Source organism: Anolis sagrei, chromosome 9 (genome assembly GCF_037176765.1).
Source record: "Anolis sagrei isolate rAnoSag1 chromosome 9, rAnoSag1.mat, whole genome shotgun sequence".
NCBI classification, from domain to species: domain Eukaryota; kingdom Metazoa; phylum Chordata; class Lepidosauria; order Squamata; family Dactyloidae; genus Anolis; species Anolis sagrei.
Genome location: NC_090029.1, coordinates 3827776 through 3971954, shown reverse-complemented (window position 1 = coordinate 3971954; position 144179 = coordinate 3827776). Strand labels below are relative to the sequence as shown.

Genomic DNA, 144179 nt, shown 5'->3' with positions numbered 1-144179 from the left:
GAGATTGGACTAGATGCCCTCTGGAGGACCCTGCAATGGTTGGGGATGGACTAGATGACTGTTCGGGGACCCTGCAAGGAATGAGATTGGACTAGATGACCTCTGGGGGCATACTGCAATGGTTGGGGATGGACTAGCTTACCTCTGAGGGACATTACAATAAATGGGCTGGACTAGATGGCCTCTGGGGTCCCTGCAATGAATGGGGTTGGACTAGATGGCCTCTGGGGGGGGGGACCCTGCAACAAATGGGGCTGGACTAGATGGTCTCTGGGGATCACTGCAATGAATGGGTCTGGATTAGATGACCGCTCGGGGTCCCTACACTGAATGGAGTTGGACTAGATGACCTCTGGGGGTCCCTGCACTGAATGAGGTTGGACTAGATGGCCTCTGAGGGACCCTGCAATGAATGGGGCTAGATTAGATGGTGTCCAGGGAACCTTACAATGACTGGGGCTGGACTCGATGACCTCTGGGGGACCCTTCACCAAATAAGGTTGGACTAGATGACCTCTGGGGGACCCTGCAAGAAATGAGGTTGGACTAGATTTGACTCCTGAGGGACCCTGCACTGAATGGGGCTGGACTAGATGACCTCTGAGGGACCCTGCAATGAATGAGGTTGGACTAGATGACCTCTGGGGGACCATGGAAGGAATGAGGTTGGACTAGATGACCTCTGGGGGGACCCTTCATCAAATAGGGTTGAACTAGATGACCTCTGGGAGACCCTGGAAGGAATGAGGTTGGACTAGATGACCGCTCAGGGACCCTGCAATGAATGAGGTTGGACTAGGTGACCTCTGGGGAACCTTGCAATGAATGGGGCTGGACTTGATGAGTATAGGAGACCCTGCAAATGAATGGGGCTGGACTACATTCCTCCTGGGGGTCCCTTCAATGAATGAGGTTGGACTAGATGACCTCTGAGGGACATTACAATAAATGGGGTTAGACTAGATTACCCCTGGGGGTCCCTTCAATGAATGGGGCTGGGCTAGATGGCCTCTGGAGGACCCTGCACTGAATGGGGCTGCACTAGATGACCTCTCTGAGTCCCTGCAATGAATGGGGTTGGACTAGATGACCTCTGGGGGGGGAGTCCCTGTAATAAATGGGGCAGGACTAGATGACCTCTGGGGGATCCCTGCAATGACTGGGGCTGGACTAGATGACCTCTGGGGGATCCCTGCAATGACTGGGGCTGGACTAGATGACCTCTGGGGGGGGGGTGTCCCTGTAATAAATGGGGCTGGACTAGATGACCTCGGGGGGGGGGGGAGTCCCTGTAATAAATGGGGCTGGACTAGATGGCCTCTAGGGAACCTTACAATGACTGGGGCTGGACTAGATGACCTCTGGGGGATCCCTGCAATGACTGGGGCTGGACTAGATGACCTCTGGGGGTCCCTGCAATGACTGGGGCTGGACTAGATGACCTCTGGGGGGTCCCTGCAATGACTGGGGTTGGACTAGATGACCTCTGGGAGACTCTTTCCAACTCTCAGATTATTTATCCTGCTTAATTACATAGTAATTAAGAATGGGGTTGGCCTAGATGACCTCTGGGGGTCTCCTTGTGCTCCCAAGACTTGCCATGGCCTTTGAAGGGTGCCATCCTGCACATACTTAGCTCATTTCAGGGAAATATAAGGCTGTGATGCATGTTTGCCGGGCTTTCCCCCTCTCCCACTTTTGCAAGAGTTTGCAGAGCATTTAAAAGGATTATATTCAATTGTGTTCGTAGCAGAATTATCTCCAAATCTGCTTAGAACGGGGAAGGTGAAGCCAAAAGATGACGAATTGGGAAAGATGCCTCGTTTTTTCATTGGCTGGAGATGAGGAGAGAATGGGATTTGGCCCAGCCCAAGGTGAACCGTCCAAATAATGTTGCGGAAAATTTGGTGCAAGTCTTCATAGGATCCGTCCTTTGAATGGTCCTATCAAGGCCTCCTTCGTGTTGGCACCGCTCCTTCTACCAACATGCATGTCAGGATTTGGGACTCAAGGCTGAATCGTCACTTTTTTTCCCCTCATATCAGGAGCAACTTGAGAAACTGCAAGTCGCTTCTGGTGTATTGTCGAAGGCTTTCATGGCTGGAATCACTGGGTTGTTGTAGGTTTTTTCGGGCTATATGGCCATGCTCTAGAGGCATTCTCTCCTGACGTTTCGCCTGCATCTATGGCAAGCATCCTCAGAGGTAGTGAGGTCTGTTGGAAGTAGGAAAAAGGGTTTATATAGCTGTGGCATGACCAGGGTGGGACAAAGAACTCTTGTCTGATGGAGCTAGGTGGGAATGTTTCAACTAATCACCTTGATTAGCATTTGATGGCCTGGCAGTTTTTTGGTGTGGTTGTTGCATTGTCGAAGGCTTTCATGGCCGGAATCACTGGGTTGTTGTAGGTTTTTTCGGGATATATGGACATGTTGTAAAGGCATTTTCTCCCGACATTTCGCCTGCATCTATGGCAAGCATCCTCAGAGGTAGTGAGGTCTGTTAGAACTAGGAAAATTGGGTTTATCTATCTGTGGAATGACCAGGGTGGGACAAAGAACTCTTGTTTGTTGGAGCCAGGTGTGAATGTTTCAACTGAACACCTTGGTTACAGTTGAAACCTTCACACCTAGCTCCAGCAGACAAGAGTTCTTTGTCCCACCCTGGTCATTCCACAGATATATTATAAACCCTTTTTTTCCAGTTCCAACAGACCTCACTACCTCTGAGGATGCTTGCCATAGATGCAGGCGAAACGTCAGGAGAGAATGCCTCTAGACCATGGCCATATAGCCTGAAAAAACCTACAACAACCCATTTCCCTTTATTGTTGTTGTTGTTAGATGTATAGTAAGAGTTGGGACTAAGTCCCATAGGAATCCTTCAAACCTGTTGTTGTTGTTGTTTTTGTTAGATGTATGATAGGACTTGGGACTATAGGTATTCTCCAACACCCTGTTGTTGTGGTGATTGTGGTGGTGATTATTATTATTGTGGCAGGACTTAGTACTATAGGAATCCTCCAGCTCCCTGTTGTTGTTCTAGAGTACACTTTTTTTGCGCCCCTGGCAAAAAAAAAGTGTACCGCAACCGCTTACTTTGCGTAATGGACGAGCCGCCCCTGGCCCTGGCCCTTGAGCGGTCCAGTTGGAGGTCAGCTGTGACCAGCAGTGCTGCAGAATTTGAAGAGGCACGAATGGAGGGCGAAAGGGAGTAATGTGCCAAGAGGAACCCCAACTGGGACCGCCTTCCAACTGTGGGAGAAGATGCAGATCAAGAATCAGGCTCCACAGTCACCTACGGACCCACCAACAGAACACTGACCTTGGAGAATCATAGAATCATAGAATCAAAGAGTTGGAAGAGACCTCCGGGGCCATCTAGTCCAACCCCATTCTGCCAAGAAGCAGGAATATTGCATTCAAAATCACCCCTGACAGATGGCCATCCAGCCTCTGCTTAAAAGCTTCCAAAGAAGGAGCCTCCACCACACTCCGGGGCAGAGAGTTCCACTGCTGAACAGCTCTCACAGTCAGGAAGTTCTTCCTCATGTTCAGATGGAATCTCCTCTCTTGTAGTTTGAAGCCATTGTTCCGCGTCCTAGTCTCCAAGGAAGCAGAAAACAAGCTTGCTCCCTCCTCCTCCCTGTGGCTTCCTCTCACATATTTATACATGGCTATCATGTCTCATCTCAGCCTTCTCTTCTTCAGGCTAAACATGCCCAGCTCCTTAAGCCGCTCCTCATAGGGCTTGTTCTCCAGACCTTTTATCATTTTAGTCGCCCTCCTCTGGACACATTCCCGCTTGTCAATATCTCTCTTGAATTGTGGTGCCCAGAACTGGACACAATATTCCAGATAAAGTGGTCTAACCAAAGCAGAATAGAGGGGTAGCATTACTTCCCTAGATCTAGGCACTATGCTCCTATTGATGCAGGCCAAAATCCCACTGGCTTTTTTTGCCGCCACATCACATTGTTGGCTCATGTTTAACTTGTTGTCCACGAGGACTCCAAGATCTTTTTCACACGTACTGCTCTCAAGCCAGGCATTGTCCCCCATTCTGTATTTTTGCATTTCATTTTTTCTGCCAAAGTGGAGTATCTTGCATTTGTCACTGTTGAACTTCATTTTGTTAGTTTTGGCCCATCTCTCTAATCTGTCAAGATCGTTTTGAATTCTGCTCCTGTCCTTGGACTACGAGGGATCGCCTAAGTAAGTAAAGTACGTGCAATGCTATTCGGCCCTCCTCCCCTTTGCAAAAATCAGTGGCTTTGCTTGCAAAAGGCAGAATGGGCTGAGTCATAGACCAGATGCGCCAAACAGTTCCCACACCAGGAGTGTGTTTTGTGGGTTTGTGACCTGGAGCCACATGGGGATTTGTGCCCAACTGGCCTTGCAAGAGCCAAGCGGGTTGGTGCATTGCTCTGCTTTGCAAACTAATCCTCTGGATCAAGAATGCCTTTGCAGCATACATCGGGAGGCATTCCTGGGCTCCACATCACCGCTTTGCTGAATTGTGTTTGCTCTGCATAATCTTTTCCATTATTTTTTTGGATGGGGAAGGGAGTGCGGAATCTGTTTGGTTAGGAAGGAATAAATGTGCAAAATGTGAGTGGAATGGTATTCGAGAGCATTCACAATGGGGAATGAAGGCGGTTTGGCACCACTTTTAATTGCCACGGCATCCTGGGAGATGTAGTTTGACAAGGTCCTTAACCAAACTACAACTCCCAGGATAATTCAATCATTGTCTGTATATAATAACACTACTAATATTGTAATCTATATAAATAAAAATGTAATGTTCGTTTGTGGGATTAACAGAACTCAAAAACCACTGGATGAATTGACACGAAATTTGGACACAACACACCTAACAGTCCAATGAGTGTGCATCACCCATAAACACACACACACACACACACACAAACCACAGCGGAACAGACTTAAAAACCCCAAAAATACACCATATATACATACACACACTCATATGCATATGCGCATGCACACATTCATATACACTGTATGAATACACACATATACACACATATACACATCCACATACATACATATATACACACAAATATGCATATAGACAAGCACACACATATACAAAATATGCATGTACACATATTATCACACAAATACACAAATATACACACACACATATATATACAAATACATACATACATATACACAATATGCATGTACATATATAAACACACAAATACACAAATATACACACACACATATATATACAAATATATACATACATATACACAATATGCATGTACATATATAAACACACAAATACACACACATATATACACACACATATATACAAATATATACATACATATACACAATATGCATGAACATATATAAACACACAAATACACAAATATACAAATACATATATATATATACACATATATGCAAACACACACATATATACAAATATATACATACATATACACAATATGCATGTACACATATAAGCACACAAATACACACACACTTATATATACACACACATATATACAAATATATACATACATATACACAATATGCATGAACATATATAAACACACAAATACACAAATATACAAACACACACACACATATATATATATACACATATATGCAAACACACATATATACAAATATATACATACATGTACACAATATGCATGTACACATATAAGCACACAAATACACACACACTTATATATACACACACATATATACAAATATATACATACATATACACAATATGCATGAACATATATAAACACACAAATACACAAATATACAAATACACATATATATACACACACACATATATGCAAACACACATATATATACAAATATATACATACATATACACAATATGCATGAACATATATAAACACACAAATACACAAATATACAAACACACATATATATATATACACATATGTGCAAACACACACATATATACAAATATATACATACATATATACAATATGCATGTACATGTATAAACACACAAATACGCAAATATTACACACACATATGCAGTCTGGGAGTGATCCTGGACTCATTGCTGAGCCTGGAACCCCAGGTCTCGGCAGTGGCCGGGAGAGCTTATACACAATTAAAACTTGTGCACCAGTTACGCCTGTATCTTGGGAAGTCTGATCTGGCCACGGTGGTCCACGCTCTTGTTACATCCCGAATAGACTACTGCAACGCACTCTACGTGGGGTTGCCCTTGAAGACTGTTCGTAAACTTCAACTGGTCCAGCGAGCGGCAGCCAGACTACTCACCGGAGCGTCATACAGGGAGCCAACCACCCCACTGCTGTGCCAGCTCCACTGGCTGCCGATTCAGTTCCGAGCCCAATTCAAGGTGCTGGTTTTGACTTACAAAACCCTGTACGGTTCCGGTCCAGTGTATCTGTCCGAACGTATCTCCCGCTACGTCCCGCCTCGGAGTTTGAGATCATCTGGGGAGGCCCTGCTCTTGATCCCACCGCTATCACAAGTGAGGTTGGTGGGGACGAGGAGCAGGGCCTTCTCGGTGGTGGCCCCTCACCTGTGGAACTCACTCCCGGGGGAAATTAGGGCATCAACATCCCTCCTCTCCTTCAGGAGGAAAGTAAAGACGTGGTTGTGGGACCAGGCCTTTGGGAAATCTGACAACTAGATAAGGACAACCAGACGACTAGGGCTGACAATGTGGAATTGGAATTTGGACTATGAGATAGCGAACGCTGACCGTCTATGAGGAGTAATTGCGTTTGTATCGTTTTTATTGGTTTTAGGGCTGTAATGCAGGAATTGTTGTTTAACTGTTCAACTGTTTAATTGATGTTATTTTGTGTTACTACTGTTATGTGATGCTGGCATCGAATTGTGCCTTTGTAAGCCGCCCTGAGTCCCCTTCGGGGTGAGAAGAGCCGGGTAGAAGAAACCGAAATAAATAAATAAATAAATAAATAAATAAATAAATACCCTGGCATTAAATCCAGTTGTGTCCAACTCTGGGGGTTGGTGCTGAAGAGCCGGCGTTGTCCGTAGACATCTCCATGATCATGTGGCCAGCATGACTGCATAGAGCACCATTACCTTCCCACAGAAGCGGTACCCACTGATCTACTTGCACTTTCATGTTTTCGAACTGCTAGGTTGACAGAAGCTGGGGCTAACATCAGGAGCTCACCCCGCTCCCCGGATTCAAACCTGTGGCCTTTCGGTCAACAAGTTCAGCAGCTCAGCGGTTTAACTCACTGCGCCACAAGGGGCTCCTATACTAATATATGAAATATTATGAAATATAGTATTCTGAAATATAATACTCTTAATAATATATACCGATTATACTGCTTTAATATTTGTATGTTTGTATATTTTAAGTTGTATTGTAATGCTTTTAATGTGAGCTGCTTTTGAAGTCAATACGGACTTTAGGAGGGTCTCTCCAGTAAGAGAGACCCGTAGGACCGCACCAAAGAGGGCCCATGACCTTGGCGATCTGTCAGAGAAGCCTGATTCCAGCAATTTTTTTGATATTAATAATTGAAATGAGACTCTTGCCAAGGCGAAGAAGTGGCACCGAGGTTTATTGTGCGATTCAGCTGAAGCGGATGCAATTGCAGTGATCCTTCACATGCAAGCATAAAGAAATACATTTGATACAGCCATTTATATAGAGTTTTCAAAGTTGCAGAGTTCAAACTTCCCGCCCCAGCCTCCCTGCTGCCCTCCACTGCGATTGGACAATGGGCGAACAGCTGGGAGGTGGCCCTCCCGCCCCCGGCGTCTCCAGACCAATCAGGAAGCTCCAGCGGTCCGCAGGGTCCAATGGGGAGGCTTCTGCCATCTAGCGGCGATAGCAAATCAGAAAAGAGGAGCATCAATAGGAGCATAGTGTCTAGATCTAAGGAAGTAATGCTCCCCATGCTCTATTCTGCTTTGGTTAGACCACATCTGGAATATTGTGTCCAATTCTGGGCACCACAATTCAAGAGAGATATTGACAAGCTGGAATGTGTCCAGAGGAGGGCGACTAAAATGATCAAGGGTCTGGAGAACAAGCCCTATGAGGAGCGGCTTAGGGAACTGGGCATGTTTAGCCTGAAGAAGAGAAGGCTGAGATATGATAGCCATGTATAAATATGTGAAAGGAAGCCACAGGGAGGAGGGAGCAAGCTTGTTTTCTGCTTCCTTGGAGACTAGGACGCAATGGAACAATGGCTTCAAACTACAAGAGAGGAGATTCCATCTGAACATGAGGAAGAACTTCCTGACTGTGAGAGCCGTTCAGCAGTGGAACTCTCTGCCCCGGAGTGTGGTGGAGGCTCCTTCTTTGGAAGCTTTTAAGCAGAGGCTGGATGGCCATTTGTCAGGGGTGATTTGAATGCAATATTCCTGCTTCTTGGCAGGGGGTTGGACTGGATGGCCCATGAGGTCTCTTCCAACTCTTTGATTCTATGATTCTATGATTCTATAGGCGGGATGAAAGGACATAAAGGAATCTATGAATGAATGTGGGAAAAAAATAATGCCATGTGGCTGGCGAGACAAAGGGGAAATCTCAAGCCAGCCTGATCTATTGTGCTTTGAGTGGAATGGATCAACATGTGTAGACTGGGGTGATTGTTTCTTGGTGGAGATAGCTGAGTTAATCGGAGCGAAGGCAAAAGGTTTTTTCGAAGACCTTTTGTCCTTCAGGAGGAAATACGATTAAGATTTTTGCCAAAGGGGCAAGCTGAGGGCTGGGCAATTCCTCCGAGAGCCACCAACTGCCCAGGCTATTGTTAATGCAAAGGGAAGTTGTGGACAAAAAATTCCTGGAATGTTTGGGGCTTTGTAGTCCCTTTGGTGGACTTTCTTCATGTATATAGGGGAAACAAAGGGCAGAGGAAAAGAGGAAAGGCTTCTGCCACACAAAGAAATCAGAAAACACATTTCATACATCTAAACTTCATAAAAGGCAAGATTTCATAAGGTTTGTCCATGTGTTCTTGAGTGGCCCAAATGGACCTGGTGTCTCTGGAAACAAGCTTTGCTCCCCGTCCTTGGAGAACTACAGCTCCCGAGAGAGGCAGAGACCCGAAGGTCTAGCTATTCCCGAAGTTTCATGGGGTCCTCATGGTTGTTAAGGCCTTGGCATATTGACCAAGACTTAACACCTATTGTGCAGTCTGGTACCTTTGTCCTTTGCAGAACTATAAGTCACCATCCCTTGTTGGGGGGGGGGGGGGGCTGCTCGACTTCACTTTGAGTCTCCATATGGAGAAAAAAGCAGGATATAAATAATAATAATAATAATAATAATAATAATAATAATTATTATTATTATTATTATTATTATTTACTCTAAAAAGTAAGGAAACCCAGAGGGTTGGTTCCAGGATCGTCTTATGAACCGTTCCCCGTGAAAACAAAACAGAAAGCTTGCAACGTGCAATTAACTGGCGTTTCAGCTTGGAAAACAGTACATTGCATGCACACAAACAGGGGTTATGTCATGTTTCTGGAATATTACTGGTATCGAGGTGTCTCTCCATAGAAGTTGCCCAACTTTCTCGCACTTTTGCACACTTAAGAACGCCCCGAGGGGAAAAGAGGCCGCCCTGGGATTGAATGTAAACATTCCTCTTTTTTGCAAGATGTCGATCTAAGATTATCGACCGCAAAACCAAAGGAATCCAGATGGTCTTCCCCAATAAGATAAGATCTCTTTTGGGGTTAAAACCCCCCAAAAGGGCTGAGATTGGGTAGTATTGAAAAATAATATATTACAGCTCAGTAAACCAATGGCTTGGCATAGCAAACTGCTTTCTGCATTTACTGTGAGCCTGTCAATATGCACAACTATAGTGCTACAACTCTCACGTAAACCTGGGATTTGCAGTTTAGGGAGAAAGCATTGGGAATTCTCACTCAGAGAGGTCGATTGAATTTACCAAAACTCAAGAGGAATCATTGTGCTACAACTATATATGATATGATGACATCGGTCGTGCCAATCCCTGAGGAATACTAGCATTTTATTGAAATTGTGAAAACCTGCTCATGGGCCTCGATACCGAGAGGCTGCAGAACCAACTACCTTCAGGGCATTACTCCTGAAACAGCTGCCTTGTTGGAAAACTACTACAGGCTCCACAATGAAGACCCATTTAGTGAGCAGACCCTTCAGGCAGCACAGAGCATTGTGTCCTCCATCTCTGAAGCCAAGAAAGAACAGTGGGTCAAGCTGATCACAGAGGTCAACATGGGCAGGAGCAGCCAGAAGGCGTGGAGGCTGCTAAGACGGCTGAGCAACGACCCCTCACAAACTAATACCCATGCCAACATAAAGGCAGACCAGTTAGCACACCAACTCTTGAAGAATGGGAAACCCAACCTTGCCACCAAAGTAGGAAAGAAACCAATAGCCAGACAACCAGAGATTGAGAACAACAACCTTTACACCTACTGAATTGGACATGGCTCTCAATAAATGTAAGAATGGCAAAGCAGCTGGATTGGATGACCTACGGATGGAACAAATCAAGAACTTTGGCCCAAAAGCAAGGCGCTGGCTGCTGGAGCTGATGAACAACTGCACTGCATCCTGTCAGATCCCCAAAATCTGGAGGAAAGCAAGAGTCATCGCCATCTTGAAGCCAGGCAAAGACCGTAATGACCCAAAAAGTTACAGACCAATCTCCCTGTTGTGCCACCTCTACAAAGTTCTGGAGAGACTTATTTTGCATAGAATTATGGAAAATATAGACCCCTGTCTGATCCCACAGCAAGCTGGCTTCAGGAAAGGCAAAAGCTGCACATCGCAAGTGCTAAACCTGACTCAGCACATAGAAGATGGCTTTGAAAGGCAGCAGATCACAGGAGCTGTCTTCATAGACCTGTCAGCAGCCTATGAGACTGTGAACCACCGCTGCCTCCTCCTGAGAAAAATGTATAATATCACAAAGGACGACCACCTCACCCGCCTCATAGGAAACCTGCTCCAAAACAGGAGCTTTTTTGTTGAGTTCGAGGGCCAGAGAAGTAGATGGCGGAAACAGAAGAACGGCCTGCCTCAGGGGAGCGTGCTTGCTCCATCCATGTTCAACATCTACACAAATGACCAGCCACTGCCAGAAGGGACAGAGAGTTTCATCTATGCTGACGATCGTGCCATCACTGCTCAAGTAGGGAGCTTTGAGATGGTTGAACAGAAGCTCTCCGAAGCTCTAGGTGCTCTTACTGCCTATTACAGGGAAAACCAGCTGATCCCTAATCCATCTAAAACACAGACATGTGCCTTTCACCTTCAGAACAGACAAGCATCCCGAACAGACAAGGAATCCCACTGGAGCATTGCAGCACAACTAAATACCTGGGAGTCAGTCTGGACCATGCCCTGACCTACAAGAAGTACTGCCTGAATATTTAAAAGTGGGTGCTAGAAATAATACGAAAGCTGACTGGCACAACCTGAGGATCACAACCAGACACAGTGAAGACATCTGCCCTTGCGCTGTGCTACTCTGCTGCTGAGTACGCATGCCCAGTGTGGACACATCTCACCACACTAAAACAGTGGATGTGGCTCTTAATGAGACATGCCGCATTATCACGGGGTGTCTGCACCCTACACCACAGGAGAAATTACACTGCTTAGCCGGTATTGCACCACCTGACAATAGTGAAAGGACCAAGGCAATGACATCTCCAGCTCATCCCCTGTTTGGGTATCAGCCAGCACATCAATGACTTAAATCTAGAAATAGTTTTCTAATATCTACAGAGACACTTGCTGGAACACCCCAGCAAGCGAGAGTCCAAAAGTGGCAGGCTCAAACCCAGAACCTCAATTCGTGGGTGATACCAGATGAGAGGCTCCCCCCTGGGCACACAGAAGACTGGGCGACTTGGAAGGCGCTGAACAGACTGCGCTCTGGCACCACGAGATGCAGAGCCAACCTCAAGAAGTGGGGCCACAAAATTGAATCCACGACATGCGAGTGTGGAGAGGACCAAACCACTGACCACCTGCTGCAATGCACCCTGAGCCCTGCCACATGCACAAGGGAGGACCTCCTTGCGGCAACACCAGAGACACTCCAAGTGGCCAGATACTGGTCAAAGGACATTTAATCAACTACCAAGCTTGCAAACCCTGTGTTTTGTCTGTTTGTTTGTTAAAAATGCAATACAATTGTCTGGTTTGTTCCTGACACGATAAATAAATCCAGCCCATGACGTCCCCTAGGCAATCATTCAGAGGAGACACGCTAATCTTTGCTGAAGCTGTTTTGGAAGGCATGGGGAAATATATTTGGGTGTCATCAGCATACCAGTGATACCGCACCCCATGTCTATGGATTACCTCTTCCAGAACCTTAATGTAAATATTAAAGAGCATTGGGGGTAGAATGGCACCTTGTGGGACGCCACATAACAGCTCCATTACCAAGTGCCACCATCTGGAACCTACCTGAGAAGGATGATCACAACCATTGCAGCACCGTGCCTCCAATGCCCAGTCCCTCCAAGTGGTTGATGGTATCAAAGACCACTGAGAGGTCTAGAAGCACCAACGGGGACACAAACACCTTGTTGGTGTTAAGATGGAGATCAACCACCAAGGCAGTGTTTCTCAATCTCAGGGTCAGGACCACTGTGGGGGTCGCAAGGGGGTGCTAGAGGGGTCGCCAAAAACCATCAGAAAACATTGTATTTTCTGTTCGTCATGGGGGTTCTGTGTGGAAAGTTTGGTCCAATTCTATCGTTGGTAGGGTTCAGAATACTATTTCATTGTGGGTGAACTATAAATCCCAACCATTACAACTCCCAAATGACAAGGTCTATTTTCTCCAAACTTTAGCAGTGTTCACATTTGGGCATATTGAGTATTTGTGCCAAGTTTCGCCCAGATCCATCATTGCTTGAGTCTACAGTGTTCTCTGGATGTAGGTGAACTACAACTCCAAAAACTCAAGGACAACGTCCACCAGACCTTCCCAGTGTTTTCTCTTGGTCATGGGAATTCTGTGTGCCAAGTTTGATTCAATTCCATCATTGGTGGAGTTCAGAAGGCTCTTTGATTTTAGGTGAACTATAAATCCCAGCAACTCCAGCATTACCAAATGACAAAATCAATCACCCCCAACCCCACCAGTATTCAAATTTGGGCATATCGGGTATTTGTGCCAAATTTGGTACAGTGACTGAATATACATCCTGCATATCAGATATTTACATGACGATTCATAAGAGTAGCAAAATCACAGTTGTGAAGTAGCAACGAAAATAACGTTATGGTTGGGGGTCACCACCACATGAGGACCTGTACTAAGGGGTTGCGGCATTAGGAAGGTTGAGAACCACTGCACTAAGGTATTTATTTATCTATTTATCGTGTCAGGGGCAGACTAAACAGTTGCATTGCATTTTAACAAACAAACAAACAAAACGCAAACAAACAAACAAAACCACGAAGGTGGTCAATGTAGACTCAACTGCAAATCCTGAAGTGGGTCAAGGAAGTATGTGTACTTTGGCCACATAATGAGAGGAGCGGAAAACTTGGAGAAGACAATGTATTGTTGAAGGCTTTCATGGCCAGAATCATTGGATTGTTGTGTGTTTTCCGGGCTGTGTGGCCATGTTCCAGAAGCATTCGTTCCTGACATTTCGCCTGCATCTATGGCAGACATCATCAGAGGTTGTGAGGTCTGTTGGAAACTAGGAAAGTGAGGTTTATATATCTGTGGAAGAAAGAACTCTTGTCTGTTGGAGGTAGGTGTGAATGTTTCAATTGGCCACCTTGCATTTAATGGCCTACCATGAAAATAAACGGTATCTGGCTACCAGTATTAAAATAACTCTAAAATCATAACAGTAAATAAAGAACAATTTTCAAAAACAGGGGAACTTCAGACAAGAAACCATCAGGGACAGTGGCAGCGGTCTATGATGGCCGCTCAGAGGACGATCAATAATATAACAACAGATCTTTTGGTTCAGCCAACCGCAGCCTGCACTCAGGATCATCATCTACAAACGGACATGTTCGCGGTGGACATTGCTGACCAATTGGTAAACAGAGGCAGATGGACCTCTAAGAGGGCAGTTTGTAATTCCTTGGCCCAAATCCTGGGTAAAAGACAACAGGATATAAGACTAGAAGCCATAGTGTGGTTATGGAGGGACTACCAATCATCTGACCGTTCCTCCCGTCTTCAAATAACACCAGAAGACAATTCATGGCTCGGAGAGCTTATGGCAAAGCGCTCTGTCTTAAAGAAATGGGGCATTACCATTAGGAGGGTAGTTGTGGACCCCCAGATACGCCCCTTATTTGCCTCCGGGGTTCCTTCTCGCCATACACCATCAGGTCCCCGTGTGAATTCCACAATTAGCTCCCCGGTTAGGGCCTCCCCCTCCCCCCCTCCTGGTTCATACCATTTTGAGACCCCATCTGCCCCGGTCGCCCCCGCTCAGCCAGCCACACTCCTTCGCTCAAGAACACTCCCCTTATTCAGCCCACTCAGCTCCCTTGATGTTTCATTATCTACCTCATCATCAGAAACATCCTTACCTAACGCCCAAGGGAGATTATTCCCCAGCCCGACTTCTTCCTCTGAGAGCTGACTAGTCATAGATCCTGCCCATGTAGGGGGGGGAGGGCTCCAGAGGAAGGGGGTGCCATCCAAGTCGTGTGGGGGAGGAGAATAGCGGGTCACCAACATCCCAGGGAGAAGCGCAACAGAGTTCTTGCGACCCTGGAGAAGGTAGGAAGTGGTAGGCTCCATGGCAGCCCCCTTGGCCTTAAGGTCCTGCTGATTAATGCCAGATCCGTTAATGGTAAGACCGCGGCCATCCAGGACTTGATCACGGATGAGAGGGCGGATCTGGCATGCATCACCGAGACCTGGCTGGATGAGCTGGGGGGAGTAAATCTCACCCAGTTGTGTCCACCTGGTTTCGGAGTGCATCAGCAGGCCAGACAAGGGGGGCGGGGAGGAGGGGTCGCAGTGGTCTTCCGGCAATCCATCGCCGTGACCAGATGCGTTGTCCCGCAAGCTTCTGGGTTTGAATGTGTCCACTTGAAGGTGGGGAGCCGTGACAGTGTGGGGTTCCTGTTGGTGTATCGTCCACCCCGAGATCCAGCAGCTTCCCTGTCTGAGTTAGCGGAGGTGGTCTCTAATTCGGCCTTGGTCTCCCAGCGCCTGGTGGTGCTGGGAGACTTTAACATCCACGCCGAGACCGCTTTATCCGGCGCAGCTCAGGACTTTATGGCCACCATGACGGCCATAGGACTGTCACAGATAATATCCGGCCCCACGCATCAAGCTGGACACACTCTCGACCTTGTCTTTGTGGCGGACGACGAATTGATCAGAGTGGAAGAGCAAAACATCCTTCCAGTGTCATGGTCTGACCATCATCTGATCACATTTAGACTTACTGCGACCCTAAACCTCCGCAGGGGTGGAGGACAAATTAAGATGGTCCGCCCTAGGAGACTGATGGATCCGGATGGATTCCTGAGGAATCTTAGGGTTCTTCCTGCCTTGGAGCCTGGCGATTCTATCGACGCCTTGGTAACTCTCTATAACGGGGAGATGGCCAGGGCGTTAGATATGATCGCACCCGAACGCCCCATCTCGTTGCGTCGTGACAGGCCATCTCCTTGGTTCACCGAGGAGCTGGCTGTGATGAAGCACACGAGAAGGGGGCTAGAGCGCAAATGGAGGAAATCTCGAGATGTATCTGATTGAACACGGGCTAGAGCCTCTCTTAAGGCATACTCCGTGGCCATACGGGCGGCCAGGAAGTCATTCACGACCGCTCGTATAGCATCTGCAGCAAATAGATCATCGGAGCTGTTTCGGGTCGTGGGAGAACTCCTCCACCCACCTGCGGTGGAGGAGGTCCCTGACGACCCCGCAGCTCGGTGTCGCGATTTCGCACACCATTTTGCAGATAAAGTCGCCCAGATACGCCTCGAGCTCGACTCCAATTCCATCGCAGTGCCTGAAGAGGTGACGGAGGTACCTGCTTGTCCAATTTTGTGGGATTCTTTTAGGCTTGTTCTTCCTGAAACCGTAGAGGAGGTTCTTGGGGCTGTGAGGGCGACCACCTCACCTCTAGACCCATGCCCATCTTGGCTCATTAAATCAGCCAGGGAGGGGTTGGTTGACTGGTTTGTATTGATTATCAATGCATCGTTGGAGCAAGGGATTTTTCCATCTGGTTTGCAACAGGCAGTGGTTCGTCCACTCCTCAAAAAAGCTTCCCTTGACTCCACGGTGCTGAATAACTACAGACCAGTCTCCAACCTCCCTTTCCTGGGTAAGGTGCTGGAGCGGGTGGTCGCCTCGCAGCTCCAGGGCTTCCTAGACGATACCAACTACCTAGATCAGGCACAGTCTGGTTTCAGGCCTGGTCATGGCACCGAGACAGCCTTGGTCGCCTTGGTGGATGACCTCCGCAGAGAGCTGGACAGGGGGAGTGTGACCCTGTTGGTTCTCCTGGACATCTCAGCGGCTTTCGATACCATCGATCATGGTATCCTTCTGGGTCGTCTCTCTGGGATGGGCCTGTCGTGGCTCCGGTCCTTCCTGGAGGGTCAATCCCAGATGGTGAAGCTGGGAGACGCCTGCTCGGACCCCTGGCCTTTGACCTGTGGGGTCCCGCAAGGATCTATCTTGTCGCCCATGCTCTTCAACATCTACATGAAACCGCTGGGAGAGGTCATCCGGAGTTTTGGAGTTGGGTGCCATCTCTATGCGGATGACACACAACTCTACTACTCCTTTCCACCTAATTCCAAGGAGGCTTCTCGGGTGCTGGACGAGTGCCTGGCCGCTGTGTCGATCTGGATGAGGAAGAACAAGCTGAAGATTAATCCCGACAAGACAGAGGTCCTCCTGGTCGATCGTAAACCGGATCGGGGTATAGGGTGGCAACCTGTGTTGGACGGGGTTACACTCCCCCTGAAGCCACAGGTCCGCAGTTTGGGCGTCCTCTTGGATTCTTCGCTTACACTTGAGGCTCAGGTGTCGGCGGTATCCGGGAGGGCCTTTGCACAACTGAGACTTGTGCGCCAGCTGCGACCGTACCTTGTGAAGGCGGATCTGGCCGGGGTGGTCCACGCCTTGGTCACCTCTAGAATGGATTACTGCAATGCGCTCTACGTGGGGCTGCCCTTGAAGACGGCTCGGAAACTACAATTGGTCCAGCGGGCAGCAGCCAGGATGCTAACTGGAGCTCATTATCAAGAGAGGTCAACCCTCTTGTTCAAGGAGCTCCACTGGCTGCCATTTATTTTCCGAGCCCAATTCAAGGTGCAGGTGCTCACCTACAAAGCCCTGAACGGTTTGGGACCACCCTACCTGCGTGACCGCATCTCCATCTACGAACCCACACGCTCGCTCCGGTCATCTGGGGAGGCCCTGCTCGTTATCCCACCTACGTCGCAAGCGCGCTTGGTGGGGACGCGGGACAGGGCCTTCTCTGTGGCGGCCCCCCGACTTTGGAATGCCCTTCCAAAAGAGCTTCGTCAGGCCCCTACTCTGGCAGTTTTCAGAAGGAACCTAAAAACTTGGCTGTTCCGATGTGCCTTCGCAGATTAGGAATCCCCATCCCAAGTCCTAGATGCACTTTAGCACAACTAATGTTGCTGCACACCGCACTTTAATCCTACGTTCCTCCTGCCATCTCAGCACTTTTAACCCTGTACCCCATTGCGCTGGCCGAACCAGTTTTAATAGTGTCTTGATGTATTGTCATTGTGGTTATTTTGCTTAATTGTTTGATTTGCTTTGTTTATTGCTGTGTTATGTTCTCTATTGTATTGTGTTTTGTGGCTTCGGCCCGTGTAAGCCGCATCGAGTCCTTCGGGAGATGCTAGCGGGGTACAAATAAAGTTAATAATAATAATAATAATAATCTCAACAAAGTCTTCCCCAGGCAGTAAGAAGCCACACCTTGAAAACGGCTATATATGGCCACAGCAACACGTGGTGGGTACAGCTAGTAGTAGTAGTATTACCACCACCACTACTGCTACTACTAATACTACTACTACTAGCTGTAGTGGTAATAATAATAATAATAATAATAATAATAATAATAATAATGTCAAAGGCTTTCATGGATGGAATCACTGGGTTGTTGTAGGTTTATCGGGCTGTATGGCCATGTTCCAGAAGCATTCTCTCCTGATGTTTTGCCCACATCTACAGCAGGCATCCTCAGAGGTTGTGCGGTCTGTCGGAAACTATGCAAGTGGGATTTATATATCTTTGGAATGATGTCCAGGGTGGGAGAAAGGACTCTTGGAGGCAAGTGTGAATGTTTCAGTTGGCCACACTGATTAGCGTTTAATCACCTCCCAACAAAGGATTCTCCCAGGCAGTAATATGCCAGACCTTGAAACTGCTAAGCCGTTACATGCTAATTAAGGTAGCCTGTTGAAACATTCACACCTAGCTCCAGCAGACAAGAGTCCTTTGTCCCACCCTGGACATTCCGCAGATATATAAACCCATTTTTCCTAGTTTCCAACAAGCCTCACAACCTCTGAGGATGCCTGCCATAGATGCAGGCAAAACATCAGGAGAGAATGCTTCTGGAACATGGCCCTACAGCTGGAAAAACTTACAGCAACCAAAGTGTGTGTCATCCAAGAGTGCTCGGAGTTGAAGGGCAACTTATGCATATGTGAAATTATGATAATGATGATGGTGGTGATGATAGTGATGATGATTATGATGATGATAATAATAATAATAATAATAATAGAAAAAGCCCATGCATCTAGAGTTCTTAATATCCCTCAAGTAAGGAGCAACCGGTGGTGCAGCAGGTTGAATCACTGAGCTGCAGAACTTGCTTACCAAGAGGTCGGCGGTTCGAATCCAGGGAGTGGGGTGAGCTCCCACTGTTAGCCCCAGCTTCTGCCAACCTGGCAGTTTGAAAACATGCAAATGTTAGTAGATCAATAGATCAATAGATCTGGTGGGAAGGTAACAGCACTCCATGCAATCATGCTGGCCACATGACCTTGGAGGTGTCTATGGACAACGCCAGCTCTTCAGCTTAGAAACCGTGATGACCGCCAGAGTTCCAGAATCGGACATGACTAGACTTAATTCCAGGGGGAAACCTTTACATTTACATAATGTACCCTTTGGCCCAAAAGCAAGGCGCTGGCTGCTGGAGCTGATGAACAACTGCACTGCATCCTGTCAGATCCCCAAAATCTGGAGGAAAGCAAGAGTCATCGCCATCTTGAAGCCAGGCAAAGACCGTAATGACCCAAAAAGCTATAGACCAATCTCCCTGCTGTGCCACCTCTACAAAGTTCTGGAGAGACTTATTTTGCATAGAATTACGGAAAAAATAGACCCCTGTCTGATCCCACAGCAAGCTGGCCTCAGAAAAGGCAAAAGCTGCACATCGCAAGTGCTGAACCTGACTCAGCACAGAGAAGATGGCTTTGGAAGGCAGCAGATCACAGGAGCTGTCTTCATAGACCTGACAGCAGCCTATGATACTGTGAACCACCCCCTCCTCCTGAGAAAAATGTATAGTATCACCAAGGACGACCACCTCACCCGCCTCATAGGAGACCTGATACAAAACAGGAGCTTTTTTGTTGAGTTCCAGGGCCAGAGAAGCAGATGGCGGAAACAGAAGAACGGCCTGCCTCAGGGGAGCGTGCTTGCTCCATCCATGTTCAACATCTACACAAATGACCAGCCACTGCCAGAAGGGACAGAGAGCTTCATCTATGCTGATGATCGTGCCATCACCGCTCAAGCAGGGAGCTTTGAGATGGTTGAACAGAAGCTCTCTGAAGCTCTAGGTGCTCTGACTGCCTATTACAGGGAAAACCAGCTGATCCCTAATCCATCTAAAACACAAGACATGTGCCTTTCACGTTAAGAACAGACAAGCATCCCGAGCTCTGAGGATGATTACCTGGGAAGGAATCCCACTGGAGCATTGCAGCGCACCCAAGTACCTGGGAGTCACTCTGGACCGTGCTGGCCACATGACCTTGGAGGTGTCTATGGACAACGCCGGCTCTTCAGCTTAGAAACCGCATTGACCGCCAGAGTGGGACACAACTAGACTTAATTCCAGGGGGAAACCTTTACCTTTACCTAGTGTACCTAAGTACAAAGCAATGAACCAAAAAAGAGGCACCATCTGGAACTTTTCCACATCGGAAAGCACTGAAGGGCGCATCATTGTCTACGCGTTCACCAAAGGTGTAAACATGTTCCCACCCTGCAAGTTGTTTTAAGCTACACCCACCTTGTTCCCATTACTAATCGTATTGTCGGTGGCTTCGAGAACTGAAAACGGTGCCAAATCTTTCCGCAATCCAAGGGCCAATAGAATCTGCCCCACCCACATTTTTTTGCCTTCACTCCTTGCATTTTTCACATTTGCAAAGGCTGAGGTTTGTACTTCTGTTTGTTGGGTTTGCTTTGCCTTGGCAACGTTTGCTGCTGTCCTGCCACGACTTCGTGTTCAAGTCATGGCAACCTTAAGGGGATTTCCTTGCAAGATGAGTCTTCGGTTGCTTCAATTGCATTTCGAAATGCTGACGTTTGGAAATGACAGCAATGGTCGAAATCTGAAAAAAATATAGACAAAGGAAGTATCTTATTGGGAGGCCAATAATGCCATCAACGTGTCTAGGACTATGTGATGTATTGGCAAATAATGCATGCTGATATTAGAATCATAAAATCCTAGAGTTGGAAGGGACCTCCTGGGCCATCCAGTCCAACCCCATTCTGCCAAGAAGCAGGAATATTGCATTCAAATCACCCCTGACAGATGGCCATCCAGCCTCTGTTTAAAAGCTTCCAAAGAAGGAGCCTCCACCACACTCCAAGGCAGAGAGTTCCACTGCTGAACAGTTCTCATAGTCATAGAATCATGGAATCAAAGAGTTGGAAGAGACCTCCTGGGCCACCCAGTCCAACCCCATTCTGCCAAGAAGCAAGAATATTGCATTCAAATCACCCCTGACAGATGGCCATCCAGCCTCTGTTTAAAAGCTTCCAAAGAAGGAGCCTCCACCACACTCCGGGGCAGAGAGTTCCACTGCTGAACGGCTCTCACAGTCAGGAAGTTCTTCCTCATGTTCAGGTGGAATCTCCTCTCTTGTAGTTTGAAGCCATTGTTCCATTGCGTCCTAGCCTCCATGGAAGTAGTAAGCAAGCTTGCTCCCTCCTCCCTGTGGCTTCCTCTCACATATTTATACATGGCTATCATATCTCCTCTCAGCCTTCTCTTCTTCAGCCTAAACATGCCCAGCTCCTTAAGCCGCTCCTCATAGGGCTTGTTCTCCAGACCCTTGATCATTTGAGCCGCCCTCCTCTGGACACATTCCAGCTTGTCAATATCTCTCTTCAATTGTGGTGCCCAGAATTGGACACAATATTCCAGGTGTGGTCTAACCAAAGCAGAATAGAGGGGTAGCATTACTTCCTTAGATCTAGACACTAGGCTCCTCTTGATGCAGGCCAAAATCCCATTGGCTTTTTTTTGCCGCCACATCACATTCCTGGCTCATGTTTAACTTGTTGTCCACGAGGACTCCAAGATCTTTTCCACACGTCCTGCTCTCGAGCCAGGCCTCATCGTCCCCCATTCTGTATCTTTGCATTTCGTTTTTCCTGCCTAAGTGGAGTATCTTGCATTTGTCACTGTTGAACTTCATTTTGTTAGTTTTGGCCCATCATCTCTCTAATCTGTCGAGATCATTTTGAATCCTGCTCCTGTCCTCTGGAGTCTTGACTCTCCCTCCCAATTTGGTGTCGTCTGCAAACTTGATGATCCTGCCTTCTAGCCCTTCCTCTAAGTCATTAATAAATGTTATCAAATTGCATTCATTATGCAGTGTAAATGCAGCCTTAAAAGCTCTAAAAGCCTCCTAATCAGATGTCCAATGTTTTGCTCCTATTACGATGCCTAGTTTGTAGGGTTGCCTAGAGATTTGAGAGCCACACCTTGCCATCAACGTTGGGACAATCGCATGAATGAAACATATGTCAACAATGATATGGAAACAGTGACCGGATACACATTCATAATAAAGCATCCGTAACGCCGTCTGTACCCGTTTCCTAATGCTTCCCAAAGGAAAACAGACAAACATCTGGCTCTTTAGGGACAAGCTGGAGTCTACCAAACCAACGAAAAAGTGACTTTACTTACAACCAGAGGCGGCCCTAGGTAATTTTCAACAGTAAGCAAACAGTATTTTGGCGCCCCCCCCCCCCCCCCATGCTTCGTATTTCGATATTGTATTTGTTTCGTTATTGTTTTGAGGTCGTTTCGTTATTATTTCCGCATGTCTGGGCCAGTTTTATGGTTTAATTAGTGAAAAAAAATTATAATATCACACCAACAGTCAAGAACAGAGGGAGAGGGAAGCTTCAGAAGGTTTTGGAGGTTTTTTAGCGTATTTCGCGGTCGCGTCCGCCATTAACGAATCGATTCGTTATTGTTTCGGAAATCGATTTGTTAATTTTTTTACCATTTACGAAATTTTGTAAATATCGAACTTTTTAAAAGGAAAATTTTGTAATTATTTTAAATATCGAAACAAAAAAACCCCCCAAATACAAATCGATTTTAGAAACAAATTTTTCCGTTGTTACCCAGGCCTAGTAACTACACTTGTCACACTTGCTCCCTTGCCTGGCCCGCTTTGGGTCCGGAGGCGTGCCTGAAGACCCCGGCGTGTGCACCAAAAGTCACCTCTTCTCCTGACTTTCTCCTCAGCCATTGGGACCAAGAGAGAGAGAGAGAGAGAGGTGGAGATGCCCACCTTTCCTGAAGGTAGGCGCAAAAACAAAGGAGGGAGCGGAGGTGGGAGATACCTCCAGCCGGAGGGGCTCTCTCTCTCTCTCTCTCTTGGTCCCAATGGCTGAAGAGAAAGTCAGGAGAAGAGGTGACTTTTGGTGCACATGCTGGGGTCTTCAGACACGCCTCCGGACCTGAAGCGGGCCAGGCGTAGCAGCTCCGTCCCTTGGCCCACCCACGGATTGGGGAGAGGAGAGGAGGCGGGTGGAGTGCCGGGGGATCGGGAAAGGGAGCCGGTCATGGGGAAGGGATCGAACGCGGAGAACGATTGAGCGTCGGCTCTGCTCGCGCACCCGAAGGCCAGGTGGAGCAGGAACAAGAGGAGCTAGGCGAGGCTCAAGGGCCTGGCCCCTTTGGGAAGAGGATCTCCCGGCAGCGAGGCAAGAAAGCCGAGGCTCCCCCCGGACTGCTAGGGCTGTTGTGATCCGAGGGGGCGCTCCTCAAGTGGCAGTCGAGGGGCATTTACAGAGGTGCTTCTGCGCCCCTGGCAAAAAAAAGTGTTCTGCAACCGCTTACTTCGCGTAATGGACGAGCCGCCCCTGCTTACAACGAGTATCAGACAATAACTTCACTGTTTCCAAGGTTAATTAGATGGTCCGAAACTTTATTCAGTAGGTGGTGAAACCAAGTTAATAAAGGTGATGACAATGCTGGGAAAACAACAACGGTGGTTCCAGATTTGGGAGTGATTCCAAACCAAACCAACAAAAGATCTGAAAAGACAGGACAAAAATACTGCAATTATAAGTATATAATCAACACATTAACGATCACTATGGGAAACGGGATTGTCAAAAGATGAAAACTGGTACTTTTCAATAATAATAATAATAATAATAATAATAATAATAACAACAACAACAATTGTAGAAGAAGAGGCTGCTTTGAGCCTCCTTCCAAAAATTCAAAGCTGGATGTAATAATAATAATAATAATAATAATAATAACTATAAGAATAATAATGATAGAAGAAGAAGCCTCTTTGAGCCTCCTTCCAAAAATTCAAAGCTGGATGTAATAATAATAATAATAATAATAATAATAATAATAATAACTATAAGAATAATAATGATAGAAGAAGAAGCCACTTTGAGTCTCCTTCCAAAAATTCAAAGCTGGATGTAATAATAATAATAATAATAACTATAACAATAATAATGATAGAAGAAGAAGCCACTTTGAGCCTCCTTCCAAAAATTCAAAACTGGATGTAATAATAATAATAATAATAATAGTAATAACAATAATAATGATAGAAGAAGCCACTTTGAGCCTCCTTCCAAAAATTCAAAGCTGGATATAATAATAATAATAATAATAATAATAATAATAATAATAATAGTAATAACAATAATAATGATAGAAGAAGAAGCCACTTTGAGCCTCCTTCCAAAAATTCAAAGCTGGATATAATAATAATAATAATAATAATAATAATAATAATAATAATGATAGAAGAAGAAGCCACTTTGAGCCTCCTTCCAAAAATTCAAAACTGGATGTAATAATAATAATAATAATAATAGTAATAACAATAATAATGATAGAAGAAGCCACTTTGAGCCTCCTTCCAAAAATTCAAAGCTGGATATAATAATAATAATAATAATAATAATAATAATAATAATAATAATATCTATAAGAATAATAATGATAGAAGAAGAAGCCACTTTGAGCCTCCTTCCAAAAATTCAAAGCTGGATATAATAATAATAATAATAATAATAATAATAATAATAATAATGATAGAAGAAGAAGCCACTTTGAGCCTCCTTCCAAAAATTCAAAACTGGATGTAATAATAATAATAATAATAATAGTAATAACAATAATAATGATAGAAGAAGCCACTTTGAGCCTCCTTCCAAAAATTCAAAGCTGGATATAATAATAATAATAATAATAATAATAATAATAATAATAATAATAATAATATCTATAAGAATAATAATGATAGAAGAAGAAGCCACTTTGAGCCTCCTTCCAAAAATTCAAAGCTGGATATAATAATAATAATAATAATAATAATAATAATAATGATAGAAGAAGAAGCCACTTTGAGCCTCCTTCCAAAAATTCAAAGCTGGATGTAATAATAATAATAATAATAATAATAATAATAATAATATCTATAAGAATAATAATGATAGAAGAAGAAGCCACTTTGAGCCTCCTTCCAAAAATTCAAAGCTGGATATAATAATAATAATAATAATAATAATAATAATAATGATAGAAGAAGAAGCCACTTTGAGCCTCCTTCCAAAAATTCAAAGCTGGATGTAATAATAATAATAATAATAATAATAATAATAATAATATCTATAAGAATAATAATGATAGAAGAAGAAGCCACTTTGAGTCTCCTTCCAAAAATTCAAAGCTGGATGTAATAATAATAATAATAATAGTAATAATAATAATAATAATAATAATAATAACTATAACAATAATAATGATAGAAGAAGCCACTTTGAGCCTCCTTCCAAAAATTCAAAGCTGGATATAATAATAATAATAATAATAATAATAATAATAATAATAACTATAAGAATAATAATGATAGAAGAAGAAGCCACTTTGAGCCTCCTTCCAAAAATTCAAAGCTGGATGTAATAATAATAATAATAATAATAATAATAATAATAATAATAACTATAAGAATAATAATGATAGAAGAAGAAGCCTCTTTGAGTCTCCTTCCAAAAATTCAAAGCTGGATGTAATAATAATAATAATAATAACTATAACAATAATAATGATAGAAGAAGAAGCCACTTTGAGCCTCCTTCCAAAAATTCAAAACTGGATGTAATAATAATAATAATAATAATAATAATAGTAATAACAATAATAATGATAGAAGAAGCCACTTTGAGCCTCCTTCCAAAAATTCAAAGCTGGATATAATAATAATAATAATAATAATAATAATAATAATAATAATAATAACTATAAGAATAATAATGATAGAAGAAGAAGCCACTTTGAGCCTCCTTCCAAAAATTCAAAGCTGGATGTAATAATAATAATAATAATAATAATAATAATAATAATGATAGAAGAAGAAGACACTTTGAGCCTCCTTCCAAAAATTCAAAGCTGGATATAATAATAATAGTAATATTAGTAATAGTAATAATAATAACAATAATGATGATAGAAGCCACTTTGAGTCTCCTTCCAAAAATTCAAAGCTGGATATAATAATAATAATAATAATAATAATAATAATAATAATATGCTGACTTGTCATTCAGTAGTCCTGCCAACACAAGGGTTTAACCCATTGCACCACCAAGGCCTCTAATATTATAACAATAGCTATAATATTATATAATATTATATACTTATATATTATATAATTATATAATATAATATATAATAATAAAAAACAGCCGATTGAGAGGAAAAACAGCACTTGACTGAGAAGCGCATGTGGGAACATGATGAAATACATCAAACGAATGGACCACGTGTTGGATATATGGCTGTAATAGAAAAAAAGCAAAAGAGTGCACCATTGAAAAGTATATAAGTAGCTTTCCTTGGATCTAGAATACCAACAATCATTAGTCCAGACAGATAGTCAGGAACCTTGGGAAGGCTGTGAAGTTGGGAAAAGATAATAATAATTGAACGAATTGTCGTATCAGCAGCTACTTCAAACTGGAGGCAGTTGAGGGCCAGCCAACATCTTCAGCACTTTTTGACCTTAGTGGAAACCATGCCTTGTTTTCATACTTCAGAAGGGAAGCTGTTGCAAAAAAAACATAGAAGAGAACTGGCTGCTTTTGCATGGAGTGAAGCAGGGTCACCCGAGGTGTGAGCTTTCCCAGCCTTCTTTTGCCAGGAGAAACATCAGCTATGGCTTCGGAGATGGTGAGTACTCCATCCGGTAGGACAACCTTTGCTCCCCAAATAGAGACGAACCAATGCTTATCTTCGCTAGGATGCAAACACGGGGCCCGCCAAATGTTGGGTATCTTTTGCCTTCAGAACAGGCATGGGCAAGCTTTGACCTTCCAGGTGTTTTGGACTTCAGCTCCCACAATTCCTAACAGCCGGTAGGCTGTTAGGAATTGTGGTAGTTGAAGTCCAAAACACCTGGAGGGCCAAAGTTGGCCAATGCCTGCTTCAGAAGAACAGGTTGAAAGGAGCCATATTCAACGTAATGCTTTCATGCTGGGGAAACATTTTTAACGATCCGATTGAAGTCTGTGCTTTGTCAGTGCAATGTTGCTTATACCCTGTTAACTTCTCTGAAATTACCTCGGCTTTTGGGGAAAGTTTCTAGCTCTTTGGGACTTTAGTTTCTTGATTTTTGGGGACTTTGTCATGCTGCCATGGATTCATGGATTTCATAAGGAGCAGGGTTGTCATTGTATTGTCGAAAGCTTTTATGGCATTCTCTCTTGATGTTTCTCCTGCATCTATTGTCGCAACTCAGGATAGATTCACCTTGCTCAAGACACCACTATACACCAAGGCTGTAGGTTTGTAGTTTATTGAAGAAAAAGCAAAATCAAAAACTCAGAAGTAAAGTTGCAAAAGTTCAATAGCCAAGGCAAAGGCAAAGTTTACACTTTCCAAAGCCAAAGAACATGAAGTATAATCCTTTAGCATTGGTTAAACAAGAATTCATGGCAGTATGACAAAGTCCCCACAAATCAAGATCAAAACCAAAGTCCCAAAGAGTTAGAAGCTTTCCCCAAAAGCCGAGGTAATTTCAGAGAAGTTAACAGGGTGTAAGCAACATTGCATTGACAAAGGACAGGCTTCAATAGGATTGTTAAATATGTTTCCCCAGCATGAAAGCATTACGTTGACCTCGAACTTCCCATCCCAAAGAGCTAGAAGCTCCCCCCAAAAGCCGAGGTAATTTCAGAAAAGTTAATAGGGTGTAAGCAACATTGCACTGACAAAGGACAGGCTTCAATCGGATCGTTAAATATGTTTCCTCAGCATGAAAGCATTACGTTGACCTCGAACTTCCCGTCCCAAAGAGCTAGAAGCTTTCCCCAAAAGCCGAGGTAATTTCAGAGAAGTTAGCAGGGTGTAAGCAACATTGCACTGACAAAGGACAGACTTCAATCGGATCCTTAAATATTTTTCCCCAACATGAAAACATTACATTGACCTCAAACTTCCCGTTTGTTGGCAAGGCGCGCACTTCAGCGAACCCTTAATTGCAAACGGTCCTCCCTAATCAAATCTCCACCATCTTCAAGGCCGGATACCTCATTATCTGTGGGAACCAAGAGGCACTGAACTCTTCCACCTGCAGCTGTGAGGTTTCACTATCTTTATCTAAAACAACATTCCTTTCTCTGGGAAACAGAAATGCCATCTCTTCTTCAGAATCAACACTGTCTGCCTCAATAACAGGGACATGTTCAGAAATCTGTAACCCATCATCCTCCTTGTCCTGAGGAAACTCAGGCTCAGAAAGCTCAGGCTCAAAGTGAGCCACAACATCTATAGCTATTGGCATCTTCAGAGGTCTGTTGGAGGCGAGGCAAGTGGAGTGCATAGGTACCTGTGGAATTATGTCCAGGGTGAGAGAAAGAACCCTTGTCTATTTGGAGCCAGTTTGGTTGTTGCAATTGGCAAGCTTAAAGTACCTCTCTCTACGTTCCACCTCGTAATTTAAGATCTACTGGGGAGGCCCTGCTCTCAGTCCCACCGGCGTCACAAACGGGTCTGGTGGGGACGAGGGACAGGACCTTCTCAGTGGTGGCCAGCCGCTTGTGGAATTCGCTACCCAGTGAGATTAGATCAGTGTCCTCCCTCCTCACTTTTAGGAAAAAACTAAAGTCGTGGTTTTGGAGCTAGTGGACATAGCAGCATTTGGCACAGGATTATGACAATTGGAAACAGATATGTGATTCTGATTAGGCGACTATGTTAGTATATGAGTATGTGATTTTAATTAATGTTATTATTAATTTTCTATGTATTTGATTTTATGTTGTTGTATTGATATTATGGCATTGAATTGTTGCCCATGTAAGCCACCCTGAGTCCCCCCTCGGGGGTGAGAAGGGCGGGGTAGAAACTATGTAAATAAATAAATAAATAGCACTGGGCAGCCATGAAGCTGCAAAGCCAATCAGTGAAGGTATCTGCATAGAGGTAGTGAAGCAAGTAGAGAGTAGGCTTGGTTGATCAAAAAAAAAAAAAGGTTCAAAACTTGTTTCGGGGCGCTGGTGGTTTGATTCGGAATTGAATTCCAAATTTTTTCCCAAAACTGTTTCGAAACTTTCTAAAATTTCCGAATCGCTTCGTTAATGGGATTTCTAGTGTCTTCTTAGTTGTTGCAACTCAGAGTAGGCTTCACCTTGCTTCCAAACACCACCATACAAGAGCTGTAGTTTTACAGTTTATTGAGGGGAAAAATCCAAGTCAAAATATAAAATAAGCATTGCAAAGTTCCAAAGATTAAGGTTAAATGCAGGATACAGTTCCAAAAATCTTCAGGTAAAAGCAGGAGACACAATTCTATTGGCAAAGTTAAAACCAGAGTCCCAGGTACAAGTAAGGAAACATTTGCCCCAAGAATCACAATCCAAGAAATCCCAAGCGTACTGCTTTCCAGGCTAAGGTTATACCATGAAGCTTTCAGGCTAATAAGCTACGTTGAACTGACACTTTCACAGAGATTCCAGAAGGCCTAAATACCTTCCCAACATCAAAACATTAAGCTCTCAGCATCAGAAAAGCATTACGATGACCTTGCACCGGGCTAGCCTCCCGTCTGCTTGCCAGACGCGAACTGCGCCTGACCCGGAGATCAAGGCGAGCTTCTTGGGTCAAATCCTTATCTATACTTTCTGTATCATCGTGGGAAGGCACCTGGCCGCTAGTTCCTTCGTTAAAATTCCTTTCTGGTGAAAACATTGGAAACACATGGAAACAAGCAAAAATAACAATGATCCACAAAGATGGGACGGATAAAACAGATGTAAAGAACTACCGCCCCATATTGTTGCTCAATGTAGATTATAAAATATATGCAAGTATAATCGCCGAAAGATTGAAACAATTCCTTAAAGAATGGATTCAAGAAGAGCAAGTCGGTTTCCTCCCTCAGCGTCAAATTAAAGATAATATAAGAACAGTGGTGAATGTCATAGAATACTACGAAAAATATATAGATAAAGAGTGTGCATTACTCGCACTAGATGCCGAAAAGGCCTTTGACCAAATAAATTGGGAGTTCTTCCTAACACTAGTGAAAGAGTTAGATATGGGATACCATTTCATCAATTCAATACAAGCTATATATAGTACCCAGGAAGCCAAAATATACGTGAATGGTCACACAACAGAAAATATAAAAATACAAAAAGGTACCCGACAAGGGTGCCCTTTGTCCCCACTACTCTTTGTTATGTCACTGGAGATGTGGGGTTCCTCAGGGTTCAATACTGTCTCCCATGTTGTTTAACATATACATGAAGCCGCTGGGGGAGATCATCCGGAGTTTCGGAGTGCGATGTCATCTGTACGCGGATGATGTCCAACTCTGTCACTCCTTCCCACCTGCTACTAAGGAGGCTGTCCAGGTCCTGAACCGGTGCTTGGCCGCTGTGACGGTCTGGATGAGGGCGAACAAATTGAAATTGAATCCAGACAAGACAGAGGTACTCCTGGTCAGTCGTAAGGCCGAACAGGGCATAGGGTTACAGCCTGTGTTGGATGGGGTCGCACTCCCCCTGAAGACGCAGGTTCGCAGTTTGGGTGGACTCATCGCTGAGCCTGGAACCTCAGGATTCGGCGGTGACCAGGGGAGCATTTGCACAGTTAAAGCTTGTGCGCCAGCTGTGCCCGTACCTTGGGAAGTCTGACTTGGCCACGGTAGTCCACGCTCTGGTTACATCCCGTCTAGACTACTGCAACGCTCTCTACGTGGGGTTGCCTTTGAAGACGGCTCGGAAGCTCCAACTAGTCCAACGCTCGGCAGCCATGATACTAACGGGAGCGGAGCGCAGGGAGCATACAACTCCTCTGCTGCACCAGCTCCACTGGCTGCCGATTTGCTACCGGGCTCAATTCAAAGTGCTGCCGTTGGCCTTTAAAGCCCTAAACGGTTCTGGCCCAAGTTACCTATCCGAACGTATCTCTGCCTATCAGCCCACCAGGACCCTAAGATCTTCTGGGGAGGCCCTGCTCTCTATCCCGCCTGCTTCACAGGTGCAGCTGGTGGGGACGAGAGACAGGGCCTTTTCTGTGGTGGCCCCCCGGCTGTGGAACGCCCTTCCCATGGAGGTAAGATCAGCCCCCTCGCTGATGGTGTTCCGAAGAAGATTAAAAACTTGGATGTTTGAACGGGCATTCGGTTAAACAGTGCAATGAATGTGATGATTACAGGAATGGAAAATTGGACGACGGATTGGATCACGACTCTAGTTATGAGATGCATTGTGTTGTCTATTGTTGTGTCAATATTGTATATTATGCTTTTATGGTTTTAAATTGTATATCGTTGATTGATTCTTATCCTTGTTGTAAACCGCGTTGAGTCGCCTGTTGGGCTGAGAAACTGCGGTATACAAGTAAAGTAAAGTAAAGTAAATAAATAAATACTTCTAAGTAACATCAGAAAAGACAAAAGGCTGAAAGGAGTGAAAATACGAAACCACTCATATAAGGTGAGAGAATTTGCAGACGACATAATTTGTATGATAGAGGACCCAATAGATACTGCACTATCTATGAGAGCCTCGGAAGCAGCCTCAGAAACCAAACAGGAATCTGAATCCCATCATCCTCATCGTCAGAAACTAGCTCAGCCACAACATTAGGAAACTCAGAGCAAACAAAGAAAATAAGAAACAGCCCTTCCCCTTTTTGCCTTGGAAGACGATTTCACTACTTTGGGAAGGAGAGTTTGTGTTCAAAGAGTGGCTTGAATTGATGGGAGATGGAGTTATTTTGAAGCAATGTGCAACACAAACTGGAAAAAAAAACTTGCCGAAAAGCTGAGAAAGGCAGTATACAAATACAGTAAATAAATAAATAAATAAATTCTGAAAGTTAACTGTTGCTCCTTCCATCCCTGTACGTTCTACAGGTAGCGGCATGCCCGGTCGGCAAGGACAACCTGCCCACAATTCATTGAATTATGAGAGGACAAAAAGCCTTTTGCAGGGAGCTGGGTTCGTGTACAGACAAGACCTGACCTGTGTGCCAGCCAATGCTGGTTTCGAGCCAGGCTCCTTGTTTCTCCAGGTGGTTTTAAATAGCGTCCGAGAAAAGCCCATTAGCCGTATTGATTGGCGGGAAGCGAGGCTTTTAGTCGATGAGACTGCGCTCAAACGGGGTCTCCAGGCTGCTTCTTGTCGTTCTTAGAGGAGAAACAAGACAGAAAAATGGAAGCCAGGTAGTGTCGGGTTGCAGGGAGACAATCTGTGTCTTCTCTCATAGGTCTGAATAATTTACGTATGGACACGGCAAACGTTCAATACTGGGATACAAATTCTTATATACATACATAAACATTCAAAACATTGATCAAAATATTGAAATACAGCATTTAAAACCATCCTAGCCATCTGCATCAAATCATGGGCCTGGTAATCTTTCCTATTGCCGCTTTATTTCCCTGTCCCGAAAGCTTGGTCCCACAGCCAAGTTTTGACCATCCTTCTAAAGCAGTGTTTCTCAACCTGGGGGTCGGGACCCCTGAGGGGGTCGCGAAGGGGTATCAGAGGGGTCGCCAAAGTCCATCAGAAAACACAGTATTTTCTGTTGGTCATGGGGGTTCTGTGTGGGAAGTTTGGCCCAATTCTATCATTGGTGGGGTTCAGAATGCTCCTTGATTGTAGATGAACTATAAATCCCAGCAACTACAATTCCCAAATGTCAAAGTCTATTTTCCCCAAACCCCTTCTGTGTTCACGTATTGGGCATATTGAGTATCCATGCCTAGTTTGGTCCAGATCCATCATTGTTTGAGCCCACAGTGCTCTCTAGATGTAGGCGAACTACAACTCCCAAACTCAAGGTCAATGCCCACCAAACCCTTCCAGTATTTTCTTTTTTTTTTTTTTAATCATATTTATTAAGGTTTTCATTGTCAGTACATCGACTGGGTGTTAATCATCGATACAATTCTTAGATCTTAATAATAAAAATAAAAGAAAGCCAGGGGAAGGGAGGTAGGAAGGTGGGCTGGGGGTAGGGTTTAAGGGGGGCGGGTAAGGCACCTTTCTACAGAATGGGGGTGGTAAAGGGGGGGTTGGAGGGGGGGTGGGGGGGTGGATACCCTAATCTATCAGGGAAGACGGCAGGGAAGTTGGGGGAGGATGTGCGCGTGGTTGGGATGTGGGACGTGGAGTGTATTAGTATTTTAAATTCCTTTTTATTTACTCATTGCATCCCCATATTTGGTTAGTACTTGTGTTGTCTTCTAAGTTGTTCTGCAGTCTTTTACTTATTTTCTTCCTGTTCTGTACATATCTTTAGTTATTCTCTAGATAGTTTCTGATGGGAGACCAGTCTGTTTTGTTTGTGCTTGCCGTTGGTTTTGTTCTTAGGTGTTGTGTTAATACGTCCATGTTTCTTATTTCCATTAGTTTTAATCTCCAATCTTCTAATTTAGGGGTTTCTTCGTTCTTCCATTTACTTGCTAGTACTAATCTTGCCGCTGTAGCCATGTGGAATAGGAGTTTATCAGTGTTCTTATCGGTCTCGAAGTCCAGGATTCCTAATAGGTAATATTCGGCCTTCTTTTCTATTTGTAGTTCCAATATGTTGGTTGTTGTTCGATGTACCTCCGTCCAAAACTTTTTAACCTTCTCGCATGTCCACCAAAGGTGTAGGAAAGTGCCCCTCTTCTTGCACTTCCAGCACCTTTCGTCTATTTTTTTATAATATTTGGCTAGTTTATTTGGGGTTAGATACCATTGGAACATCATCTTTATCCAATTCTCTTTAAGGCTGTAAGAATTAATCCATCTTAGTTTTACCTTCCAAATTTTTTCCCATTCCCTTTTGTCTATGGTATGTCCCAGGGTGTCTGTCCATTTTGTGATGTAGCTGTTGATGTTATTTTTGTCTGATTTCCAACTCAGTAGTATTTTGTACACTTTCGTAATTCCTTTTCTCTTTGTAGTCATTATTCTCTCCCATTGTTTTTCGTTGTCATCGAAGCCCTCCTTCTTGTCTTTATTAAATGCTTCTATTAATTGTCTGTGCTGAAACCATGTGATTTCGCCGTATGTTGATTTTATCTCTTCTAGCGTTTTGAGCTTGTGGCCTTCCCTATCTTTCTTTAATATGTCTTTATATCTGGGCCATTGTTCCCATCCTAGCTCCCTCCTTTGGGTTGCCTCTAGTGGGGAAATCCACATAGGGGTTCTTTGGTGAAATTTGTTCTTATATTTTTCCCAGATTTTGATGAGTGATGACCTTACGAAGTGGTTGCCGAATTTTTTTTCAATTCTCCTCTTGTTGTACCATAGGTACGCGTGCCAACCACTACGTAGGTCGTATCCTTCTAGCGTTAGGATTTTTTGGTTGTTTATGTTGGCCCATTCCTTAACCCAGTTCAGTCCACTAGCATCATGGTATAATTGTAGGTCTGGTAATCCCAGTCCGCCTTTTTCTTTATTTTCAGTATTTCCAGTATTTTCTGTTGATCATGGGAGTTCTCTCTGCAAACTTTGCTTCAATTCCATTGTTGGTGAGGTTCAGAATGCTCTTTGTTTACATGTTAACTATAAATCCCAGCAACTACAACTCCCAAATGACAGAAGCAATTTCCCCGCCAACCCCACCAGTATTCAAACTTGGGCATACCAGGTATTTGTGCCAAATTTGCTCCAGTGAATAACAATACATCCTGCAGATCATTATTTACATGGCCATTCATAATGTTAGGGTTATGGTTGGGGGTCACCACAACATGAGGAACTGTATTAAGGGGTCGTGGCATTAGGAAGGTTGAGAAACACTGTTCTAAAGGACAGGAAAGAGGGGGGCCGATCTGATCTCACCAGGAAGGGAGTTCCATAGCAGGGGAGCAATCACCGAGAAGGCACTGTCTCTCGTCCCTACCAACGGCGGGACGGAAAGCAGGGCATCCCTGGAGGATCTTAATTTCCACGATGGTTCATAGGGGGAGATGCATTCACACAGGTAATTTGGACCAGGGCCGTTTAGGGCTTTATAGGCCAAAGCTAGCACTTTGAATTGTGCCCGGTAGCAAACTAGCAGCCAGTGGAGCTGGCATAACATGGGAGTTGTGTGCTGCCTGTATGTCACCCCAGTTATTAACCTGGCTGCCTCTCGCAGAATCCTAGAATCCTAGAGTTGGAAGAGACCTCCTGGGCCATCCAGCCCAACCCCATTTTGCCAAGAAGCAGGAATATTGCATTCAAATCACCCCTAACAGATGGCCATCCAGCCTCTGCTTAAAAGCTTCCAAAGAAGGAGCCTCCACCACACTCCGGGGCAGAGAGTTCCACTGCTGAACAGCTCTCACAGTCAGGAAGTTCTTCCTCATGTTCAGATGGAATCTCCTCTCTTGTAGTTTGAAGCCATTGTTCCTTTGCGTCCTAGTCTCCAGGGAAGCAGAAAACAAGCTTGCTCCCTCCTCCTCCCTGTGGCTTCCTCTCACATATTTATACATGGCTATCATATCTCCTCTCAGCCTTCTCTTCTTCAGGCTAAACATGCCCAGCTCCTTAAGCCGCTCCTCATAGGGCTTGTTCTCCAGACCCTGGATTATTTTAGTCGCCCTCCTCTGGACACATTCCAGCTTCTCAATATCTCTCTTGAGTTGTGGTGCCCAGAATTGGACACAATATTCCAGGTGTGGTCTAACCAAAGCGGAATAGAGCATGGGGAGCATGACTTCCCTTGATCTAGACACTATGCTCCTCTTGATGCAGGCCAAAATCCCATTGGCTTTTTTTGCCGCCACATCACATTGTTGGCTCATGTTTAACTTGTTGTCCACAAGGACTCTAAGATCCTGTTGGACTAGTTGAAGCTTCCTAGCAGTCTTCAAAGGCAACCCCACGTAGAGTGCGTTGTAGTAGTCTATCCTAGAGAGCGTGGACCACCGTGGCAAATTCTGACTTCCAAGGTACGGGTGCAGCTGGCGCACAAGTTTTAATTGTGCAAACGCTCCCCTGGCTACCGCTGCAACCTGGGATTCCAGGCTCAATTATGTGTCCAGGAGGACCCCCAAGCTGCGAACTTGTGCCTTCAAGGGGAGTGTAAACCAATCCAGCATAGGTTGCGACCCTATACCATGTTCAGCCTTGCAACTGACCAGGAGCACCTCTGTCTTGTTTGGATTCAACTTCAATGTGCTCGCCCTCATCCAGACCGACACAGCGGCCAAGCACCGGTTCAGGACCTGGACAGCCTCCTTCGCATCTGGTGGAAATGAGTGATAGAGTTGGACGTCATCTGCATACAGATCACATCGAACTCCAAAACTCTGGATGATAATAATAATAATAATAATAATAATAATAATAATCCTTTATTTATACCTTGCTAACATCTCCCAAAGGACTCGGTGCGGCTTACAAGAAGCCGAGGCCCAACACATCAATAAAACAACAGCATAACAAATACAACAATAAATAAACTCATAAAACAAGCAATAAACATTAAAACAATAGCAATAAACATTAGACAATATGACACATTTAAAAAACTAAGGCCGGGCCAAATGTAATGATTAAAATTTTAAAAATGCTGAGCATGACAGGTGAGATGGATAGCTTTTTGGAGATAGGTGCAGTGTGCAGACAATCTTAAATCTCTCTTAAAGTGCATTTGGGACGTGATGCTTGGAGTTTCCTGTTCTGGGAAGGCACATTGGAACAACCACGTCTTCAAACTCTTCCTAAAGACTGCCAATGTTGGGGCTTGTCTGGGGTCCTTAAGGAGAGAGTTCCAGAGTCGGGGGGCCACCACCAAGAAGGCTCTGTCCCTTGTCCCCACCAATCGCACTTGCGACGCAGGTGGGACCGTGAGCAGGGCCTCTCCAGTTGATCGAAGGGAGTGTGTGGGTTCGTAAACGAAGATGCGGTCGCGCAGGCAGGCAGGTCCCAAACCGTTTAGGGCTTTGTAGGTGAGCACCTGCACCTTGAATTTGGTCCGGAAAATGAACGGCAGCCAATGGAGCTCCTTGAACAGGAGGGTTGACCTCTCCCTGTAAGGGGCACCAGTTAACAACCTGGCCACCGCCCGTTGGACCAGTTGGAATTTCTGGGCCGTTTTCAAGGGCAGCCCAACGTAGAGTGCATTACAGTAGTCCAGTCTGGAGGTGACTAAGGCATGGACCACCTTGGCCAGATCCGCCTTCATGAAGTACGGTCACAGTTGGCGCATGAGTCTTAGTTGTGCAAAGGCCCTCCCGGCTGCTGCCGCCTGAACCTCAAGCGTAAGCGATGAATCCAGGAGGACGCCCAGACTGCGGACCTGTGACTTCAGGAGGAGTGCAACCCCATCCAGCACAGGTTGCCACCCTATACCCTGATCTGGTTTACGATCGACCAAAACGACCTCTGTCTTGTCGGGATGATCTTCAGCTTGTTCGTCCTCATCCTGACAGCCACAGCAGCCAGGCACTCATCCAGCACTTGAGGGGCTTCCTTGGAGTTAGGTGGAAAGGAGTAGTAGAGTTGTGTGTCATCTGCGTAGAGGTGGCACCCAACTCCAAAACTCCGGATGACCTCTCCCAGTGGATTCATGCAGATGTTAAAAAGCATGAACCTTGCAGGACCCCACAGGTCAAAGGCCAGGGGTCCAAGCAGGCGTCTCCCAGCTTCACCATCTGGGACCGACCCTCCAGGAAAGATCGGAGCCACGACAGAACCGTGCCCCCCAGACCCATCCCGGAGAGTCGTCCCAGAAGGAAACCATGGTCGATGGTATAGAAAGCCGCTGAGATGTCCAAGAGAACCAACAGAGTCACACTCCCCCTGTCCAGCTCTCTACGGAGGTCATCCACCAAGGCGACCAAGGCCGTCTCGGTGCCGTGGCCAGGCCTGAAACCAGACTGTGACTGATCTAAGTAGTTGATGTCATCTAGAAAGCCCTGGAGCTGGGAGGCGACCACCCGCTCCAGCACCTTGCCCAAGAAAGGGAAGTTGGAGATTGGTCTGAAGTTGTTCAGCACCGTGGAGTCAAGGGATTTAATTAGCCAAGACGGGCAAGGGTCTAGAGCCGACGTGGTTGCCCTCATAGCACCAAGGACCTCCTCCACGGTCTCAGGAAGAACAAGCCTAAAAGAATCCCACCAAATAGGACAAGCAGATGCCTCAATCACCTCCCCTGGAACTGAGATCATCCACTAAGATCAATAGGATAGGACAGGATAGATCAATTTGGTGACCATTTCTGAACAAGGAGTGCAAATTCTTAAGGAGTGCAAATATGCAGCGAAACTAGGCATTGGACCTTATGAGGGTGGAGTTTTGCTGCTGCATTTCTGCCTTGGCCCACTTTGTGGTCCCAAAAGCCCATTAACCCAGGGAAGCGTGAACACACGACGCACTAAGTCGGCTCTCAATGTATATTTTATCAGGTTCCATTTGCTTACGTCCTTTCCTCCTGATAAATAAATAAAGAGACCGAAGCCGTTGTGTTTGCAACACGGGCGAACGAATGCCCAAATCCGGAGACCTTTTGGAGAAACAGAAAACACACTACAACACCTTATTTGGGTTGTTGTAGTCTCACTTCCTCTAAGGATGCTTGCCATAGATGCAGGCAAAACGTCCGGAGAAAAATTGCCTCCAGAACATGGCCATTGTTGTTGTTCATCCGTTCAGTCGTCTCCGACTCTTCGTGACCTCATGGACCAGCCCACGGCAGAGCTCCCTGTCGGCCGTCACCACCCCCAGCTCCTTCAAGGTCAGTCCAGTCACCTCAAGGATGCCATCCATCCATCTTGCCCTTGGTCGGCCCCTCTTCCTTTTGCCTTCCACTTTCCCCATCATCATTCCCTTCTCTAGGCTTTCCTGTCTCCTCATGATGTGGCCAAAGGACTTCCGCTTTCCCTCTAGTCTCCTTCCTTCCAGTGAGCAGCCGGGCTTTATTTCCTGGAGGATGGACTGGTTGGATCTTCTCGCAATCCAAGGCACTCTCAGGACATGGCCATATAGCCCCGAAAAACCTACAACAACCCAGTGATTCTGGCCATGAAAGCCTTCGACAATACATTGAACACCTTATTTGTTGGCAGAGGTGGCCCTAGGTAATTTTCAACGGTAAGCAAACAGTATTTTGATGCCCCCCCCCCAACCAATCATTGATATATATTTTCTGTTTGTCGTGGGAGTTCTGCGTGCCATATTTGGTTCAATTCCATCATTGGTGGAGTTCAGAATGCTCTTTGATTGTAGGTGAACTATACATCCCAGTAACTACACTTGCCGCACTTGCTCCCTTGCCTGGCCCGCTTTGGGTCCGGAGGCGTGCCTGAAGACCCCGGCGTGTGCACCAAAAGTCACCTCTTCTCCTGACTTTCTCCTCAGCCATTGGGACCAAGAGAGAGAGAGAGAGAGAGAGAGAGAGAGAGAGGTGGAGATGTCCACCTTTCCTGAAGGTAGGCACAAAAACAAAGGAGGGAGCGGAGGTGGGAGATACCTCCAGCCGGAGGGGCTCTCTCTCTCTCTCTCTCTCACTCACTCTTGGTCCCAATGGCTGAAGAGAAAGTCAGGAGAAGAGGTGACTTTTTGGTAGGTGGAGATGCCCACCTTTCCTGAAGGTAGGTGCAAAAATAAAGGAGGGAGCGGAGGTGGGAGATACCTCCAGCCGGACGGGCTCTCTCTCTCTCTCTCTTGGTCCCAATGGCTGAAGAGAAAGTCAGGAGAAGAGGCAACTTTTGGTGTGCACGCTGGGGTCTTCAGACACGCCTGCGGACCCAAAGCGGGCCAGGTGTGGCGGCTCCGCCCCTTGGCTCACCTGCAGATTGGGGAGAGGAGAGGAGGCGGGTGGAGCACCGGGGAATCGGGAAAGGGAGCCGGTCATGGGGAAGGGATCGAACGTGGAGAACGATTGAGCACCGGCTCTGCTCGCACACCCGGTGGCCGGGTGGAGCAGGAACGAGAGGGGCTAGGCGAGGCTCAAGGGCCCGGCCCCTTTGGGAAGAGGATCGCCCGGCAGCGAGGCAAGAAAGCTGAGGCTCCCCCCGGACTGCTAGGGCTGTTGTGAGCTGAGGGGGCGCTCCTCAAGTGGCGGTCGAGGGGCACTTACAGAGGCGCTTCTGCACCCCTGGCAAAAAAAGTGTTCTACGACCGCTTACTTCGCATAATGGACGAGCCGCCCCTGTTTGTTGGCCTGCTGTTGCCACAACGGACACCTCCTCTCTTTCTTTGTCGAGCAACATTTGTGCATTTCTTAATCACAAGAGGCAAAGTTTGCTCAGTGCGATTGCTAAATGCTTAGTTAGACTCTGCTCGGATCCCTGTCTGTGACCCTCCCTCCAGAAAGAGATGATTTGGCGGTGAGTCATGTGCAGAGATGCCAAGCGGGCGGGGAATGCGAAAAAAAAAAATTCCCTTTCAGTGCACACTCACAAGGGAACCCAGGCCTTGAACAATTGGGGCCTTCTCTGAGCTTGTCTGCAACGTTTACTTTCTGCTGCCGAGCCTGCAATGAATGCATAAGCTCTCCATTTAGGGAGTGTTCGGCTGGCAAGCGTCCAGCGGCTACCTGTGTGTCTCCAACCCTCCTCTCTTCATTCTTTCCTGAGTTCTTGCCCATTGATGTTGTAATCAGAGGTGACCCCGCCCCAGAGCTCTGTAAAAGATAGTTCAGAATCAGGGAATTCATAGTTTTGCCAAAGACACCAGACTGGAATGATCCAATAATCCCCTATAACTTTTATGAACTCCCATGAACTAAAGTTAGGAACTTTAATGGACTTTTTGCAAACTTTAATGACTTAGATGAAGGGCGAGAAGGCATGATCATCAAGTTTGCAGACGACACCAAATTGGGAGGGATAGCCAATAGTCCAGAGGACAGGAGCAGAATTCAAGACGATCTTGACAGATTAGAGAGATGGGCCAAAACTAACAAAATGAAGTTCAACAGTGACAAATGCAAGATACTCCACTTTGGCAGAAAAAATGAAATGCAAAGATACAGAATGGGGGACAATGCCTGGCTCGAGAGCAGTACGTGTGAAAAAGATCTTGGAGTCCTCGTGGACAACAAGTTACACATGAGCCAGGAATGTGATGTGGCGGGAAAAAAAGCCAATGGGATTTTGGCCTGCATCAATAGGAGCATAGTGTCTAGTTCTAAGTAATGCTACCCCTCTATTCTGCTTTGGTTAGACCACTTTACCTGGAATATTGTGTCCAATTCTGGGCACCACAATTCAAGAGAGATATTGACAAGCTGGAATGTGTCCAGAGGAGGGCGACTAAAATGATCAAGGGTCTGGAGAACAAGCCCTATGAGGAGCGGCTTGAGGAGCTGGGCATGTTTAGCCTGAAGAAGAGAAGGCTGAGAGGAGATATGATAGCCATGTATAAATATGTGAGAGGAAAGTCACAGGGAGGAGGAGGGAGCAAGCTTGTTTTCTGCTTCCTTGGAGAGTAGGACGCAATGGAACAATGGCTTCAAACTACAAGAGAGGAGATTCCATCTGAACATGAGGAAGAACTTCCTGACTGTGAGAGCCGTTCAGCAGTGGAACTCTCTGCCCCGGAGTGTGGTGGAGGCTCCTTCTTTGGAAGCTTTTAAGCAGAGGCTGGATGGCCATCTGTCAGGGGTGATTTGAATGCAATATTCCTGCTTCTTGGCAGAATGGGGTTGGACTGGATGGCCCAGGAGGTCTCTTCCAACTCTTTGATTCTATGATTCTATGATTTATAGGAACTTTAATGGACTTTTTGCAAACTTTATGAACATTGATGGACTTTGGGGGGCGAGCATGAGTTCCCCTTCAACCCTACATGACCCCCCTCCCCACCCTTTCCCCATGAACAGGCTAAAATCTAACACAATTTAAAAACAATTTAAAAACAGCAATATCAAAGATCAAAGGCCTGTCTTCCATGCCCTGCGGAAAGCTGATAATTCATTTATTTATTTATTTTACAGGTTTTCTATTCCGCCCTTCTTCTCACCCCGCAGGGGACTCAGGCCGAATTACAGTGTACACATTTATGGCAAACATTCAATGCCAATTTTGACATACAACATATACAGACATACACAGAGGCTATTTAACTTTTTCTGGCCGCCAGGGGAGCTGTTGCTTTCATTGTCCATCTGCGACGCTGATGAAGCACTTCTGCATTCCCCGCATGCTTCCCCGCTGGAATACTTTGCTGGAGTCTTCTTTATGGCCTCTTAAATCCATTAATTTAGCCTCCCCACACTTTAAGGTGGTACCTAATTTTCCAACTTGACAGATGCAACTGTGTTTCGGGTTGCAAAGGTTGACAACAGGCTACACACATTTGGTTGGAAACCCACTCCAATCCGGGCTGGCTTTGAACTCATGACCTTTTGGTCAGAGTGATCTTAATGCCGCTGACACTCAGCCAGCTGTGCCACAATCCTGGTGCCCGCAAGGCACGGACTTCAGGTGGCAGAGTATTCCAGAGCGATGGTGCCACTGCTGTAAAGGCTCTGCGTCTGGTTGCTGTTAGACACAAGGTCTTGACACTGGGAATTTCCAATAGATCTTGGTCCTCAGAACGAAGGGATCTCTGGGGTTGGGAGGGGGTGAGGCGGTCCCTCAGGTACATCGGCCCCAGACCATGCAAGGCCTTCAAGGTGAGTACTATCACTTTGAAAGTGATCCGGTGCTCAATGGGTAACCAATGCAGCTGTAGTAAAATTGGGGTGATGTGGCATCTCATCGGAATTCCCGCAAGAAGCCAAGCAGCTGCATTTTGTACCAACTTGAGCTTCCGGATCACCAGCAAAGGAAGGCCAATGGAGAGGGCGTTGCAGTAGTCCAGTCTTGAGATGACCGTGGCCTGGATCACCGTAGCCAGGTCGGCCCTGGACAGGGAGGGGCCAGCCGTCTAGCCTGCCGCAGGTGAAAGAAAGAAGGTGGTTCTGCTCACGGTGGAGAGAGACCTGGGCCTCCATCGTCAGCAGAGGGTCCAAAAGGACTCCCCGACTCTTGACCAACGAGGACGGGCGTGGCGCCTTGCCATCCAGGGTTGGCAGCTGGACATCCCCACTGCCCGGTTGACCCAGCCATAGGATCCTCGTCTTTGCTGGATTCACCCTCAACCTGCTGTTGTTTTACTCAGTGTTTGGAGAATGGGGGACGTCACCTACGTAAATTGATCTTCAAAACTACGTAAAACAAAACTTTCGGTATGCGCCTTGACCAGGGCGGGTCGTCGCTGCTTGTGTTATTGGATCTCACAGCAGCATTGGACAGTCGACCACCATCTTTTGACCCACCGCCTTGCTGTTGCTGGAGTCATGGGGAGAGCTTTAAACTGGCGGTCCTCCTTCCTTCACAACCGTGGACGGCGAGTGGAGAGGGGAGGCCTGGTCTCCGAGAGGTCCCCTCTCTCTCTCTTGTGGGGTTCCTCCTCAGGGGGCCATTCTCTCCCCTCTGCTGTTTCACATTTCTATGCGACCACTTGCTCAGCTGGTTTGAGGTTTTGGGCTGGAGTGTGACCAGTATGCCGATGACACTCAGCTGGTGCTGAAGATGGAAGGCCGACCGAACATCTATATGCGACCGAACATCTCTATGCGACCACTTGCTCAGCTGGTTCGAGGTTTTGGGCTGGAGTGTGACCAGTATGCCGATGACACTCAGCTGGTGCTGAAGATGGAAGGCCGACCGAACATCTATATGCGACCGAACATCTCTATGCGACCACTTGCTCAGCTGGTTCGAGGTTTTGGGCTGGAGTGTGACCAGTATGCCGATGACACTCAGCTGGTGCTGAAGATGGAAGGCCGACCGAACATCTATATGCGACCGAACATCTCTATGCGACCACTTGCTCAGCTGGTTCGAGGTTTTGGGCTGGAGTGTGACCAGTACGCCGATGACACTCAGCTGGTGCTGAAGATGGAAGGCCGACCGAACATCTATATGCGACCGAACATCTCTATGCGACCACTTGCTCAGCTGGTTCGAGGTTTTGGGCTGGAGTGTGACCAGTATGCCGATGACACTCAGCTGGTGCTGAGGATGGAAGGCCGACCGAACATCTATATGCGACCGAACATCTCTATGCGACCACTTGCTCAGCTGGTTCGAGGTTTTGGGCTGGAGTGTGACCAGTATGCCGATGACACTCAGCTGGTGCTGAAGATGGAAGGCCGACCGAACATCTATATGCGACCGAACATCTCTATGCGACCACTTGCTCAGCTGGTTCGAGGTTTTGGGCTGGAGTGTGACCAGTATGCCGATGACACTCAGCTGGTGCTGAAGATGGAAGGCCGACCGAACATCTATATGCGACCGAACATCTCTATGCGACCACTTGCTCAGCTGGTTCGAGGTTTTGGGCTGGAGTGTGACCAGTACGCCGATGACACTCAGCTGGTGCTGAAGATGGAAGGCCGACCGAACATCTATATGCGACCGAACATCTCTATGCGACCACTTGCTCAGCTGGTTCGAGGTTTTGGGCTGGAGTGTGACCAGTATGCCGATGACACTCAGCTGGTGCTGAGGATGGAAGGCCGACCGAACATCTATATGCGACCGAACATCTCTATGCGACCACTTGCTCAGCTGGTTCGAGGTTTTGGGCTGGAGTGTGACCAGTATGCCGATGACACTCAGCTGGTGCTGAAGATGGAAGGCCGACCGAACATCTATATGCGACCGAACATCTCTATGCGACCACTTGCTCAGCTGGTTCGAGGTTTTGGGCTGGAGTGTGACCAGTACGCCGATGACACTCAGCTGGTGCTGAAGATGGAAGGCCGACCGAACATCTATATGCAACCGAACATCTCTATGCGACCACTTGCTCAGCTGGTTCGAGGTTTTGGGCTGGAGTGTGACCAGTACGCCGATGACACTCAGCTGGTGCTGAAGATGGAAGGCCGACCGAACATCTATATGTGACCGAACATCTCTATGCGACCACTTGCTCAGCTGGTTCGAGGTTTTGGGCTGGAGTGTGACCAGTACGCCGATGACACTCAGCTGGTGCTGAAGATGGAAGGCCGACCGAACATCTATATGCGACCGAACATCTCTATGCGACCACTTGCTCAGGTGGTTCGAGGTTTTGGGCTGGAGTGTTACCAGTACGCCGATGATACTCAGCTGGTGCTGAAGATGGAAGGCCGACCGAACATCTATATGCGACCGAACATCTCTATGCGACCACTTGCTCAGCTGGTTCGAGGTTTTGGGCTGGAGTGTGACCAGTATGCCGATGACACTCAGCTGGTGCTGAAGATGGAAGGCCGACCGAACATCTATATGCGACCGAACATCTCTATGCGACCACTTGCTCAGCTGGTTCGAGGTTTTGGGCTGGAGTGTGACCAGTATGCCGATGACACTCAGCTGGTGCTGAAGATGGAAGGCCGACCGAACATCTATATGCGACCGAACATCTCTATGCGACCACTTGCTCAGCTGGTTCGAGGTTTTGGGCTGGAGTGTGACCAGTACGCCGATGATACTCAGCTGGTGCTGAAGATGGAAAGCCGACCGAACATCTATATGCGACCGAACATCTCTATGCGACCACTTGCTCAGCTGGTTCGAGGTTTTGGGCTGGAGTGTGACCAGTACGCCGATGACACTCAGCTGGTGCTGAAGATGGAAGGCCGACCGAACATCTATATGCGACCGAACATCTCTATGCGACCACTTGCTCAGGTGGTTCGAGGTTTTGGGCTGGAGTGTTACCAGTACGCCGATGATACTCAGCTGGTGCTGAAGATGGAAGGCCGACCGAACATCTATATGCGACCGAACATCTCTATGCGACCACTTGCTCAGCTGGTTCGAGGTTTTGGGCTGGAGTGTGACCAGTATGCCGATGACACTCAGCTGGTGCTGAAGATGGAAGGCCGACCGAACATCTATATGCGACCGAACATCTCTATGCGACCACTTGCTCAGCTGGTTCGAGGTTTTGGGCTGGAGTGTGACCAGTATGCCGATGACACTCAGCTGGTGCTGAAGATGGAAGGCCGACCGAACATCTATATGCGACCGAACATCTCTATGCGACCACTTGCTCAGCTGGTTCGAGGTTTTGGGCTGGAGTGTGACCAGTACGCCGATGATACTCAGCTGGTGCTGAAGATGGAAAGCCGACCGAACATCTATATGCGACCGAACATCTCTATGCGACCACTTGCTCAGCTGGTTCGAGGTTTTGGGCTGGAGTGTGACCAGTACGCCGATGACACTCAGCTGGTGCTGAAGATGGAAGGCCGACCGAACATCTATATGCGACCGAACATCTCTATGCGACCACTTGCTCAGGTGGTTCGAGGTTTTGGGCTGGAGTGTTACCAGTACGCCGATGATACTCAGCTGGTGCTGAAGATGGAAGGCCGACCGAACATCTATATGCGACCGAACATCTCTATGCGACCACTTGCTCAGCTGGTTCGAGGTTTTGGGCTGGAGTGTGACCAGTATGCCGATGACACTCAGCTGGTGCTGAAGATGGAAGGCCGACCGAACATCTATATGCGACCGAACATCTCTATGCGACCACTTGCTCAGCTGGTTCGAGGTTTTGGGCTGGAGTGTGACCAGTATGCCGATGACACTCAGCTGGTGCTGAAGATGGAAGGCCGACCGAACATCTATATGCGACCGAACATCTCTATGCGACCACTTGCTCAGCTGGTTCGAGGTTTTGGGCTGGAGTGTGACCAGTACGCCGATGATACTCAGCTGGTGCTGAAGATGGAAAGCCGACCGAACATCTATATGCGACCGAACATCTCTATGCGACCACTTGCTCAGCTGGTTCGAGGTTTTGGGCTGGAGTGTTACCAGTACGCTGATGATACTCAGCTGGTGCTGAAGATGGAAGGCCGACCAGACTCTGTACCCGATTGTTTCCATCAGTGCCTTGAGGCCGTGACTGGATGGCTGTGTGCCAGCAGGTTGAGGTGGAATCCGGCAAAGACTGGGTCAACCGGGCAGTGGTGATATCCTGCTGCCTACCCTGGATGGCGAGGCGCTACGCTCGTCATCGTTGGTCAAGAGTCTGGGAGTCCTTTTGGACCCTCTCTTTCTGATGATGGAGGCCCAGGTCTCTCTCCGCCGTGAGCAGAACCGCCTTCTTTCACCTGCGGCAGGCTAGACGTCTGGCCCCCTCCCTGTCCAGAGACGACCAGGCTACGGTGATCCAGGCCACGGTCATCTCAAGACTGGACTACTGCAACGCCCTCTACATTGGCCTTCCTCTGTCGGTAATCCGGAAGCTCAAGTTGGTACAAAATGCAGCTACTCGACTTCTTGCGGGAATTCCGATGAGATGCGCCCGTCCCTTGGGAAGTCTGACTTGGCCACGGTAGTCCACGCTCTGGTTACATCCCGTTTAGACTACTGCAACGCTCTCTACGTGGGGTTGCCTTTGAAGACAGCTCGGAAGCTCCAACCAGTCCAACGCTCGGCAGCCATGATTTTAACAGGAGCGGAGCGCAGGGAGCATACAACCCCCCTGTTGCACCAACTCCACTGGCTACCGATCTGCTACCGGGCTGAATTCAAAGTGCTGGCGTTGGCCTTTAAAGCCCTAAACGGTTCCGGCCCAAGCTACCTATCTGACCGCATCTCTGCCTATGAACCCACCAGGACTTTGAGATCTTCCGGGGAGACCCTGCTCTCGATCCCGCCTGCTTCTCAAGCTCGGCTGGCGGGGACGAGAGATAGGGCCTTCTCGGTGGTGGCTCCTCGGCTGTGGAACGCCCTTCCTACGGACATTAGACTAGCACCATCTCTAATGGTATTCCGCAAAAAGGTGAAGACCTGGATGTTTGTGCAGGCGTTTCAGTAATTTAGTGCAATCTGGTAATGGAACATCGGAATGGAACAATGGACGACGAACCTGGACTACGCTTGGATGATGAGAAGATCGGGTACGGCTGTTTTTGGTAATAATTGTGCATTGTAATGGCTTATCGGTAATTTATGGATAATGTGTTAAGTCAATTGTTATATGTTGTATGGAACCACTGCTGTTTCTACTGTTTTTACTGTTTGTGAACCGCCGTGAGTCGCCTTCGGGCTTGAGATACAGCCGTATAGAAGCAAAGTAAATACATAAAATAAATAAATAAATAAGATAAATAAATAGTTTATTTTTTGTGGTGAGGATTTGGGCAGCAAGGGACTCACTGAACCCCAACAAAGCTACCTGAAGCTCATGGGTTGCATGGTTCCCACTCTGGCTGTTTTAAGAGGCTCACTGGTTTGTTCATTGCACCACCCAAAAAAAGCAATATTATCCGCAACCGGTGAACAGGAAACACAGAACAAAACCGCAACATCAACGGAACACATGGGGTGAAAGCAAAGCCAATTCAAAAAGAACATCTTTTTGCAATTTCGCCTGTGGGGCAATTTAAGTTAAAAATAATAATAATAATAATAATAATAATAATCAAAATATTAATATTATTAACCCTGATTGGAAGAAAACCCCTTGGTTTCTGCAAGGCTTCCTACAGTCATTCATTAATTCATTAATTCTCTCTCTCTATATATATATAAATGCTCTGTGCATAATGAATACCTGAAAAACAAAAGAACCAATGAACGAAATCACACCAAATTTGGCAACAAAAACGTCTCACAACACAAGGAGTGACCAGCACTCAAAAAATTATGATTTTGGCAGTTGTAGTTGCTGGGATTTATAGTTCACCTACAATCAAAGAGCATTCTGGACTCCACCAATGATGGAATTGAACCAAACTTGACACACAGGACTTTCATGACAAACAGAAAACACCAGAAGGGTTTGGTGGGCCTTGAATTTGAGAGTTGTAGTTCACCTACATCTAGAGAGCACTGTGGACTCAAACTATGATGGATCTGGACCAAACTTGGCACAAATACTCAATATGCCCCAATATAAACATAGATGGAATTTGGGGGAAATAGACCTTGACATTTGGGAGTTGTATTTACTGGGATTTATAGTTCACCTACAATCAAAGAGCATTCTGGACTCCACCAACGATGGAATTGAACCAAACTTGGCACACAGGACTCCCATGACCAACAGAAAACACTAGAAGGGTTTGGTGGGCATTGACCTTGAGTTTTGGAGTTGTAGTTCACCTACATCCAGAGACTACCATGGACTCAAACAATGATGGATCTGGACCAAACTTGGCATGAATAATCCATATGCCCAAATATGAACACAGATGGAGTTTGGGGGAAATAGACCTTGACATTTGGGAGTTGTATTTACTGGGATTTATAGTTCACCTACAATCAAAGAGCATTCTGGACTCCACCAACGATGGAATTGAACCAAACTTGGCACACAGGACTCCCATGACCAACAGAAAACACTAGAAGGGTTTGGTGAGCATTGACCTTGAATTTGAGAGTTGTCGTTCACCCACATCCAGAGACTACCATGGACTCAAACAATGATGGATCTGGACCAAACTTGGCATGAATAATCTATATGCCCAAATATGAACACAGATGGAGTTTGGGGGAAATAGACCTTGACATTTGGGAGATGTATTTACTGGGATTTATAGTTCACCTACAATCAAAGAGCGTTTTGAACCCCACCAATGACAGAATTGGGGCAAACTTCCCACACAGAACCACATACAGGACTCCCATGACCAACAGAAAACACCAGAAGGGTTTGGTGAGTATTGACCTTGAATTTGGGAGTTGTAGTTCACTCACATCCAGAGACTGCCATGGACTCAAACAATGATGGATCTGAACCAAACTTGGCATGAATAATCCATATGCCCAAATATGAACACAGATGGAGTTTGGGGGAAAGAGACTTTGACGTTTAGGAGTTGTAGTGACTGGGATTTATAGTTCACATACAATCAAAGAGCATTCTGGATTCTACCAATGATGGAATTGAACCAAACTTGGCACACAGGGCTCCCATGACCAACAGAAAACACTAGAAGGGTTTGGTGAGCATTGACCTTGAATTTGGGAGTTGTAGTTCACCCACATCCAGCGAGCAGTGAACTCAAACAATGATGGATCTTAACCAAACTTGGCACAAATACTCAATACACCCAAATATGAACACAGATGGAATTTGGGGGAAATAGACCTTGACATTTGGGAGTTGTATTTACTTGGATTTATAGTTCATCTACAATCAAAGAGCGTTTTGAACCCCACCAACAACAGAATCGGGGCAAACTTCCCACACAGAACCAACAGAAAATACTTAAGGCCATCCAGTCCAACTCCCTTCACCAGGGCAAGAAAATGTAATAAAAGCCCTCCTGACAAAGAGCCATCCAGTCATAGATAGATAGATAGATAGATAGATAGATAGACAGACAGACAGATAGATAGAGATAGATAGGGAGTTGTAGTTGCTGGGATTTTTACCTACAATTAAATAGCATGATAGAATTGAACCACACGGAACATACAGGACTCCAATGACCAACAGAAAACACTAGAAGGGTTTGGTGAGCATTCACCTCGAATTTGGGAGTTGTAGTTCACCCACATCCAGAGACTACCATGGACTCAAACAATGATGGATCTGAACCAAACTTGGCATGAATAATCCATATGCCCAAATATGAACACAGATGGAGTTTGGGGGAAAGAGACCTTGACATTTGGGAGTGGTGTTTACTGGGATTTATAGTTCACCTACAATCAAGGAGCATTCTGTACCCCACCAACGACAGAATCAGGGCAAACTTCCCACACAGAACCGCATACAGGACTCCCATGACCAACAGAAAACACTAGAAGGGTTTGGTGAGCATTGACCTTGAATTTGAGAGTTGTAGTTCACCCACATCCAGAGACTACCATGGACTCAAACAATGATGGATCTGGACCAAACTTGGCATGAATAATCCATATGCCCAAATATGAACACAGATGGAGTTTGGGGAAAATAGACCTTGACATTTGGGAGTGGTGTTTACTGGGATTTATAGTTCACCTACAATCAAGGAGCATTCTGAACCCCACCAACGACAGAATCAGGGCAAACTTCCCACACAGAACCGCATACAGGACTCCCATGACCAACAGAAAACACTAGAAGGGACTGGTGAGCATTGACCTTGAATTTGGGAGTTGTAGTTCACCCACATCCAGAGACTACCATGGACTCAAACAATGATGGATCTGAACCATACTTGGCATGAATAATGCATATGCCCAAATATGAACACAGATGGAGTTTGGGGGAAAGAGACCTTGACATTTGGGAGTTGTAGTTTCTGGGATTTATAGTTCACTTACAATCAAGGAGCATTCTGAACTCCACAAATGACAGAATCAGGGCAAACTTCCCACACTGAACCGCCATGACCATCAGAAAATACTTAAGGCCAATCCAACTCCCTTCATCAAGGCAAGAAAACGTAATCAAAGTTTTCCTGACAAAGAGCCATTCAGCCATAGATATAGATAGATAGATAGATAGATAGATAGATAGATAGATAGATAGGGAGTTGTAGTTGCTGGGATTTATAGTTCACCTACAATCAAATAACATGATAGAATTGAACCAAACGGGACATACAGGACTCCCATGACCAACAGAAAACACTAGAAGGGTTTGTTGAGCAGTGACCTTGAGTTTGGGAGTTGTAGACCCTTAAAGACGGACAGTGATATGTTGCCTGTTCCAGGGTGGGCAAACCAGACACTCTCCACATCCACACTGACAAAGAAACAGCAAGAAATACTCTTTACCCACAAGCAGAAAGACATTATGTATATTAGAAACCAACACTTTCTCATTACTTTATTTTCCAGATCACCAGACTGGGCCACAGCAACGCCTGGCAGGGGACGGCTAGTTTTACTATAAAAAAAGGGTTTCACATCAAGAATCCTTCCCGCCCTGAGGTTCCACCCATTCTTACATATTGCATGTGCCTTTAAATATTATTTTTTTTTTGCCCTGCAAAGAGACCTCCTCTTTTCCTGCTGCATGACTAAGTCATCTCATTCTTGGGTTTCTTCCAGACTTTCCAGTTTGGCCCCGGATTGGCCTGTGGGCAGCCGCTCTGGTTCTCTGCGGTGGCACCACCACGTCTTTTTTGCAAAGGATGAGTCGGCGGAGGGTGGTTGTTTGTTTCCAGGGGAAGCGTCTCCCTGCGGCTAGGTGTGCCCGCTGGCTGTGCTTTACCCTACGGGCGAGAGGAGAAAAGAAAGATAAGAAGCATTATGAAAGAAGGAAGGGAGGGAGGGAGGGAGGAAGGGAGGGAAGGGTGAAGAAAGAAGGAGAGAAAGACCAAAGGGAAGGAAGGAGGGAGGGAAGGGAGGAAGGAAGGAAGGGAGGGAGGGAGGGAGGGAGGGAGGGAGGGAGGGAGGGAGGAAGAAAGGAATGAAGAGGATGAAAGGAAGAAAGGGAAGGATAAAGAGAGAAGGAAAGAAAGACCAAAGGGAAGGAAGGAGGGAGGGAAGGGAGGGAGGAAGGGAGAAAGGAATGAAGAGAAGGATAAAAGGAAGGAAGGGAAGGAAGGATAAAGAGAGAAGGAAAGAAAGACCAAAGGGAAGGAAGGAAGGAAGGAAGGAAGGAAGGAAGGAATGAAGGAAGGAGAGAAGGGAGGAAGGGAGGGAAGGGAAGGAAGAAAGGAATAAAGAGAAGGATGAAAGGAAGGAAGGGAAGGATAAAGAGAGAAGGAAAGAAAGACCAAAGGGAAGAAAGGAGGGAGGGAGGGAGGAAAGAAGAAAAAAGAGAAAGAAGGAAGAAAGGAATGAAGAAAAGGATGAAAGGAAGGAAGGGAAGGATAAAGAGAGAAGGAAAGAAAGACCAAAGAGAATGAAGGAGGGAAGGAGGAAGGAAAAAGAGAAAGAAGGAAGAAAGGAACGAAGAGAAGGATAAAGAGAGAAGGAAAGAAAGGCCAAAAGGAAGGAAGGAGGGTGGCAAGGGAGGAAGGGAGGGAGGGAGGAAGGAAAAAGAGAAAGAAGGAAGGAAGGAATGAAGAGAAGGATGAAAGGGAGGAAGGGAAGGATAAAGAGAGAAGGAAAGAGAGACCAAAGGGAAGGAAGGAGGGAGGGATGGAAGGAAGGAAAAAGAGAAGGAAGAAAGGAATGAAGAGAAGGATGGAAGGAAGAGAAGGAAAGAAAGACCAAAGGGAATGAAGGAGGGAAGGAAGGGATGGAGGGAAGGAGGGAAGGAAAAAGATAAAGAAGGAAGAAAGGAATGAAGAGAAGGATAAAGAGAGAAGGAAAGAAAGACCAAAAGGAAGGAAGGAGGGAGGTAAGGGAGGGAGGGAGGGAGGGAGGAAAAAGAGAAAGAAGGAAGGAAGGAATGAATGAAGAGAAGGATGAAAGGGAGGAAGGGAAGGATAAAGAGAGAAGGAAAGAGAGACCAAAGGGAAGGAAGGAGGGAGGGAGGGAAGGAAGGAAAAAGAGAAGGAAGAAAGGAATGAAGAGAAGGATGGAAGGAAGAGAAGGATAAAGAGAGAAGGAAAGAAAGACCAAAGGGAATGAAGGAGGGAAGGAAGGAGGAAGGAAAACGATAAAGAAGGAAGAAAGGAATGAAGAGAAGGAGAAGGAAAGAAAGACCAAAAGGAAGGAAGGAGGGAGGTAAGGGAGGAAGGGAGGGAGGGAGGAAAAAGAGAAAGAAGGAAGGAAGGAATGAAGAGAAGGATGAAAGGGAGGAAGGGAAGGATAAAGAGGGAAGAAAAGAAAGACCAAAGGGAAGAAAGGAGGGAGGGAGGGAGGAAAGAAGGAAAAAGAGAAAGAAGGAAGAAAGGAATGAAGAAAAGGATGAAAGGAAGGAAGGGAAGGATAAAGAGAGAAGGAAAGAAAGATCAAAAGGAATGAAGGAGGGAAGGAAGGAAGGGTGGAGTGAAGGAGGGAAGGAGGAAGGAAAAAGATAAAGAAGGAAGAAAGGAATGAAGAGAAGGATAAAGAGAGAAGGAAAGACCAAAAGGAAGGAAGGAGGGAGGTAAGGGAGGAAGGGAGGGAGGGAGGAAGGAAAAAGAGAAAGAAGGAAAGAAGGAATGAAGAGAAGGATGAAAGGGAGGAATAAAGAGAGAAGGAAAGAGAGACCAAAGGGAAGGAAGGAGGGAGGGAGGGAAGGAAGGAAAAAGAGAAGGAAGGAAGAAAGGAATGAAGAGAAGGATGGAAGGAAGGAAGAGAAGGATAAAGAGAGAAGGAAAGAAAGACCAAAGGGAAGGAAGGAGGGATGGAGGGATGGAGGGAAGGAGGAAGGAAAAAGATAAAGAAGGAAGAAAGGAATGACAAGAAGGATAAAGAGAGAAGGAAAGAAAGACCAAAAGGAAGGAAGGAGGGAGGTAAGGGAGGAAGGGAGGAAAAAGAGAAAGAAGGAAGGAAGGAAGGAAGGAAGGAAGGAAGGAAGAGAAGGATGAAAGGGAGGAATAAAGAGAGAAGGAAAGAGAGACCAAAGGGAAGGAAGGAGGGAGGGAGGGAAGGCAGGAAAAAGAGAAGGAAGGAAGAAAGGAATGAAGAGAAGGATGGAAGGAAGGAAGGAAGGAAGAGAAGGATAAAGAGAGAAGGAAAGAAAGACCAAAGGGAAGGAAGGAGGGATGGAGGGATGGAGGGAAGGAGGAAGGAAAAAGATAAAGAAGGAAGAAAGGAATGACGAGAAGGATAAAGAGAAAAGGAAAGAAAGACCAAAAGGAAGGAAGGAGGGAGGTAAGGGAGGAAGGGAGGGAGGGAGGAAAAAGAGAAAGAAGGAAGGAAGGAAGGAAGGAATGAAGAGAAGGATGAAAGGGAGGAATAAAGAGAGAAGGAAAGAGAGACCAAAGGGAAGGAAGGAGGGAGGGAGGGAAGGAAGGAAAAAGAGAAGGAAGGAAGAAAGGAATGAAGAGAAGGATGGAAGGAAGGAAGAGAAGGATAAAGAGAGAAGGAAAGAAAGACCAAAGGGAATGAAGGAGGGAAGGAAGGAAGGGATGGAGGGAAGGAGGAAGGAAAAAGATAAAGAAGGAAGAAAGGAATGAAGAGAAGGATAAAGAGAAAAGGAAAGAAAGACCAAAAGGAAGGAAGGAGGGAGGTAAGGGAGGGAGGGAGGAAAAAGAGAAAGAAGGAAGGAAGGAATGAATGAAGAGAAGGATGAAAGGGAGGAAGGGAAGGATAAAGAGAGAAGGAAAGAGAGACCAAAGGGAAGGAAGGAGGGAGGGAGGGAAGGAAGGAAAAAGAGAAGGAAGAAAGGAATGAAGAGAAGGATGGAAGGAAGAGAAGGATAAAGAGAGAAGGAAAGAAAGACCAAAGGGAATGAAGGAGGGAAGGAAGGAGGAAGGAAAACGATAAAGAAGGAAGAAAGGAATGAAGAGAAGGAGAAGGAAAGAAAGACCAAAAGGAAGGAAGGAGGGAGGTAAGGGAGGAAGGGAGGGAGGGAGGAAAAAGAGAAAGAAGGAAGGAAGGAATGAAGAGAAGGATGAAAGGGAGGAAGGGAAGGATAAAGAGGGAAGAAAAGAAAGACCAAAGGGAAGAAAGGAGGGAGGGAGGGAGGAAAGAAGGAAAAAGAGAAAGAAGGAAGAAAGGAATGAAGAAAAGGATGAAAGGAAGGAAGGGAAGGATAAAGAGAGAAGGAAAGAAAGATCAAAAGGAATGAAGGAGGGAAGGAAGGAAGGGTGGAGTGAAGGAGGGAAGGAGGAAGGAAAAAGATAAAGAAGGAAGAAAGGAATGACAAGAAGGATAAAGAGAGAAGGAAAGAAAGACCAAAAGGAAGGAAGGAGGGAGGTAAGGGAGGAAGGGAGGAAAAAGAGAAAGAAGGAAGGAAGGAAGGAAGGAAGGAAGAGAAGGATGAAAGGGAGGAATAAAGAGAGAAGGAAAGAGAGACCAAAGGGAAGGAAGGAGGGAGGGAGGGAAGGCAGGAAAAAGAGAAGGAAGGAAGAAAGGAATGAAGAGAAGGATGGAAGGAAGGAAGGAAGAGAAGGATAAAGAGAGAAGGAAAGAAAGACCAAAGGGAAGGAAGGAGGGATGGAGGGATGGAGGGAAGGAGGAAGGAAAAAGATAAAGAAGGAAGAAAGGAATGACGAGAAGGATAAAGAGAAAAGGAAAGAAAGACCAAAAGGAAGGAAGGAGGGAGGTAAGGGAGGAAGGGAGGGAGGGAGGAAAAAGAGAAAGAAGGAAGGAAGGAAGGAAGGAATGAAGAGAAGGATGAAAGGGAGGAATAAAGAGAGAAGGAAAGAGAGACCAAAGGGAAGGAAGGAGGGAGGGAGGGAAGGAAGGAAAAAGAGAAGGAAGAAAGGAATGAAGAGAAGGATGGAAGGAAGGAAGAGAAGGATAAAGAGAGAAGGAAAGAAAGACCAAAGGGAATGAAGGAGGGAAGGAAGGAGGAAGGAAAACGATAAAGAAGGAAGAAAGGAATGAAGAGAAGGATAAAGAGAGAAGGAAAGAAAAACCAAAAGGAAGGAAGGAGGGAGGTAAGGGAGGAAGGGGGGGAGGGAGGAAAAAGAGAAAGAAGGAAGGAAGGAATGAAGAGAAGGATGAAAGGGAGGAAGGGAAGGATAAAGAGAGAAGAAAAGAAAGACCAAAGGGAAGAAAGGAGATAGGGAGGGAGGGAGGAAAGAAGGAAAAAGAGAAAGAAGGAAGAAAGGAATGAAGAAAAGGATGAAAGGAAGGAAGGGAAGGATAAAGAGAGAAGGAAAGAAAGACCAAAGGGAAGGAAGGAGGGAGGGAAGGGAGGAAGGAAGGGAGGGAGGAAGAAAGGAATGAAGAGAAGGATGAAAGGAAGGAAGGGAAGGATAAAGAGAGAAGGAAAGAAAGACCAAAGGGAATGAAGGAGGGAAGGAAGGAAGGGATGGAGGGAAGGAGAGAAGGATGAAGGAAAAAGATAAAGAAGGAAGAAAGGAATGAAGAGAAGGATAAAGAGAGAAGGAAAGAAAGACCAAAAGGAAGGAAGGAGGTAAGGGAGGAAGGGGGGGAGGGAGGAAAAAGAGAAAGAAGGAAGGAAGGAATGAAGAGAAGGATGAAAGGGAGGAAGGGAAGGATAAAGAGAGAAGGAAAGAGAGACCAAAGAGAAGGAAGGAAGGAAAAAGAGAAGGAAGGAAGAAAGGAATGAAGAGAAGGATAAAGAGAGAAGGAAAGAAAGACCAAAGGGAAGGAAGGAGGGAAGGAAGGGATGGAGGGAAGGAGGAAAGGAGGAAGGAAAAAGAGAAAGAAGGAAGAAAGGAATGAAAAGAAGGATGAAAGGAAGGAAGGGAAGGATAAAGAGTGAAGGAAAGAAAGACCAAAGGGAAGGAAGGAGGGAGGGAAGGGAGGAAGGAAGGAAGGAAGGAAGGGAGGGAGGGAGGGAGGGAGGGAGGGAAGGAGGAAAGGAGGAAGGAAAAAGAGAAAGAAGGAAGAAAGGAATGAAGAGAAGGATGGAAGGAAGGAAGGGAAGTTTAAAAAGAGAAGGAAAGAAAGACCAAAGGGAAGGAAGGAGGGAAGGAAGGAAGGGAGGGAGGGATGGAAAAAGAGAAAGAAGGAAGGAAGGAATGAAAAGAAGGATGAAAGGAAGGAAGGGAAGGATAAAGAGAGAAGGAAAGGAAGACCAAGTCTAAGAGTGGTAAACATGTTCATTCATTCACTTCATTTACAATATTTATATTCCACCCTTCTCACCCCGCAGGGGACTCAGCGTGGATTACGATGTGCGTATACATGGCAAACATTCAATGCCATAGACACACAACATATATAGACAGACACACAGAGGCTATTTAACATTCCAGCTTTTTCATGAGGGTATGCTGGCCACCAGGGGAGCTGTTGCTTCACCGTCCATTTGTGACATTGATGAAGTACTTCCTCATTCTTTGCATGCTTGCTGGAGATTTTTATGGCCTCATACATATATACATGGCAAACTTTTGGGGTTCAGCCTCCATGTGAACCTGAACCTGATTCTCTGATTGTATTTCCTGATGCAACTGGACAGGCTACTGAACATGAATTTGTCCCTGATGGTTTGGAAATTGTTGATTCTGAGGGCAGTGGCTTGGAAAGTGAAACTACGCATCCTGATGGGAATGTTTCTGAATCAAGCGGTGATAGCTCTCCAGAGGAGCTAACACCTGCCTTTTTTCATGAGGATAGAAAAGGACAGATTTGGAAAAACAGGAGTGAATCGCAGAGTCTGCGAAGGTCAAGCAGATTAAGGGAAAGGGAGGCCCAGGCTTCAAAGCCTGGAGGCGTGTCCTGAAACAGTTTCTTTAGCTTTAAGTGTCTCTCCCCGGGCTCTCTCATTAGATCAAGCATCGTTTAGACTGAGGCATTACCTTGGCAGATTTCCCGGTTCCCATGGTCTGCATTCCCAGAGGCTTCTAGTTTCCAAGTACGGTTAGTGAGATGCTAACAGGTTCTAGGTTTTTATAGTGTTGCTTTTGGAATTTTGATCTAGTTCATAGATTTTCCTGACTGCTGAATTTTACTGTGGCTTTTTGGACTTTGTATTTTCCTCTATTTTGTAACCAATTTTCATCAATAAAAAAGGATTGTTTTTTCCCACAAGTGTGGTGGATTAATATCTGGTCTTGTTTCCTGATCTGGGTTGCAACACAAACATTCAATGCCATAGACACACAACATATATAGACAGACACACAGAGGCTATTTAACATTCCAGCTTTTTCATGAGGGTATTCTGGCCACCGGGGGAGCTGTCGCTTCACTGTCCATTGGTGACATTGATGAAGTACTTCCTCATTCTTTGCATGCTTGCTGGAGATTTTTATGGCGTCGTAAATTAGTTGGTAAATTCAGAATAGAACTTACCAACTAAATGATTAGATTACGACTTGGGAGACCAAGGTTCAACACCTTCACTTAGTCATGGGAACTTGGTGACCTCGGGCACGTCTCCCTCAGAGGAAGCATTGCAAACCCTAAGAGTCACCACGGACGAACATGCTGCAACTGATAAGGGGACACTGGGACGTGGCCAGATTTATTTGGCTCCTCTTCCGATATCTATGACAGGTCAGAATGTCCGGAGTCTGACTTTACAGGGTGCATTTTCTCCTCCTTGTTCTCATAAATACGTCCAATAAAGGAGACACTCAGCTATTACAAGGCTGATGAGACACAATGATATTCCGATTCACCTCCTCTCCCATGAAAATGACTTCGGGGAAAAGGAGATTCCCCCCTAAAATGGCAGGAGAGCTCGGAATTTGAAAACGGAGACACATATATGGAAGGATGAAACCAAAGAGCAAAGGAAGCGAGAAAAGAAACAGGTAGAGAAGGAAGGAAGAAGGAAGGAAGAAGAGAAGGAGGGAGAGAAGAAAGAAAAGAAGGAGAGAAGGAGAGAAATAAAGAAAGAAAGGTAGAGAAGGAAGGAGAGAAGGAAGGAGAGAAGAAGGGAAAGAAAGAGGGAAGGAGAGAAATAAATAAAGAAAGGTAGAGAAGGAAGGAGAGAAGGAAGGAGAGAAGAAGGGAAAGAAAGAGGGAAGGAGAGAAATAAAGAAAGAAAGGTAGAGAAGGAAGGAGAGAAGGAAGGAGAGAAGAAGGGAAAGAAAGAGGGAAGGAGAGAAATAAATAAAGAAAGGTAGAGAAGGAAGGAGAGAAGGAAGGAGAGAAGAAGGGAAAGAAAGAGGGAAGGAGAGAAATAAATAAAGAAAGGTAGAGAAGGAAGGAGAGAAGGAAGGAGAGAAGAAGGGAAAGAAAGAGGGAAGGAGAGAAATAAATAAAGAAAGGTAGAGAAGGAAGGAGAGAAGGAAGGAGAGAAGAAGGGAAAGAAAGAGGGAAGGAGAGAAATAAATAAAGAAAGGTAGAGAAGGAAGGAGAGAAGAAGGGAAAGAAAGAGGGAAGGAGAGAAATAAATAAAGAAAGGTAGAGAAGGAAGGAGAGAAGGAAGGAGAGAAGAAGGGAAAGAAAGAGGGAAGGAGAGAAATAAATAAATAAAGGTAGAGAAGGAAGGAGAGAAGGAAGGAGAGAAGAAGGGAAAGAAAGAGGGAAGGAGAGAAATAAATAAAGAAAGGTAGAGAAGGAAGGAGAGAAGGAAGGAGAGAAGAAGGGAAAGAAAGAGGGAAGGAGAGAAATAAAGAAAGAAAGGTAGAGAAGGAAGGAGAGAAGGAGGGAGAGAAGAAAGGAAGGAGAGAAAGAAGGAAAGAAAGAAGAGTACACAGAGGCCCAATGGCCCACTTTAAAACCTGGTGTGGTTCAGGGCAGGATAGGCCACTAATGATGGGATTTGCAGTACCTTCACCCGATTCACTTCCCACTGAACATTGTAGCCCCTACAAATCACAGACCAGGCCCAAACTTGGCACACAGAGTACTCATGGCCCACTCTACATCCTGATGCAGTTCTAAGGGGGGGGGGGGGTGGACCATGGATGATGGGACTTGCAGTACCTTCACTTACTTACTGAAACCACTGCGACCCTCATCCAATGACCAATCAAGACCATATTGGCACACAGAGCCCTACATCCTGCTGCAGTTTGAAGGAGGAGGGACTTTGGATGATGGGACGTGCAGTACCTTCACTTACTTACTGAAACCACTGCGACCCTCATCCAATGACCAATCAAGACCAAATTGGCACACAGAGCCCTACATCCTGCTGCAGATCTAAGGGGAATGGACTTTGGATGATGGGACTTGCAGTACCTTCACTCACTTACTGAAACCACTGCGACCCTCATCCAATGACCAATCAAGACCAAATTGGCACACAGAGCCCTACATCCTGCTGCAGTTTGAAGGAGGATGGACTTTGGATGATGGGACTTGCAGTACCTTCACTCACTTACTGAAACCACTGCGACCCTCATCCAATGACCACTCAAGACCAAATTGGCACACAGAGCCCTACATCCTGCTGCAGTTTGAAGGAGGATAGACTTTGGATGATGGGACTTGCAGTACCTTCACTCACTTACTGAAACCGCTGCGACCCTCATCCAATGACCACTCAAGACCAAATTGGCACACAGAGCCCTACATCCTGCTGCAGTTTGAAGGAGGATGGACTTTGGATGATGGGACTTGCAGTACCTTCACTCACTTACTGAAACCACTGCGACCCTCATCCAATGACCAATCAAGACCAAATTGGCACACAGAGCCCTACATCCTGCTGCAGTTCTAAGGGGGATGGACTTTGGATGATGGGACTTGCAGTACCTTCACTCACTTACTGAAACCGCTGCGACCCTCATCCAATGACCAATCAAGACCAAATTGGCACACAGAGCCCTACATCCTGCTGCAGTTTGAAGGAGGATGGACTTTGGATGATGGGACTTGCAGTACCTTCACTCACTTACTGAAACCGCTGCGACCCTCATCCAATGACCACTCAAGACCAAATTGGCACACAGAGCCCTACATCCTGCTGCAGTTTGAAGGAGGATGGACTTTGGATGATGGGACTTGCAGTACCTTCACTCACTTACTGAAACCACTGCGACCCTCATCCAATGACCAATCAAGACCAAATTGGCACACAGAGCCCTACATCCTGCTGCAGTTCTAAGGGGGATGGACTTTGGATGATGGGACTTGCAGTACCTTCACTCACTTACTGAAACCACTGCGACCCTCATCCAATGACCAATCAAGACCAAATTGGCACACAGAGCCCTACATCCTGCTGCAGTTTGAAGGAGGAGGGACTTTGGATGATGGGACTTGCAGTACCTTCACTTACTTACTGAAACCACTACGACCCTCATCCAATGACCAATCAAGACCAAATTGGCACACAGAGCCCTACATCCTGCTGCAGTTTGAAGGAGGAGGGACTTTGGATGATGGGACTTGCAGTACCTTCACTTACTTACTGAAACCACTGCGACCCTCATCCAATGACCAATCAAGACCAAATTGGCACACAGAGCCCTACATCCTGCTGCAGTTTGAAGGAGGATGGAATTTGGATGATGGGACTTGCAGTACCTTCACTCACTTACTGAAACCACTGTGACCCTGAACCAATGACTGATCAAGACCAAACTTGACACACAGAGCCCCCATGAGCCACTCTACATCCCGGTGCTGTTTGGAGGATGGACGGTGGATGATGGGACTTGCAGTACCTTCGCTCACTTCCTGAAACCACAGCGACACACATCCAAATACCAATAAAGACCAAACTTGGCACAGCGAACCCCCATGGCCAACTCAATATTCTGGTGAGGTTTGGGGGAGGATGGACCACAGATGATGGGACTCGCAGTATCTTCAATAACTTCCAGAGAGCACTGCGAGCCATATAAATAACAGATAAAGGCCAACCTTGATCCACAATTCCTTTCTCAAATAACCCGGGCAGTGCCGGGTCCCCAATAATAATAATTTCTTCTTCTTATAGAATCATAGAATCAAAGAGTTGGAAGGGACCTCGTGGGCCATCCAGTCCACCCCCATTCTGCCAAGAAGCAGGAATATTGCATTCAAATCACCCCTGACAGATGGCCATCCAGCCTCTGTTTCAAAGTTTCCAAAGAAGGAGCTTCCACCACACTCCGGGGCAGAGAGTTCCACTGCTGAACAGCTTCCTTCTTCCTTCCTTCTCTACATGTTTCTTTTCTCGCTTTTTTTGCTCTTTGGTTCCATCCTTCCTTGTCTCTTTCCTTCCCTCCCTCCCTCTTTCTCTCTTTCATTCCTTCTCTTCTTCCTTCCCTCTTTCACTTATTTCATTCTCTCACTCCTTCTCTCCTTCCTTCCATCTCTACCATTCTTTGATTCTTTCTCTCCTTCCCTCCTTTCTCTCCCTCCTTCTCTCCTTCTTTCCTTCTCTACCTTTCTTTCTTTCCTTCTCTCCTTCTTTCTCCCCCTCTCTTTCTTCCTTCTCTACTCTTCCTCTTCTTCCTCTTCCTCATCTTCTTCTCGTTCTCCTCCTCCTCCTCCTCCACCTCCTCTTTCTTCTCCTCCTCCTTCTTCTTCTCCTCCTCCTCCTCCTCTTTCTTGTTCTTCTCCTCCTCCTCCTCCTCCTCCTCCTCCTCCTTCTTCTTATCACAACAAGATGAGTCCACAGCAGACACTCTGCTGGCTGTTGTTTTGGATCACAGTGTCTAGGACTGTGTGATGTATCGGCAAATAATGCGTGAAGATCCCAGTAAGGTGGCCTTCTGCAGCTGGCAGGTTGTAATTTTGTCAACGCCAATTGTGTTTAAGTGCAGGCCAAGGTCTTTAGGCACTGCACCCGGTGTGCCGATCACCACTGGGACCACCTTTACTTGCTTGTGCCAGTAAGAATTGTTATTATTATTATTATTATTATTATTTCATTTCACACCTTTCGATTGGCAGGATTTACAGCAGCATAGAGGTTTAACCCGCTGTGCTAAGCCCGGCCTCTAAAAGGGGTCTCAAGTTGGAAAAGTTTGATTGTATAAATACAGAGAACTCTTTCTGGTTCCATTTAAGAAATAAGAACTTTGTACTTTTCGATCTGACACAATATAATTAGCTCTAAGGTTCACAAAACACTGTTTTGATGTTCCAGACGTAAACATATAATTGTATGTGGGTGGCTTCTTTCTTCTCCTCCTTCTCTGTCAACCAAACAGCTCAGTTGGAGACTATATATATATATATATATATATATATATATATATATATATCCATCCTCCGTCTCTTCTGGGCGTAATGCAAGCAGAAAGGAAGCCAACCAAACTGTGGGAAAGAAGGAACTTGGTGTGCAATACTAAATCCCAGGCTTGTATTGACTTGCTCGATGTGATCCTTCAACAGAGCTTGGAAAAGTTGCCTTTCTGGATTATAGGAAGGAAGGAGAGAAGGAGGGAAAGAAGGAGGGAAAGAAAAGGAAGGAAGCAGAGAAGGAGGGAAAGAAGGAGGGAAGGAGATAAAGAAGGAAAGAAAGAAGGGTGGAGAAGGAAGGAAGGAAGGAGGGAAGGAGGGAGAGAAGGAAGGAAAGAAAGAAGGGTAGAGAAGGAAGGAAGGACAGAGGGAGAAAGAAGGAGAGAAGGAAAGAAAGAAAGGTAGAGAAGGAAGGAAGAAGAAGAGAAAGAGGGAAAAAAGGAGGGAAGGAGAAAAAGAAGGAAAGAAAGAAGGATAGAGAAGGAAGGACGGAGAGAAGAAGGGAGAGAAAAAAGGAAAGAAAAAAGGGTAGAGAAGGAAGGAAGGAGCGGAGGGAAAGAAGGAGGGAAGGAGATAAAGAAGGAAAGAAAGAAGGGTAGAGAAGGAAGGAAGGAGAGAAGGAGGGAGAGAATGAAATAAGTGAAAGAGGGAAGGAAAGAGAAAAGGAATGAAAGAGAGAAAGAGGGAAGGAAGGAAGGAGACAAGGAAGGATGGAACCAAAGAGCAAAGGAAGCAAGAAAAGAAACAGGTAGAGAACGAAGGAAGAAGGAGGGAGGGAGGAAAGAGAAAAGGAAGGATGCAACCAAAGAGCAAAGGAAGTGAGAAACAAAACAGGTAGGGAAGGAAGGAAGGAGAGAGAGAGGGATAAGAAGGAGAGAAGGAAAGAAAGGTAGAGAAGGAAGAGAGGAGAGGAGGAGGAGAAAGAGGGAAAGAAGGAGGGAAGGAGAGAAAGAAGGAAAGAAATAAGGGTAGAGAAGGAAGGAAGGAGAGGAGGGAGAGATTGAAATAAGTGAAAGAGGGAAGGAGTTGGAATGAAAGAGAGAAAGAGGGAGGGAAGGAAGGAAAGAGACAAGGAAGGATGGAACCAAAGAGCAAAGGAAGCGAGAAAATAAACAGGTAGAGAAGGAGGAAAGAAGGAGGGAAAGAAGAAGAGGGAAGGAAGGAAAGAGGGAGGGAAGGAAGGAGAGAAAGAAAGGAGGAGAGAAAGAGGGAGGGAAGGTTGGCCACAGCAACGCATGGTGGGTACAGCTAGTATGAGTATAAAAAATAAAAAAAATAAACTGATGTCACTGAATGTAGAAACATTAAAAATTCACAGCGTTGTTGTTGTTATTATTAGGATGGAGAAAGACGCGCTGTGAAGTACTGTATATACTTGAGTATAAGCCTAGTTTTTCAGCCCCCTTTTTAGGCTGAAAAAGCTCCCCTTGGTTTATACTCGAGTGGAATTATTTAATATTTTACTCTGTTATTAGTATTATTTTATTACCTTTATTATTGTACTCTATTTATTATTATTATTGCATTTATTATTTTTCCCTATTTATTATTGTTTATATTACATGTATTATTTTTCTCTATTTATTATTATTATTATTTACATTTATTATTTTTCTCTATTTTATTATTATTATTATTATTATTATTATTATTATTATTATCAATACAGAAGCAACCACAAGCAAGTTACTGATGACCGTGCCATCACTGCTCAAGCAGGGAGCTTTGGGATGGTAGAACAGAAGCTCTCCGAAGCTCTAGGTGCTCTTACTGCCTATTACAGGGAAAACCAGCTGATCCCTAATCCATCTAAAACACAGACATGTGCCTTTCACCTTAAGAACAGAGAAGCATCCCGAGCTCTGAGGATTATTACCTGGGAAGGAATCCCACGGGAGCATTGCAGCGCACCCACATACCTGGGAGGAGTCATTCTGGACCGTGCTCTGACCTACAGGAAGCACTGCCTGAACATCAAACAAAAAGTGGGTGCTAGAAACAATATCATACGAAAGCTGACTGGCACAACCTGGGGATCACAACCAGACACAGTGAAGACATCTACCCTTGCGCTGTGCTACTCTGCTGCTGAGTACGCATGCCCAGTGTGGAACACATCTCACCACACTAAAACAGTGGACGTGGCTCTTAATGAGAAATGCCGCATTATCACGGGGTGTCTGCGCCCTACACCACTGGAGAAATTACACTGCTTAGCACGTATTGCACCACCTGACATCCGCAGGGAAGGAGCAGCCAATAGTGAAAGGACCAAGGCAGAGACATCTCCAGCTCATCCCCTGTTTGGGTCTCAGCCAGCACGTCAATGACTTAAATCAAGACATAGTTTTCTAAGATTTACAGAGACACTCGTGGAACCCCTCAGCAAGCGAGAGTGCAAAAGTGGCAGGCTCAAATCCAGAACCTCAACCAATGGCTGATACCAAATGAGAGACTCCCCCCTGGGCACACAGAGGACTGGGCGACTTGGAAGGCGCTGAATGGACTGCGCTCTGGCACCACAAGATGCAGAGCCAACCTTCAGAGATGAGGCCACAAAGTGGAATCTGCGACATGCGAGTGTGGAGGAGAGCACACCACTGACCACCTGTTGCAATGCAACCTGAGCCCTGCCACATGATGCACAAGGGAGGACCTTCTTGCAGCAACACCGGAAGCACTCCAAGTGGGCAGATACTGGTCAGAGGACATTTAATCAACTACCAAACTCACAAATTTTATATTCTGTATTTTGTATTTTGTCTGTTTCGTTTGCTTTGTTCTGTTAGAAATGTAATATAATTGACTGTAATATAATTGAATTGAATATAATTCAATATAATTGTAATAATTCAATATAATTCAATATAATTGTAATAATATAATATAATTGTATAATATAATTGTAATAATTCAATATAATTCAATATAATTGTAATATAATTGAATGTAATATAATTGACTGGTTGCTGATGACTCGATAAATAAATTATTATTATTATTATTATTATTACTATTATTATTATTATTACTATTACTTCCCATTGATTTTAGATTGGAGTTTGTAAACACAAAGCAGCCCTGGCTTGAGCTCCCTTGTCGTCATCCTAGTCTCACCTTCTGGTTCTTTGAGGCATGCGGCGGCATCGGAGGGAACGTGCATGGGACCCTCCCTTGGACAAAGTGATACGGCAAAGGGACATTAGGGTCCAGTGGGATCCAGGGGACCGAAAGAGACGCCGGGACGCCAGGAAGGTCGGAATGAGCCGCGTGCAAGTTGTACGTCCTTCTGTTGGCTTTGTCTGGAGAGCTTTTATAGATGGAAACGCACGAGTCCCCGGCCGCATGAGCCAAGAGGTAGGAGCCCTCCTGCAAACTAAGGAAAAGTGTCACGATTGGAAACAGCCAGAAGTCTAACCATGTATTTACTTTACATACTAACAGAGACAACGGAAATACATACCCAGTCACTATCTTCAAGATATGTTGGAGAATATTCAGTGAATTTGCTGGCCTGGGCAAAGAGGAATAATATTATTGTTGTTGCCGTTTAGTAGCAATAAGTACGTGAAAAGAGTATTTTTCCCCCTTATAATTTTTATTGCAAAGAGATAATAATAATAATAATAATAATAATAATAATAATCTTTTATTTATACCCTGCTACCATCTCCTGGAGCTGATGAACAACTGCACTGCATCCTGTCAGATCCCCAAAATCTGGAGGAAAGCAAGAGTCATCGCCATCTTGAAGCCAGGCAAAGACCATAATGATCCAAAAAGCTATAGACCGATCTCCCTGTTGTGCCACCTCTACACAGTTCTGGAGACTTATTCTGCATAGAATTATGGAAAAAATAGACCGCTGTCTGATCCCACAGCAAGCTGACTTCAGGAAAGGCAAAAGCTGCACATCGCAAGTGCTGAACCTGACTCAGCACATAGAAGATGGCTTTGAAAGGCAGCAGATCACAGGAGCAATCTTCATAGACCTGTCAGTGGCTTATGAGACTGTGAACCACCGCCTCCTCCTGAGAAAAATGTATAACATAACGACCACCTCACCCGCCTCATAGGAAACCTGCTACAAAACAGGAGCTTTTTTGTTGAGTTCCAGAGCCAGAGAAGCAGATGGCGGAAACAGAAGAACGGCCTGCCTCAGGGGAGCGTGCTTGCTCCATCCGTGTTCAACATCTACACAAATGACCAGCCACTGCCAGAAGGGACAGAGAGTTTCATCTATGCTGACGATCGTGCCATCACCGCTCCAGCAGGGAGATTTGAGATGGTTGAACAGAAGCTCTAGGTGCTCTTACTGTCTATTACAAGGAAAACCAGCTGATTCTTAACCCATCTAAAACACAGACATGTGCATTTCATCTCAAGAACAGACAAGCATCCCAAGCTCTGAGGACGAACTGGGAAGGGATCCCACTGGAGCATTGCAGCGTACCCAAATACTTGGGAGTCACTCTGGACCGTGCTCTGACCTACAAGAAACACTGCCTGAATATTAAGCAAAACGTGGGTGCTAGAAACAATATCAAACAAAAACTGACTGGCACAACCTGGGGATCACAACCAGACACAATGAAGACATCTGCCTTTGCGCTTTGCTACTCTGCTGCTGAATATGCATGTTCAGTGTGGAACACATCTCACCACGCTAAATCAGTGGATGTGGCTCTTAATGAGACATGCCGCATTATCACGGGGTGTTTGCGCCCTACACCACTGGAGAAATTACACTGCTTAACCGGTATTGCACCACCTGATATCCGCCGGGAAGGAGCAGCCAACAGTGAAAGGACCAAGGCAGAGACATCTCCAGCTCATTCCCTGTTTGGGTATCAGCCAGCACGTCAACGACTTAAATCAAGACATAGTTTTCTAAGATCTACAGAGACACTCGCTGGAACAACTAGGCTATCAGTCTAACAACTGAAAAACCAAAGTGCCTTGCATAAGTACATGTGGATACACCGTATACACTCAAGCCGACCCGAATATAAACCGAGTAAAATAATAAACGTAATAAACATAATAAAAGAGTAAAATAATGGAAATGTAATAGTATGAGTAATAATAGAGTAAAATAATAAACGTAATGAATATAATAAAAGAGTAAAGTAATGGAAATGTAATAGTAAGAGTAATAATAGAGTAAAATAATAAACGTAATAAACATAATAAAAGGGTAAAATAATGGATATGTAATAGTAAGAGTAATAATAGAGTAAAATAATAAACATAATAAATATAATAAAAGGGTAAAATAATGGATATGTAATAGTAAGAGTAATAATAGAGTAAAATAATAAACGTAACAAATATAATAAAAGGGTAAAATAATGGATATGTAATAGTAAGAGTAATAATAGAGTAAAATAATAAACATAATAAATATAATAAAAGAGTAAAATAATGGAAATGTAATAGTAAGAGTAATAATAGAGTAAATTAATAAACGTAATAAATATAATAAAAGAGTAAAGTAATGGAAATGTAATAGTAAGAGTAATAATAGAGTAAAATAATAAACGTAACAAATATAATAAAAGGGTAAAATAATGGATATGTAATAGTAAGAGTAATAATAGAGTAAAGTAATAAACATAATAAATATAATAAAAGGGTAAAATAATGGAAATGTAATAGTAAGAGTAATAATAAATTAATAAACGTAATAAATATAATAAAAGAGTAAAATAATGGAAATGTAATAGTAAGAGTAATAATAGAGTAAAATAATAAACGTAACAAATATAATAAAAGAGTAAAATAATGGAAATGTAATAGTAAGAGTAATAAGAGAGTAAAATAATAAACGTAATAAATATAATAAAAGAGTAAAATAATGGAAATGTAATAGTAAGAGTAATAATAGAGTAAATTAATAAACGTAATAAATATAATAAAAGAGTAAAATAATGGAAATGTAATAGTAAGAGTAATAAGAGAGTAAAATAATAAACGTAATAAATATAATAAAAGAGTAAAATAATGGAAATGTGATAGTAAGAGTAATAATAGAGTAAAATAATAAACGTAATAAATATAATAAAAGAGTAAAATAATGGAAATGTAATAGTAAGAGTAATAATAGAGTAAAATAATAAACGTAATGAATATAATAAAAGAGTAAAATAATGGAAATGTAATAGTAAGAGTAATAAGAGAGTAAAATAATAAACGTAACGAATATAATAAAAGAGTAAAATAATGGAAATGTAATAGTAAGAGTAATAAGAGAGTAAAATAATAAACGTAATGAATATAATAAAAGAGTAAAATAATGGAAATGTAATAGTAAGAGTAATAAGAGAGTAAAATAATAAACGTAACGAATATAATAAAAGAGTAAAATAATGGAAATGTGATAGTAAGAGTAATAATAGAGTAAAATAATAAACGTAATAAATGTAATAAAAGAGCAAAATAATGGTAATGTAATAGCAAGAGTAATAATAGAGTAAAATAATAAATGTAATAAATATAATAAAAGAGTAAAGTAATGGAAATGTAATAGTAAGAGTAATAAGCTAGTAAAATAATAAACGTAATAAATATAATAAAAGAGTAAAATAATGGAAATGTAATAGTAAGAGTAATAAGAGAGTAAAATAATAAACGTAATAAATATAATAAAAGAGTAAAATAATGGAAATGTAATAGTAAGAGTAATAATAAATTAATAAACGTAATAAATATAATAAAAGAGTAAAATAATGGAAATGTAATAGTAAGAGTAATAAGAGAGTAAAATAATAAACGTAATAAATATAATAAAAGAGTAAAATAATGGAAATGTGATAGTAAGAGTAATAATAGAGTAAAATAATAAACGTAATAAATATAATAAAAGAGTAAAATAATGGAAATGTAATAGTAAGAGTAATAAGAGAGTAAAATAATAAACGTAATAAATGTAATAAAAGAGCAAAATAATGGTAATGTAATAGTAAGAGTAATAATAGAGTAAAATAATAAATGTAATAAATATAATAAAAGAGTAAAGTAATGGAAATGTAATAGTAAGAGTAATAAGAGAGTAAAATAATAAACATAATAAATATAATAAAAGAGTAAAGTAATGGAAATGTAATAGTAAGAGTAATAAGAGAGTAAAATAATAAACATAATAAATATAATAAAAGTAAAGTAATGGAAATGTAATAGTAATAATAGAAATGTATAATAAATGAAATAAAATAATAATACAAAAAATAATAAATGTAATAATAATAAGTAAAATAAATAATAATAGAGTAAAATAATGGGTTGTGAATGCCATTTTTCTCCAAAAAATTAGGGAGATCCTGGTTTTCCAAAACATTGGGAGGGCTAGATGGGTCTTCCATTCAAAAAGGAAGGAGGTGCTACTCACTTAAATGTTCCAAATCTTTTCTTCAACCCTTCGGCAGGGAATTGTTCAAGTAGGAAAAGATTGGACGTTAAGGCATCGATATGACCTGCAAAGAAGGAAGGAAGGAAGTGGTGAAAATGAGGAAGGAAGTGCACGAGGAAGATGCAGCAATTCCAAAATATAATAATAATATATATTCTATATAAATAAAAATGTAATGTCAGTTTGTGGGATTGACAGAACTCAAAAACCACTGGGCGAATGGACACTAAATTTGGACACAAGACACCTAACAACCCAATGTACGTCCTTCACTCAAAAAAAATGATTTTGTCATTTGGGATTTATAGTTCACCTACAATCAAAGAGCATTCGGAACTCCACCAATGATAGAATTGGACCAAACTTGGCACACAGTTCTTCCATGAGCAACAGAAAATATTGGAAGGGTTTACTGGGCAGTGTCCTTTGGTTTTGGAGTTGTAGTTCACCAACATCCAGAGATCACTCTGGACTCAAACTATGATGGATCTGGACCAAACTCTACACTAATACTCAATATGCCCAAATGTGAATACTGGTGGAGTTTGGGGAAAATAGAATCTTGACATTTGGGAGTTGTATTTGCTGGGATGTATAGTTCACCTACATCGAAGCAAAGAGTTGGAAGAGACCTCCTGGGCCATCCAGTCCAACCCCATTCTGCCAAGAAGCAGGAATATTGCATTCAAATCACCCCTGACAGATGGCCATCCAGCCTCAGTTTAAAAGCTTCCAAAGAAGGAGCCTCCACCACACTCCGGGGCAGAGAGTTCCACTGCTGAACGGCTCTCACAGTCAGGAAGTTCTTCCTCATGTTCGGATGGAATCTCCTCTCTTGTAGTTTGAAGCCATTGTTCCATTGCGTCCTAGTCTCCAGGGAAGCAGAAAACAAGCTTGCTCCCTCCTACTCAGTGTGGCTTCCTCTCACATATTTATACATGGCTATCATATCTCCTCTCAGCCTTCTCTTCTTCAGGCTAAACATGCCCAGCTCCTTAAGCCGCTCCTCATAGGGCTTGTTCTCCAGACCCTTGATCATCTTAGTTGCCCTCCTCTGGACACATTCCAGCTTGTCAATATCTCTCTTGAATTGTGGTGCCCAGAATTGGACACAATATTCCAGGTGTGGTCTAACCAAAGCAGAATAGAGCATGGGGAGAATGACTTCCCTGGATCTAGACACTAGGCTCCTATCGACGCAGGCCAAAATCCCATTGGCTTTTTTTGCCGCCACATCACATTGCTGGCTCATGCTTAACTTGTTGAGAAGACTGAAAGGAGACATCAATGATGGCCATGTATAAATATGTGAGAGGAAGCCACAGGGAGGAGGGAGCAAGCTTGTTTTCTGCTTCCCTGGAGACTAGGACGCAATGGAACAATGGCTTCAAACTACAAGAGAGGAGATTCCGTCTGAACACGAGGGAGAACTTCCTGACTGTGATAGCCATTCAGCCGTTCAGAGGAGGAGACATGCACAAGAAGTGGAAAAGGGGAGAAATCACCAAAGAAGAATTCAAACAAATAGCCAACATCTGTAGTGAAAAGGTCCGCAAGGCTAAAGCACAAAACGATTAGGACAAGGAACAATGGCTTCAAACTACAAGAGAGGAGTTTCCGTCTGAACATAAGGAAGAACTTCCTGACTGTGAGAGCCGTTCAGCAGTGGAACTCTCTGCCCCGGAGTGTGGTGGAGGCTCCTTCTTTGGAAGCTTTTAAACAGAGGCTGGGTGGCCATCTGTCAGGGGTGATTTGAATGCAATATTCCTGCTGCTTGGCAGAATGGGGTTGGACTGGATGGCCCAGGAGGTCTCTTCCAACTCTATGACTGCATGATTCTGCACTGAGTGTTTGGTGTGGTTTCTCCTGACTGCTTCCATTCACTTGACTGTGTGTACACAGAGGTGGAGGAAATATTTAAACAGTAACTTTATCTCAAGTCCCGGCCGGCCATATCACTGGCCTGCAAACTCTCCCACTTTGTGGAGCTCCATTGTGCTTTGTTTGAGGTTCACGTCCAACAAGAATACGCTCTTAAGCTGCATAAACTTTAGACAAACACTTCATTCAACGTAATGTTTTCACAGGTCCAACAAAGGCCCGGCTTCTGTTTCTCACCAAATCCTCCATCAGGGTATTGTGGCTTGAGGATGATGATGATGATGATAATAATAATAATTTATTTATCATGTCAGTATCAACCAGACAATTGTATTACATTTTTAACAAATTTTTAACAAACAGACAAAACAGAGTTTGCAAGCTTGGTAGTTTAGTAAACGTCCTTTGAGCAGTATCTGGCCACTTGGAGTGCCTCTGGTGTTGCTGCAAGAAGGTCCTCCATTGTACATCATGTGACAGGGCTCAGGTTGCATTGCAGCAGGTGGTCAGTGGTTGGCTCTTCTCCGCACTCGCATGTCGTGGATTCCACTTTGTGGCCCCATTTCTTGAGGTTGGCTCTGCATCTCGTGGTGCCCGAGCGCAGTCTGTTCAGCGCCTTCCAAGTCGCCCAGTCTTGTGTGCCCAGGGGAGAGTCTCTCATTTGGTCTCAGCCATTGGTTGAGGTTCTGGGTTTGAGCCTGCCACTTTTGGACTCTTGCTTGCTGAGGTGTTCCAGCGTGTGTCTTTATAGATCTTAGAGAATTATTTCTTGATTTGAGTCGTTGACGTGCTGGCTGATACCCAAACAGGGGATGAGCTGGAGATGTCTCTGCCTTGGTCCTTTCACTGTTGGCTGCCACTTCCCGGCGGATGTCAGGTGGTGCAATACCGGCTAAGCAGTGTCATTTCTCCAGTGGTGTAGGACGCAGACACCCCGTGATAATGCAGCAAGTCTCATTAAGAGCCACATCTACTGTTTTAGTGTGGTGAGATGTGTTCCACACTGGGCATGCATACTCAGTAGCAGAGTAGCATAGCGCAAGGGCAGATGTCTTCACTGTGTCTGGTTGTGATCCCCAGGTTGTGCCAGTCAGCTTTCGTATGATATTGTTTCTGGCACCCACTTTTTGCTTGATGTTCAGGCAGTGCTTCTTGTAGGTCACAGCACGGTCCAGAGTGACTCCTCCCAGGTATTTGGGTGTGCTGCAATGCTCCAGTGGGATTCCTTCCCAGGTAATCATCCTCAGAGCTCAGGATGCTTGTCTGTTCTTGAGATGAAAGGCACATGTCTGTGTTTTAGATGGATTAGGAATCAGCTGGTTTTCCCTGTAATAGGCAGTAAGAGCGCCTAGAGCTTTGGAGAACTTCTGTTCAACCATCTCAAAGCTCCCTGCTTGAGCGGTGATGGCATGATCATCAGCATAGATGAATCTCTCTGCCCCTTCTGGCAGTGGCTGGTCATTGGTGTAGATGTTGAACATGGATGGAGCAAGCACGCTCCCCTGAGGCAGGACGTTCTTCTGTTTCCGCCATCTGCTTCTCTGGCCCTTGAACTCAACAAAAAAGCTCCTGTTTTGTAGCAGGTTTCCTATGAGGCAGGTGAGGTGGTCGTCCTTTGTGAAATTATACATTTTCTGAGGAGGAAGTGGTGGTTTACGGTATCATAAGCCGCTGAGAGGTCTATGAAGACAGCTCCTGTGATCTGCTGCCTTTCAAAGCCATCTTCTATGTGCTGAGTCAGGTTCAGCACTTGCGATGTGCAGCTTTTGCCTTTTCTGAAGCCGGCTTGCTGTGGGATCAGACAGGGGTCTGTATTTTCCATAATTCTATGCAAAATAAGTCTCTCCAGAACTTTGTAGAGGTGGCACAGCAGGGAGATTGGTCTGTAGCTTTTTGGATCATTACGGTCTTTGCCTGTCTTCAAGATGGCGATGACTCTTGCTTTCCTCCAGATTTTGGGGATCTGACAGGATGCAGTGCAGTTGTTCATCAGCTCCAGCAACCAGCGCCTTGCTTTTGGACCAAAGTTCTTGATGTGTTCCATCCGTAGATCATCCAGGCCATCTGCTTTGCCATTCTTACATTTATTGAGAGCCATGTCCAATTCAGTAGGTGTAAAGGGTTCATGGAGGTTGTTGTTCTCAATCTCTGGTTGTCTGGCTATTGGTTTCTTTCCTACTTTGGTGGCAAGGTTGGGTTTCCCGTTCTTCAAGAGTTGGTGTGCTATCCGATCTGCTTTTATATTGGCATGGGTATTAGTTTGTGAGGGGTCATTGCTCAGCCATCTCAGCAGCCTCCACGCCTTCTGGCTGCTCCTGCCCATGTCGACCTCTGTGATCAGCTTGATCCGCTGTCCTTTCTTGGCTTCAGAGATGGAGGACACAATGCTCTGCGCTGCCTGAAGGGTTTGCTCACTAAATGGATCTTCATTGTGGAGCCTGTAATACTTTTCCAACAAGGCAGCTGTTTCAGGAGTAATGCCCTGAAGGTCGTTGGTTCTACAAAAAGAAAGTCATCTTCAACCTCAGCAAGACGGAGTGGATGAGGGATTTGAGGACATCCAACCCCAAATTGGGAAAGAAGTCGTACAGGAATACCTGGCCGCTCTCAATGAGTCCAAGTCCCCTTTCAGGGCCAGATCAACGACACCCCAGAGTATTGAAGGAACGAGCGGAAGTCATTTCGGAACCACTGGCAATCATCTTTGAGAGTCCTTGGAGAACGGGAGAAGTTCCAGCAGATTGGAGGAGGGCCAATGTGGTCCCAATCTTCAAGAAGGGAAAAAAGGATGACCCAAACAACTACCGTCCGGTCAGCCTCACGTCGATACCGGGCAAGATTCTGGAAAAGATTGTTAAGGAAGCGGTCTGCAAACACTTAGAAACAAATGCAGTCATCGCTAATAGTCAACATGGATTTATCAAAAACAAGTCATGCCAGACTCATCTGATCTCTTTCTTCGATAGAGTTACAAGCTGGGTAGATGCGGGGAATGCCGTGGATGTAGCGTACCTGGATTTCAGGAAGGCCTTCTTTGACAAGGTCCCCCATGACCTTCTGGCAAGGAAACTAGTCCAATGTGGGCTAGGCAAAACTACGGTGAGGTGGATCTGGAATTGGTTAAATGGACGAACCCAGAGGGTGCTCACCAATGCTTTCTCTTCATCCTGGAAAGAAGTGACGAGCGGAGTGCCGCAGGGTTCCGTCCTGGGCCCGGTCCTGTTCAACATCTTTATTCATGACTTAGATGAAGGGCTAGAAGGCAGGATCATCAAGTTTGCAGACGACACCAAATTGGGAGGGAGAGCCAAGACTCCAGAGGACAGGAGCAGGATTCAAAATGATCTCAACGGATTAGAGAGATGGGTCAAAACTAACAAAATGAAGTTCAACAGGGACAAATGCAAGATACTCCACTTTGGCAGGAAAAACGAAATGCAAAGATACAGAATGGGGGGTGCCTGGCTCGAGAGCAGTACGTGTGAAAAAGATCTTGGAGTCCTCGTGTACAGGAAGTTAAACATGAGCCAACAATGTGACGTGGCGGCAAAAAAAGCCAATGGGATGTTGGCCTGCCTCAAGAGGAGACTAGTGTCTAGATCTAGGGAAGTCCTGCTCCCCATGCTCTATTCTGCTTTGGTTAGACCACACCTGGAATATTGTGTCCAATTCTGGGCAGCACAATTCAAGAGAGATATTGACAAGCTGGAATGTGTCCAGAGGAGAGCGACTAAAATGATAAAAGGTCTGGAGAACAAGCCCTATGAGGAGCAGCTTAAGGAGCTGGGCATGTTTAGCCTAAAGAAGAGAAGGCCGAGAGGGGATACGATAGCCATGTATAAATATGTGAGAAGAAGCCACAGGGAGGAGGAGGGAGCAAGCTTGTTTTCTGCTTCCTTGGAGACTAGGACGCAATGGAACAATGGCTTCAAACTACAAGAGAGGAGATTCCATCTGAACATGAGGAAGAACTTCCTGACTGTGAGAGCCGTTCAGCAGTGGAACTCTCTGCCCCGGAGTGTGGTGGAGGCTCCTTCTTTGGAAGCTTTGAAACAGAGGCTGGATGGCCATCTGTCAGGGGTGATTTGAATGCAATATTCCTGCTTCTTGGCAGAATGGGGTTGGACTGGATGGCCCAGGAGGTCTCTTCCAACTCTTTGATTCTATGATTCTATGATTTGTGTAGATGTTGAACATGGATGGAGCAAGCACGCTCCCCTGAGGCAGGCCGTTCTTCTGTTTCCGCCCTCTGCTTCTCTGGCCCTGGAACTCAAGAAAAAAGCTCCTGTTTTGTAGCAGGTTTCCTATGAGGCGGGTGAGGTGGTAGTCCTTTGTGACATTATACATTTTTCTCAGGAGGAGGCGGTGGTTCACAGTCTCATAGGCTGCTGACAAGTCTATGAAGACAGCTCCTGTGATCTGCTGCCTTTCAAAGCCATCTTTGAGTCAGGTTTAGCACTTGCAATGTGCAGCTTTTGCCTTTCCTGAAGCCAGATTGCTCTGGAATCAGACATGGGTCTATTTTTTCCACAATTCTATGCAAAATAAGTATCTCCAGAGCTTTGTAGAGGTGGCACAACAGGGAGATTGGTCTGTAGCTTTTTGGGTCATTACGGTCTTTGCCTGGCTTCAAGATGGCGATGACTCTTGCTTTCCTCCAGGTTTTGGGGATCTGACAGGATGCAGTGCAGTTGTTCATCAGCTCCAGCAGCCAGCGCCTTGCTTTTGGACCAAAGTTCTTGATTTGTTCCATCCGTAGATCATCCAAGCCAGCTGCTTTGCCATTCTTACATTTATTGAGAGCCATGTCCAATTCAGTAGATGTAAAGCGTTCATGGAGGTTGTTGTTCTCAATCTCTGGTTGTCTGGCTATTGGTTTCTTTCCTACTTTGGTGGCAAGGTTGAGTTTCCCATTCTTCAAGAGTTGGTGTGCTTTCTGATCTGCCTTTATGTTGGCATGGGTTTGAGTTTGTGAGGCGTCGTTGCTCAGCCGTCTCAGCAGCCTCCACGCCTTCTGGCTGCTCCTGCCCATGTCGACCTCTGTGATCAGCTTGATCCACTGTTCTTTCTTGGCTTCAGAGATGGAGGACACCATGCTCTGCGATGCCTGAAGGGCTTGCTCACTAAATGGGTCTTCGTTGTGGAGCCTGTAGTAGTTTTCAACAAGGCAGCTGTTTCAGGAGTAATGCCCTGAAGGTATAGAATCATAGAATCATAGAATCAAAGAGTTGGAAGAGACCTCCTGGGCCATCCAGTCCAACCCCATTCTGCCAAGAAGCAGGAATATTGCATTCAAATCACCCCTGACAAATGGCCATCCAGCCTCTGCTTAAAAGCTTCCAAAGAAGGAGCCTCCACCACACTCCGGGGCAGAGAGTTCCACTGCTCAACGGCTCTCACAGTCAGGAAGTTCTTCCTAATGTTCAGATGGAATCTCCTCTCTTGTAGTTTGAAGCCATTGTTCCCTTGCGTCCTAGTCTCCAGGGAAGCAGAAAACAAGCTTGCTCCCTCCTCCCTGTGGCTTCCTCTCACATATTTATACATGGCTATCATATCTCCTCTCAGCCTTCTCTTCTTCAGGCTAAACATGCCCAGTTCCCTAAGCCGCTCCTCATAGGGCTTGTTCTCCAGACCCTTGATCATTTGAGTCACCCTCCTCTGGACACATTCCAGCTTGTCAATATCTCTCTTGAACTGTGGTGCCCAGAATTGGACACAATATTCCAGGTGTGGTCTAACCAAAGCAGAATAGAGCATGGGGAGCAGGACTTCCCTAGATCTAAACACTATGCTCCTATTGATGCAGGCCAAAATCCCACTGGCTTCTTTTGCCGCCACATCACATTCCTGGCTCATGTTTAACTTGTTGTCCACGAGGACTCCAAGATCTTTTTCACACGTCCTGCTCTTGAGCCAGGCATTGTCCCCCATTCTGTATCTTTGCATTTCATTTTTTCTGCCAAAGTGGAGTATCTTGCATTTGTCACTGTTGAACTTCATTTTGTTAGTTTTGGCCCATCTCTCTAATCTGTCAAAATCGTTTTGAATCCTGCTCCTGTCCTCTGGAGTATTGGCTCTCCCTCCCAATTTGGTGTCGTCTGCAAACTTGATGATCCTGCCTTCTAGCCCTTCATCTAAGTCATTAATAAAGATGTTGAACAGGACCGGGCCCAGGGGGGAACCCTGCTTGCGGCACTCCACTGGTCACTTCTTTCCAAGATGAAGAGGAAGCATTAGTGAGCACTCTCTGTGTTCGTCCACTTAACCAATTCCAGATCCACCTCACCGTAGTTTTGCCTCGCCCACATTGGACTAGTTTCCTTGCCAGAAGGTCATGAGGGACCTTGTCAAAGAAGGCCTTCCTGAAATCCAGGTACGCTACATCCACGGCAGGTAGTTGGTTCTACAGCCTCTCGGTATCAATGCTGTGAGCAGGTTTTCACGATTTCAATAAAGGGCTTGTATTCCTCAGGGATTGGCGTGACCGATGTGATCATGTCATGTAACATGTCTGAGAATTTAGTCCAATCTGCCTTTCTGAAGCCACCAAATGCTTGCCTATCTTCCTGGTTTTACAAATTGACTGCTCACCCACTAATCCTTCGAGGTAGGTCACAAATCACAGCGCTTCATGGTTGCAACTTCTATATAATGGAAATCCATATTAGAACCTTCTGCTACTGAACAATGAAATTGTTTTTTAATTACAATGGGATGCAGGACCAACCCGAGCGGATGTGTATCATTTTGTTATGGATGTGTTCCAAGTTGCTTTGATTTCTAAAGGAAGGAACTGGACAATTAGTGCAGCTTTTAAAAAGAGCGGCAGGAGGGGGGGAATTCTGCATAGAAGAAACACAAAGAGAGAAAACTAGGCCTGGGTAACAACGGAAAAATTTGTTTCTAAAATCGATTTGTATTTGGGGGGTTTTTTTGTTTCGATATTTAAAATAATTACAAAATTTTCCTTTTAAAAAGTTCGATATTTACGAAATTTCGTAAATGGTAAAAAATTAACAAATCGATTTCCGAAACAATAACGAATCGATTCGTTAATGGCGGACGCGACCGCGAAATACGCTAAAAAACCTCCAAAACCTTCTGAAGCTTCCCTCTCCCTCTGTTGTTGACTGTTGGTGTGATATTATAATTTTTTTTTCACTAATTAAACCATAAAACTGGCCCAGACATGCGGAAATAATAACGAAACGACCTCAAAACAATAACGAAACGAATACAATATCGAAATACGAAGCATTTACAAAACGTTTTTGAAAATTCGTTTTTTTTAATAATTGCTCCAGAATGGTTCGTTATCGTTTTGTAATTGAAAAAATTAACAAATTATTAACGAATTATGAATTAACGAAACGAAACCGCCCAGCCCTAGAGAAAACTATGCTAGGCTCATACAAAAAAGGAACTTAATCTAAGTATGGTTAATCTGTATTTCAATATGTATATATTGTAGATCTTAAGCTGCCGTCGTTTTTAAAGATGTTGTGAGTTCCGTCAGGGGTGCTTTGAATGCAATTTTCCTGCTTCTTGGCAGAATGGGGTTGGACTGGATGGCCCAGGAGGTCTCTTCCAACTCTTTGATTCTATGATTCTATGATTTGGGTCCAAATCAAAGGACAAAAGCGGATATAAATAAATAGAAGAAGAGGAGAAAGAAAAGGAAGAAGAAAAAGAAGAGGAAGAAGTGGGGAAGAAGAGGAAGAAGAGGAGGAAGAGGAAGAAGGAAAAAGGGAAGAAGAGGAAAAGGAAGAAGGAGAAGAAGAGATGTTGTAGATTTTAAATGGCAGTTTTTTTAAAATGTTGTGAGCCCCTTTGGGTACAAATCAGAAGACAAAACAGGATATAAACAAATAGAAGAATAGGAAGAAGAAAAAGAGGTAGAGGAGGAAAAAGAAGAAGAGGAAGAAGAGAAAAAGAGAAATAAGAGATGTAGATTTAAAACTGCAGTGGCTTTTTTTAATGTCGTGAGTCCCTTTGGGTCCAAATTAATGAACAAAAGCGGGATATAAATAAATAGAAGAAAAGAAGAGGAAGAAGAGGAAGTTGGAAAAGGAGAAGAAGAGATGTTGTAGATTTTAAACTGCAATGTTTTTTTTAAATGTTGTTAGTCCATTTAGGTTCTAATCAAGAGACAAAAGTGGGATTTAAATAAATAGAAGAGGAAGAAGAGGAAGAAGAGGAGACAGAAGAATTAGAGGAGGAGGAGGAAGAAGAAGAGATGTCGTAGATTTTAAACTGCAGTTGTTTTTTAAATGTTGTGAGTCACCTTAGGTCCAAATCAAGGGACAAAAGCGGGATATAAATAAATAGAAGAAGAGGAGGACGAAAAAGAGGAAGGAGAAGAGAAAGAAGAAGCAGGAAGAAGGAAGGAAGAAGATGAGGAACAAGAAGAGGAAGGAGCAGAGGAAGAAGTAGAAGATGAGGAAGAAGGAGAAGAGGAGGAACAAGAAGAGGAAGTAGAGGAGTAAGAAGGAGGAGGAAGAAGGAAAAGAAAAAGAGGAAGATGTAGAGGAGAAAGAAGGAGAAGAGGAGGAACAAGAAGAGGAAGTAGAGGAAGAAGTAGAGGAGGAGAAAGAAGGAGAAGAGGAACAAGAAGACGAAGTAGAGGAAGAAGTAGAGGAGGAGAAAGAAGGAGAAGAGGAGGAACAAGAAGAGCAAGTAGAGGAAGAAGTAGAGGAGGAGAAAGGAGAAGAGGAGGAACAAGAAGAAGAAGGAGAAGAGGAAATAGAGGAGAAAGAAGGAGAAGAGGAGAAACAAAAAGAGGAAGAAGTAGAGGAGGAGAGTGAAGGAGAAGAGGAGGAACAAGAAGAGAAAGTAGAGGAAGAAGAAGTAGAGGAGGAGGCAGAAGGAGAAGAGGAGGAACAAGAAGAGCAAGTAGAGGAAGAAGAAGTAGAGGAGGAGGAAGAAGAAAAAGAGGAGGAACAAGAAGAAGAAGGAGAAGAGGAAGGAGTAGAGGAGGAGAAAGAAGGAGAAGAGGAGGAACAAGAAGAGGAAGTAGAGGAAGAAGTAGAGGAGAAAGAAGGAGAAGAGGAGGAACAAGAAGAGGAAGTAGAGGAAGGAGAAGAAGAGGAACAAGAAGAAGAAGGAGAGGAAGAAGAAGTAGAGGAGGAGAAAGAAGGAAAAGAGGAGGAACAAGAAGAGGAAGTAGAGGAAGAAGAAACAGAAGAGGAGGAGAAAGAAGTTATATTTCAATCAGACCTGAACGTACCAATTGTGTATGAAGTGTTGGAATGCAGCAAGCCCTCCATCCACAGCCGACACACCTCGCCTTCGGTCAATGCTTCCGCTCCATAGAAGGCTTGATATTCTAGCTTCGGCAAGACGAAAACTGGACAGTGCTGCAAAACAAACAGCCAAACAACCCAGTTTGCTTTGTGCGATAAAGCAGTTTCAATGGACACTTTAAAGAACAATTCCCATTGGCTACCTGGTTGTGATCAGTTCAAAGAAACCATTTTCAGACAAAAAGTACGAAAAGGAAGGGCTGATTCCAAACATATCGAACATATACGATGTCTTCATAGACCTGTCAGCGGCTTATGATACTGTGAACCACTGCCTCCTCCTGAGAAAAATGTATAGTATCACAAAGGACGACCACCTCACCCGCCTCATAGGAAACCTGCTACAAAACAGGAGCTTTTTTGTTGACTTCCAGGGCCAGAGAAGCAGATGGCGGAAACAGAAGAATGGCTTGCCTCAGGGGAGCGTGCTTGCTCCATCCATGCTCAACATCTACACAAATGACCAGCCACTGCCAGAAGGGACAGAGAGTTTCATCTATGCTGATGATTGTGCCATCACCGCTCAAGCAGGGAGTTTTGAGATGGTTGAACAGAAGCTCTCCAAAGCTTTAGGTGCTCTTACTGCCGATTACAGGGAAAACCAGCTGATCCCTAATCCATCTAAAACACAGACATGTGCTTTTCATCTCAAGAACAGACAAGCATCCTGAGCTCTGAGGATTATTACCTGGGAAGGAATCCCATTGGAGCATTGCAACACACCCAAATCCCTGGGAGGAGTCACTCTGGACCGTGCTCTGACCTACAAGAAGCACTGCCTGAACATCAAGCAAAAAGTGGGTGCTAGAAACAATATCATACGAAAGCTAACTGGCACAACCTGGGGATCACAAGTAGACACAGTGAAGACATCCGCCCTCGTGCTATGCTACTCTGCTGCTGAGTATGCATACCCAGTGTGGAACACATCTCACCACGCTAAAACAGTGGATGTGGCGCTTCATGAGACAAGCCAACAATGCGATGTGGCGGCAAAAAAAGCCAATGGGATGTTGTCCTGCATCAAGAGGAGCATAGTGTCTAGATCTAGGGAAGTCATTCTCCCCATGCTCTATTCTGCTTTGGTTAGACCACACCTGGAATATTGTGTCCAATTCTGGGCACCACAATTCAAGAGAGATATTGACAAGCTGGAATGTGTCCAGAGGAGGGCGACTCAAATGATCAAGGGTCTGGAGAACAAGCCCTATGAGAAGCGGCTTAAGCAGCGGGGCATGTTTAGCCTGAAGAAGAGAAGGCTGAGAGGAGATATGATAGCCATGTATAAATATGTGAGAGGAAGCCACAGGGAGGAGGGAGCAAGCTTCCTTCTTGCTCCTCTGGAGAGTAGGACGCAATGGAACAACGGCTTCAAACTACAAGAGAGGAGATTCCATCTGAACATGAGGAAGAACTTTCTGACTGTGAGAGCCGTTCAGCAGTGGAACTCTCTGCCCCGGAGGGAGTGTGGTGGAGGCTCCTTCTTTGGAAGCTTTCAAACCGAGGCTGGATGGCCATCTGTCAGGGGGTGATTTGAATGCGATATCCCTGCTTCTTGGCAGAATGGGGTTGGACCGGATGGCCCAGGAGGTCTCTTCCAACTCTTTGATTCTATGATTCTAACCTGGGGATCACAACCAGACACAGTGAAGACATCTGCCCTTGCGCTATGCTACTCTGCTGCTGAGTACGCATGCCCAGTGTAGAACACATCTCACCACACTAAAACAGTGGATGTGGCTCTTAATGAGACATGCCGCATTATCACGGGGTGTCTGCGCCCTACACCACTGGAGAAATTACATTGTCTAGCTGGTATTGCACCACCTGACATCCACCAGGAAGTAGCAGCCAAAAGTGAAAGGACCAAGGCAGAGACATCTCCAGCTCATCACTTGTTTGGGTATCAGCCAGTACGTCAACAACTTAAATCAAGAAATAGTTTTCTAAGATCTACAGAGACACTCGCTGGAACAGCAAGCGAGAGTCCAAAAGTGGCAGCCTCAAACCCAGAACCTCAACCAATGGCTGATACCAAATGAGAGACTCCCTCCTGGGCACTCAGAGGACTGGGCGACGTGGAAGGCGCTGAACAGACTGCGCTCTGGCACCACGAGATGCAGAGCCAACCTCAAGAAACGGGGCCACAAAGTAGAGTCCACGACATGCGAGTGCAGAGAAGAGCAAACCACTGACCAGTGGTTTGGGGCGCAGACACCCAGTGATAATGCGGCATGTCTCATTAAGAGCCACATCCACTGTTTTAGCGTGGTGAGATGTGTTCCACACTGGGCATGCGTACTCAGCAGCAGAGTAGCCCAGCGCAAGGGCAGATGTCTTCACTGTGCCTGGTTGTGATCCCCAGGTTGTGCCAGTCAGCTTTCGTATGATATTCTAGCACTCACTTTTTGCTTGATGTTCAGGCAGTGCTTCTTGTAAGTCAGAGCATGGTCCAGACCAACAAGAAGCACTGCATGAACATCAAACAAAAAAAAAAATCAGTACAAAGCAGCAAAACGTTTTAAAAAGGAAATATTCTTCTCTCACATGCTCTACATAATAGTAAATGGTGGCACTAAGGCTAAATTAAAGGCACATATCAACAGGGTGGAAACAGAGTACATCCTAAGTGTTAAAGTGGTGGCTAACACGTGTCATACGTATTCGTTTATGTCTGAGAGAAGGCAGAACATTCCCACCACATGCACCGCATATATATACAGGCTTTGTTATTAAACTGGTGGTTTCATCGGCGTGTCTTCGTTATACCAACCTTAAGAAATGGGGCCACAAAGTGGAATCCATGACATGTGAGTGTGGAGAAGAGCAAACCACTGACCAGCTGCTGCAACGCAACCTGAGCCCTGCCACATGCGCCATGGAGGACCTTCTTGCGGCAACACCAGAGGCACTCCAAGGGGCCAGAGACTGGTCAAAGGGCATTTAATCAACTACCAAGCTTGCAAATTCGATTTTATCTGTTTGTTAAAAATTGTTAAAAATGTCTGTTTGATACTGACACGATAAATAAAAAGTGTCTGTGGATGTCCATTTGGTCAATATGGAGACTGTGCACAGCAGTGGCTCCTGGCGTATCGCATTGTGAAAAACCTCTGGATTGGAGAGGCTTTTCACGAAGAGGAAGGGAAACAATAACAACAGTAATTCCACTGATTAAGAGAACTTACCCTCCGGACTTTGGCTTTCTTGTTGCGCGGCCGCACCTCGACTCTGTGTATCCGGCACCGAACCAGCAGGAGCAGGTCATCCAGGCTGAAGAGTTTGTAGACCTGGTTGTCCTGGGGAGGGGGTTCGTAACAGGAACGGTCTTCAGGGGCGTCCCAAAGCTCCCCTTCCCCAAAGAGAAGGCAATAAACAGAGAAATATATACATAAGTGTGATTTTGTGATACGAAAACTAGCATATAGATCTCATTTGCTATGGCATACTGTGCTTTTGTGTCAGTAAAATAATAATAATAATTATTAATAATAATTGGAGTCCATAATGGTGCAGTGGGTTAAACCGCTGAGCTGCTGAACTTGCTGACTGAAAGGTCAGTGGTTCAAATCTGGGGAGCAGGGTGAGCTCCAATTGTTAGCTCCAGCTTCTGCCAATCTAGCAGTTCGGAAACATGGACATGTAAACAGATCAGTAGGTACTACATTGGTGGGAAGGTAACGGTGCTCCGTGCAGTCATGTCATTGGACACATGACCTTGGAGGTGTTTACGGACAACACCGGGTCTTTAGCTTAGAAATGAAGATGAGCACCAACCCCCAGAGTCGGACTCGACACAGCAGCCTTCACACTTGAGCTTTACGCATGAGGCCTTCAACCCGGGGCTTCTCTCACCGAAGCCTTCTCACACCAGGCCTTTCACACACTGAGGCCCACAGTGCTTGAATGAAGGACCTTCCTTCTCTCCCTCCCTCCCCTTCTTTCCCTCCTTCCTTTCCTTCTTTCCCACCTTCCCTTCCATCCTGTCCCTTCCTTCTTCCTTTCCTTCTTTTTCCTCCCTCCCTCCCTTTCCTCCTTCTTTCCCTTTCTTCATTTCCTTCCCTCCCTCCTTTCTTCATCCTCCTCCTTTCTTTCCCTCCTTCCTTTCTTCTCCTCCCTCCCTTCCTGTCCCTCCTTTTTTACCTACCTTCCCTCCTTTTGCCTTCCTTCCTGTCCCTGCTTCCTTTCCTTCCTCCCTCCCTTTCCTCCTTCTTTCCCTTTCTTCATTTCCTTCCCCTTCATTTCCTTCCCTCCCTCCTTTCTTCATCCCCCTCCTTCCTTTCTTCTCCTCCCTCCCTCCCTTCCTGTCCCTCCTTTTTTTACCTACCTTCCCTCCTTTCCCTCCCTCCCTCCCTTTCGCCTTCCTTCCTGTCCCTGCTTCCTTTCCTCCCTCCCTCCCTTTCCTCCTTCTTTCCCTTTCTTCATTTTCTTCCCCTTCATTTCCTTCCCTCCCTCCTTTCTTCACCCCCCTCCTTTCTTTCCCACCTTCCTTCCTTCTCCTCCCTCCATCCCTCCTTTTTTTCCTTCCTTCCCTTCTTTCCCTCCCTCCCTTACTTTTTCCTTCCTGTCCCTCCTTCCTTTCCTTCTTTTCCTCCCTCCCTCCCTCTCCTCCTTTTTTCCCTTTCTTCATTTCCTTCCCTCCCTCCTTTCTTCATCCCTCCTTTCTTTCCCTCCTTCCTTCCTTCTCCTCCCTCCCCTGTCCCCCCTTCTTTTTCCTTCCTTCCCTCCCACCCTTCCTTTTTCCTTCCTTCCTGTCCCCTCTTCCTTTCCTTCTTTTCCTCCCTCCCTTTCCTCCTTTCCCTTTCTTCATTTCTTTCCCTCCCTCCTTTCTTCATCCCTCCTTTCTTTCCCTCCTTCCTTCCTCCTTCCTTCCTTCTCCTTCCTCCCTCCCTGTCCCTCCTTCTTTTTTTCCTACCTTCCCTTCTTTCCCTCCCTCCCTTTTTCCTTCCTTTCTGTCTCTCCTTCCTTCTTCATTTCCTTCTTTTCCTCCCTCCCTTTCCTCCTTCTTTCCCTTTCTTCATTTCCTTCCCCTTCATTTCCTTCCCTCCCTCCTTTCTTCATCCCCCTCCTTTCTTTCCCTCCTTCCTTCCTCCTTCCTTCCTTCTCCTTCCTCCCTCCCTGTCCCTCCTTCTTTTTTCCTACCTTCCCTTCTTTCCCTCCCTCCCTTTTTCCTTCCTTTCTGTCTCTCCTTCCTTCTTCATTTCCTTCTTTTCCTCCCTCCCTTTCCTCCTTCTTTCCCTTTCTTCATTTCCTTCCCCTTCATTTCCTTCCCTCCCTCCTTTCTTCATCCCCCTCCTTTCTTTCCTTCCTCCCTCCCTCCCTCCCTTCCTGTCCCTCCTTCCTTCTTTCTTCCTTTCCTTCTTTCTAAGATATAAATACAATATTAAATGGAAGGGACAGTCAAGAAGTAACGAGAGAAGGAGGGAAAAAGGGAAGGAAGGAGAGAAGCAGAGAGGGAAAGAAGAAAAGAAAGAAAGATAGAGATGCAAGGAAGGAGAGAAGGAAATAAAGAGTGAAAGGAAAAAGAGAGGGAAGGAAGGAGAGAAGGAACAAAAGATAGGGAAGGAAGGATGTAACCAAAGAGCAAAGAAAGGGAGGAAAGAAACAGGTAGAGATGGAAGAAAGATGAGAGATAGGGAAAGAAAAAGAGGAAAGGAAAGAAAGAGGGAAGGAAGGAGAGAATGGGGGAGGGAAAGAAGGAAAGAAAGAAAGATAGAGAAGCAAGGAAGGAGAGAAGGGAATAAAAAAGTGAAAGGAAAAAGCGAGGGAAGGATGGATAGAAGGAACAAAAGATAGGGAAGGAAGGAAGGAAGGAAGGAAAGAAGGAAGGAAGGTTGGTTGCAACCAAAGAGCAAAGAAAGGGAGGAAAGAAACAGGTAGAGATGGAAGAAAGATGAGAGATAGGGAAAGAAAAAGAGGAAAGGAAGGAAAGAGGGAAGGAAGGAAGGAAGGAAGGAAGGAGAGAAGCAGGGAGGGAAAGAAGGAAAGAAAGAAAGATAGAGAAGCAAGGAAGGAGAGAAGGAAATAAAAAAGTGAAAGGAAAAAGAGAGGGAAGGATGGATAGAAGGAACAAAAGATAAGGAAGGAAGGAAGGAAAGAAGGAAGGAAGGTTGGTTGTAACCAAAGAGCAAAGAAAGGGAGGAAAGAAACAGGCAGAAATGAAAGAAAGATGAGAGATAGGGAAGGAAAAAGAGGAAAGGAAGGAAAGAGGGAAGGAAGGAAGGAGAGAAGCAGGGAGGGAAAGAAGGAAAGAAAGAAAGAGAAGCAAGGAAGGAAAGAAGGAAATAAAAAAGTGAAAGGAAAAAGAGAGGGAAGGAAGGAGAGAAGGAACAAAAGATAGGGAAGGAAGGAAGGAAGGAAGGAAGGAAGGAAGGAAGGAAGGAAGGAAGGAAGGTTGGTTATAACCAAAGAGCAAAGAAAGGGAGGAAAGAAACAGGTAGAGATGAAAGAAAGATGAGAGATAGGGAAGGAAAAAGAGGAAAGGAAGGAAAGAGGGAAGGAAGGAAGGAGAGAAGCAGGGAGGGAAAGAAGGAAAGAAAGAAAGGTAGAGAAGCAGGGAAGGAGAGAAAGAAATAAAAAGTGAAAGGAAAAAGAGGGAAGGAAGGAGAGAAAGAATGAAAGATAAGGAAGGAAGGAAGGAAGGAAGGAAGGAAGGAAGGAAGGAACCAAAGAGCAAAGAAAGGGAGGAAAGAAACAGGTAGGGATGGAAGAAAGATGAGAGATAGGGAAAGAAAAAGAGGAAAGGAAGGAAAGAGGGAAGGAAGGAAGGAAGGAGAGAAGCAGGGAGGGAAAGAAGAAAAGAAAGAAAGGTAGAGAAGCAGGGAAGGAGAGAAGGAAATAAAAAGTGAAAGGAAAAAGAGGGAAGGAAGGAGAGAAGGAATGAAAGATAAGGAAGGAAGGAAGGAAGGAAGGAACCAAAGAGCAAAGAAAGGGAGGAAAGAAACAGGTAGAGATGGAAGAAAGATGAGAGGGAAAGAAAAAGAGGAAAGGAAGGAGGGAAAGAAGGAAGGAAGGAGAGAAGCAGTGAGGGAAAGAAGGAAAGAAAGAAAGGTAGAGAAGCAAGGAAGGAGAAAAGGAAATAAAAAAGTGAAAGGAAAAAGAGAGGGAAGGAAGGAGAGAAGGAGCAAAAGATAGGGAAGGAAGGAAGGAAGGAAGGAGGGAGAGAGGGAGGGAGGGAAGGAAGGATGTAACCAAAGAGCAAAGAAAGGGAGGAAAGAAACAGGTAGAGATGGAAGAAAGATGAGAGATAGGGAAGGATAAAGAGTAAAGGAAGGAAAGAGGGAAGGAAGGAAGGAGAGAAGCAGGGAGGGAAAGAAGGAAAGAAAGAAAGGTAGAGAAGCAAGGAAGGAGAGAAGGAAATAAAAAGTGAAAGGAAAAAGAGGGAAGGAAGGAGAGAAAGAATGAAAGATAAGGAAGGAAAGAAGGAAGGAAGGAACCAAAGAGCAAAGAAAGGGAGGAAAGAAACAGGTAGAGATGGAAGAAAGATGAGAGATAGGGAAAGAAAAAGAGGAAAGGAAGAAAAGAGGGAAGGAAGGAAGGAAGGAGAGAAGCAGTGAGGGAAAGAAGGAAAGAAAGAAAGATAGAGAAGCAAGGAAGGAGAGAAGGAAATAAAAAATGAAAGGAAAAAGAGAGGGAAGGAAGGAGAGAAGGAACAAAAGATAGGGAAGGAAGGAAGGAAGGAAGGTTGGTTGGTTATAACCAAAGAGCAAAGAAAGGGAGGAAAGAAACAGGTAGAGATGGAAGAAAGATGAGAGATAGGGAAGGAAAAAGAGGAAAGGAAGGAAAGAAGGAAGGAAGGAAGGAAGGAAGGAAGGAAGGAAGGAAGGAGAGAAGCAGGGAGGGAAAGAAGGAAAGAAAGAAAGGTAGAGAAGCAAAGAAGGAGAGAAGGAAATAAAAAGTGAAAGGAAAAAGAAGGAAGGAAGGAGAGAAAGAATGAAAGATAAGGAAGGAAGCAAAGAAGGAAGGAAGGAACCAAAGAGCAAAGAAAAGGAGGAAAGAAACAGGTAGAGATGGAAGAAAGATGAGAGACAGGGAAAGAAAAAGAGGAAAGGAAGAAAAGAGGGAAGGAAGGAAGGAGAGAAGCAGTGAGGGAAAGAAGGAAAGAAAGATAGAGAAGCAAGGAAGGAGAGAAGGAAATAAAAAATGAAAGAAAAAGAGAGGGAAGGAAGGAGAGAAGGAACAAAAGATAGGGAAGGAAGGAAGGAAGGAAGGAAGGAAGGAAGGAAGGTTGGTTATAACCAAAGAGCAAAGAAAGGGAGGAAAGAAACAGGTAGAGATGGAAGAAAGATGAGAGATAGGGAAGGAAAAAGAGGAAAGGAAGGAAAGAGGGAAGGAAGGAAGGAAGGAAGGAAGGAAGGAAGGAAGGAAGGAAGGAAGGAGAGAAGCAGGGAGGGAAAGAAGGAAAGAAAGAAAGGTAGAGAAGCAAGGAAGGAGAGAAGGAAATAAAAAGTGAAAGGAAAAAGAGGGAAGGAAGGAGAGAAAGAATGAAAGATAAGGAAGGAAGGAAGGAAGGAACCAAAGAGCAAAGAAAGGGAGGAAATAAACAGTTAGAGGTGGAAGATGAGAGATAGGGAAAGAAAAAGAGGAAAGGAAGGAAAGAGGGAAGGGAGGAGAGAAAGAGGGAGGAAAGGTTGGCCACAGCAACGCGTGGCGGGTACAGCTAGTTATTAATATTTCTGACACAAGAGACTCACCTTTCTGAGATCCTTGGAAGTATTTTGTCCAATTTAACTTGGGTGCGCTCCCTGGATCACTATGATCCACATTCGGAGTGGAAGACACGGAGGATTTTAGCAGTGGATTTTCCTGGCTTGGTAGAACGGGATGCAAATACCTCTCAAAGCTCAAGTCCGGAGAAGGCGGCTTCAGGAGCTGGGTCTGCATTTTCAAAATCTGCCCGAGCGGATCGCACTTTTTAGACAGTCGCCGGCAACGTTTGGGAGGAGCGTTCGTTTCCTGCGGCGGTTCTTTTCTTCCTGCGGTTCCTGGCTCAATCTTCCCTTGTTCCTCTGCCTTTCCTGTTAGGGCTCCTCTAGAGCAGGGAGGAGTGTTTGGATCAGGAAGAATTGCTCCCGATTCATCCGGATTGCTCTTCCTACATTCTGTGTCAATGATAAGAGGCTCGTCGTCAGTATCGCTGCGGCAAGAAAGAACAGGCAGATTCTCCTCTTTGAGGACATCACCTCCTTCCTTTACATTATTTTGTATGTCCAGAGAAGAAGTATGACTGTCCGCATCGCTCTTGTTTACAAAAGCAACTCTTTCTCCATCTGGTTCGGTTTCCATCAACCTGGATGAATTTTGCTCCTGATCGGAACCCAATAATGACGAACTGTCGCTAAAATCCCAACTGCTTTGAGACTTGGGTTTGCTCTTTCCGCGCCTATCCGTTTCCCCCGCTGCCTCTTTCCATGTTTTTGGCTGCTCCGGTGCCATTTTGGATAGAGCGCCAAGCTTCTTATGGGTGATGCAGTCTGCTTTGGAAGGATTCAGAAACTTAGGTGTCGAGCCAAAAGTTTCCAGCTCCGTGACGTCGGTACCGAAGTCCAGATCCGCAGAATCGTCTACCTGCACAGGTCTGCTGTGACAGGTTTCAAATGAGGCCTCCAACTAAAGAGAGAAGATGGGGAGAAAAAGAGAAGGGGTAATAACGCCTGAAATGTCAGAGTTAACTATAGACCAGGGCTTCTTAAACTTTACCCCCTTTCCACTAGAAATAATTTTATGTAGCCCCAAGAGTTATTTATTTGTCGTGTCAGAACAACCAGTCTAACAGAACAAAGCAAACAAACAGAAAAGTACACAACTTGTGAGTTTGGTAGCTGGTTAAATGTCCTTTGACCAGTATCTGGCCACTTGGAGTGCCTCTGGTGTTGCTGCAAGAAGGTCCTCCATTGTGCATGTGGCAGGGCTCAGGTTGCATTGCAGCAGGTGGTCAGTGGTTTGCTCTTCTCCCCACTCACATGTCGAGGATTCTACTTTGTAGCCCCATTTCTGAAGGTTGGCTCTGCATCTCGTGGTGCCAGAGCGCAGTCTGTTCAGCGCCTTCCAAGTCGCCCAGTCTTCTGTGTGCCCAGGAGGGAGTCTCTCATTTGGTATCAGCCATTGGTTGAGGTGCTGGGTTTGAGCCTGCCACTTTTGGACTCTCGCTTGCTGAGGTGTTCCAGCGAGTGTCTCTGTAGCTCTTAGAAAACTATGTCTAGATTTAAGTCGTTGGCGTGCTGGCTGATACCCAAACAGGGGATGAGCTGGAGATGTCTCTGCCTTGGTCCTTTCACTATTGACTGCCACTTCCCAGCGGATGTCAGGTGGTGCAATACCGGCTAAGCAGTGTCATTTCTCCAGTGGTGTAGGGCGCAGACACCCCGTGATAATGCGGTATGTCTCATTAAGAGCCACATCCGTCTGGAAGATAAAGGGCCACTATATTGAGCAAGTAAAACATTTCAAATACCTAGGTCTCTGGTTTAGCAACAACTTGTCATGGTCCACCCACTTAAAATATACACTGGCCCGGGCCAAATCGAGTGGCAGTGCGACCAGGAAGTTCTTCCACTCCAGGGGTAATCAATATATCCCCCTAGCTCTGCAAGTCTTCAAAGCAAAGGCGATGTCACAACTTCTCTATGGAGCACCCATCTGGTTAACCCCCAATAACAGCGCCATCAGATCTTTTCATTCGAAATTCCTCCACAAACTATATGGTGCCCCCAACTGTGTCCCGTATGCAGTTCTTTGTCTTGAATCTGGGCAATATTCTATTGAGGCTACTATCTGGCTAACCGTCATTAAATTTTGGCTATCTATACACTATCAAAGTCCCAGCGACTCTCTGACTCAACTCACCTTGAGCGAACTCCACCACTCCAAATGGTGCTCAACTGTCCTGGCAAAGATTGGGGAATTGGGCTACGACAGCGATTTCCTGACTCTACTATCTTTTTCCGAGATTTTTACCCTCATCAAAAGGAGGCTGCTAGAAAGGGACCACAACCAATTGTTGAGCTTGGCAAACAAATCCTGCTCACCTATCAACTTGGCAATTCCATACACACAGGGAAATCCAGCCTTTTACATCACAGAGCTCACCAACCCCTCTTACAGAAGAGCCTACATGCTGGCTAGATTTAACATCATGCCATCGCCGCTCCATAGAGGAAGACTCAATGGCCTCCCGAGCGACAAGAGGGTCTGCCCCTGCAGCACAGGTCAGCTAGACTCCATACCGCATATTCTCCTGCACTGTCCACTCTACCAGGAGCTAAGATCCAGCCTGCTAACACAAGCTATAGATTCACTGAAGAACCGCAGCAATTTATTTATTTATTTATTTATTATTACACTTGTATACCGCTAATATCTCAGCCTAAGTCGGCGACTCATTGCGGTTTACAACATCTAAAACAACAATATTCAATTTAAAAACATAAAAACACATATAAAATACAGAATTATTGGGCCACCAATAACAATCCAAATGCATCTCGTAACTGGAATCACAATCCAAATTCGTCGTCTGTAATTACCAATCCTTAATCGTCAAAATTCGTTTCGTCGGATTATCCGAATGCTTGTTCAAACATACATGTCTTTAGTTTTTTCCGAAACGCCATCAGCGAGGGGGCTGACCTTATCTCTATAGGGAGGGTGTTCCAAAGCCGAGGGGCCACCACAGAAAAGGCTCTGTCTCTCGTTCCCGCCAGCCGCACCCTTCATGCTATGAAAACACGGCCGGAACTATGAAGACTCCCTCCTGACAATAGGATAGTTTATGGCTTGATAGGGAGCCATCTGGTTGCAGAGACTGCTTTGTAGATGTGGGAATGGAATGTAGTCACAACTTGAGATAAGGAGGGGAGAAGGGAGGAGGCGTCCAGGGGGAATGTGTTACTGGCCGTTGGCGGGAAAACTTCAGATCTCTCTTTGCATGGCTCCTGTATGGACTGAATAAACCGATATCCAAATGATCTGCTTTCTGAGTGCGTGTTTCATTCTGAGATCCCGCAGGATCTGACACAAAGTGATTTTGCTTTTAAATTGCCAGGACTTTAGCTGCTGCCTTTCAGTGGCAAGATTCCTGAATGAAGTCTGCAAACTGAATGTGTAGCAAACGAGAAGCCCTTTTTTATTACGTGTACTATGTTTTATACTCTCTGCCATGTTATGCCAATAAAGGCTTATTGTATTGTATTGTAAGAGCCACATCCACTGTTTTAGTGTGGTGAGATGTGTTCCACACTGGGCATGCATACTCAGCAGCAGAGTAGCACAGCGCAAGGGCAGATGTCTTCACTGTGTCTGGTTGTGATCCCCAGGTTGTGCCAGTCAGCTTTCGTATGATATTGTTTCTAGCACCCACTTTTTGCTTGATGTTCAGGCAGTGCTTCTTGTAGGTAAGAGCATGGTCCAGAGTGACTCCTCCCAGATATTTGGGTGCGCTGCAATGCTCCAGTGGGATTCCTTCCCCAAGAGTGAAGAGAGGGGAGGCCAGGGAACAGTTCCACCTTGTCTCCTGTGCTATTTTAATATGCTCTGTGCATAATGAGTACCTTAAAAACAAAAGAACCAATGAATGAAATCACACTAAATTTGGCAACAAAACGTCTCACAACACAAGGAGTGACCATCGCTCAAAAAATTATGATTTTCTCATTTGGGAGTTGTAGTTGCTGGGATTTATAGTTATATAATTCAAGTGGTGTTCAGTTTTGGGATTTTTATTTTCCAAAATAAGCCCCTGCTTCCTTTACAAGGACCAACCCCCAGAATCATAGAATCCTAGAGTTGGAAGAGGCCATCCAGTCCAACCCCATTCTGCCAAGAAGCAGGAATATTGCATTCAAATCACCCCTGACAGATGGCCATCCAGCCTCTGTTTCAAAGCTTCCAAAGAAGGAGCCTCCACCACGCTCCGGGGCAGAGAGTTCCACTGCTGAACGGCTCTCACAGTCAGGAAGTTCTTCCTTATGTTCAGATGGAATCTCCTCTCTTGTAGTTTGAAGCCATTCTTCCATTGCGTCCTAGTCTCCAGGGAAGCAGAAAGGAAGCTTGCTCCCTCCTCCTCCCTGTGGCTTCCTCTCACATATTTATACATGGCTATCATATCTCCGGAGCCCCCGGTGGTGCAGTGGGTTAAAGCACTGAGCTGCTGAGCTTGTTGATCGAAAGGTTGCAGGTTCGATTCTGGGGAGCGGCATGAGCTTCCGCTGTCAGCCCTAGCTTCTGCCAACCTAGCAGCTCGAAAACATGCAAATGTGAGTAGATCAATAGGTACCGCTCCGGCGAGAAGGTAACGGCGCTCCATGCAGTCATGCTGGCCACATGACCTTGGAGGTGTCTACGGACAACGCTGGCTCTTCGGCTTAGAAATGGGGATGAGCACCACACCCCAGAGTCAGACATGACTGGACTTAATGTCAGGGGACTACCTTTACCTTTACCTTATCATATCTCCTCTCAGCCTTCTCTTCTTCAGGCTAAACATGCCCAGCTCCTTAAGCCGCTCCTCATAGGGCTTGTTCTCCAGACCCTTGATCATTTGAGTCAGCCTCCTCTGGACACATTCCAGCTTAGAGTCAATATCTCTCTTGAATTGTGGTGCTCAGAATTGGACACAATATTCCAGGTGTGGTCTCACCAAAGCGGAATAGAGAATGGGGAGCATGACTTCCCTAGATCTGGACACTAGGCTCCTCTTGATGCAGGCCAAAATCCCATTGGCTTTTTTTTGCCGCCACATCACATTGTTGGCTCATATTTAACTGGTTGTCCACGAGGACTCCAAGATCTCGTTGGACTAGTTGAAGCTTCTGAGCAGTCTTCAAAGGCAACCCCACGTAGAGTGCATTGCAGTAGTCTATCCTAGAGAGCGTGGACCACCGTGGTCAAGTCTGACTTCCTAAGGTCACATTGTTGGCTATTGTTTAGCTTGTTGTCCACAAGGACCCCAAGATCTCTTTCACACGTCGGACATGACTGGACTTAATTTTAGGGAAAACTTTCACCTTTACTTATTATTGTTGCGGTTGTTATCATGTTATCTATGGACCAAGGGGATTGGCTACTCTTGATCTCATCCTAACAAATGCGGAGGACCTGATCGATGCGGTCGAAGTGGTAGGATCCTTAGGGGCAAGTGACCATGTGCTCCTGCAATTTGAGGTACAAAGGAAGGCCGAAACTAAGACAAGTCAAACCCGCATTTTGGACTTTAGGAGAGCTGATTTCCAAAAAATGAAGGAAACGCTGAGCAGCATTCATTGGACACAGATACTAAAAGACAAGGGAGTTACGGATGGATGGGAATTTCTCAAGAGTGAAATACTCAAGGCGCAATTGCAAACCGTGCCAACAAAGAGAAAAAATAGGACAAGTGCAAAGAAGCCAGAATGGATGTCCAAAGAACTTCTAACTGTGCTAAGACACAAAAGAGACACGCACAAGAAGTGGAAAAAGGGAGAAATCACCAAAGAAGAATTCAAACAAATAGCCAACACCTGTAGGGAAAAGGTCCGCAAGGCTAAAGCACAAAATGAGCTCAGGCTTATCATTAAAAACAATAAAAAGGGCTTCTTTTCTTATGTCAGTAGAAAAAGGAAAAACAATGAGGTGGTAGGGCCTCTTCGAGGAGAAGATGGGGCAATGCTGACAGGGGATGATAGGGAAAAGGCAGAACTACTTAATGCCTTCTTTGCGAAACAATGGCTTCAAACTAAAAGAAAGGAGATTCCATCTGAACATGATGAAGAACTTCCTGACTGTGAGAGCCATTCAGCAGTGGAACTCCCTGCCCCGGAGTGTGGTGGAGGCTCCTTCTTTGGAAGGTTTTCAACAGAAGCTGGATGGCCATCTGTCAGGGGTGATTTGAATGCAATATTCCTTCTTCTTGGCAGAATGGGGTTGGACTGGATGGCCCAGGAGGTCTCTTCCAACTCTTTGATTCTATGATTCTATGATTCTAAGAGGGAGGCGGGATGAAAGGACACAAAGGAATCTATGAATGAATGTGAAAAAAATAATGCCATGTGGCTGGCGAGACAAAAGGGAAATCTCAAGCCAGCCTGATCTATTGTGCTTCGACTGGATGGCCCATGAGGTCTCTTCCAACTCTTTGATTCTATTATTCTTATTGAGGACTAAAAGCACAACTCACCGGGTTCTCTGGGAGCCTGTCCAAGACTGCCGCATGGGCCAAAACCGTGGATTGTTTCGTTGTGTGAAAACTGGCCAGGGATTCATGGAAAACCTGATTCTTCTCTCGGACGGTCATCTCTTTCTTTGGGAGAGGGGGGTCGATGTAGACCACTTTAACAGGTTTGCGGCCTGGAAAGAGAAATGCATATTATTAACTTTTGCTGGAGTTGCGAAAAGGATGCATTCAGCAGGGCTTCCTGCTACCTCCACTCCCTCCTTTTGATTCAAATACATCCGAAAGCACATTACAGCGTATTTCTGTAGTGATGAAAACCACTTCCCTTCCGCCATAAACTGGTACCACTTTTCAAATGTCATTGTGACATTACACCATGTCATGCTATGAATTTATCTGGGAAATTTCTATATCGGCTTTTTCCAAGGACTCAACAGTTAAAATCTATAGAAATAAAAATGTAATGTTCGTTTGTGGGATGAACAGAACTCAAAAACCACTGGACAAATTGACACCAAATTTGGACCCAATAAACCTATCATAAAACCACTGAAAAATACAGCAGAAGGGACTTAAAAAGCCAAAAAACAAACAGAAAATTACAACGCATGAGCATAACCACATATGTACACAAACACACATATATGCACACACAAGAGACATACACAGAGAGGGGGAAGGAAGGAAGGAAGGAAGGAAGGAATGAGAGAAGGAGGGAGAGAAAGAAGGAAAGAAAGAAAGGTAAAGAAGGAAATAAAAAAGTGAAAGAGGGAAGGAAGGAGAGAAGGAACGAAAGAGAGAAAGAGGAAGGAAGGAAGGAAGGAAGGAAGGAGAGAAGGAGGGAGAGAAAGAGGGAAAGGAGAGAAGGAAAGAAAGAAAGGTAAAGAAGGAAATAAAAAAGTGAAAGAGGGAAGGAAGGAGAGAAGGAACGAAAGAGAGAAAGAGGAAGGAAGGAAGGAAGGAAGGAAGGAAGGAAGGAAGGAAGGAGAGAAGGAGGGAGAGAAAGAGGGAAAGGAGAGAAGGAAAGAAAGAAAGGTAGAGAAGGAAATAAAAAAGTGAAAAAGGGAAGGAAGGAGAGAAGGAACGAAAGAGAGAAAGAGGGAGGGAAGGAGAGAAGGAACAAAAGAGAGAAAGAGGGAGGGAAGGAAGGAAGGAAGGAGAGACGGAGGGAGAGAAAGAGGGAAAGGAGAGAAGGAAAGAAAGAAAGAAAGAAAGAAAGAAAGAAAGAGAGAGAAGGAAATAAAGTGAAAGAAAGAAGGAAGGAGAGAAGGAACGAAAGAGAGAAAGAGGGAGGGAGGGAAGGAAGGAAGGAGAGACGGAGGGAGAGAAAGAGGGAAAGGAGAGAAGGAAAGAAAGAAAGAAAGAAAGAAAGAGAGAGAAGGAAATAAAAAAGTGAAAGAGGGAAGGAAGGAGAGAAGGAACGAAAGAGAGAAAGAGGGAGGGAGGGAGGTAAGGAAGGAAGGAAGGAAGGAGAGAAGGAGGGAGAGAAAGAGGGAAAGGAGAGAAGGAAGGAAAGAAAGAAAGGTAGAGAAGGAAATAAAAAAGTGAAAAAGGGAAGGAAGGAGAGAAGGAACGAAAGAGAGAAAGAGGGAGGGAAGGAAGGAAAGAGACAAGGAAGGATAGAACCAAAGAGCAAAGCAAGCGAGAAAAGAAACAAGTAGAGAAGGAAGAAAGAAGGAGGGAAAGAAAAAGAGGGAAGGAAGGAGAGAAAGAAAGAAGGAGAGAAAGAGGGAGGAAAGGTTGGCCACAGCAATGCGTGGCGGGTACAGCTAGTCTATATAAATAAAAATGTAATGTTCGTTTGTGCTACCATCAGAACTCCAAAACCACTGGGGGAATTGACACCAAATTTGCACACAAGACACCTAACAAATTGGACTGTCCTCCACTCAAAAAAAAAATATAATTTTGTCATTTGGGAATTGTCGTTGCTGGGATTTATAGTTTACCTACAATCAAAGAGCATTCTGAACTCTACCAATGATGGAATTGGACCAAACTTAGCACACAGGGCTCCCATGACCAACAGAAAAAACTGGAAAGGTTTTGTGGCATTGACCTTGAGTTTGGGAAGTATAGTTCACCCACATCCAGAGAGCACTGTGGACTCAAACAATGGTGGATCTGGACCAAACTTGGCAGGAATATTCCATATGCCCAAATATGGACACAGATGGAGTTTGGGGAAAATAGACCTTGATATTTGGGAGTTGTCATTACTGGGATTTATAGTTCACCTACAATCAAAGAGCATTCTGAACTCCACCAATGTTGTAATTGAACCAAACTTGGTACACAAAACTCCCATGACTAACATAGGCATTGATGGGCATTGACCTTGAGTTTGGGAGTTGTAGTTCACCTACATCCACAGATCACTGTGGACTCAAACAATGATGGATCTGGATCAAACTCTACACGAATACTTAATATGCCCAAATACGAACACTGGTGGAGTTTGGGGAAAATAGAATCTTGACATTTGGGAGTTGTAGTTGCTGTGATTTATAGTTCACCTACAATCACAGAGCATTCTGAACCCCACCAAAGATGGGATTGGGCCAAACCTCCCACACAGAACCCCCATGACCACCAGAGTGGGCCACAGCAACGTGTGGCAGGGAGCGGCTAGTCTATATAAATAAAAATGTAATGTTTGTTTGTGGGATTAACAGAACTCAAAAACCACTGGACGAATTGACACCAAATTTGGACACAAGGCACCTCTCAGGCCAACAAATGACCATCACTCATAAAAACACTGAAAAACACAGCGGAAGAGACTTAAAAAGCCAAAAAACAAACAAAAAAATTACAATGCATGTGCAAAACCCCACATGTACACAAACACACATATATACACATATACAGAAATATATACACACATATATGCACACACAAAACACATACACAGAAAGGGGGAAGGAAGGAAGGAAGTAAGGAAAGAAGGAAGGAAGGAAAGAAGGAAAGAAAGGTAGAGAAGGAAATAAAAAAAGTGAAAGAGGGAAGGAAGGAGAGAAGGAACGAAAGAGAGAAAGAGGGAGGGAAGGAAGGAAGGAAAAAGACAAGGAAGGGTGGAACCAAAGAGCAAAGGAAGCGAGAAAAGAAACAGGTAGACAAAGAAGGAAGGAAGAAGAAGGGAAAGAAAAAGAGGGAAGGAAGGAAAGAGGGAGGGAAGGAAGGAGAGAAAGAAAGAAAGAAGGGGAGAAAGAGGGAGGGAAGGTTGGCCACAGCAATGCGTGGCGGGTACAGCTAGTCTATATAAATAAAAATGTAATGTTCGTTTGTGGGACTAACACAACTCAAAAACCACAGGACGAATTGACACCAAATTTGGACACAAGACACCTAACAATCCAATGTATGTCCTTCACTCAAAAAATTGAATTTTGTCATTTGGGAGTTGTAGTTGCTGGGATTTATAGTTCACCTACAATCAAAGAGCACTCTGAACTCCACCAACAATGGAATTGAACCAAACTTGGCACACAAAAATGATGGAATTGAACTCTAATGACAAACAGAGAATACTAGAAGGGTTTTCTGGGCATTGACCTTGACTTTTGGAGTTGTAGTTCACCTCCATCCAGAGAGCACTATGGACTCAAACAATGATGGATCTGGACCAAACTTGGCAGGAATACTCAATATGCCCAAATATGAACACAGATGGAGTTTGGGGAAAATAGACCTTGATATTTGGGAGTTGTAGATACTGGGGTTTATAGTTCACCTAAAATCAAAGAGCATTCTGAACACCACCAATGTTGGAATTGAACCAAACTTGGTACACAGAACTCCCATGACTAACATGGGCATTGATGGGCATTGACCTTGAGTTTGGGAGTTGTAGTTTACTCCATCCAGAGAGCACTGTGGACTCAAACGATGACGGATCTGGATCAAACTTGGCACTAATACTCTATATGCCCAACTAGGAACACAGATGGAGTTTGGGGAAAATAGATCCCAGTAAGTTGGCCTTCTGCTGCTGGCAGATGGTAATTTTGTCAGCGCCAATTGTGTTTAAGTGCAGGTCAAGATCTTTAGGCACTGCATCCAGTGTGCCGATCACCACTGGGACCACCTTGACTGGCTTGTGCCAGTCTTTGCAGTTTGATCTTTAAATCCTATTATTATTATTATTATTATTATTATTATTATCATTATCATTATCATTATCATTATTACACTATGTAGCATGGTTTTTGTATCATTACCTAATTGGTTCTATCAGAAAAACATGTGAAATTTTTATTAAACTACCAAAAGTTTGTCTTCGCGGGAAGAACATCGTACAACATATTTTGCTCTATGTATTGTCGAAGGCTTTCATGGCCGGAATCACTGGGTTGTTGCAGGTTTTTTCGGGCTATATGGCCATGTTCTAGAGGCATTCTCTCCTGACGTTTCGCCTGCATCTATGGCAAGCATCCTCAGAGGTTGTGAGGTCTGTTGGAACGAGGAAAATGAGTTTATATATCTGTGGAATGACCAGGGTGGGACAAAGCACTCTTGTCTGTTGGAGCTAGGCGTGAATATTTCAACTGACCACCTTGATTAGCATTTCATGGCCTGGCAGTGCCTGGGGCAATCTTTTGTTGAGAGGTGATTCAATGTCCCTGATTTGTTTTCCTTCTGCTGTATTGCTGTTTTAATTTTAGAGTTTTTTAATACTGGTAGCCAGATTTTGGGAGCTGTTAACTCGAGGCGAGTGATGGCCTTGATTGAATAGCCTTGCAGCTTCAAAGCCTGGCTGTTTCCTGCCTGGGGGAATCCTTTCTTGGGAGGTGTTAACTCGTCTGTTGGAGGCAAGTGATAGCCTTGATTAGCATTGAATAGCCTTGCAGCTTCAAAGCCTGGCTGCTTCCTGCCTGGGGGAATCCTTTCTTGGGAGGTGTTAACTGGTCTGTTGGAGGCAAGTGATAGCCTTGATTAGCATTGAATAGCCTTGTGGCTTCAAAGCCTGGCTGCTTCCTGCCTGGGGGAATCCTTTATTGGGAAGTGTTAACTGATCTGTTGGAGGCAAGTGATGGCCTTGATTAGCATTGAATAGCCTTGCAGCTTCAAAGCCTGGCTGCTTCCTGCCTGGGGGAATCCTTTCTTGGGAGGTGTTAACTGGTCTGTTGGAGGCAAGTGATGGCCTTGATTAGCATTGAATAGCCTTGCAGCTTCAAAGCCTGGCTGCTTCCTGCCTGGGGCAAGCATCCTCAGAGGTAGTGAGGTCTGTTGGAACTAGGAAAATGGGTTTATATATCTGTGGAAAGATCAGGGTGGGACAAAGGACTCTTGTCTGTTGGAGCTAGGCGTGAATATTTCAACTGACCACCTTGATTAGCATTTGATGGCCTGGCAGTGCCTGGGGCAATCTTTTGTTGAGAGGTGATTCGATGTCCCTGATTGTTTTCCCTCTGTTGTTTTGCTGTTGTAATTTTAGAGTTTTTTTAAATAATGGTAGCCAGATTTTGTTCATTTTCATGGTTGCTCTAGTTTTTCAGTGAATAATCCATCTTTGAGTCTCAACCAATTCAACATAGTTGAAAGTCTCTGGAGTAGAACAACTACTTTCAAAGGAAGGACCACACAATTAAACAGGAAATAACACTTTCAAACCAGGAACAGAACAGTTTTCACATTTAGTTACATAGTGCTATCAATCACTTCATTTCTTTTGTCCTTGAAATAATGAGCTGCACTCTTTATTGAATAATGTTACTGTGTTTTAGATTTATTACAGTATTTTAGCTTTATTAGATTCTTATCATGTTGGTGTATATTTGATTGCTCTGGATGGATCATATTTTATTTATTGTATTTGTTCTGTTGCTATAAGCTATTGGCTATTGCTCATTTATTTTTTTTCTGGCATTGAATGTATTGTTGAAGGCTTTCATGGCCGGAATCACTGGTTGCTGTGAGTTTTCCGGGCTGTCTGGCCATGTTCCAGAAGCATCCTCTCCTGACGTTTCACCTGCATCTATGGCAGGCATCCTCAAGAGGTTGTGAGGTCTGTTGCAAACTAGGAAAATGGGGTTTATATATCTGTGGAATGATGTCCAGCCTTGAGTATCCTCAGGGAGATAGGGTGTTTTATTATTATTATTGAACATCAAACAAAAAGTGGGTGCTAGAAACAACATCATACAAAAGCTGACTGGCACAACCTGGGGATCACAACCAGACACAGTGAAGACATCTGCCCTTGCGCTATGCTACTCTGCTGCTGAGTATGCATGCCCAGTGTGGAACACATCTCACCACACTAAAACAGTAGATGTGGCTCTTAATGAGACATGCCGCATTATCACAGGGTGTCTGCGCCCCACACCACTGGAGAAATTACACTGCTTAGCCGGTATTGCACCATCTGACATCCGCCGGGAAGTAGCAGCCAATAGTGAAAGAACCAAGGCAGAGACATCTCCAGCTCATCCCTTGTTTGGGTATCAGCCAGCACGTCAACAACTTAAATCAAGACATAGTTTTCTTAGATCTACAGAGACACTCGCTGGAACACCCCAGCAAGCGAGAGTCCAAAAGTGGCAGGCCCAAACCCAGCACCTCAATTCATGGGTGATACCAGATGAGAGACTCCCCCCTGGGCACACAGAAGATTGGGCGACTTGGAAGGCGCTGAACAGACTGCGCTCTGGCACCACGAGATGCAGAGCCAACCTTCAGAAATGGGGCTACGGGGTGGAATCCTCGGCATGCGAGTGCGGAGAAGAGCAAACCACTGACCACCTGCTGCAATGCACCCTGAGCCCTGCCACATGCACGATGGAGGACCTTCTTGCGGCAACCCCAGAGGCACTCCAAGTGGCCAGATACTGGTCAAAGGACATTTAACCAAATACCAAATCTGCAAAATCTGTGTGGTTTTTTCCCCCTTTTTTCTTTTTCTTTCTAATCTCTGTGTTTGTTTTGCTCTGTTAGAATTGTAATACAATGGTTGATGATGACACGATAAATAAATAAAATATTATTATTATTATTATTATTATTATTATTATTCCAAATTCCACAGGAACAGACACTTACCTGGAACCGAAAGCATTTTCACAGAAACGGGGAGCTCCCATTGTTCCTTATAATCCAGGCCGTGATTGTTCAGCAAAGTATATAACGATTCGGCGGTGAGGACCACCTGAGGACAGTATTTCGCCGCAAGTTTTTCAGCATTGGCATCTGTGCTCACATCCTTTAAAAAGATAAATAAATAGGGAGGGAACGAAAGAAGGAAACAAAATACATTCCAACTAGCTGTCCCCTGATGGCAACTACTGGATGACATATGTTTTGTATCAGAAACTAGAGCTGATGTGGTCTATCCAATACAATTTCCTGAACCAGCACCCCAAATAAACAAACCCAATCTAAAGTTGGCCAAAAAAAAATTATGAAAGAAACTCAAAGGAATTATCAATATGAAAGCGACGATAATAATAAAAAGAAAAGAGAAATGTGGCGTTTCCACAACCTGGGGGGGACCTGGAAGTACTACACATCCCCCTACCCTTTGACATATTTTATTTAATTTATTTATTTTTATTTTTATTCTTCTTTTCTCTCTTTTCCTACTTTACTAAAAAATTATTGTTCCCACTCTTTTTATGTACACAAGCTGAAAATAACTACCTTTATAATTACTTGCTTTTCCTTTTTCTTCGTTCCTACTCTCAAGGAACAATTTTTTTATCTATGTATATAATAAAAGTCAGTGTTCGTATGTGGAGGAAGGACGGGAGGTGTATGTGGCAGCGTTCCAATTGGCTGCCGCCGTGGTACAATTTGCATATGGTCTCTGATTGGCCACCGGAACATTCCGAGGTAGCAGCGGGAAAAGGAAAGGGGCCTGAGGCTGTCAGGAATGGTTGGAGTTGAAGTCGAAAACACTTTGTGGCCCCTCAAAAAGGACAGAACAAGACCAAACCTGGCACACAGACCTCCTGCCTCAAGACCCACTCAACATCCTGGTGCAGTTTGAGGGAGGATGGGACTTGCAGTACTTTAACTCACTTCCTTAGAGCACTGTGGTCCACACCAAGGACGGATCAGGACCAAACTTGGCACACAGAGACCCAATGGCCCACTTTACAACCTGGTGCAGTTTAGGGCAGGATGGGCCATGAATGATAGGATTTGCAGTACCTTCACCCAATTCACATTGTAGCCCCTACAAATTACAGACCAGGCCCAAACTTGGCACACAGAGTACTCATGACCCACTCTACATCCTGATGCAGTTATAAGATGGATGGACCATGGATGATGGGACTTGCAGTACCTTTACTCAATTACTGAAACCACTGCCACCCTCATCCAATGACTGATCAAGACCAAACTTGACACACAGAGCCCCCATGACCCACTCTACATCCTGCTGCAGTATGGAGGAGGGTGGACCATGGATGATGGGACTTGCAGTACCTTCACTCAATTACTGAAACCACTGCCACCCTCATCCAATGACTGATCAAGACCAAACTTGACACACAGAGCCCCCATGACCCACTCTACATCCTGCTGCAATATGGAGGAGGGTGGACCATGGATGATGGGACTTGCAGTACCTTCACTCAATTACTGGAACCACTGCCGCCCTCATCCAATGACTGATCAAGACCAAATTTGGCACACAGAGCCCCCATGACCCACTCTGTTAGACACAGAGCCCCCATAACCCACTCTACATCCTGCTGCAGCATGGAGGAGGGTGGACCATGGATGATGGGACTCGCAGTACCTTCACTCAATTACTGAAACCACTGCCACCCTCATCCAATGACCAATAAAGACCAAACTTGGCATACAGAACCTCCATTGCCCACTTTCTCTAATAACCCAGGCAGTGCCGGGTCCCCCAGCTAGTTCTTAATAAAAATAACTTTAAAAAAAAATAAAGTTGGCCAGAAACTGTTTCGCAACCTTTTGGTACTAATGTTGGGGAGTGGTCCCTGGTCAAAAAAAGGTTGGGAACCACTGCTGTAGATGAACTCTAAGTAGAACCCCAGGTCTCGGTGGTGGCCGGGAGAGCTTATGCACAATTAAAACTTGTGCACCAGTTGCACCCGTACCTTGGGAAGTCTGATCTGGCCACAGTAGTCCATGCTATTGTTACACCCCGAATAGACTACTGCAACGCACTCTACGTGGGGTTGCCCTTGAAGACTGTTCAGAAACTTCCAACTGGTCCAGTGAGCGGCAGCCAGATTACTCACCAGAACGTCATACAGGGAGCACACCCTCCGCCCTGCTGTTTCAGCTGCACTGGCTGCCAGTTCAGTTCCGAGCACAATTCAAGTTTGTGCTGGTTTTGGCCTACAAAACCCTGTACGGTTCCGGTCCAGTGTATCTGTCCGAACGTATCTCCCTCTACGTCCCACCTCGGAGTTTGAGATCATCTGGGGAGGCCCTGCTCTCGACCCCACCGCTATCACAAGTGAGGTGGGTGGGGACGAGGAGCAGGGCCTTCTCGGTTGTGGCCCCTCACCTGTGGAATTCACTCCCGGGGGAAATTAGGGCAGGAGGAAAGTAAAGATGTGGTTGTGGGACCAGGCCTTTGGGCAATCTGACAACTAGATAAGGACAATCAGACGACTAGGACTGACAGGACTGACAATGTGGAATTGGAATTTGGACTATGAGATAGCGAACGCTGACCGGCAATGAGGAGTAATTAGGTTTGTATCGTTTTATTGGTTTTATTGGTTTTAGGGTTGCAATGCAGGAATTGTTGTTTAACTGTTTCAACTGTTTAATTGATGTTATTTTGTGTTACTACTGTTATGTGATGTTGGCATCGAATTGTGCCTTTGTAAGCCACCCTGAGTCCCCTTCGGGGTGAGAAGGGCCGGGTAGAAGAAACCAAAATAAATAAATTGAAGGCACAGGAATTCCATAAACTTACATTGTGCATTGCAGCAGCCCTCTGCTCCGGCGCGTCCATTCCCACATCGGCTTTACAATGACGAACAGGCAACTGGATTGAGGCCGGCAGTTTTGGAAAGTGTCTCTTAACGAGGTTCACTTTTCCCTTCAAGGAAAATAAATAGACAGGGAATTTAAGACTTTTGGCTCAGCCGCCAAATGAGAGAAGACGACATTTGATTTTTTTTCCTGTAGGATTGATAAAATGTGGCTAAAAAATTAAAGTGAGAAGTTTCACCCCAGCATCCACAGAGCCTATGAACTCGAAACTCTCACCGCAAAACCGCGAGTCTGCAGAAAGCGAACCGTGAAACAGTGAGAGAACACGGTATTATATTTTTTTTTGCCTGCCTTTTCTTGAGACTCAAGGCAAGGCATAACACATCTAATCACCTCTCAACAAAAGATTGCCCCAGGCACTGCCAGGCAATCAAATGCTAATCAAGGTGGTCAGTTGAAACCTTCACACCTAGCTCCAGCAGACAAGAGTCCTTTGTCCCACCCTGGTCATTCCACAGATATATAAACCCATTTTCCTAGTTCCAACAGACCTCACTACCTCTGAGGATGCTTGCCATAGATGTAGGCGAAACGTCAGGAGAGAATGCCTCTAGAACATGGCCATATAGCCCGAAAAAACCTACAATAACCCAGTGATTAAAATGCAGTAAAAACACAGGGCGTGAGTTTAAAGTTCACTTCTAATCTCGCTGAGTCAATGCTCTTCCTTTTTTAAATAATAGCTGTAAATACATATTTATAAAAACCAGAGCCAATTAACACATTTAATTATTATATTTGAATTCAGCATGTTAAATTTATTAAGAAACGGCATATTTTGTTTCCGCAACTGAGAAAAACTGAAAATTTGTAGAACAGTGTAGCCTGGGAGAAATTTAGAAAGGGATTTTCCTTTTAAGTAAAGCAAAGAAACAGTTAGAAGCCACCAGTTGCTTGAAACCTGGAAGCATTTGTTTAACCTTTTGAAGACAAAGAAGTTTCTGTTAATTGTTCACCAATAAAGACTTTGTTATATTTCACAAGCCTTCTAAAGACTGTTTATGGTGAAAATCCTTACGAATTTCTCTTCGGGTCCCCTGGCTTCGGGTTGGGCTAAAGTTGCACATCCTGATTTAAAAGCAATTCGTTTCAAGCCCAGCGGCTACAGAACAATATTATATGTATATACGAGGGCTGGGCGGTTTCGTTTCGTTAATTCGTAATTCGTTAAAAATTCGTAATTTTTTCTGATATTGAAGCGATAACGAACCATTCTGGAGCAACTTAAAAACGAAACGAATTTTTAAATTCGTTTCGTAAATGCTTCGGATTCATTATGTATTAGTTTCGTTATCGGTTTGAGGTCGTTTCGTTATTATTTCCGCATGTCTGGGGCAAGTTTTATAGTTGTTTTTTGTTTAATTAGTGAAAAAAAATTATAATATCACACCAACAGTCAACAACAGAGGGAGAGGGAAGCTTCAGAAGTTCCCAATGTCCCATTTGGAGGTATTTTAGAGTATTGCGCGGTCGCGTCCGCCATTAACGAATCGATTCGTTATTGTTTCGTATTTGTTTCGTTAATGTTTCGTAATTTTTTTAACATTTACGAAATTTCGTAAATATCGAACTTTTTAAAAGAAAAAATTCGGAATTCTTTTAAATATCGAAACGCAAAAAACTCCAAAAAACGAATCGATTTTAGAAACAAATTTTTCCGTTGTGACCCATTATATTATATTATCAGCATATGAAGGTATTATTACATGATGCAGTTCTATTATTATTATTTATTTATTTATTTATTACTTGCACTTATTGACCGCCACTCTCAGCCCTAGGGCGACTCGTGGCGGTGAACAACAACATAGAAAAGACAGTTTACAATAAATCAAGACAGTACACAACAATCTACTACTACATAACATATACTTATACTAAAAATCCGCTTCGTCATATCATGGGGTCATAATCGGTTTCATAGTCATAATCCATTCCGGTCATCATTTCCAATGATATAGCACTCAGTTGAAGGCCAACTCGAAAAGCCATGTTTTCAGGCTCCTACGAAAGGCCATAAGGGAGGGCGCCTGTCTAACTTCAGCAGGGAGGGCGTTCCACAGCCGGGGGGCCACCACCGAGAAGGCCCGCTCTCTCGTCCCCGCCAGGCGTGCCTGTGAGGCAGGCGGGACCGAGAGAAGGGCCTCCCCAGATGATCTCAAGGTCCTCGTGGGCTCGTAGGCCGAGATGCGGTCCGTAAGGTATTTTGGGCCGGAACCGTTTAGGGCTTTGTAGGATAACACCAGCACCTTAAATTGGGCCCGGTAGCAAATCGGCAGCCAGTGGAGCTTTATATACTTTATATTAGTAAAATAATAATAACATAGAATCTTGTTTATTCCCAACTGACGAGATTTGTGAGGGAAAATGGCCTCATACATACAATCCCATGTTAAAAAGCAAGCCAGAAAAATATCCTAAAAGTCGTATTCCTTGAACTCCCAAATACTTACCAAGGCAAGAAGGCTTTTTTCCAAGGTAAGTGTCAGCTCAGGGCTAAATTTTCCTCCCATGATGCTGGTTATTTCACACAATGTGTACGACTCTGGATACTTCTTCACACAATCGAGGCGGGAGCTTAAGAATTTCTTGGGAGGGGAAAAATATAAATATATAAATACATATAAAAATATTTGCGAGACGATTATCTTTAACAACATCTAAGAAACGTATTTAGAAAAGCACTATGTTTTGACCCGACAGAGCATCTCTCTATGTTGTGAGTCAGCTGGAACCACAGACACAGACTGATAGTGTTGTGACTCAGATGGGGTCTCAGAGTGACTCTGACGAGGATGATGGGATTCAGGTTCACAATCAGTTTCAAAATGTTCCTGTTGTCGACAATGAGGAACAGGGTGTGCAAATTCAGTTTCCCACAGCAGGGAATGATGTTTCTGATACTGAAACTAGCCAGGTGCAAACTGTCTCAGAAAAGGAGGATAGTTCTCATCCTGATAGTAAGCAGGAAGGCAATCAAGCTGACACTAAGGAGCAGCCTGACCTTGAGGAAATGGGAATCTTCGCTCGGGCTGACCGTTTGGAATTCAGAGTTTGAAGGAGTGTGAGAATAGCCAACAAGAAGGAGGTCAGAGGCCAAAGAAATGCTTTCATGTATTGCAAAGGGTATTAAGCAGTGTGTTTGAAAGCAAACCTTTGTCAAAGCGACTTTTTGCTCAACCAATCAGCTCGTGCTCGTTTGCCTGGATTATCTTGTAGTTCTTGTGTCCATGGTCTTGGGACTTTGTCATGTTCTCATAAGATTTTGTTTCGTTGGTGACTCTTGGAATCCTGCCTTACAGTGCAATGTTTTATTGATCTTTTGGAACATTACTTGCTTTTAATAACTTTTTATCTATTACTTTTCAATAAACTACAAAGACTTCAGTCTGTGTGCAGTTTTGGTGATTTCAGCAAGGTGAATCTACTCTGAAGTGCGACACTCCAATACAATTCTATGGACATTTCAATCAGATCCACGAACGTCAAACCTGATTGTATTTTAAACATGAATTTTAAACTCGCGTCTTGTGTTCATTATATTGTAATCTTTACACTGTGCATTTTCATATGTGAAAATACATTTCAGTAAGTATATTTTATATAATGTTTATTAGTCATGAGCCCAGTATTTGTCTCATTTGTTTCTTTCGTGTTTTCGTTACGTATCATTCATTGGATGGCACGAAACAGTACACCCCCCTCCTGTTCGGAAAAGTGGTGAAACGAAAGGTAAGTGGGAATGGTAACCGTTTGGTGAGCTGATTTTCAGCGCCTCTTATTTGGCATTTGGTGCACTCAGCTGTAGACCCTGTATTGGGGTTCAGCCTGCATGTGAACCTGAACCTGATTCTCTGATTGTATTTCCTGATGCAACTGAACAGGCTACTGAACATGCATGTTTCCCTGATGGTTTGGAAGATGTTGATTCTGAGGGCAGTGGCTTAGAAAGTGAAACTACACAGCTTGATGAGAATGTTTCAGAACCAAGCAGGGATAGCTCTCCAGAGGAGCTAACACCTGGCTTCCTTAATGAGGATAGAAAAGAGCAGATTTGGAAAAACAGGAGCGAATCACAGAGTCTGCGAAGGTCAAGCAGATTAAGGGAAAAGGAGGCACAGGCTTCAAAGCCTGGAGGCGTGTCCTGAAACAGTTTCTTTAGTTTTAAGTGCCTCTCCCCGGGCTGTCTCGTTAGATCAGGCATCGTTTAGACAGAGGCATTACCTTGGCAGATTTCCCGTTTCCCGTGGCCTACATCCCAAGAGGCTTCTAGTGTTCCAAGTACGGTTAGTGGTTTGCTAACAGGTTCCAGGTTTCTACAGTGTTGCTTTTGAAATTTTGATCAAGTTTATAGATATTCCTGACTGCTGAATTTTACTGTGGCTTTTTGACTTTGCATTTTCCTCTATTTTGTAACCATTTTTTCATCAATAAAAAGGGATTGTTTTTTCCCACAGTCAAGTGTGGTGGATTGTTATCTTATGGTCTCGTTTCCTGATCTGGATTGCAACACCCTGAGCAGGCCCTAACAGGGCCTACATCCGAGTGCCTCTTCCTCAGCACTCAGCTACTGGCCCTAGCACTTTGACGACAATGGACTGAAAATATTTGGGACTTTTTTTGGACACTGGACAAAAAGCTCATTCGGAAAGGCACCCGTTTTCAGGAGAGGTGCTCGAAAATGAAAACGGAGCCTTACAAATGAAACAAACCAAAATGAATAGTGATTCTGTACAAATGTATAAAACTAATGTTTATGATGATTACATGTTTTTATCTATGCTGCATTTTATTATTATTATTATTATTATTATTATTATTATTAAACGGAACTCAGGGCGGATCACAGAACAGATATATGGCAAACATTCAATGCCGATTATACAACAGCAAGACAGACAACAGAAAGAGGTATTATAAAGTATATCTATATAAATAAAAATGTAATGTTTGTTTGTGGGATTAACATAACTCAAAAATCACTGGACGAATTGACACCAAATTTGGACAGCATACATCTAACAACCCGATCTATGTCCTTTACTCAACATTTTTTGATTTTGTCATTTGGGACTTGTAGTTGCTGGAATGCCATCAAAGAGCATTCTGAACTCCACCAACGATGGAATTGAACCAAGCGTGGCACACAGAACTCCCATGACCAACATAAAACACGGGAAAGGTTTGGTGGGCATTGACCTTGAGTTTGGGAGTTGTAGTTCACCTACATCCAGAGAGCACTGTGGACTCAAACAATGATGGATCTGGACCAAACTTGGCATGAATATTCCATATGCCCAAATATGAACACAGATGGAGTTTGGGGAAAATAGACCTTGACATTTGGGAGTTGTTAGTTGCTGGGATTTATAGTTCACCTACATTCAAAGAGCAGTCTGAACCCCACCAACGACATAAGTGGGCAAACCTCCCACACAGACCCCCCATGACCAATGGAAGAGCTTTCTCTGTTTATAAACTTTCCTCCTTTTTCTGATCAAAACGCCATGCCTAAAATACCTCCCTGCTTAATGCAGTTCCTATTCATCTACTCACAATGCTGTTTTCAATCTGATAGGTGAGCGAGGGAACTGGGCTGAAGGTCAGGAGCTCACCCTGACCTGGCTTCAAACTGTCAACCTTTCGGTGGCCGCAGCTGGTGATTTACCTGCTATGCTAAAGCCGGCCCTGTAACCTGCCTCAAGCCATTATTTTCCAAAGACAATTGTTGTTGTTGTTGTTATTGGTGTTGTAAAGGGTAAAGGTTTCCCCTGACATTAAGTCTAGCCGTGTCCAATTCTTGGAGGGGGGGGGTGTGTGCTCATCATTTCTAAGCCGAAGAGCTGGTATTGTCCATAGACGCCTCCAAGGTCATGTGTCCGGCATGACTGCATGAAGCGCTGTTACCTATTGCGGTACCTATTGATCTACTCACATTTACATGTTTTTGAACTGCTAGGTAGGCAGAAGCTGGGGCTAAGTCAACATTAAGCTTTTTTGGTCTTTTGACCAAATAAGTGTTCAGAAAAATAGTAGTGTCACACTTTTTAAAGAAAAGTTATTTATGATGTTATTGAAAATTGTTGTATAGTGCTATTGCGAAGCGTTATCTGTATTGGAGGAATCACAATTTTTGCCTAAAGAAGTGTGCAAAACTGAGGCAGGTAAGAAATAAAATCAGATTATTATGAGAAAAGGCACAACTTTTCACTGTTTGTTACCTTGCTGTAAAGACACGCCTCCTCGGAGATGTCCTCGTAATCTTTAGTGCAGCTTTTGGCCGCGTTTTGGGCGAACTTCAAAAACTCCGCAACTTCTTTGCTGACAAATTCTTTCATTTGCTAAAAATAAGACACCAGTGACGCGCATTATTATTAGCAATTCCTTGATTAAGTCAATGAAGAAAGGAGAGAGAAGGAGGAAAAAATGGAAAGGAAGGAAGAAAGAAAAGGAAGAAAGGGAGGAAGGGGGAAAAGGAAGGAAAGAAAGAAGGGAAAAGAAAAAGGAAGGCAAAAGGAAGGGAGGGAGGAAAGGAAGGAAAAAGGGGAAAAAGAAGGAAGAAAGACAGGAAAAAGGTAGGAAGGAAGAGGAAGGAAGAAAAAAGGGGAAAAGGAAGAAAGGAAGGAAAAGGGAAGGGAAGAAGGAAGGAGGAAAGGAAGGAAGGAAGGAAGGAAGGAAGGAAGGAAGGAAGGAAGGAAGGGAAAGAAAGGAAAGAAAGAAGTGAAAAGGAAAAGGAAAGAAAAAGGGAAGGAAAAAGGAAGGGAAGAAGGAAGGGAAGAAGGAAGGAGGAAAGGAAGGAAAGGAAGGAAGGAAAGAAGGAAGGAAAAGGAAGGAAAGAAAGAAGGGAAAAGGAAAATGGAAAGAAGAAAGGAAAAAGGAAGGGAAGAAGGAGGGAGGAAAGGAAGGAAGGACAAGAAAAAGGTAGGAATCAAGGAAGGAAGGAAGGGAAAAAGTAGGAAAGGAGGAAGGAAAAAAGGGGGAAAGGAAGGAAGGGAGGGCGCAAGAAAGAAAGAATGGAAGGAAAGAAGGGAAAAAGAAAGGAAGGAAGGAAGGAAGGAAGGGCGCAAGAAAGAAAGAATGGAAGGAAAGAAGGGAAAAGGGAAGGAAGGAGGAAGGAAGGAAGGAAGGAAGGAAGGAAGGGAAAACAGAAGGAAAGGAGGAAGGAAAGAAGGGGGAAAGGAAGGAAGAAAGGAAGGGCGCAAGAAAGAAAGAATGGAATGAAAGAAGGGAAAAAGAAAGGAAGGAAGGAAGGAAGGAAGGAAGGAAGGAAGGGAAAAAAGAAGGAAAGGAGAAAGGAAAGAAGGGGAAACAAAGGAAGAAAAGAAGGGTGCAAGAAAGAAAGAATGGAAAGAAAGAAGGGAAAAAGGAAGGAAGGAAGGAAGGGAGGGAGGGAGGGAGGGAGGGAGGGAGGGAGGGATTTGGTAGCACACATTCCCTCCTCCGCCTTTCAGGCTGTAACAGAGCTAGTGTCAAAGCTCAATGCTTACCAGATACTGCGGGTAATCTTTCTGTCTGGAGGGATCCACGTTGTTGGGGTTTTCGAACTTAGCGAGGAGGAACAGGTACCTCCTTTGCTCTTTCTCTGTCAATCTAGAAAAAAAAGGAAAGGGGACTCGAGGGTCTTGGAAAGGCGGTGTCTCTGCCAAAGGCTTCTCTGCTTCTCTGGCGGGTTTGGTGGCAGTCTGTCCATTGGAAACCTTGTTTTCTTGCCCAGCATTTGATGCATCTGCATTGCCTTCTGCGGGCCTGAAACCAAAAAGGAGCAAACAATAGACAAAAATAAATAAAGCACAGTCTCTTTTTATGCCTTTCCAGTTGATTTTGAGTACTAAACCTATTGCAGTTAATAACACTGCAAACCTGCTACAAAACAGGAGCCTTTTTGTTGAGTTCCAGGGCCAGAGAAGCAGATGGCGGAAACAGAAGAACGGCCTGCCTCAGGGGAGCGTGCTTGCTCCATCCATGTTCAACATAGTTTCATCTATGCTGATGATTGTGCCATCACCGCTCAAGGAAACCTGCTACAGAACAGGAGCTTTTTTGTTGAATTCCAGGGCCAAAGAAGCAGATGGCGGAAACAGAAGAACGGCCTGCCTCAGGAGAGCGTGCTTGCTCCATCCATGTTCAACATCTACACAAATGACCAGCCACTGCCAGAAGGGACAGAGAGCTTCATCTATGCTGATGATCGTGCCATCACCGCTCAAGCAGGGAGCTTTGAGATGGTTGAACAGAAGCTCTCTGAAGCTCTAGGTGCTCTTACTGCCTATTACAGGGAAAACCAGCTGATCCCTAATCCATCTAAAACACAGACATGTGCCTTTCATCTCAAGAACAGAGAAGCATCCTGAGCTCTGAGGATGACCTGGGAAGGAATCTCACGGGAGCATTGCAGCGCACCCAAATACCTGGGAGTCACTCTGGAACGTGCTCTGACATACAAGAAGCACTGCCTGAACATCAAGCAAAAAGTGGGTGCTAGAAACAATATCATACGAAAGCTGACTGGCACAACCTGGGGTTCACAATCAGACACAGTGAAGACATCTGCCCTTGCACTTGGCTACTCTGCTGCTGAGTATGCATGCCCAGTGTGGAACACATCTCACCACGCTAAAACAGTGGATGTGGCTCCTAATGAGACATGCCGCATTATTACGGGGTGTCTGCGCCCTACTCCACTGGAGAAATTACACTGCCTAGCCGGTATTGCACCACCTGACATCCGCCGGGAAGTAGCAGCCAATAGTGAAAGGACCAAGGCAGAGACATCTCCAGCTCATCCCCTGTTTGGGTATCAGCCAGCACGTCAACATCTTAAATCTAGAAATAGTTTTCTAAGATCTACAGAGACACTCGCTGGAACACCTCAGCAAGCGAGAGTCCAAAAGTGGCAGGCTCAAACCCAGAACTGATACAAATGAGAGACTCCCCCCTGGGCACACAGAAGACTGGGTGACTTGGAAGGCGCTGAACAGACTGCGCTCTGGCACCACAAGATGCAGAGCCAACCTCAAGAAATGGGGCCACAAAGTGGAATCCTCGACATGCGAGTGTGGAGAGGAGCAAACCACTGACCACCTGCTGCAATGCAACCTGAGCCCTGCCACATGCACAACGGAGGACCTCCATGCGGCAACATCGGAGTCACTCCAAGGGGCCAGATACTGGTCAAAGGACATTTAATCAACTACCAAACTCACAAATTTTGTATTTTGTCTGTTTGTTTGCTTTGTTCTGTTAGAAATGTAATAACATCGACTGGTTGCCCTGACACGACAAATAAAAATAAATAAATAAATAGTAACACTGCACTATGTAATATGTCATCTAGCAAACACACATATCGAAAACTGCCAACATACATATAAATAGTTTTAAAACTATTGAACAGTGGTCAATATTTAAGTGAGTTTAGCCCATTTCGGATTAACTAAGCCGGGCGTGAACTGCTGATCTAGTGGAAGGGAGATTGAACGAAAGAAAGAAAGAAAGAAAGGAAGGAAGGAAGGAAGGAAGGAAGAAGGAAGCCACCTTGATTTACGCACCGGGAGGAAACGTCTCAACAGGATCACGTCTCCATCGCTTAATAACACGACCCAGCTGTCTCTCGGAGTGAGAGGAGGTGTCCATCCCGGTGGCACCAAGTGGCAGGTTTAATTAAGCGGCGATGCCAACGAGATGCTGACTCAGATGCAATGTCAAGCGGTGGCTCGAGCGGCTCAAATTAGCCACATTTGGCAGAGCAAGGAGGGGGCTGTTCCCCAGCCTTCACTCAATGGGGCACGAGTCCAATTCTCCCCAATAGCCCTTTCCTTTCATTGGGACCACCGGCTTGGCTCTTCGTTTACGTCCATCCTTTGGTTGACGTGTTCCCCAATTAAGGGGTCAAGCTTTGGAGGTGACCCCAAGGGCCATCCAGTCCAACCCTCTTCTTTATGCCAGGCGGGAAAGGCACAATCAAAGCCTTCCCGACAGATGGCCATACAGCCCTGCTTAACAACAACAACAACAACAACAACAACAACAATAATAATAATAATAATAATAGAATAGTAGACTTGGAAGAGACCACAATAATAATGATAATAATGATAATAATAATAATAATAATAATAATAATAATAGAAGAGTAGACTTGGAAGAGACCACAATAATAATAATACTAGGACTGTAGACTTGGAAGAGACCCCAGAGGTTATCCAGTTTAACTCTCTTCTGCCAGGCAGGAAAAGCACAATCAAAGCCTTCCCGACAAATGGCCATACAGCCCTGATTAATAATAATAATAATAATAATAATAATAATAATAATAGAACAGTAGACTTGGAAGAGACTACAATAATACTAGGACTGTAGACTTGGAAGAAACCCCAGAGGCCATCCAGTTTAACTCTCTTCTGCCAGGCAGGAAAACCACAATCAAAGCCCTCCCGACAGATGGCCATACAGCCCTGCTTAACAATAATAATAATAGAACAGTAGACTTGGAAGAGACCACAATAATAATAATAGGACTCTAGACTTGGAAGAGACCCCAGAGACCATATAGTTTAACTCTCTTCTGCCAGGCAGGAAAAGCACAATCAAAGCCCTCCCAACAAATGGCCATACAGCCCTGATTAATAATAATAATAATAATAATAATAATAATAATAATAATAATAGAACAGTACCACAATAATAATAATAGGACTGTAGACTTGGAAGAGACCCCAGAGGTCATCCAGTTTAACTCTCTTCTGCCAGACAGGAAAAGCACAATCAAAGCCCTCCCGACAAAGGGCCATACAACCCTGATTAATAATAACAATAATAATAATAATAATTATTATTATTATTATTATTATTATTATTATAGAACAGTAGACTTGGAAGAGACCACAATAATAATAATACTAGGACTGCAGACTTGGAAGAGACCCCAGAGGTCATCCAGTTTAACCCTCTTCTGCCAGGCAGGAAAAGCACAATCAAAGCCCTCCCAACAAAGGGCCATACAGCCCTGATTAATAATAATAATAATAATAATTTATTTATTTATTTATTTATTTAGTACACTTGTATACCGCTAATATCTCAGCCTGTGCGGCGACTCATTGCGGTTTACAACATATTTAAAAATACAATATTCACTTTAAAAATATAAAATAAAATATAAAAATACATACATATACATACATAGTATTGGGCCACCAATACAGACCGGAACATCTCATAGTTAAAGTCGTAATCCAATTCGTTATCCTTGATTGCTAGTCCATGATCAAAACATCATCACATCGGAATTAGTTGAAAACTTGCTCGAACATCCAAGTTTTCAGTTTTTTCCGAAATGCCATTAGCGAGGTGGCTGATCTTATTTCAGTAGGGAGGGCATTCCAAAGCCGGGGGGCCACCACAGAAAAGGCCCTATCTCTCGTTCCCGCAAGCCGCACTTGTGAAGCAGGCGGGATGGAGAGAAGGGCTTCTCCTGAAGATCTTAGGGTCCTGGTGGGCTGATAGGCCGAGATACGTTCGGATAGGTATGTAGGGCCAGAACCGTTTAGGGCTTTAAAGGTCAAAGCCAGCACTTTGAATTGGGCTCGGTAGCTAATCGGTAGCCAGTGGAGCTGGTACAGCAGAGGAGTTGTATGCTCCCTGCGCCCTGCTCCTGTTAATACCATGGCTGCCGCCCGTTGGACTAGTTGGAGCTTCCGGGCCGTCTTCAAAGGCAACCCCACGTAGAGAGCGTTGCAGTAGTCAAGGCGGGATGTAACCAGAGCGTGGACTACCGTGGCCAAGTCAGACTTCCCAAGGTACGGTCGCAGTTGGCGCACGAGTCTTAACTGTGCGAATGCTCCCCTGGTCACCGCCGAAACCTGGGGATCCAGGCTCAGCGATGAGTCCAGGATCACACCCAAACTGCGAACCTGTGTCTTCAGGGGGAGTGCGACCCCGTCTAACACAGGCTGTAACCCTATACCCTGTTCGGCCCTGCGACTGACCAGGAGTACCTCTGTCTTGTCTGGATTCAATTTTAATTTGTTCGCCCTCATCCAGACCGTCACAGCAGCCAAGCACCGGTTCAGGACCTCGACAGCCTCCTTAGTAGCGGGTGGGAAGGAGTGACAGAGCTGGACATCATCTGCGTACAGATGACACCGCACCCCGAAACTCCGGATGATCTCGCCCAGCGGCTTCATGTAGATGTTAAACAACATGGGGGACAGTATTGAACCCTGAGGAACCCCACAAAACAAAGGTTGTGGGGTAGAACAGGAGTCCCCCAGTGACACCTTCTGAGACCGACCCTCGAGGAATGACCGGAGCCACTGCAGAGCAGTACCTCCGAGACCCATTCCTGCGAGGCGTCCCAGAAGGATACCGTGGTCGACGGTATCGAAGGCCGCTGAGAGGTCGAGTAGCACCAACAGGGACACACTCCCCCTGTCGAGCTCCCGACGGAGATCATCCACTAAGGCGACCAAGGCTGTCTCGGTACCGTGTCCCGGCCTAAAGCCAGACTGTGCCGGGTCTAGATAATCCGTGTCTACCAAGAATGCCTGGAGTTGTGAGGCCACCACACGTTCCATGACTTTGCCCAAAAAGGGAAGATTGGAAACAGGCCGATAGTTTACCAATTGAGTGGGGTCCAGTGATGGTTTCTTCAACAGCGGTTTTATCACAGCTTGCTTTAAGCTGGCTGGAAAAATGCCTTCCCGAAGGGAGGCATTAACCACCACCTTAACCCACTCGGCCAATCCCCCTCTGGCCTCCTTTAGAAGCCAGGATGGGCAGGGGTCTAGGATGCATGTGGTAGCTCTCATTCCTCCAAGCACCTTGTCCACATCCTCGGTTTGAACCAATTGAAATGAATCCATCAAAATCGGACAAGCAGATGCTCGTGTTACATCCTCAGAGACTGCCGTTAATATGGTGTCCAGTCCAGAGCGGATCAAAGCGACTTTGTCTGTAAAGAACCGAGCAAAAGCTTCACAGCGAGCTGCCGTGTCATCAGGGCACCCATCCTGAATGGTGGGTTTTAAAAGGCCTCTGACAACTCGGAACAGTTCAGCCGGACGGTTCTTTGCAGACGCAATAGTGGCCGCAAAGAAAGTTTTCTTTGCGGCTCTTATTGCCGCGGCATATGACCTTAAAAAGGACACAAACCGTGTTCGGTTTGGCTCGCTCGGATCCGAACGCCACACGCTCTCTAGTTCCCTCTTCTTTCGCTTCAACACCGCCAGCTCCTCAGTAAACCAAGGAGCTGGTTTAGTTCGGCTACTTGAGAGGGGACGTTCTGGAGCGATCGTGTCTATTGCCCTGGTCATCTCCCCATTCCAGAGAGCGACCAGGGCATCAACAGGATCACCAACCGAGGTGGCGGGGAAATCCCCAAGAGCCATCAGGAATCCTTCCGGATCCATAAGCCTCCTGGGGCGGACCAGTTTAATAGGTCCTCCACCTCTGCGGAGGTTAGGGGGCGCAGTAAGTCTAAAGCTGACCAGGTGGTGGTCGGTCCATGGCAACAGAGAGATGGATAACTCCTCAACACCGCCACCTTCCTCCCATCCCTGGCAGAAAACCAAGTCCAATGTATGTCCAGCACTGTGGGTGGGGCCAGATACTTGTTGGGACAGACCCATGGTCGCCATGGTAGACATGAAGTCCTGAGCCGCTCCCGTTAGGGCAGCCTCGGCGTGGACGTTGAAGTCCCCCAGCACAAGCAGCCGTTGGGACTCCAATGCCAGGTCCGAGACTACCCCCGCTAGCTCAGGTAGGGAGACTGTAGTGCAGCGAGGTGGACGGTACACTAGCAGAATCCCTAATCTGTCCCGGTCACCCACCCTCAGGTGGACGCATTCAAAATTTGTTGACTGCGGGATGGGGGTCCTGGTCAGAGAAATGGAATCTCTATAGACTACTGCAACCCCGCCTCCCCGCCCTCCGGATCTCGGTTGATGCTGCACAGAGAACCCGGGTGGACAAAGCTGGGTCAAGTTTACACCTCCAGCTTCGTCCAGCCAGGTCTCTGTGATGCACGCCAGATCTGCCCGTTCATCCAGGATTAAATCCTGGATGAAAGTTGTTTTACCATTGACAGATCTGGCGTTCAACAGCACCACTTTCAATCCTGAGGGACCGCCATCCTGGTTACACCTACTTACCGTATCAGGAGACCGATTTGGGATTACTAATGTTGTTCCACGTTCCCTAGGCCGAATTAAAGGTCTCCTTTTCCCGTATCTCCCCTTCCCCACCACGACTTCTATGGGGGCTCCTCGGTTAACGGAAGCCTCTCCCTCCTCCATGACGCATTTGATGCTTATAATAATAAACCAAGGATCATTGCGGTTTGCATGCCATGTTACAGTTTCAGTTTGCCATAGCTTTGCCTTCCAAGTGGTCTTCGGTCCTGTTACTAATAATAATAATAATAATAGAACAGTAGACTTGGAAGAGAACCCAAGGGCCATCCAGTCCAACCCCCTTCTTTCTGCCAGGCAGGAAAAGCACAATCAAAGCCAATCTGAAAGATGGCCATACAGCCCCTGCTTAATAATAATCTATATAAATAAAAAGGTAATGTTAGTTCGTGCTACCATCAGAACTCAAAAACCACTGGGGGAATTGACACCAAATTTGGACACAAGACACCTAACAGTCCAATGTATGTCCTCCACTCAAAAAAAATATGATTTTGTCATTTGGGAATTGTCGTTGCTGGGATTTATAGTTTACCTACAATCAGAGAGCATTCTGAACTCCACCAATGATGGAATTGGGCCAAACTTAGCACACAGGGCTCCCATGACCAACAGAAAAAACTGGAAAGGTTTGGTGGACCTTGAGTTTGGGAATTATAGTTCACCCACATCCAGAGAGCACTGTGGACTCAAACAATGATGGATCTGGACCAAACTTGGCACGAATATTCCACATGCCTAAATATGAACACAGATGGAGTTTAAGGGAAATAGACCTTGACATTTGGGAGTTGTAGTTGCTGGGATTTATAGTTCGCCTACAATCAAAGAGCATTCTGAACTCCACCAATAATGGAATTAAACCAATCTTGGCACACAGGGCTCCCATGATCAACAGAAAACACTAGAAGGGTTTGGCATTGACCTTGCGTTTGGGGAGTTGTAGTTCACTTACATCCAGAGAGCACTGTGGACTCAAACAATGATGGATCTGGACCAAACTTGGCATGAATATTCCATATGCCGAAATATGAACACAGATGGAGTTTGGAGGGAAAAAACAATGACATTTGGGAGTTGTAGTTGCTGGGATTTATAGTTCACCTACAATCAAAGAGCATTCTGAACCCCACGAATGACAGAATCGGGGCAAACTTCCCACACAGAACCCCCATGACCAACAGAAACCTAATATAAACTTAACTCCCAAGCCCAAGTTAGTACATTCCTACCTTTTCGACAGCAACAGAAGTTCAGCAAGGGTGGGAGCCAAAGAATATTTTTCATAAACGCCTCGCGAGAAATACACATCACGGCCGTTTTTGGGTGGAATGTCCCTGTTTGGAGATTTTTTTAAAAGGCAGTTAAAGATATCAAATGTATAAATAACGTGCAGAAAAAGAATCCTAAACTGAGACCAGCAAATTTAGCGTTGCTCATGAATGAGAAAGACATCTCATGAATGCGAGAAATAATTATATATTATTATATTATCTTGTACTCCACCTCAAAATGTGATGAGGAGGGTAAGAAATAGTTGTTGTTGTTGAGTCAGTGGAATCAAGTGTTCAGTCATAGAATCATAGAATCAAAGAGTTGGAAGAGACCTCGTGGGCCATCATCCAGTCCACCCCCATTCTGCCAAGAAGCAGGAATATTGCATTCAAAGCTCCCCTGACAGATGACCATCCAGCCTCTGTTTAAAAGCTTCCAAAGAAGGAGCCTCCACCACACTCCGGGGCAGAGTTCCACTGCTGAATGGCTCTCACAGTCAGGAAGTTCTTCTTCATGTTCAGGTGGAATCTCCTCTCTTGTAGTTTGAAGCCATTGCTCCATTGCGTCCTAGTCTCCAGGGAAGCAGAAAACAAGCTTGCTCCCTCCTCCTCCCTGTGGCTTCCTCTCACATATTTATACATGGCTATCATATCTCCTCTCATTCTTCTCTTCTTCAGGCTAAACATGCCCAGCTCCTTAAGCCGCTCCTCATAGGGCTTGTTCTCCAGACCCTTGATCATTTTAGTCACCCTCTTCCTCTGGACACATTCCAGCTTAGAGTCAATCTCTCTCTTGAATTGTGGTGCCCAGAATTGGACACAATATTCCAGGTAAAGTGGTCTAACCAAAGCGGAATAGAGCATGGGGAGCAGGACTTCCCTAGATCTGAATAAATGAATATTGTTATTACTAATTCTTGTTTAATTCTGCTTATTTCTATTATTGCTTTCTAGTAGATTATTAGTATTCTTATTTCTTGCCCCATTATTTGCATACAAAATAACATTTGTTGCTATTTTCTCCTCTTTGTTGACTCAGCGCCATCTAGTGTTTTGTTTTGCATAAACAATTTGTTGTGCGGCTGTTGTAGGTTTTTTCGGGCTATATGGCCATGTTCTACAGGCATTCTCTCCTGACGTTTCGCCTGCATCTTTGGCAAGCATCCTCAGAGGTAGTGAGGTCTGTTGGAACTAGGAAAATTGGGTTTATATATCTGTGGAATGACCAGGGTGGGACAAAGGACTCTTGTCTGCTGGAGCTATGGGTGAATGTTTCAACTGACCACCTTGATTAGCATACAATGGCCTGACTGTGCCTGGAGCAAACTTTTGTTGAGAGGTGATTAGATGTCCTTGTTTGTTGCTCGCTTGTGCTGATTAGCATAGTTACTTACCTGCATTTCCCTATTATTGTTATCTACTGGCACATTATTAATTTTTCTTGCCTGACTCTCTCTATTATAACTATAATTATTAATAATATTTTTGATTTCTGAACTACCTTTTGCTATTACTATTATTCCTTGCCTGCCTCTCCCTATTATTGCCATTATTAATGATGTTATTTCTTACTTACTTTTGCTATTATTTCTTCTGCCTCTCCCTATTATAACTACTGTTAATAATAACATATTAACAGTATGTTATTATTATATATAAATTAAATATATAACATATAAAGGTAAAGGTAGTCCCCTGACATTAAGTCCAGTCATGTCTGGCTCCGGGGTGTGGTGCTCATCTCCATTTCTAAGCCGAAGAGCCAGCGTTGTCCGTAGACACCTCCAAGGTCATGTGGCTGGCATGACTGCATGGAGCGCCGTTACCTTCCCGCCGGAGCGGTACCTATTGATCTACTCACATTTGCATGTTTACGAACTGCTAGGTTGGCAGAAGCTGGGGCTGACAGCGGAAGCTCATGCCGCTCCCTGGAATCCAACCTGCGACCTTTCGATCAACAAGCTCAGCAGCTCAGTGCTTTTTATTATATTTATATTTATTTAACGGCACTCCATGCAGTCATATTATTAATTATTAATATATATAATTATATACTAATGTAATTAATATATATCAGACAATATAAATTAAATTAATATGAATTGTATTATATTAATATATATAATTATATTATATATAAATTAAATTAATATATAATTATATATATATATAAATATATATTAATATAAAAATATATTAATATATATAAATTTAATTTATATTTATATATTGTATTTATTATATTTATATTTATTTAAAGGCGCTCCATGCAGTCATATATGCTCCATGCAGTCATTCAGGAAACAGCTGAAAACTTGGATGTGGGACCAGGCTTTCGGAAACTCTGGCAGCTAAAAAGAAGGACCATAATGAAGGGCAAATATTGTAGGAACCTATTTCAACCTACTGGACCTACGGAACGCGAAACACTGACCATGAGATTGCTTATTGTTGTGCTATGGTGCTATATATTGATGTTTTTAATCTGTTAATTATTTAATTACTGTTTTTATCTGTATGTATTTGTATAAGGGCATCGAATTGTGCCTTCTTTGTAAGCCGCCCTGAGTCCCCCCTCGGGGGTGAGAAGGGCGGGGTATAAGTAGCAGAAATAAATAAATAAATAAATATATTTTATTATATTAAACATTATATTATATATAACATATATATATATATATAAATAATATATATAAATAATATAATATAATATAAATATAAATAATAAAAATAATAAATATTTATTATATTATATGTTTATTATATTTATATTTATTTAACGGCGCTCCAGGCAGTCATATATATATTATTATATTAAACATTATATAATATATATATTATTATATTATTTATTACATATTATATAATATATACTTTTTATATAATTATATGAATAAATATATAATGCAGTCATATATATATATATATATATATAATTTATATAATATATAATATTATATATATAATTAATATAAATAATAAATATTTATTATATTTATATTTATTAAACGGCGCTCCAGGCAGTCATAATATTAAATATATATATATATATATATATATATATATAATTAAATTAATAATTATATAATTTAATTAATATACATAACACAATATAAATTAAATTAATATATATTGTATTAATATATTAATTATTAATATATATAATATAATTATATATATATTAATAATTAATATATTAATTTAATTTATATTAATATATTTATATTTATTATATTTATTTATATCACACATATATATTATATTATTTTACATATAATATATACATATATAATATTTATATAATATATACATATATAATATTTATATAATATATACATATATAATATTTATATAATATATACTATATAACATAAATAATAAACCCATATCCCTTCTAGTGTGAGGCCTGACACCTTATGAGGCCCTGGCTTGTCTTTTCCAGCGCCAAAGGCATAAGGCACTCTGCACATGCTCAGGAGCACTCTTGTCCCCCATTTTTCCCCCTCACTTCAGAGTTCTAGAGTTCCATAACAGTTCTGGGGATGGTTCCCCCCTTCATCAGTGTCCAATAAAGCCCTAAGAGACCGGATGGGAACGGATGGGAGACAAACGGGGTCTTCACGTACCAATGGAGGAGCTTCTCTGTTGCCTTGGCTGCCATCTTGGGCCTTCCTTCCTCTCTGCGCCAGGCCAAGCGTGGAAAGGGCAGTGAAGCTTCGCAGAGGGTGTTTAAGAACCGCCCTAGGATTCCTTACTATCCAATCAGAGAGGAGGATTTTAAGAGTGGCGCGTGAGATACCCAACCAGCGCTGGGGAAAGGGAAAGCAGTTTTGAAGCAGGAGAATTCGCCCATCTTAAGTAAGGGCAAGCGTATTGGAGGAGGGGACAAAGTGATTCCTTACTATCCAATCAGAGAGTAGGCTTTTAAGATTGGCGCGTAAAATAACCAATCAGCACTGAGGAAAGGGAAAGCGGTTGCGAAGCTCTTTAAGAACCGCCCTAGGATTCTTTACGATCCAATCAGAGAGTAGGATTTTAAGAGTGGCGCGTGAAGTAACCAATCAGCGCTGGGGGAAGGGAAAGCAGTTGCGAAGCGCTTTAAGAACCGCCCTAGGATTCCTTACGATCCAATCATAGAGGAGGATTTTAAGAGTGGCGCGTGAAGTAACCAACCAGCGTTCAATAAAGCGTTCAGCAGGGGAAAGGGAAAGCAGTTGCGAAGCAGGAGAAGGCGCCCATCTTAAATAAGGACAAGCCTATTGGAGGAGGGAAAAAGTGATGCCTTATTATCCAATCAGAGAGTAGGGTTTTAAGAGTGGCGCGTAAAGTAGCCAACCAGCGCTGGGGAAAAGGAAAGCAGTTGCGAAGCTGTTTAAGAACCGCCCTAGGTTTCCTTACGATCCAATCAGAGAGTAGGCTTGTAAGAGTGGCGCGTGAAGTAGCCAACCAGCGCTGGGGAAAGGGAAAGCAGTTGAGAAGCTCTTTAAGAACCGCCCTATGATTCCTTATTATCCATTCAGAGAGGAGGATTTTAAGAGTGGCGCGTGAAGCAACCAACCAGCGCTGGGGAAAGGGAAAGCAGTTGCGAAGCAGGCGAAGGCGCCCATCTTAAGTAAAGGCAAGCTTCTTGGAGGCGGGAAAAGTGATTCCTGACTATCCAATCAGAGAGGAAGATTTTAAGAGTGGCGTGTGAAGTAACCAACCAGCGGTGGGGAAAGGGAAGGCGCCCATCTTAAGTAAGGGCAAGCCTATTGGAGGAGGGGAAATGATACTCGTGACGCGTCACGAGGGAGGCCGTCGACCAATCAGAGCGACGGAAAGCCAAAAACAACACTCATAGAACAAGGGAATTCCAGACAGGAAAAAATCAGGGCCAACTAACTGTTCCCAACTAAAGTGCTTCTCTTTGAAATTTTGTACAGAGTGTTGTTGTGATACAGTATTCTCTAAGGCTTATATATTATATTATATTATATTATATTATATTATATAATTAATATTATAGTATATTAATTATATTAATATAATTATATTTAAAATGCAATAAAATGTAATATATGGCACTTTAAGGCTTATATATTATATTATTTCAATTATATTATCTCAATTATATTATATTTAATTATATTAATATAATAATATTATATTAAATAATTAATATTTTATTATATAATAATATATTAAATAATTAATATATTATTATATAATTATGTTAATATAATTATATTAAAATACAATATAATATATGGCACTTTAAGGCTTATATATTATATTATATTAATATAATTATATTAAAATACAATCAAATATAATATATGGCACTTTAAGGCTTATATATTAATAAATTATATTATAGTATTAATATATTACTGATGTTGTGCTGTGCTATTAATATATGTCATCAGCTGGGGAATCGTCCTGCAACATATAATTGTCCTTCTTTCAAATCTATAATACTATGTGTGAATCATATCTATCTATATCTATGGCTGAATGGCTCTTTGTCAGGAGGGCTTCGATTAGATTTTCTTGCCCTGGTAAAGACAGTTGGACTGGATGGCCTTAAGTATTTTCTGTTGATCATGAGGGTTCTGTGTGGGAAATTTGCCCCAATTCTGTCGTTTGTGGGGTTCAGAATCGGTGAACTATAAATCCCAGTGACTACAACTCCCAAATGTGAAGTTCTATTTCCCCCAAACTCCATCTGTGTTCATATTTAGGCGTATTGAGTGTTTGTGCCAAGTTTGGTCCAGATCCATCATTGTTTGAGTCCACAGTGCTCTCTGGATGTAGGTGAACTACAACTCCCAAACTCAAGGTTGATGCCCACCAAACTCTTCTAATGTTTTCTGTTGGTCATGGGAGTCCTGTGTGTCACGTTTGGTTCAATTCCATCATTGGTGGAGTTCAGAATACTCTTTGATTGTGAGTAAATTATAAATCCCAGCTAGTACATCATCCATGGTCCACCCTCCTCCATACTGCAGCAGGATGTAGAGTGGGTCATGGGGGCTCTGTGTGTCAAGTTTGGTCTTGATCAGTCATTGGATGAGAGTGGCAGTGGTTTCAGTAATTGAGTGATGGTACTGCGAGTCCCATCATCCATGGTCCACCCTCCTCCATACTGCAACAGGATGTAGAGTGGGTCATGGGGGCTCTGTGTAAGTGGGATACGACAATTCAAAGATGGCCGCGACAACATCCATGATGAGGACCGCTCCGGTCGCCCTTCACAAAAACCAAAGATTTGAGTGTGCGATCAAATGCCCAATGCCTGATGAAGACCAAACTTGGCATACAGAGCCCCTGTGTTGGACCACAGATGATGGGACTTGAAGTACCTCCACTCACTTCCCGAGACCGCTGCGACCCTCATCCAATGACTGCTCAAGACCAAACATGGCACACAGAGCCCCCATGACCCACCCTACATCCTGGTGCAGTTTTGAGGTGGATGGACCATGGATGATGAGACTTGAAGTACCTTCAGTCACTTCCCGAGACTGCTGCGACCTTCATCCAATGACTTATCAAGACCAAACTTGGCACACAGAGCCCCCATGATCCAGTCTACATCCTGGTGCTGTTTTGCAGAGGATGGGCCATAAATGATGCGTCTTGAAATACCTTCAGTCACTTCCCGAGACCACTGCAACCTTCATCCAATGACTGCTCAAGACCAAACTTGGCACACAGAGCCCCCATGACCCACCCTACATCCTGGTGCAGTTTTGAGGTGGATGGACCATGGATGATGAGACTTGAAGTACCTTCAGTCACTTCCCGAGACTGCTGCGACCTTCATCCAATGACTTATCAAGACCAAACTTGGCACACAGAGCCCCCATGATCCAGTCTACATCCTGGTGCTGTTTTGCAGAGGATGGGCCATAAATGATGCGTCTTGAAATACCTTCAGTCACTTCCCGAGACCACTGCAACCTTCATCCAATGACTGCTCAAGACCAAACTTGGCACACAGAGCCCCCATGACCCACCCTACATCCTGGTGCAGTTTTGAGGTGGATGGACCATGGATGATGAGACTTGAAGTACCTTCAGTCACTTCCGGATTCTGAGGGCAGTGGCTGGGAAAGTGAAACTAAACATCCTGATGAGGATGTTTCAGAGTCAAGTGGTGCTAACTCTCCAGAGGAGTTAACACCTGCCTTTTTAAACGAGGATAGAAGAAGGCAGATTTGGGAAAACAGGAGTGAATCACAGAGTCAAGTAGATTAAAGCAGAAGGAGGCTTCCAAGCCTGGAGGCGTGTCCTGAAACAGTTTCTTTAGTTTAAAGTGTCTCCCCCTGGGCTGTCTTGTTAGATCAAGCATCGTTTTAGACTGAGGCATTACCTTGGCTGAGTTCCCGTTTCCCATGGCCTGCCTTCCCAGAGGCTTCTAGTTCCAAGTACGGTTAGTGAGATACTAACAGGTTCCAGGTTTTCTATAGTGTTGCTTCTGGAATTTTGATCTAGTTCAGAGATTTTCCTGACTGCTGAGTTTTACTGTGGCTTTTTGACTTTGCATTTTCCTCTATCCAGACAAGACAGAGGCCCTACTGGTCAGTCGTAAGGCCGAACAGGGCATAGGGTTTCAGCCTGTGCTGGACGGGGTTACACTCCCCCTGAAGAGGGAGTGGTCCTGACCCATTGCTGAGCCTGGAACCCTAGATTTCGGCGGTGGCCGGGAGAGCTTATGCACAATTAAAACTTATGCACCAGTTGCGCCCGTACCTTGGGAAATCGGATCTGGCCACAGTGGGTCCACGCTCTTGTTACATCCCGAATAGACTACTGCAACGCACTCTACGTGGGGTTGCCCTTGAAGACTGTTCGGAAACTTAAACTGGTCCAGCGAGTGGCAGCCAGATTACTCACCGGAGCATCATACAGGGAGCACACCACCCCCCTGCTGTGTCAGCTCCACTGTGACTTTTTGACTTTGCATTTTCCTCTATTTTGTAACCATTTTTTCATCAATAAAAAAAGGATTGTTTTCCCCACAGTCAAGTGTGGTGGATTTGATCTCATGGTCTCGTTTCCTGATCTGGGTTGCAACACTCACATGGAATGTAGACTAAATTTGGATGACAGACAAGTAATGCTTTTCTCAAATGACCCAAGCACCACCAGGTCCCCAAGTTAGTAAATAAATAAAATGAAAAAAAAAAAAGCCGTGACAATTTTTTTCCATTAGAAGCTGAAGTTTTATTACAGGAGAACCGTACATAAAGCATGGACCATGGATGATGAGACTTGAAGTACCCCCACTCACTTCCCGAGACTGCTGCGACCCTCATCCAATGACTTATCAAGACCAAACATGGCACACAGAGCCCCCATGACTCACCCTACATCCTGGTGCAGTTTTGAGGAGGATGGGCCATAAATGATGCGTCTTGAAATACCTTCAGTCACTTCCCGAGACCACTGCAACCTTCATCCAATGACTGCTCAAGACCAAACTTGGCACACAGAGCCCCCATGACCCACCCTACATCCTGGTGCAGTTTTGAGGTGGATGGACCATGGATGATGAGACTTGAAGTACCTTCAGTCACTTCCCGAGACTGCTGCGACCTTCATCCAATGACTTATCAAGACCAAACTTGGCACACAGAGCCCCCATGATCCAGTCTACATCCTGGTGCTGTTTTGCAGAGGATGGGCCATAAATGATGCGTCTTGAAATACCTTCAGTCACTTCCCGAGACCACTGCAACCTTCATCCAATGACTGCTCAAGACCAAACTTGGCACACAGAGCCCCCATGACCCACCCTACATCCTGGTGCAGTTTTGAGGAGGATGGACCATGGATAATGAGTCTTGAAATACCTTCAGTCACTTCCCGAGACCACTGCGACCCTCATCCAATGACTTATCAAGACCAAACTTGGCACACAGAGCTCCCATGACCCACCCTACATCCTGGTGCTGTTTCAAGGAGGATGGACCATGGATGATGAGTCTTGAAATACTTTTAGTCACTTCCCGAGACCGCTGCGACCCTCAACCAATGACTTATCAAGACCAAACTTAGCACACAGAGCCCCCATGACCCACTCTCCATCCTGGTGCTGTTTGGAGGGAAATGGACCATGGACAATGGACTTGCATATGGGATTTGTAGGTCACACACTCCCACTGAACCACCTCACTGTTGGGGTTCAGCCTCCGTGTGAACCTGAACCTGATTCTATGATTGTATTTCCTGATGCAACTGAACAGGCCACTGAACATGTATTTTTCCCTGATGGTTTGGAAACTGTTGATTCTGAGGGCAGTGGCTGGGAAAGTGAAACTAAACATCCTGATGAGGATGTTTCAGAGTCAAGCGGTGATAACTCTCCAGAGGAGTTAACACCTGCCTTTTTTAATGAGGATAGAAGAAGGCAGATTTGGGAAAACAGGAGTGAATCACAGAGTCTGCGAAGGTCAAGTAGATTAAAGCAGAAGGAGGCTTCCAAGCCTGGAGGCGTGTCCCGAAACAGTTTCTTTAGTTTAAAGTGTCTCCCCCTGCGCTGTCTTGTTAGATCAAGCATCGTTTTAGACTGAGGCATTACCTTGGCAGATTTCCCGGTTCCCATGGCCTGCATTCCCAGAGGCTTCTAGTTCCAAGTACGGTTAGTGAGATGCTAACAGGTTCCAGGTTTTCTATAGTGTTGCTTTTGGAATTTTGATCTAGTTCAGAGATTTTCCTGACTGCTGAGTTTTACTGTGGCTTTTTGACTTTGCATTTTCCTGTATCCAGACAAAACAGAGGCCCTACTGGTCAGTCGTAAGGTTGAACAGGGCATAGGGTTACAGCCTGTGCTGGACGGGTCACACTCCCCCTGAAGACACAGGTTCGCAGCCTGGGAGTGAACCTGGACTCATCGCTGAGCCTGGAACCACAGGTCTCGGCGGTGGCCGGGAGAGCTTTTGCGCAATTAAAACTTGTGCACCAGTTGTCCCCTTACCTTGCGAAGTCTGATCTGGCCACAGTGGTCCACGCTCTTGTTACATCCCAAATAGACTACTGCAATACACTCTTCGTGGGGTTGCCCTTGAAGACTGTTTGGAAACTTCAACTGGTTCAGCGAGCACCAGCCAGATTACTCACCGGAGCGTCATACAGGGAGCACACCACCCCCCTGCTGCGTCAGCTCCACTGGCTGCCGGTTCAGTTCCGAGCACAATTCAAGGTGCTGGTTTTGACCTACAAAACCCTATACAGTTCCGGACCAGCGTATCTGTCCGAACGTATCTCCCTCTACGTCCCGCCCCGGAGTCTGAGATCATCTGGGGAGGCCCTGCTCTCGACCACACCGCTATCACAAGTGAGGTTGGTGGGGACGAAGAGCAGGGCCTTCTCGGTTGTGGCCCCTCACCTGTGGAACTCACTCCCGGGAGAAATTAGGGCATCAACATCCCTCCTCTCCTTCAGGAGGAAAGTGAAGACGTGGTTGTGGGACCAGGCCTTTGGGCAATGTGACAACTATATAAGGATAATGAAACGACTAGGACTGACAGGACTGACTGTGGAATTGGAATTTGGACTATGAGATAGCAAATGCTGACCGTCTATGTGGAGTAATTAGGTTTGTATTGTTTTATTGGTTTTACTGGTTTTAGGGTTGTAACGCAGGAATTGTTGTTTAACTGTTCAACTGTTTAATTGATGTTATTTTGTTTTACCACTGTTATGTGAGGCTGGCATCGAATTGTGCCTTTGTAAGCCGCCCTGAGTCCCCTTCGGGGTGAGAAGGGCCGGGTAGAAGAAACCGAAATAAATAAATAAATACATATATTTTTTATGAGGATAGAAAAGGACAGATTTGGAAAAACAGGAGTGAATCGCAGAGTCTGCGAAGGTCAAGCAGATTAAAGGAAAGGGAGGCACAGGCTTCAAAGCCTGGAGGCGTGTCCCGAAACAGTTTCTTTAGTTTTAAGTGTCTTTCCCCGGGCTCTCTCGTTAGATCAAGCGTAGTTTAGACTGAGGCATTACCTTGGCAGATTTCCCGGTTCCCATGGCCTGCATTCCAAGAGGCTTCTAGTTTCCAAGTACGGTTAGTGAGATGCTAACAGGTTCCAGGTTTTCTATAGTGTTGAGTTTGGAATTTTGATCTAGTTCAGAGATTTTCCTGACTGCTGAGATGTACTGTGGCTTTTTGACTTTGCATTTTCCTCTATTTTGTAACCATTTTTTCCTCAATAAAAAAGGATTGTTTTTCCCACAGTCGAGTGTGGTGGATTTGATCTCATGGTCTCGTTTCCTGATCCGGGTTGCAACACTCACATGGAATGTAGACTAAATTTGGATGACAGACAAGTAATGCTTTTCTCAAATGACCCAAGCACCACCAGGTCCCCAAGTTAGTAAATAAATAAAATGAAAAAAAAAAAGCCGTGACAATTTTTTTCCATTAGAAGCTGAAGTTTTATTACAGGAGAACCGTACATAAAGCATGGACCATGGATGATGAGACTTGAAGTACCCCCACTCACTTCCCGAGACTGCTGCGACCCTCATCCAATGACTTATCAAGACCAAACATGGCACACAGAGCCCCCATGACCCACCCTACATCCTGGTGCAGTTTTGAGGAGGATGGACCATGGATGATGAGACTTGAAGTACCTTCAGTCACTTCCCGAGACTGCTGCGACCCTCATCCAATGACTTATCAAGACCAAACTTGACACACAGAGCCCCCATGACCCACCCTACATCCTGGTGCTGTTTCAAGGAGGATGGACCATGGATGATGAGTCTTGAAATACCTTCAGTCACTTCCCGAGACCGCTGCGACCCTCAACCAATGACTTATCAAGACCAAACTTAGCACACAGAGCCCCCATCACCCAGTCTACATCCTGGTGCTGTTTGGAGGGAAATGGACCATGGACGATGGACTTGCATATGGGATTTGTAGATCACACACTCCCACTGAACCACATCACTGTTGGGGTTCAGCTTCCGTGTGAACCTGACCCTCAGCCTCCGGTGAGCCTGACCCTCAGGCTCCTTGTGAACCTGAACCTGATTCTATGATTGTATTTCCTGATGCAACTGAACAGGCCACTGAACATGTATTTTTCCCTGATGGTTTGGAAACTGTTGATTCTGAGGGCAGTGGCTGGGAAAGTGAAACTAAACATCCTGATGAGGATGTTTCAGAGTCAAGCGGTGATAACTCTCCAGAGGAGCTAACACCTGCCTTTTTTAACGAGGCTAGAAGAAGGCAGATTTGGGGAAACAGGAGTGAATCACAGAGTCTGCGAAGGTCAAGTAGATTAAAGCAGAAGGAGGCTTCCAAGCCTGGCGGCGTGTCCCGAAACAGTTTCTTTAGTTTAAAGTGTCTCCCCCGGGCTGTCTTGTTAGATCAAGCATCGTTTTAGACTGAGGCATTACCTTGGCTGAGTTCCTGTTTCCCATGGCCAGCATTCCCATAATCAAGTACGGTTAGTGAGATACTAACAGGTTCCAGGTTTTCTATAGTGTTGCTTTTGGAATTTTGATCTAGTTCAGAAATTTTCCTGACTGCTGAGTTTTACTGTGGCTTTTTGACTTTGCATTTTCCTCTATTTTGTAACCATTTTTTCATCAATAAAAAAGGATTGTTTTTCCCACAGTCGAGTGTGGTGGATTTACTCTTATCGTCTCGTTTCCTGATCTGGGTTGCAACACTCACATGGAATGTAGACTAAATTTGGATGACAGACAAGTAATGCTTTTCTCAAATGACCCAAGCACCACCAGGTCCCCAAGTTAGTAAATAAATAAAATGAAAAAAAAAAAGCCGTGACAATTTTTTTCCATTAGAAGCTGAAGTTTTATTACAGGAGAACAGTACATAAAGCATGGACCATGGATGATGAGACTTGAAGTACCTCCACTCACTTCCCGAGACTGCTGCGACCCTCATCCAATGACTTATCAAGACCAAACATGACCCACCCAAATCCTGGTGCAGTTTTGAGGAGGATGGACCATGGATGATGAGACTTGAAGTACCTTCAGTCACTTCCCGAGACTGCTGCGACCCTCATCCAATGACTTATCAAGACCAAACCTGGCACACAGAGCCCCCATGACCCACCCTACATCCTGGTGCAGTTTTGAGGAGGATGGACCATGGATGATGAGACTTGAAGTACCTTCAGTTACTTCCCGAGACTGCTGCGACCCTCATCCAATGACTTATCAAGACCATCCAATGACTTATCAAGACCAAACCTGGCACACAGAGCCCCCATGACCCACCCTACATCCTGGTGCTGTTTCAAGGAGGATGGACCATGGATGATGAGTCTTGAAATACCTTCAGTCACTTCCCGAGACCGCTGCGACCCTCAACCAATGACTTATCAAGACCAAACTTAGCACACAGAGCCCCCATGACCCAGTCTACATCCTGGTGCTGTTTGGAGGGAAATGGACCATGGACGATGGACTTGCATATGGGATTTGTAGGTCACACACTCCCACTTCACTGTTGGGGTTTAGCCTCCGTGTGAGTCTGACCCTCAACCTCCGTGTGAACCTGAACCTGATTCTATGATTGTATTTCCTGATGCAACTGAACAGGCTAATGAACTTGTATTTTTCCCTGATGGTTTGGAAACTGTTGATTCTGAGGGCAGTGGCTGGGAAAGTGAAACTAAACATCCTGATGAGGATGTTTCAGAGTCAAGTGGTGATAACTCTCCAGAGGAGTTAACACCTGCCTTTTTTTTAATGAGGATAGAAGAAGGCAGATTTGGGAAAACAGGAGTGAATCACAGAGTCTGCGAAGGTCAAGTAGATTAAAGCAGAAGGAGGCTTCCAAGCCTGGAGGCGTGTCCTGAAACAGTTTCTTTAGTTTAAAGTGTCTCCCCCTGCGCTGTCTTGTTAGATCAAGCATCGTTTTAGACTGAGGCATTACCTGGATGACAGACAAGTAATGCTTTTCTCAAATGACCCAAGCACCACCAGGTCCCCAAGTTAGTAAATAAATAAAATGCAAAAAAAAAGCCGTGACAATTTTTTTCCATTAGAAGCTGAAGTTTTATTACAGGAGAACCGTACATAAAGCACATCTAAAATTGATGTGTTCAATGCACTTCATAAAGGTAATGTAATATTAAAGGTACAGGTTCTAAGTACAATATAACAACATTCATATCAGAATGAAAATCGGAGTATTTAAAAGACAACATTAAATCTCTTATTTTATTTCATTTTTTACAGTTGTATTTACAAAATGAGTCAAAATACTTTATTCTGGATCGGGGGGAAAATAACAAACGGTCGAGTCTCAGCCGACGAGTGAACGAGTGAAGCTCGGAAAGGAGATCCGTCCGATCGACGTGAAAAAAGGTGACGACGGGGCAAAGTTTTATTACAATATTACTTTTTCATATTCCTCTCAATGGCTTATGCTTTCGTCGTAACTAGAAAATGGATTTGTACATACTGTACACATAAGACAACACGCTATTTGCATGTACAGTAAAGATCCATGTCGATTTGTCAGTTATATTATTTACAGAAGACTGAGTGCGTCACCCAGTGAGGTTGGTGATGTTTATGTGCTTAATCCTCAAACCAATAATATTTATAATCAGCATTTATTTATTTTTCTTCTTCCGACACTTAATTACATGAGAAAACGTTACTCATCACACAAACTTGCATAATTTATAAAAAACGGTAAAGCCCAAACAATTAGGAAAACGTCACCAGTTTAAAATATGCAGCACACGTATTAAGACCAAAAAAAAAAAAGGGAAAGAAATACTGTACGGCCTCGCAGAAGCATTCTCTCCTGACATTTCGCCTGCATTTGTGGCAAGCAAGTTGTGAGGTTTGTTGGAAACGAGGCAAGTGGAGTTTATATATCTGTGGAAAGATGTCCAGGGTGGGAGAATGAACTCTTGCCTGTTGGAGGCAAGAGTGAATGTTGCAATTGACCAGCTTGATTAGCACTGAATGGCCTTGCAGCTTCAAAGCCTGGCTGCTTCCTGCCTGGGAGAATCCTTTGTTGAGAGGAGTTAGTTAGCACTGAATGGCCTTTCAGCTTCAAAGCCTGGCTGCTTGCTGCCTGGGAGAATCCTTTGTTGAGAGGTGTTAGTTAGTACTAAATGGCCTTGCAGATTCAATGCCTGTTTTCTACCTGGGAGAATCCTTTGTTGGGGGGTGTTAATTAGCACTGAATGGCCTTTCAGCTTCAAAGCCTGGCTGCTTGCTGCCTGGGGGAATCCTTTGTTGAGGGGTGTTAATTAGCACTGAATGGCCTTTCAGCTTCCAAGCCTGGCTGCTTCCTGCCTGGGAGAATCCTCTATTGACGGGTGTTAGTTAGTACTAAATGGACTTGCAGTTTCAAAGCCTGTTTCCTGCCTGGGAGAATCCTTTGTTGAGGGGTGTTAGTACTGAATGACCTTTCAGCTTCAAAGCCTGGCTGCTTTCTGCCTGGGGGAATTCTTTGTTGGGGGTGCTAGTTAGCACTGATTGACCTTTCGGCTTCAAAGCCTGGCTGCTTCCTGCCTGAAAGAATCCTTTGTTGAGGGGTGTTAGAACTGAATGGCCTTTCAGTTCAAAGCCTGGCTGCTTCCTGCCTGGGAGAATCCTTTGTTGGGGGTGCTAGCTAGCACTGATTGACCTTTCAGCTTCAAAGCCTGGATGCTTCCTGCCTGGGAGAATCCTTTGTTGAGGATCCTAGTTTCCAACAGACCTCACAACCTCTGAGGATGCTTGCCAAAATGTAGGTGAAACATCAGGAGAGAATGCTTCTGGAACATGGCCAGACACAGCCCGAAAAACCTACAACAACCCAGTGATTCCGGCTACGAAAGCCTTCGACAATAATAGAAAGTTTTAAAAGTGATTCGAATCCTTAAGGGAAAGGAAGAAAAAATATTCACGGACTTGCATTTGCAAAAGACAGCCGTCCCCTTTAAACGAAACGAGCCATCTTGAAAGTGATTGTACTTAATTTTTCTACTCATTCGATGAAGCCAGGGTGCGGATACAATGGGTATTCCCAGAATCACGGTCCGCTGGTGAAATCCAAAGGCGGAACCAGTGCACGGGGCCGGGACTTGTGGCTTTCATATGGACTATCTATCCTCGAATATCAAAAAGTGCGGTAAACAAACAGCTTCTTAAATTCCTCAAAAATCTTCGCTAAAGGTCGCACAACTTCAGTAAACAGTACAGAAAAGAGTTGTAATAAATATTTTAAAGTTCGGTTATTTCCTCGTTTTCGATATTTGATATCCATTGGGTCGTGGCCAGAGATGATGCTGGTGACGAATGACATGACGTTCAATCTTAATACTAACTAAAGATTTTCCCCTGATATTATGCCCAGTTGTGTCCAACTCTGGGGGTTGGTGGTCATCCCCATTTCTAAGCCGAAGAGCCAGCGTTGTCCATAGACACCTCCAAGGTCATGTGGCTACTGGCATGACTGCATGGAGCATTGTTACCTTCCCTATTGATCTACTCACATGTGCATGTTTTTGAACTGCTAGGTTGGCAGAATCCGGGGCTTTGTGTGATTTCAATGTAAACTAATAAAAAATGGCCAAATGCATGAAGTTTGTCATCTTTGCAGTAACTCCACTCTTTTTGTACTTTGTGTGATTCCAATGTAAACTAACCAGAAATGACCAAATGCATGAAGTTTGCCATCTCTGCAGTAACTCCACTGTTTTTGATACTTTGTGTGATTTCAATGTAAACTAATCAGAAATGGCCAAATGCATGAAGTTTGTCATCTCTGCTGTAACTCCACTGTTTTTGATACTTTGTGTAACGAATCAGAAATGACCAAATGCATAGTTTGCCATCTCTGCTGTAAGTCCACTCTTTTTGATACTTTGTGTGATTTCAATGTAAACTAACCAGAAATGACCAAATGCATGAAGTTTGTCATCTCTGCAGTAACTCCACTGTTTTTTATACTTTGTGTGATTTCAATGTAAACTAACCAGAAATGACCAAATGCATGAAGTTTGTCATCTCTGCAGTAACTCCACTGTTTTTTATACTTTGTGTGATTTCAATGTAAACTAACCAGAAATGACCAAATGCATGAAGTTTGTCATCTCTGCAGTAACTCCACTCTTTTTGATACTTTGTGTGATTCCAATGTAAACTAATCAGAAATGGCCAAATGCATGAAGTTTGTCATCTTTGCAGTAACTCCACTCTTTTTGTACTTTGTGTGATTTCAATGTAAACTAACCAGAAATGACCAAATGCATGAAGTTTGCCATCTCTGCAGTAACTCCACTCTTTTTGATACTTTGTGTGATTTCAATGTAAACTAACCAGAAATGACCAAATGCATGAAGTTTGTCATCTCTGCAGTAACTCCACTGTTTTTTATACTTTGTGTGATTTCAATGTAAACTAATCAGAAATGGCCAAATGCATGAAGTTTGTCATCTCTGCAGTAACTCCACTGTTTTTTATACTTTGTGTGATTTCAATGTAAACTAACCAGAAATGGCCAAATGCATGAAGTTTGCCATCTCTGCAGTAACTCCACTGTTTTTTATACTTTGTGTGATTTCAATGTAAACTAACCAGAAATGACCAAATGCATGAAGTTTGCCATCTCTGCAGTAACTCCACTGTTTTTTATACTTTGTGTGATTTCAATGTAAACTAACCAGAAATGACCAAATGCATGAAGTTTGTCATCTCTGCAGTAACTCCACTCTTTTTGATACTTTGTGTGATTTCAATGTAAACTAATCAGAAATGACCAAATGCATGAAGTTTGTCATCTTTGCAGTAACTCCACTGTTTTTTATACTTTGTGTGATTTCAATGTAAACTAATCAGAAATGGCCAAATGCATGAAGTTTGTCATCTTTGCAGTAACTCCACTCTTTTTGTACTTTGTGTGATTCCAATGTAAACTAACCAGAAATGACCAAATGCATGAAGTTTGCCATCTCTGCAGTAACTCCACTGTTTTTGATACTTTGTGTAACGAATCAGAAATGACCAAATGCATAGTTTGCCATCTCTGCTGTAAGTCCACTCTTTTTGATACTTTGTGTGATTTCAATGTAAACTAACCAGAAATGACCAAATGCATGAAGTTTGTCATCTCTGCAGTAACTCCACTGTTTTTGATACTTTGTGTGATTTAAAGGTAAACTAATCAGAAATGACCAAATGCATGAAGTTTGCCATCTCAGCAGTAACTCCACTGTTTTTGATACTTTGTTTGATTTAAATGTCAACTAATCAGAAATGACCAAATGCATGAAGTTTGCCATCTTTGCAGTAACTCCACTGTTATTGATACTTTGTGTGATTTCAATGTAAACTAATCAGAAACGACCAAATGCACGAAGTTTGTCATCTTTGCAGTAACTCCACTGTTTTTGATACTTTGTGTGATTTCAATGTAAACCGATCACAAATGACCAAATACATGAAGTTTGCCATCTCTGCAGTAACTCCACTGTTTTTGATACTTTGTGTGATTTAAATGTAAACTAATCAGAAATGATCAAATGCATGAAGTTTGTCATCTTTGCAGTAACTCCACTGTTTTTGATACTTTGATTTAAATGTCAACTAATCAGAAATGACCAAATGCATGAAGTTTGTCATCCCTACAGTAACTCCACTGCTTTTGATACTTTGTGTGATTTCAATGTGAACTAATCAGAAATGACCAAATGCATGAAGTTTGCCATCTTTGCGGCAACTCCACTGTTTTTGATACTTTCTGTGATTTCAGTGTAAACTAATCAGAAATGACCAAATGCATGAAGTTTGTCATCTCTACAGTAACTCCACTGTTTTTGATACTTTCTGTGATTTCAGTGTAAACTAATCAGAAATGACCAAATGCATGAAGTTTGTCATCTCTACAGTAACTCCACTGTTTTTGATACTTTCTGTGATTTCAGTGTAAACTAATCAGAAATGACCAAATGCATGAAGTTTGTCATCCCTACAGTAACTCCACTGTTTTTGATACTTTCTGTGATTTCAGTGTAAACTAATCAGAAATGACCAAATGCATGAAGTTTGTCATCTCTACAGTAACTCCACTGCTTTTGATATTTTGTGTGATTTCAATGTAAACTGATCACAAATGACCAAATGCATGAAGTTTGCCATCTCTGCTGTAACTCCACTGTTTTTGATACGTTGTGTGATTTCAATGTAAACTGATCACAAATGGCCGAATGCATGAAGTTTGCCATCTCTACAGTAACTCCACTCTTTTTGTACTTTGTGTGATTTCAATGTAAACTAATCAGAAATGACCAAATGCATGAAATTTGTCATCTTTGGAGTAACTCCACTGTTTTTGATACTTTGTGTGATTTCAATGTAAACTAATCACAAATGGCCAAATGCATGAAGTTTGTCATCTCTGCAGTAACTCCACTGTTTTTGATACTTTGTGTGATTTCAATGTAAAATAATCACAAATGACCAAATGCATGAAAGTTGGCAACTCAACTGTTTTTGATTTGAACCTGTGACGAGTTCAGCAGCTCAGTGCACTACCGGGAACTCCTTAATACTACTCGTTTCGGAAAAAAATTATACTGTTGTGGTATTTTTAGAGGCCACATTCTGTTCAGAATAAGGCTGTGCAATTGTGGTACCACCGAGAATTACATGTACCTTTTCCAGTGATCAGCTCTCGTGTAATTGTTTGTTGGAATGTCTCACGTGGACTCATATGGAGACAATGGTTTGAAAGATCTAGTCCTCCATGTGGGGAACATCTAGGTACGTGTCAGCTGCAACTGGGGCATTGCCATGGCAGTGTACATAGGCCCTGGGCAGATATCATACAGGGGGTGAGTCCATCCAGCGATTTCCCATGACATTGCTAAGCTCAGCACTCAAGGGAAGTGATATGTTGCAAATTTTAGTGTAAATTTAACCAAAATTTAGTTTTGACGGTGTGGGGAGTGAATTAGAACCAGACATCCTGTGGAGTGAGGTTGAATGGGCCTTGAGAAGCATTGCTAACAACAAGGCAGCAGGAGATGACAGGATCCCAGCTGGTGGACATGGATTGAGATATGGGTTTAGTTCTGGCAGTGACCGGCTCTCGCGTAATTGTTTGTTGGAATGTCTAAGACCTCACGTGGACTCATATGGAGGCAATGGTTTCAAAAATCTGGTCCTCCATGTGGGGAACATGTAGGTACGTGTCAGCTGCAATTGGGGCATTGCCGTGGCAGTGTACATAGGCCCTGGGCGTATATCATACAGGGGGTGAGTCCATCCAGCTTTTTCCCGGAGTGACATTGCTAAGCACAGCATTCAATTTATTTATTTGGTCAGAGTGATCTTAATGCAGCTGACACTCAGCCAGCTGCGCCACAATCCCAGTGCTCAAGATAAGTGATGTGTTGTAGATTTCTTTAGTATAAATTTAACCAAAATTTAGTTTTGACAGTGTGGGGAGTGAATTAGAACCAGACATCCTGCGGAGTGAGGTTGAATGGGCCTTAAGAAGCATTGCTAATAACGAGGCAGCAGGAGATGACGGGATCCCAGCTGGTGGAAATGGCAGGAATTGAGACATGGGTTTAGTTCAGGCAGTGATCGGCTCTCGCGTAATCGTTTGTTGGAACGTCTGACACCTCACGTGGACTCGTATGGAGACAATGGTTTCAAAAATCTCGTCCTCCATGTGGGGAACATGTAGGTACGTGTCGGCTACAATCGGGTCATTGCCGTGGCAGTGTAAATAGGCCCTGGCAGATATCATACAGGGCGTGAGTCCATCCAGTGATTTCCCGGAGTGACATTGCTAAGCTCAGCACTCAAGGGAAGTGATGTGTTGCGGATTTCTTTAGTGTAAATTTAACCAAAATTTAGTTTTGACGGTGTGGGGAGTGAATTAGAACCAGACATCCTGCGGAGTGAGGTTGAATGGGCCTTAAGAAGCATTGCTAACAACAAGGCAGCAGGAGATGACGGGATCCCCGGAAGTTTGAACTGGTACAGCGGGCAGCAGCCAGGTTCTTTACTAGGGCAAACTATACCGTCCACACCTTGGTTACATCCAAACTGGACTACTGCAATGCGCTCTGCGTGGGGCTGCCCTTGAAGATGGCCTGGAAGTTTGAACTGGTATAGCTGGCGGCAGCCAGGTTCCTTACTAGAACAAACTATACGGTCCACACCTTGGTTACATCCAAACTGGACTACTGCAATGCGCTCTGCGTGGGGCTGCCCTTGAAGACGGCCCGGAAGTTTGAACTGGTACAGCGGGCGGCAGCCAGGTTCCTTACTAGAGCAAACTATACAGCCCACACCTTGGTTACATCCAAACTGGACTACTGCAATGCGCTCTGCGTGGGGATGCCCTTGAAGATGGCCCACAAGTTTCAACTGGTACAGCGGGTACAGCCAGGTTCCTTACTGGAGCAAATTATAGGGAGCATACACCACCCCTATTAAAACAGCTTCATTGGCTGCCGATAAGTTGCCGAGCCAAATTCAA

General features: G+C 44.5%; 1 protein-coding gene across 1 annotated transcript; it reads right to left on the bottom strand.

Moving 5' to 3' along the window:
* Positions 1-51786: 51786 nt before the first annotated feature.
* On the bottom strand, positions 51787-126446 carry ICE2 (interactor of little elongation complex ELL subunit 2). The gene is made up of 15 exons (XM_067471238.1): positions 126331-126446; positions 122663-122767; positions 114729-114987; positions 113463-113582; positions 109695-109829; positions 107162-107287; positions 104293-104452; positions 97255-97424; positions 90797-91712; positions 85292-85455; positions 82028-82157; positions 70900-70984; positions 66976-67026; positions 66630-66888; positions 51787-52189 (listed from the first exon to the last, which is right to left on the bottom strand). Exons 1-15 carry the CDS (start codon positions 126363-126365, stop codon positions 51995-51997), a joined length of 2910 nt encoding a protein of 969 aa, XP_067327339.1. The 5' UTR covers positions 126366-126446; the 3' UTR covers positions 51787-51994.
* Between the last annotated feature and the right edge of the window lie 17733 nt (positions 126447-144179).

Bases quoted from the DNA above. Each gene is read 5' to 3' on its own strand.
- ICE2 (XM_067471238.1), bottom strand. From the start codon at position 126,365: ATGGCAGCCAAGGCAACAGAGAAGCTCCTCCATTG. The intron at 97,425-104,292 runs GTAAGTGTCTGT...TTCTCTTTCCAG, and splicing joins GAAAATGCTTTCGGTTCCAG to GCCGCAAACCTGTTAAAGTG. The intron at 52,190-66,629 runs GTGAGACTAGGA...TCTCGCCCGTAG, and splicing joins ATGCCTCAAAGAACCAGAAG to GGTAAAGCACAGCCAGCGGG.